This window comes from Tiliqua scincoides, chromosome 10 (assembly GCF_035046505.1).
Source record: "Tiliqua scincoides isolate rTilSci1 chromosome 10, rTilSci1.hap2, whole genome shotgun sequence".
Classification (NCBI taxonomy): Eukaryota; Metazoa; Chordata; class Lepidosauria; order Squamata; family Scincidae; genus Tiliqua; species Tiliqua scincoides.
The window spans coordinates 27,310,140-27,436,837 of NC_089830.1; the positions used below are offsets into that span (position 1 = coordinate 27,310,140).

The window sequence follows — 126,698 nt, forward strand, 5'->3', positions numbered from 1 at the left end:
GTGATTGGGGGTGACCCCAACCCTAGGGGTCACCCCCAACCTCAGGCCACAGCACTGAGACAGTATCATAGCTAGAAGGGGTGCAAAGAACTCACAGCCCAATCCTATCCACACTTTCCTGGGAGTAAGCCCCATTGACTCTGATGGGACTTACTTCTGAGAACACATGCATAGGATTGGGCTGTAAGTTTTGCAGGCACCTAAACAAGGGTGGGGGGAAGCAAAACAGAGGTGAATACCAGAGAAGAGGCAAATGCCTAGAATAGCTCTGAAGGGGAGGGGAAGGGACCTCTTGTAAGGTGTGTTCAGGTGCCTGCAAATCTTAGTGCCATGCACCCCCTCTAGCTACGCCACTCAGGACTGTACCTAGGGGGGCCATTACTTAAACTGAGCCAGCAGTTTGCCCCCCCCACACACATTTTTTCCAAATCTGTCCTCTTTATCTAATCTGGTGTCAGTTGGGGGTGATTTGAAGCCCTTTTTGCAACATTTTTTGTGCAGAGGAAGCAAATGGCCACAGAGGCGATAAGCTCAAGCAGGAGCCCAGGTCTACCCAAGCAGGTGGACCTGGGCTCCAAGTTGAGAGCCCAGGTCTACCTGCCTGGTTGATCTGGGCTCTGAAGGTAGTGCTCATGGCCCCTCCCAAACAGACACTGGATCCACCCCTGGTTCTAAGGAGATTCAACTCAGAAAGCTGGGAAGCTTCAGCTCCACCAGGTAGATTCCATAAATTCAAATCTTCTGTACTTTGCTTTTTAAAAGTAATGAATATTGTAAAAAAAAAACTAGTGTTCCAACAGCATTACTGTATTTGACTAGCATATCTTTCCTCTTGCTTTAATGTAAATACATTTTATTTTAAAGCATCAAAGCATCAGCAATGTGTCATCGACAAATGTTATATAGGTGCTAGATAGGCGCTGTATAGGCGTTATATAGGTGATAGGTGCTAGACAGGCGCTATATAGGTGTTAGATAGGCACTAGGTAGGTGTTAGATAGGTGCTGGACAGGCGCTATATAGGTGTTAAATAGGTGTTATATAGGTGCTGTATAGGTGTTAGATAGGCGCTAGATAGGTGTTAGGTGCTAGATAGGTACAACATAGGTGTTAAATAGGCGCTATATAGGCGTTAAATAGGTGTTATGTAGGTGTTAGATAGGTGCTACATAGGTGCTAGAAAGGCGCTATATAGGTGCCAGATAGGTATTATATAGGCGCTAGATAGGCATTAGATAGGTGTTAAATAGGCACTATATGTGTTAGGTGCTAGATAGGTGTTGCATAAGAACTAGATATGTGTTAGGTGCTATATAGGTGTTAAATAGGCACTATATAGGTGTTAGATAGGCGCTGTATAGGTGCTACATTGGTGCTAGAAAGGTGTTATATAGGCACTAGATAGGCATTAGATAGGTGTTGCGTAGGCATTGTATAGGTGCTAGATAGGCGCTAGATAGGTGTTAAATAGGCACTTTCAATACAAGTAACCCCAGTTATGATCTGAGAGAAGGAAAACTCTGATCCCAAACCTCCACTGCCTTGTGGCTACATCCAGTTATGGAAAAGGCTTCAGGAGTCAACCTCGAGGCAAAATCCGGAGCCCGAGTCCCTGAGGCAGTTCATGGCTGAACACAGTCATATTCTGGCAACTCCTGCGATGCCGATGCCGCTGGAACCAACCGTATTGGCCTCTGCCTTTCCATTGGACCATTTCAGCGATGTGGAGAGGGGGGATTTGCTGCAAGGGTAACAGCCTATCCTCCATACCTGCTTTACCCAGGCTTCACGCACTGGAGAGGACATTCTGTTCCAGAACCACCATTCAGAGCGTGACACCATAGTCTTCCAAGACTGAAGGATGCCAACAACAATACAAGTAAATACTACCTGTTTTACTTTTGCAGGGTTGCAATCCTGTGTATTGCACTGGTGTGTAAATGAAAGGATATGTTGCATGTTATTTCTATGTAGGCAATTCATTTCCCATGGCATGCAGAGACTCTACGGAAATTACTGTTTACAGCTTTACAGCTAATGAATGCATCTTTCAAAAAAAAAAAACAAACCACCACATTATTTTCTCTTCATGAAATTTGGGGGCGTTTCGGATATTTGATGTTTCTCCAGACTGATCCTTTCATTTTGCCCACCAGTAGAGATCCCCGACGTCATTGCCCCACTTGAAAAAACAGTTGCCCCCCCACCTCTAGAATCCTGGCTACCGGCCTGAGGCCTCTGCATTGAGGCTGCCTATGATCTTGTGATTCATTCTGTCTGATCCAGCACTGGAAGGGGTCCCCCATGGGTTGGTGCGATGAGCCCCCGCAGGGTGAGGCCAACCCCAGCGACGCCCCTGCTCCCCGGCTTCAGCCCTGCAGGCAGCATCTCCAGGCAGGGCTGGAAAGGCCCCGCCTAATGCTGCCGCCCTGGAGGAAGAGAAGATGCTGCCAGTCAGTGCAGGCGAGGCTGAGCACGTGGCCCAAGGCCCAGGCTATGCGGGCAGCACCAGCTGGCTTTCCTGCCGCCCGGCCCCCAGTGGCGTAGCTGGGGGGGCAAAGCGCTAAGTTTTGCAGGGAGTGTGCAAACTCTTGCAGGGAGCCTCCCTGCGGCGTGCAAACGGGAAGGCTCCCTGCAAAACTTAGCGCTTTGCCCCCCCCCACTACGCCACTGGCACAGCCTCCCCGCCCTGGGCAGGCTCAGGCCACCCCGATCCTCGGGGGAAGGAGCTGCCCGTCCCAGCCAGGCGGAGACCCGGCCCTGCCCGGAGGGCGGCCGGGAAGGAAGCCTCCGCTCCAGCAGCCGGGAAAGTTTGCTGGGCCGGGCCGGGCCGCTGCTGGAGCTGCGAGGAGGAGGCGGCGGAGGCGGCCACACCCCGCGCCGCGCGTGATGTCAGGCAGGCAGGCGGGCGGGCTGGGGCTGCCGCCGCCGCGCTCCCAGGACCAGCCGGACTCCCCGCGGCCAGCCAGGGCTCCTCCGGCGCCTGCATGCCGCCCGAGGCCGGGCAGGTGCCCCCGCTGAGCGCCCCCGGCTGCCGCCGCCAGCATGAGACGGATCGGGACCCCCGGAGGCGCCGCCAGCCCCCTCCCGCTGCTGCTCCTGCTGCTCCACACGCGGCCCCAGGTGAGCCCCGGCCCGGCCCCCCGCAGTGGAGTGGGGTGGGGGCGACGCAGCTCGGGGGGCCCCGCCCGCGCCAGCCCAGACTCCAGTCCTGTCCCCACTTACCTGCGAGTAAGCCCCGTTGACTGCAGTGGGGCTGACTTCCGAGTAGACATGCACAGCTCGGACTCCGGTGCGGCTCTTCGCCCGTCCGGGGTCGGGCGCGTTGCTGGGCGGGGGCTTCGCTGCCGCTGGGGGGACTCCGGCGCCCTCCCTGCCGCCCGGCAGGTGCTGCTGCTGCTGCTGCTGCTCCCGGGAGCTCGCCGGCTCCGGCGCATGGCGCTCCACGCCCACCTCGGGGCTTCTCTGGCTCGGCCTCCCCAGCCCGAGGCTGTGCGTGCCTACTCAGAAATAAGCCCCACTATAGTCAATGGGGCTTACTCCCAGGAAATTGTGGTTAGGATTGTAGCCTGTGGTCCCGATCCTGTGCGTGGCTACTCAGAAGGAAGTCCCACTGTAGTCTGCGGAGCTTACTCCTAGGAAAGCGTAGCTAGGGTCGGAGCCTGTGCTCGGTGCCGTCTGCCGCTCGCCTTGCGGGGCTCCCACGGAGGCAGCGAGATGCGGGCCGCCAGGGCCCTGCCCGCCTGCCGAGCGCGCTGCTGCGGGGCATCCACGGGGCGGGGGGGACCCACCTCCGCGGCTCTGCTGCCCGGCGGCTCTCGTCCTCGGCTCCGCGCGCCTCGTCTGCTTTCATCCTTCGCACCCGGGGCTGGCTGGCTGGGCAGCGCGCCTCAATTGGTTTACTCGGAAGTAAGACCCAAGCCAGGATGACCCACGCGTCGCTTCTCAGGAGTGGATCCTCTCTTGACCCCCCTCCCCCGCACTTCCTGGGGTGTCGCATGTGCCGGTGGCGTAGCTAGAGGGGGGCAAAGCACTAAGTTTTGCAGGGAGGCTCACCACTAGGCTTGCATGTCGTGGTGGGACTCGCTGCAAAACTTAGTGCTTTGCCCCCCCAATCTGGCTACACCACTGGTTGGCGCGTCACTTCTGTCCCCCAACAAACATGACGCCTCACTTTGATGCTGAAACCCTGGCATCCCCTGCCCCTTCTCCCCCCCCATTGTCTTCAGGATGTCACTATCTGAACTGGAAGCTCCTTGGGGAACAGACCTGCCTTTGTGCATGTTGGCTTTGCTATAGAAATAATAGTATAGCAATTGGAGAGTGACTCATTGGGGTCTTTCTGCACTGCCAGTTTGTCTTGGTTTCATCCCAGCAAAAGCAGCTTTCTTCCAAGGCTCCCTGGGAGTGTAGCTGGAGAAGGCAACTGAGCTGTGCTCCCCACTTCTTCACCCAGCTCTGGTTTCCAGAGTTCCTGGGGGAATGACTGTGAAACCGGTTCAGAGGCAGCCCTGGCTGACTCCAGTGTGGGGCTGGGTAGTGGGGGGCAGGTAGGTTGAGGAAACCCGTGAAGAAGGCCTGTTCTGGAGCCGGAGGAATCCCAGCTGCCCCCAAAGAAAGCCCATTGTTGAGGTCTGTGAGATCTCCTTGGCTTTTCCCCTTGAGGCTCTCACCCTGGTTCTGACAGGGTAGCTCAGGCACCTGCAGTGCTCCACCCCAGAGGTATAGCCGCATCGCCAGGCTTGGGAGTAAGCAGTCACTCCATGCCAGGTGAACTTGGTGACTGCAGCGCTCGCTCGCCTTGGGCCAGCCAGCCCGGGAAGCTGGAAGCTGTGCAGCTGCCCTCCCCCAGAGCTGGCCCTGCAGCGTGACAGCCTCAGATGGTGAGGTGGGTGCCGCTGACAGGGATCAGTGAGCCTTCATCCTTCCCCAGAGAGGTCTGGACACAAAGTATGAAATGTGCATGTCCACCCTGGGGGTTGCAACCAGGGGCTCGATGTGGGGCAGGCCTTGTCAGTGGGTGGGCCTCCACGGATCCACTTGGCGGCCGCCTGGTGAGCAGGAGGGCAGGGAGCAACCTTCCTTCCAATGTGGCCACCTCAGCAGAGGTGAAAGCCTGCCTGAGATCCTTGCAGCAATGCCCTGGAGCCCCAGAAGGGGAGGCAGAGTCAGCTGATTTGGCCCCTGCTCAGCTATGGGCAGGGAGGGAGAGTGGGGGACAGTTTACCCCTTCCTGACCTAGTCTGGGTCTGGCTTACCCTTGCAAGCCCCAGTACATGATTTCTTTGTCACTGGTTGGAAAGTGCAATGTGCATCTACAGAGCGCATTTTCTTGCCCATGGCCACCAGCAGCCTTGCCCATCTTTTTTCCTGTTTGTTACATTTTGGTGCCCCTGAGCATGTGCAAAGAGACGTTCTTTCACTAGTGGGTAGTCCAAGTTGGAAGGCTTAGAGGGCTCTGGAATTATTCCTGGAAGAGGGAGGGTGTGTTTGTGTGAGTGAGAGAAAGAGAGAGAGAGAGACACACACACACACACACACACACAATCTCTCTCTCTCTCTCTCTCTCTCTCTCTCTCTCTCTCACACACACACACACACACACACACACACACACACACACACACACACACACACACGGGAAAATAGTGGGAGGCGAGGCTCACGGCTGCACCTTCTGATGTTGGAATCTTATTTGCTATTGCCAGATATGTGTCAGTGGATGTGGGTTGCAAAAGCTCTCTGCATGTGCTCAGAGGCACCCTTCTTTGAAGAAGCGTTTTGCATAACTGTTGAGTCCAGGCACTCGGAACAGGTTCTGAGCCCTAATCCCAGGCCAAAGTAGCCACATCTGGAGCTTGGTGTTTTGCTCTGAGCAATGTGTGAGGTCCCGAGTTCAAATCCCGGATGAGCCTGTGCAACCAAAGAAAAGAGGGCAGTGCCTTTGAACAAACAACATAAAACTGGATCCTGGCAGGCAGAGCTTCCCAGAGGCATCTGGTGGGCGTCTGTTGGAAACAGGATGCTGCGTTCCTGGATGTTGCCTCCGCCTCCTCCTCCGGGGCATTTCTGATGTTCTTCCCAAAACCGCAGTTGTAATGAGAGGAGTGCCTTTCTTCTGGGGGGGTGGCAGGGTGGGGGCCCTGAGTCTGGGTCCCATGTGCCTTGCAGCTTTGCATCACGCTGACCCCCTGCCTGCTCTGCCCCTCCAGGTCCTCGAAGCAGTGGGCACCTTCGAGCTACAGATCCGTGTGGTCCGCAACGAGAAGGGGGTGCTGGCTGATGGCCGGTGCTGCCGCGGGGGTCTGGATCCCCCCTGCCCCCAGGAGGAGCAGTGCCAGACCTTCTTCCGAGCCTGCCTCAAGGAGTACCAGCTTCGGGCGCTCCCAGGAGGGCCCTGTGTCCTGGGTGCTGCCACCACTCCCGTCCTAGGGGGCAATATCTTCTCTGCCAGTCACCGGAAAGTGCTGGACCACGCCAACAAGATGGTGGTCCCTTTTGACTTTGCTTGGCCGGTAAGACCTTTGGGCTCCTTGTCTCTGGGGAGGAGCAACTGGGGGTGGTGGTGGCTCTGCCTCAGATCTGTAAGGACTGGTGGTGATGCCAGGGGGCACGAAATCTGGACATGATTAGGGGCTCTTGTTGCTTCCTTCACCTGTGGTGAGAGCAGTAGGTCTCTAAGGCTCACCACTAGGAGTACTTCCCTCTGGAGCTCAGAGTAGTATCCAGGACTCCTGGCACTCCAAGTCCAACCTTATTCTAGGCCAGTGTCCTATACTCATAAGAACATAAGAACAGCCCCACTGGATCAGGCCATAGGCCCATCTAGTCCAGCTTCCTGTATCTCACAGCAGCCCACCAGATGCCCCAGGGAGCACACCAGATAACAAGAGATCTCACCCTGGTGCCCTCCCTTGCATCTATACTCAAGCACCAACCTCTCTTCCTCCATGCCCTCCGTCACCATTCCTGAAGGACAGGATGAAGCGATAACAACAAAAAAGGATGACAAATGGCTTTGAAGGGGTAGAATGCAAGCTTTTGAACAGCACAGAACGCTTTGTCATGTTGCCTTGTGCCCAGTCAAGAATGCAGTGACACCCGAAACCTGGCATACTCTGAACCGCCAACCGTTTTCTTGAACCACTGGTCCTTCTCTCTTCTTTGTGGTGGCTGCAGTGGGGCGTGGGCAGGGAGGGGAAAGAAACTCTGAAACCGGAGCCAGCTTCTTTCTTGGGAGAGGGCCCCAGGTGCTGTGGGAGAGGTGGGGGGGAGGGAGCAGGAGGAAAGGGAAAACCAGATGGACTCTGCCTCCCCTCTTTTCCCTGGGGGGAACTGAGGCAGATGCTGAATCTCATTTGACCTATAAATGGGCAAGACTGCTCTTGTATAAACCGCCTCCTTAATGATGTATCGATTTTTGGCACGTCTCTTCAGCTCTCACTCCCTCCCCTGTCAGAAACATGGAAAGGTGTGTGGGTGCATGCTTCTAAGTTCCTCATTCTAATTAATTAGGTCTACACTGGCAGCATCTCCCCCCCCCAACCAGGGAATTAGAGGAGGCACTTCCTGTGCCCTCAAATGCTTGTTGGAGAGGAAAAGGATCCAGTTTCAGAAGTCCCAGGTTTTCCCTCCACTGTGGCATGGTGAAGGGAAAAGCTGCACCTTGAAAAATTCTCCCTCCTAACCAAAAGCAGAAAGTCTGCAGGGGAAAGCTGGGGAGAGTGCTGTCTTCAGATGGAGACAATTCTCAGCACTCTCTCCAACCTGCAGTTCTTAGCAGGACCAGCCCTGCCATGAAGCCAAGTGAGGCTGGCGCCTCAACTAGCAGATTGGTGGCTTGTCCCCCTCCATCTGCCCACACACCTCCTCTACTTCTCTCTCTCCTGCCTTGTGGCTTGGAAAAGGAAGAAGGTGGTGGAATGGAGCGGGTGGGACAGATGCTTCTCCTGTCCTCCACACTTCCTCTTCCGCTCAGTCACCCTCTTCCTTTTCCAGTCCTGGAGTGGGAGGGGTAGAGACTGAAACATCACCAGCTAAAGGAGGGCCATATTTGGCAGGCTCCTCAGCATGGGGGGCTTGGAGGTCTTTGACCAACCCTAACTCCTAGCACTCTTTAGAGGAAGCCCTGACAAGGAAATTATTATCAAAACGCTGCATATTTGTAATGTTGAAAAGACCAGAGTCTCTGACTCAGACCCAGGGCAGGGCTTAGCCAGGAGTGAGCAACATAGAGCATGTGCAGAGTGCTGTGTTTTGGGACTCATAACTGCAATGCCACCCTACAAATGCTGCAAAGGGTTGTATTTTTGGACCTGGGGATGACCTTGTAAAGCAGAATTTTTGGCAGATGTTGCACACAGCACAAAGGGGTGTGTGTGTGTGTGTGTGTGTGTGTGTGTGTCTGGGGATTTCCAGTGCTGGGAGGGAAGGGCAGTAACCCTGTAGTTACTCCCTCCCCCTTCTGTAAAACCTTTGTATTACTCAACCCATCTCTCCCAAGGGGGGGGCAGAGAAGAAGAGTGAGATCAGGAGATAAATAACTTAATTAAACTCTCTCTCCTTAATTGATGCAAAGTCACTTCCCTTCCCTCGGATGTGGAGCTCTCCTCCCCACACCAGACAATGACTTAATTTTTCACAGCCGTGTGACTCTCCTCGGCCACACCGAGGCCCTGCGAACAGACAGCCAGACAGGTCTGTGGTTGGAGCAAGCTTTGCACCATGCAGACTGGGCCCGCTGCGGGGGGGGGGGGGGCACAGAGTAGCAAGCTTCCGCTGTCCAATCTCTGAGAGGAGAGGTGGTGCAACCTGCAGTTCTTAGCAGGTTCCTGCAGTTCTTAGTGAAAACTGCAGTTAGTAAAAACTGGGAACAGTTTTCACTAAGCTGTGGCACTGGCTGCGATGACTCAGAGGTGTCACAAGGCACTCTGCACATGCTCTCTGGCAGTTTCCTAGGTCAGGGCCCTGGAGTGCAGAATAAATTAAGTGCACATCAGCATTTTTTCCCCCCAACATACATCATCAGGGATGTCACTGTATGTATGGGGCAGACATACAGCCCAAGCCTATGCATGACTACTTATAAGTATGTCCCCATTATGGTCAATGGGGCTTACTCCCAGGTAAGTGTGAATAGGATTGCAGCCCTAGTTTTATTTTTCACATTTTTTATACCACCCTTCCTCCATGGAGCTCAGAGTGGCGTACATGGTTCCTTCCCACTTTTGTCTTCACAACAACCCTGTGAGGTAGGTGAGGCTGAGAGTGACTGGCCCAAGGTCACCCAGGAAGCTTCATGGCTGAGTGGGATTTGAACCAGGCTCTTCTAAGTCTCCCATCCAACACCAGAACCACGACGCCATCCTGGCCTAGTTGAATCCCTGGTAGCCCCAGCGAGGCCAGGTAAAGACTCTCTCTGCCTGAAACTGCTACTGCCAGCCAGTATTGGACCCCACTGAATTTCGTGGTCCAAAGAACGGACTCCGTTTGCAGCAGGTTCACACAGCCATATCTGTTCAGGGATGAGGCTGGCCAGTGGAGCAGTCAACTCATTTGCCAAGGTCCCAGGTGGGCTGGTCTGAGCCTGTCAGATTTCAACTTGTGGGCCAAATACTGCAGCCCATTGGGGAAGGCATCCTTTGCTGAAGTCACCCATCTGCCTTCAGTCCTATCTGAGAGGTGTGCAAGCAGAAGGCAGGCTACAAGCAGAGTGGCTGGAGAAGGACTGGGTTGGCACCCAAGGTTTTTGTGCCTTACATGGATGCCTTTTCCAAAGTCTCCCAGCTCTTACTTTTGTATTCTTTCTTCATCCAAACCGTTGTTCCCTGAGCCTGCAACCTCTTTGCGTGCCTCAGTCTCCCTCCCTCTAAAATGGGTGTAATTGTTTGCCTCTGATCCCTGCCCTTGTCCCACATCCAAATTCCCAGGCATGGTGGTGTCAGGAGAGTGCATTTCCTTTCATCCTCCCCCACTCCGTGTTTCTGTTCCCAGCCTGGGAAATGTTGCATTCCCAGGGCTCCCCCCCCCCGTCTCCTCGGATAACCATGTGCCTCTTTCCTCCTAGCGTTCGTACTCCCTGGTCCTGGAAGCCTGGGATGCTGCCAATAGCTCTGATGTTACCACCCAAGGTAAGGATCTTCCCTGTTGGAGACCTGGAAAACCCCCAGTCAGGAGCTGGGATAGCACTTGTCCTGAGGTGTGTGTGGAAATCAGACAGGCAGTGTTGTGAGTGGCACCTCCACAATTTGGCGCCCTCTGTTTACAGGAGGAGGGCAGCTGATGGAGAGGGTGACCCGCTCGGGCATGCTGAACCCCGGCGAGGGCTGGCAGGACTTGAGGCACCATGGCCGCAGCACCTCGCTGGAGTACCGGGTGCGGGTGCGTTGCCAGGAGCACTACTACGGCCCGGCCTGCAACCTCCTGTGCCGCCCCCGTGACGACTTCTTTGGGCACCACAGTTGTGACGCTGTGGGCAACAAGGTCTGTCTGGACGGCTGGACGGGAGACGAGTGCAAGCGGGGTATGTCCCGGAATGACTATGTGGCTGACGCAGGTGGGGGGGGCAAAATGGAGCCACAGGGGGAGAGAACCCAGGAGTCCTGCCGTGCAACGTACTGCTAGGCATCACTTCCTGTCCAGATCTGGGGACAGCAGCCTGTGCCTCTGGCTCTAATCCTCAGCATCCAAAATCTGGGGCAAGAACTCCCAGTCCTGTTCCAACATTCCCAGCTGCTCCCTCTTTAACCACTGAACTGGAATTAGAACCCAGTACTCCTAGAGGCTCCCAGATCCAATTTTATGAGACATGGTTCAGGACCACTGGGAATTAACCTTGATGCTCAGACCCTCTGTGGGTCTATATTATTACCTTGCAACCCCCTTTTCTGCACATCCTTTTGCACACCACCCCGGGGTCTTTCTTTCCTCTGAGAGCTCAGCAAAACATACAGGAACGCTGGCTTCTTCTTCACCTGTTCACGGAACAGATAGCAGGTGATGGGAATAGCCCACCTACACCTGAGACCTAGAACTGTGATTCATCCTGAGCTTGCTGGAGGAATTCAGTGCAAGGCCCCTTTGTGTCTTTATCTCCCAGCCATGGCACCCCCAACTGACCCTTCCCCCTGTGGCTGTGTGCTCACATATTCTCCCCCCCCCCCACTGGTTTCTTGCAGCAATTTGCCGCCAGGGGTGTCATGAAACGCATGGATTTTGTGAAGTTCCCGGCGAGTGCAGGTTAGTGGAGTGGGACACCGATGGGGAGGGGGAACGCTGTCGAGATTGATGGGCTGGTGTGGGTTCCCAGGTCTGCATCGCTTCTTTGCTGCATACAACTCTTAATGCTGCTAGTCCTCAGTGAGTGTCCAGAGCAGTAATGATAATTGAAGGTAGCAATGGTTTCCTGCTGTACAATTTCAAACTTGGAATTGCTCATTGGTGACTTGTCATGTATGTTCCCATTTCATCACCCTCTGCTTTTGTCAGTGATAGAAAGGAAAATCCTCTACAAGATTGGTTTTCCTTATGAGGAGAGAACAGGGCTGGCCAACTGAGGTCAGCATGAGGCCAACTGAGGCTGTTGCCTCAGGTGGGGGCTTGGCAGAGATGCCTGTCTGCACCCACACGCCCACCTCCACTGTTTCTCCCACTCTCAGGGTTCAAAAAGCAAAGAAGGAAATCTAGAGGAGAAGAGAGAGGTGGTGACATTCAGTCCCATCCATGCTTCCTTGGAGCCCGCTTGCAAACATGCTTGTGGCCCCCACAGGCTACATTAGAACCCACCCAGCTCTTTTTCTCTCCAGCTCCCACCCAAGCAGGTAGCGCCATGTGCTCCCAGGTGCCTCTAGGCACTGGCTGGCAGTGCTCATTAGAAGAACCTCCTCTAGCCACCGACAGCCATTGAGGAAGCACCTCGGTGTCATTTAGACCACAGAGAAGTTGTCCCTGCCTTGATTAAAGTCTGCAGTCTCATTCCTGTCACCAGATTTAATTTTTTCCCTTGGTCACTTTGGAATTTCTAAAAGCTTCCTGCAAATAGAGGAGTGGAGCGCGGGGATTTTGCTGTGTATCCCCTTTTTCTTTGCTCCTCCGCACACAAGCCAGTTTCGGGCAAAGCCTGATGGGTGGAAGCCTGGAAGCTCAACCCTGTTGCAGGGCAATGCCTCCAGGGCACAGAACAGCCTGCCAAGCCCAGCTGGGAGGAGAGGGAAGTGTTGAGTCCCAAACCTGGAAAATGAAGTCATCCTCAGATTTGTGGACTGATAAGAATGGGGTGTGGTGGTGGTGCTTGAGGAAACCGGGTCATGGGGCAGCACAGCCACTGATTTTAGCCACTGGTCAGAGACCTCATCGGCCCCCCACACACAGGTGAGGATGGGACCCAGGGGTCCTGTTCATATTTGGGGGGAAAAAAATTGACAGTTCATGGAAATGGCTGCTAGCTGAATGAGCAGCTCCATGGTGGCTTAGAGACGCTCGGAGATTAGACAGATGTTCGATGCACCCAGAACATAAGTTCTGCAGGGTCAGGCCAACGGTCCGTGTAGTCCAGCAGCCTGTTCCTACCCCATTTGTCTTCTGGAGCTGACCATGAAAGTGAACGGAACGGTGCTCTCTTGCTGTTGCTTCTCAGCAACTAGTGTTCAGAGGTAGATTACCCTGCATGTGGAGTTTCCGTGGCACAATCAAGGTCGATAGCCATGACTGGACTCTGGGCTTCTCTGTGAGTGTGCCCATGTAGCTTGCCCCTCCCCTCCAAACTTCTGCTCCACCCTTTTCCAGTTCAAGGAGTAGGATGAGGGGGGGTAGCATTTGTCACACCAAGAGGTCTTAGGCAGGCCCTGGGCTCAGGTCCAGGTTCCAAGAGATTGGTTGGCAACCTTCAGTCTCGAAAGACTATGGTATAAGCCTACAGCACCCAGTATTCCCAGGCGGTCTCCCATCCAAGTACTAACCAGGCCTGACTCTGCTTAGCTTCTAAGATCAGACGAGATCGGGACATAGTGTTCAGTATAGGGAGATGGTTGGCAACCTTCAGTCTGGAAAGACTATGGTAGAAGCCTACAGCGCCCGGTATTCCCAAGGTCTCCCATCCAAGTACTAACCAGGCCTGACCCTGCTTAGCTTCCGAGATCAGGCATGTGCAGGGTAACAGTTGCTGCTTCCAAGAGATTGTAGGCCTGAGTTCCGTTCCAGTCTGCAGAATCCCTGCCCAAGCTGCTTTTTGGACCCCCAGTTTCCCGCCACCTTACTCCACGGGCTCTGAGTGCCTCCGTCCTTCCCCTCACAGGTGCCACTATGGCTGGACGGGCCCATTGTGTGACAAGTGCATCCTCTTCCCAGGCTGCGTTCACGGGAGCTGCACTGAGCCGTGGAAGTGCGACTGCGAGACCAACTGGGGCGGCCTCCTGTGCGACAAGGGTGGGTCTCGGCTTTCTGGGCATGCTCGGCAGAGTGCAACTTGGCAGCCCCGAGGCACGTCCGTGCTGACTGTCTAGACTTGCAGACGCTGCCCGGATTTGGGGTTCACTTAAGAGGCCATTGTTGAGATCTAGCCCCCTCCCTCCCCACCTCCAACAGAAGGTCACAGCGAAGGTGAAAGGGGGTACCTGCCCTTTTTCAGTGGGGCATCACTTTGTAGGAACATTTTGTTTTCAAACACCTCATGAACAATGTGCCTGACATGGGCTGCATGCCACAAGCCAGTGGCACACATGTCTCTGGCATGCAGTTGATTTGGGCTGCAGGAGGTCTGAGGCAGCCATGCTTCTAGGCTGACCTTTGCTGCAGTATAATGGGAGACAGATGTGTGTGCTTCTGGCTGGGAATCACCTTTTTACCTGCAATATTATCTATGGGGCTGCACTGCAGGGCTGTTGTGAGCCACTTGCTCATCCATCCCCAACCCCCAGTCCCTTTGAACTGCAGTCTGGGGCTAGTGGACTGTACTGGCGTGACAACATTTCACATGTTATTCCCAAACTGCAGTGCCCCCTTGTCTGATGCTGCTATTTGTAGCCTCTGAGTCAGGAGCTGGTGGTGCTGCCGAGAAGCCTGGAGGGAAGGGTGCCTGATCTGGAACTGCTTGGTGGCCTGGGTGCTTCACATTTACATGCCTCTGCTCCTCTCCTCACCCAGATCTGAACTACTGTGGGTCGCACCAGCCATGCCAAAATGGAGGCACCTGTGCCAACAAGGAACCCAATGAGTATGAGTGCCTCTGCCCCAAGGGGTTCCATGGCAGGAACTGTGAAGATGGTGAGTGGGGGGGGGGGGGGCTGGCAGAGCCTGTTCTGAACACAGAGTGGCCAAGGCTCAGGAGCACATTACCGGAAGCTTCTTTCTGCTCATGGCTATGGAGAGGTTCAGTTGCTTTCAGCAGCAGCTGCAGCAGTTCTTGGTTCAGAAGTCAGGAGAAGCCCAGATTTCCCAAGCCGTGATGTGTATGCGCAACCTCCTGATTTTAGAAATGGGCTATGTCAGATGCAAGGGAGGGCACCAGGATGAGGTTTCTTGTTATCTGGTGTGCTCCCTGGAGCATTTGGTGGGCCGCTGTGAGATACGGGAAGCTGGATTAGATGGGCCTATGGCCTGATCCAGTGGGGCTGTTCTTATGTTCTTATGTCTGGTGGGCCTCTGTGAGATACAGGAAGCTGGACTAGGTGGGCCGTGGGCCTGATCCAGCGGGGCTCTTCTTATGTTCTTATCCCAGTGCATCGGCAAGCCTTCAGTTTCTGGAGGGGCAAGGCCTCTCCTTTCCTCCGAAGCTGTTTTCTCAGCTGTACGATGTGGGAGACTGGAAGTGAGGAGCCTGCCTGCTGCAGGACCTTGGAGGGGAGTGAGGGTGTGTGCATGACAGTCTGGGGAAGGAACATCATTCCTGCCTACGCCTCAAAGGGGGAAGCGGGTCAGGGAGCTGGTGGGGCGGGGCCGAGAGATGGGCCGGACACCAGGGTTTCATTTCCACCTCTGATTTGGGGAGTGGTTAGGGGAGGAACCCTCTGTTAAATCTGTCTGGGTTCTTTGATTATTGAGTTGTGTGTTCTTTTAAAAAGCAACCACCCCCCCTTTCAGTGTCAAAGGTCACAGAACTGCTGATAATAAGGATTTAAACAGTCCAGAGGAATGAAACTATAGGGAAAGAGCAGCACAGCGGAGTCAGCAGGGATACAGAGAATGGGAGGAGCAGAAGTACCCCAAATCGAAACAAAATCATCCAACGAGACCTAGTCAAGGCAGTAACGAGCACAGAATTTTGTGCCCTGCCTCTGGGAGAAGTGGGGCTTGGAAGCATTGAGGGGTGAACAAAACTTCTTCTTTTGATGCTGGGGCTATTTTAACAAGGTTGCCTCCCACCTGGTTGCCTCTGGTGAGTTCAGAACTGCCTCCAGGTGACCAGATGGGAGCACTTTGGCAAGAGTTGGTCCTTTAACTTTGATGCCAACTAATGCAGGTATGTGAGGCAAGCTGGCTAGCAGGTCTCTCTGTGGGCTAGTCACTTCTGCTGACTCGTCATTGGCTGATCTGCCTTTAAAGCCCCTGCCTCTTCTCCTTTGGCTGTCTCCAGCTCTCCTTCCCTCCCCTGTGGCTGAATTCACCTGCACCTCGGGGCTGTGTTCCAATGGTGGGACGTGTCTCAAAAGCGCTTCTGGCTCCCGGTGTGTGTGTCCCCCAGGATGGAGCGGGGACTTGTGCCAGAATGGTAAGAGGCTTCCAGCTTGGGGACCCCCCACCCAGGGAATGGGGCAGGGAAGGGAGGTGGGTGGGAACCTCACTTCTCCCAAGGCTGGGAAGATCTTACATTCTAAACCTGCATGCAGAGCTCCGCCAAAGCAGCCTTTCAAATTGGAGCCGCAGCCGTTGGGCAGTTTGTAGGTGCCTTGTAGAAGCTGTTTTCCCCTAGCACAGTACCAGAAGTTGGGTCCCCAGTGGACCTGAGTCCGATGCCTTTCAAGGAGAGTGAGACATATTCGAGGAGGAAGAGGGCAGAGTCTAGCACTGGCTATTAGCTCTGATGGCTAAATGTGAACTCCCACTTCCTAGAAGTGACTGACTGTCTCTCGGAGCCCTGCAGTCATGGAGGAAGTTGCAGAGACCTTCCAGCTGGCTTCAAGTGCCTCTGCCCACCTCAGTGGATGGGGAAGACCTGCCAGATTGGTGAGAATTTTGTCCGTCTGTGGTCCTAACCCCCTCCTGTGCCCCCACCCCCACGTTTCACACAGACCCCCCTGTCCCCAGGCTATGTGTGTGGTTTTCCTTCTGCCTCCCACCCCTCCTCTCTCTCTTGTGTGGTGACTTCCCTGTTTGTCAGCATTCCGAGGCTGATCCGTCATCCTCAGAAGTTGGACTTCTTGTGCTCATTCTATGACCTCCCAACAGAACCTGCTGGTGGCAACTGGAGGGCTTGGAGGTGGCAGGCAAAATGCTGTGAGCCTGTAAGATGTCAGAGACTTTCTGCATCACTTTGGGATGGTGGCACAGCCAGAGAGGATGCAAAGCACTAAGTTTTGTAGGAAGCCTCACCGCAGTCTTCAAGCAGCTTATCCCCCTCCCCTTCAGAGCCAGGCATTTGCCTCTCTTTTGCTCCCACCACCCAGAATGGCTCCAAAGGGGAGGGGCCGCTGGAATACTGTGATGAAACTCCCTGCAAAACTTACTGCTGTGCACCCCCTCTAGCTACGCCACTGCTTTGGGATTTATTTATTTTTTGCCATTCCTATGAGTGAAAAGTGAAAAAACAGCATCCTTGTTTTTTTTTCCCAAGCCAGCCAGACTGCATTAGGAGACCCTGGCCACAAATTCCGGCAGAATTAGGGTTTTGTTCTTTGCTTGGGTGCCTTGTGGATTCACTGATGGAATTCAGTCATCACCCCAAGAAGCGGGGATGGCCACCCGAACAGGACTGGATGCAGTGACTCTGGCTGGGTGAAGTTTGGGTACTAGTCCGATCCCAGAATTGAGCCCCCACGCTCAGAGGGAGGTCACAGAATGAGCAGAAAAAGTCCAACTGCAGAGGGTGAATGAGGGAAGCAGGATGTTGGGCGAGGCAGACTTTTGAACGAATCCAGCTGTGCCCTCCTTGTTTCCAGATGTGAACGAATGCCAGAGGAACCCCTGCCTTCACGCCCGCGGGTGCAAAAACCTCATTGGGGGCTATTTCTGCGACTGCCTGAAAGGCTGGACTGGACCAAACTGCAGTGTCAGTGAGTGAGGGAGCTCCACTCGGGTTGGGGGCGGAAAGGAAAGCTTGGTCCAGCAGGGGTGCGGCAAGCTGGACTCGAGAGAGGCTGGCTGCAGCTTCATGGCAGCAGGCTGGCAGGCGGCGCCCACCATCACAACTCCTCCTTCTCTTCCTTCACCTGTTCCCTTTCCTCTTTCTGGATAGGAGAGAACCTGTGCCAGGGGCGGTGCCACAATGGAGGGACCTGCCAGGTAGGTGTGTGGGTGTCTGTGTGGACCAGCAGGTGGAATTGTCCACAGAATCGAGGATCAGCCCAGTTCTGTCCTGAGAAAACCACCGTAGTTTGCCCCCACCAAGACTTGCATAGCCTCACTCCAGCCCCATGGGCTTGTTGGCTTCTTGTAGGGCTATCACCTGCTCCCATTCAAAGAGCATGTTTTTAGGGGAAACGGTGTCACTTGATTAATTGGGGGTGCCTGTTCCAGCTCTTAAAATGCTTTTTTGATTGAGGGCCCAATCTTATCCAACTTCCTAGTGCCAATGCAAGCGCCATGCAACGAATATTTCCTTACCTTGAGGAGACCTGCATTGCTGCTCCCCTGCTGCAGGATGCCGCGCCCACCCCGTTGGCATGGCTGCATCAGTGCTGGAAAATTGGATAAGACTGGGCTCTGAGACATCTAGCCAATTAGTCAACTATAGGGACAGCCTTACTATTCTTGGGATGATAGAGGTCACAGTGTTGCCAGGCTCTGACCCCGAGATCCAGGCTATGCACTGTCTGGGTGTGCCTTCTGCCTCCTTCCACCAACCTCTTCCCCACCACCCCCAAGCTGCCCCTTCCGTGGTGGTGTAGCTGGAAGGGGGCGGAGCACCCATGGCAGGGAACTTCAGCACAGCGGGCAAGCGGCCCCTCCCTTCGGAGCCATTCCCGGCAAAGGGGGGGGCAAAACAGAGCCATACGGCTCTGTTTTGCCCCCCCTTTGCCGGGAATGGCTCCGAAGGGAGGGGCCGCTTGCCCGCTGCGCTGAGGCTCCCTGCCAGGGGTGCTCCACCCCCCTCCAGCTATGCCACCGCCCTGCCACAAACTCTCTCTGAGTGTTCAACTCTCAGCTGTTTAGAAGCAGTTGCTCCCATCTCTCTCTTTCTTCCCACCCTGACCGAACAGGTGAAAGATGGCAGACCCAGCTGCTCCTGCTTGGCGGGATACACGGGCACAGAGTGTGAGACAGAGCTGGGTGCCTGTGCCAGCGCCCCCTGCCTGCACGGAGGGGAATGCCAGGAGACCGAGGGCAAGGCTCTCCACTGTCGCTGCCCATCTGGTTTCCGTGGCCATCGCTGTGAGGTAACTCTCTCTCTCCCTGGGCTGTGGGTCTTTTTTTTAATTTTATTTTAGCAAAGCATCTTTGCCAGCCCCCTGAGATCTCTAGACAACCAAGGGGGCTTTAGGCAGTGCTTCCTTTCTTCTTAAAAGTCAAGTTTCTAGCCCCTAAGACAAGTTGAAAAGTCTATGAGTTGCTCAGAACCTGGGTGGGTGTCTGGATATGATCCCCTCTTAGCCCCTCCCCGTGGCTTGTGGAAGAGGAATAAATTATGGTTATGGACCTTCATTCATGTCCCTTTTTTGTTCCAGATTCTTGTGGACCTCTGCTCACCAAACCCTTGTCCAGAAGGCACCTCCTGCCTGGGTGGAGGAGGCAGCTACGTTTGCTCCTGCCCTGAGGGTGCGATTTGCCAGGCACTGCAAGAGCCCTGCCTGGAAGGGATGTGTCAAGGTAGGTGCTTGGAGCTGTCGCAGAGCCCGAGATGGTACAATAGGGTGATGCTATCTGAGAGGGCTGTTGCAACCTGTGCTGGTGATATCTGGCACACCTTGGAAGCGCTCCTGGTTGCGAAGGGCAGTCTTTGTTGGAACCTGTCCATGCCTTTCTGATGTCCCTTCCCAGTTTGCACTCTGAGCTCTCATACACCTTATTGGCTACTGGAGCCTGTTGTGGAGATCGGTCAAAGACGTAATTCCTTTGGACCTCTCAAGCAATCAGCCTTGTGCCCAGTCTGATAGGGAGGGTGTCAATTGCCCCAGCTACTACACCTTGAGGGGGTGTCCGGTGGTACCTTTCAGAGGCCTCATGAGGCCTGAGGGAGGGAGTGAAAGGGGTTGTTAAATTTATGGGCCCCAGGTGCCCATACCTGGGACAAGAAAGGGATTTTGAGGTTAGGTCATTGAAGCCACTGCTAGCCTCACTCCAGATCCTCTCCCTCCTAGGGGCCATCAGTGCCACCGTCCTCTATGCGGTGCTGCCCTTAGTGCTGCTCCTGGTGCTGGCAGTCCCTGTCTCGGCATTCCTGGCACTCTGGATCCATCGCAGATCTCGACAGACCCCACCAGCGCCGCCAGAACCTGTCTCCAACAACAGCCTGCAGCCCGATTCCATGCACCTCATCCGCAACATCACCCACCCTGGCGATGCCGAGCAAGGGGTGAGGGAGGAGGGGGTGGCGGCCAAGGCAGGGCTCCCCCCAGCCTTGCGCCCCCTTGCCGGTCTTCCAAAGACGGACATCTCCAACGAGGAGAGAGCCAAGCTGAACAGACTCAACACCGGCCCGGACTTGCGGAGGCCTTCGCTCTGACCGAGGGAAAGGGAGGAGTGTGGTAGCCAAGCTGTATGGAAAGGGGGCACAGGGGACAGAGACCCTGTGGAGAAGTCCCTCAGCACTGGGATCGAGTGCTGTCAGCATAAGGACAGAGCCCCCAAAGCACCTCCCTGGATCTTCTGGCCTCTTTTGTACCTCTCCAAGTTTGCAACATCGACACCAGAGCTCCGACATGGAGGGCAGTAATGCGAGTCTGAATCTCATTTCACCCTCAGAGGAAGGGCTCAGCTTAGGACAGGAATGGACAGGATCTTTGGAATGCCAGGCATTGTCTGGCAGAAGTTCAACAGGTGGGGTTGGTGGATGATCTCAGACAGACAGTTTTGGGAACGCTGAATCTGTGGATGTGAAGGAGGCTGCCTCAGCCTCTAAGTCTGGTCAGGCAAAATGGAAGCCAGGAAGAGTTGATGTCTCTGCTTCCTTTGTTGGACTTTTTACTGGGTGACTGGAGGCCTGGATGGTCGCCTTGCCCAGTTTTTAGCTCCTAACAGTCTAAAGGGAAGACCAAAACACGAAGAGTAGTGCAATGGCCGGAGGGGCTGCGCCACACTGGTCTAAATCTGGCCATTGATTGCAGCCAAGTCTGGACAGGAACATGCTGTGTGACATGCGGGACAAGTGCATGCTGAGAAACTCGAGAGCCATCTCTGTATCACTCCATGATGCTGGAGGATTGCCCCGTGACCGAGCTTTGCCAACTGTTGCTAGTCCCGATGCATTGCAGAGGGTGTGTTGAACAGAGACATAGGAAAGGCCTCGCAGGACCAGTTATGCTGACTGCTTTGTGCCACGGGTGCAGAAACCAAGATCTGCCTCGCTGGATAAAGCCAACATCCGTGTGCTTCAGTCTCTGACAGAGACCAGCTAGGCAACTCAGGGAAATGCCCATGCAGGGCAGAAGGCGTTCCCTGGTGGCATCTCATGGTTGGAGGTATCAAGCTTTGGAACACGGAGGTTCCATTTGAAATTGTCAAGCTTTGGCAGACTCTTTTCTGTGGGTCTGACTAGTCTACCAACAGCTCCTGGGGTGCATCTAGCCTCCCCCCCCCCCAGTCTGCCCTGTGCCTCATAGGCAACTTCAGGGGCAAGAGATGGGTCTGAAACAGCAGTAGCTGTACTAAGGGAGGGGGGCTGTGGCCCTCACACTTGACCCTTGGCCAAGAACACTAGATGCTAACCAAACCCAGTTTTAAGAACCTGGAAAGCACTCTCCAAACTCTGAGAGTAAGGGAGGCTCAAACTGAGCCCAGGAATCCAACTCCAGATGAATCCCAGGGCAACATACCGGGCTGTTGCAGGTGGACAGCAGATCAGATGCAGAGGTGATGATCCATCCCTGCTGCAAAGCAGGAGGGCAGAGTGAGAAAACAGTGGCAGAAGGAGAGAAAGCCCCCTTCTTCTCCCCTGGGGTACAGCTATGTTCCAGGACTGCCAAATGAGCCTATCGGTCTGGGAGCAGCAACTGAGCAAGCAGCTCAGTGGTCCCAGGACTTGGGCTTGATGGCACATGGCGTAACCCATGTGCTGAACCAAAACAGGTTTCAGTCTGGCCAACACCTCAGTGGGACCCCCATGAGCTGCCTGGAGTGCTGAGGTGGAAGAAGGCGGTGACATTTCTACCCTGCCAAGCTAAATACAAATGACATTGACTGAGACAGAGCAGGAGAGAAGCGGCTTGGCTTCGCCCCACCCAGCAACACACACTCTTTGCCGTGGGTACCGACCATGTGTCTTAACTGGTGTGGAGCAAACTTGCAGCACAAGTCTAGGCATGTCTACTCAGAAGTAAGTTTCGTTGAGTTCAAGGGGACCTACTCCCAGAACTGTGCATGGGATTGTGCTACCATGTGAAAACTCAGCAGATTCCGTCCTGCGATTGTCTTTGGTGCTGCATTTTTTCTTTGGGGGGGGGGGGTTTCCATAGAGACATGGCAACATTTGCTTTGGCAGCCCTGGGGAAGTGTCTGCATTTGTGAGGTGGAAACTTTGAGAAGGGGGAAAGCGGGCCAAGGCACGGCATCCTGCCCTCCGGAGGCCCACAGCCAAGGCTGGTTGCTGTGAGGGCTGCTGCTGTCACACCCCCTTCGCCTCTAAACTGGCAAGCAGGGATTCTTGGTAGCATTGGGGGAGAGGGCAGATTTGGCGCCAGCAGTGGTGTAGCTAGAGGGGGGGTGCAAAGCACTAAGTTTGTAGGGAACGAATGCCTCCGTTTTGCCCCCCCACCTGAAATGATTCCAAGGGGGAGGGGCTGTTTGCATGCTGTGGCAAAGCTCCCCGCAAAACTTAGTGCTTTGCACCCCCTCTAGCTACGCCACCACAGTCACCTGTTGCTGATCCAAATTCAAGGCCCCCACCTTCTAGTTTCAGTTGGGCACGTGTGAGGGTCGTGATTCTGATTTATGAATGACCTTGACTCGGATTCATCCCGTAAATCTTAAAGTGGCTCCCTGTACAGATTTGGGAGTGGGTGGTGGATGGAAACGGGTAAGTAGATGGGTAGTGCCAACAGCCTCACCAACTCTAGCTGGGAGTGGGCTGGATGTATTTAAGTTCTAATGTACTGATGTCTTTATAGCTCTTGGTTGACCTCTCGATACTTTATGACGACAGTTAATAATTCTTTTTGTACCGGGGCAAGGTTGATGAACCACAAATAAATATTTTAATTGCCTCACTTCTGAGTAAGAGAAATTTTGTTTGGAGGCTGGCTTTGTTCTTTTAAGTGTTGCTCAGTTCATAGGGGATTTCTTTAGAGTCGATTTAAAAGGTGTTCAATATTAATTACTTATTGTTTATTAATCATGAATAACTTTATCATTAATGTACATCAGGGGTGCCCAAACCCCGGCCCTGGGGCCACATGTGGCCCTCGAGGCCTCTCAATGCGGCCCTCAGGGAGCCCCCAGTCTCCAATGAGCCTCTGGCCCTCCGGAGATTTGCTGGAGCCCGCACTGGCCCAACGCAACTGCTCTCAGCATGAAGGCAACTGTCTGACCTCTCGCATGAGCTGTGGGATGAGGGCTCCCTCCACTGCTTGCTGTTTCACATCTGTGATGCAGCAGCGGCAGCAAAGGAAAGGCCAGCCTTGCTTTGTGCAAGGCCTTTTATAGGTCTTGCCCTATTGCAAGACCTTCATTCATTCATATAAGTTCATCTTTAATATATTCATTTATGTAAACTTATGTAAATTTATTCTAATTTCAAATGTAAATTAATTCTTTTTTTCCCTGGCCCCAGTGTCAGAGAGATGATGTGGCCTCCTGCCAAGAACTTTGGAAGCCCCTGATGTACATCAATGTATATAACACTTTAAGGAATGGTAAAAGAGCCCCACCCTTAGATCTAGACTGGCTGCTGCTTAGCAGGCGCTGATATTTAGGCCTGGAGCCCTGTCCAGCATTCCTTACTGTGTCTCCTGTTTAACACTTTGCATTTGGAGTGAGGCCTCTTATTTGGGATATGGAAGCCACTTGAGTCAACCTCTTCTGGGCCAAGGAAAAGGAAGGATATTTGGTGGGGACAACTGGGAAGCACGGATCCCTTGCTAGGTTTGGCTAATGCAACTCCCAGGGTAAGCCTTAAGAACATCAGAAGAGCTCCTCTAGATGAGGACCAAGGCCTGTCCAATCCAGCTACCTTTATCTCACAGTGGGCCCCAGATGCCTCAGGGAGCACACAAGACAACAATATTCCTTGCATCCTGTTGCCACTCCTTTTGCATCTGGCTTTCCACTTCTAAAACCAGGTGGCTGCACAGACCCATCAGGGCTTGTAACCTTTTGATGCGCTTTCCTTTCATCAATCTCTCCAATCCCCTTTTCAAGGTATCTGGGCCAGATGCCATCACTACATCCTGTGGCAATGAGTTCCACAGACTAAATCCACAGCCTTCAAGGCGGTCTCAGAGCACTATCCGAATGGCTGATGGGATAGTGCATGAAGCTAGTAGGCTGAGTCAAGACATGCCTCTTCTGCGCAGCTTGCAATTGTGCTCCTTGCAAGTGATGGGTCCTTAAGCAGCAGGCTCTGACGGAGAATCCAGGCCAGCGGAGTCATCTTTCACGTTCCCAGCAAGCCTCCCAGGAAGCGAAACCCCTCCAGGGTGCTCTGCTCTGTGGACACGGGACCTGCAGTTCTCTCTGCTTGGCACCCGCTCCCCATCCCTGACCTGTTCTGCTGCCCTCATCCCCTTTCCCTGCTGGGGAGCTGGTGGCAAGGTGCCGCACAGCAGCATTCCTGGGTGCAGATGGAAGCGGGGCGAGCAGGCTGTGGCCTGCCCAGCCTTGCCCTGGGCTCTGGGCCGGGGCAAAGGCGGCACCTCCGTGCACAACCTGTACGGGCAGGGCGGCAAGCTGTTTGCAAACAATGCGACTCAGCCCACTGCACCAGCTGTTGGCCCTGGTGGCGGTGGAAGGCGTGGGAGGCGGATGGAGAAATCGGCTGGAGTGTTTCGAAACTGGGCCACCTGGAGCACAGAGAGGGGCCGGCTTTCTCCCAGTGCCCATATTCTCAGCTTTCACTTCTTTGTAAAGTGCATGTTTCTAGTCCCTGTTGAGATGACAGGGTCCTGCAGAGCCTTACTCCGGATCCCCTCCTGGTGAGGCTGAGCACATCCCAGCAAGACTGCACCAGAGAGAAAAGTGCCTCTTCAGAGGCATAGCGGTTGGGGAGTGAAGCAGGTCATGGAACCTCTTCCCATGAGAAAGCTGCCTGACTGTTCCAAGTCACATAAGGGCCGAAATTGGCTGCAGAGGTGCTAGCTGAGGATTCCTAAAGCACAGTGTCTTGCTCCTCACTTAGCAGCTGCATTTGGCCCCCTACATGGGGCTTTCTTGCCAAGGTGAACACACAGGCCTAGGCCCTGAATTTCAGTACTGTCCCTGTCTCCCTTGGCAACGTTCTCAGCCCCAAAAATGTTATGACACTTTTTCTAGCTTCTGTTGGCCCCTCCACCACAGAATGCTCTTAGCGGGTTGGACAAATTTCTGGAGGAAAAGTCCATCATGGGTTACAAGCCATGATGGATATGTACAACCTCCAGATTTTAGAGGTGGACTACCTCAGACTGCCAGCTGCAGGGGAGAGCAAGGATGCAGGTGTATTTTGCTGTGTGCTCCCTGAGGCATTTGGTGGGCCACTGTGAGATCCAAGAAGCTGGACTAGATGGGCCTTTTGCCTGATCCAGCAGGGATGTTCTTATGACCCCACACCTGAAGGGGGTAAAACCACAAAATGCATGCAGCGGGTAGCACGGCTGGCAAGGATGAGTGGTGCTCATGACAAAAGCAGCAGCCAAAAGTGTTCCCCCCCCCCCCGTCGCCTGGCAGGGGCAGCCTCTGCAGTGCTTGGAATCTCTGTGGTAACCCTATCCTGCAGCCTGAGCTCACTCCAAGTCCATTACAGACCCTGAAAGGCAGAAGTGCAAGGAGAGATCACGATATGGAGGGGCACCAGGCCAGGTGTGTGTGTGGAAGAAGGCTGGTGGCTACCTGGAAAAGCAGAGAGAAAGTAAAGACACAGGAAGGAATCGAGCTACATCCCCCAGCACAGACTGGAGCAGAAAAGTGTAGTTGTTGTTGGTATCATGCCAGCGAGGGTCCAGGTGCTCTGCGTGGAATGAAAGGACAGGACTCAGCCCCGAGGGGCTACAATTGAAATGGTGACGGGGGGGGGGGAACGGAGGCAGGGCCCAGGGGAGCATATTAGGGTTGTTTTGGTTACATGTGCTTTGTTACAGCAAGGACTGGGGACGGAGGCAGGTGCAAAGGCCTTCCCTACAAACGGGGTTTTTCACAAGCAGTCAGAAGGACGCCATCCCCGCATCCTGTGGTGAGGAATTCCACAGACTAATTCCATGCACATACCCATCAGGGCTCAAAACCTCTGACAGACTTTTCCTCCATCCATCAATCCCCTTTGAAAGGCATCCAGGCCAGATGCCACCACCACATCCTGTGGCAAGGAGTTCCACAGACTAATTCGACGCTGGGAAGAAAGGGTCCTGGAGCAGCCCATGTCTGGCAGGGGCCAACAAGCACTGTGCTTTCTGACGTCATCACCATGGAACAAGGATGGTGATGACGTCACTACCACTAAGGGCCAGGGGGAGGCACCTATTTAATGGGGTGAAGCTGTGTAGCTTGCTCTACAGCCACAGTTTCCAAGGGGGGAAATGAACACTGACAGAAGCAGCAGCAAAGGGCTGCCTGCCAGGCGGCCATCCAACAGGCTGAGCTGCAGCAGCTGTTCCAGGCTTGAAGGGGCGGTGGGCGTGGCCACAGGGAAAAAGACTGCAGGTGAGAAGCCTGGGTGGGGAACAGGGCGTGGCCACAGGTATGGGCGTGGCCGTTCCATTGTGACGTGTGCGGTGGGCGCGGCCGCTCTGCCAGGTGGTGGACCCGCCCCCTGTGGTCTATTTGCATGGGAACGAGGAGGGAGCGGGCGTTGGGCTGTACCATCTGACAGGAGGGGTGAGGAGTTTCTCCTTCCCTCTGAGCCGTTCAAGCGTCAAGCCGGCTGCTCCCCTGGCTAAGCCTGCCGCCCTCCCCCCCGCCGCCCTCTCCATTGGGCCGCCCTCCTCCTCCTCTCCCCCCTCCTCTCCTCACATGGCCCGCTCCAATTTTGACGCATTGCAGGTGAGAGGCGACCAATGGCGGCCGCGCTCTCATCCTGCGCCTCCCCGCGGAGCCAATGGGCGCGGGCGTCACAATTTGTATGCGCACAATGCAGTGTCCTTCCGCCGAGGGGCGGGGCGCTGAGGGGAGGGGGAGTGGGAAAATAGTCCCTCTTCTCCCGCAAAGAGGAGGAGGGAGAAGGAAAGGGGGCGGGGACGACGCGCCGGCGGCTCCAGCGGAGCTCACGGCGGCCGGGAAGGGGCGGCGCTTCTCGGGAGAGGGCGGGGCCGGGGTGGCCGTTGGCGGAGGGATCCCGTGCGTGGCGGTGAGGCTCGCTGGTCCGGCTAGTGCTGCTCCCGCTTCCTTCACGCCGACGCCGCCGCTGCTCCTAGAGGCTTCTTGGCGCTTCAGGCGCGCTCGCCGACCCGGACCCGGCCATGGTGAGGGCGGGGCTGGGGGATCCTTGGGGGAGGGGCCTGTAGGGGGGCCCTTGGGGAGGAAGCCCCTAAGGGGGGGTTCGGTGCTGGGGGGGCCTGCGGGGGGGACGTGACTGCAGGCGGGCTTTGGGTGGGGGTAGAACCGTTGGGGGGCAGGAAGCCGCCCAAGCTAAGGGGTCGTAGGAAGCCCCCCGCCAAGCTAAGGGGGCGCTCAGTGCTGGGGGGACCCGCAGAGTGGGGGGCTGTGGGGGGGACGTGACTGCAAGGGGGCTCTTGGGTGGGGGCAGGAAGCCTCCCCACCCAGCTCAGGTGGCTGTCAGTGCTGGGGGGCCTGGAGGGTGGGGGGGCCAGATCCTGCCTGTGGTCTCTGTCGCCCCCCCCCGTGGGGTAAGGGTATGGGAGGCAGACATGGTACTAGGTCTCTTGGGGGGTGTGGTGGAGTCGTGGGGAGGGGGCTGAAGGGGGCAGGGAAGTTGAGGGGACCCTTGGGCAAGGGGGGGTTAGCAGCGCACTGGGGTCGCGGGGAGCGAAGCGCAGGGATAATTCTGAAGAGGGCGGTGGGGAAGTGGGTTGGGGTGGGTGGGGGCTGTTTCCTGCCTGGCAGGTCCAGAGTAGGAGGTCTGGGCTCTGGGGGTGAGGAAGGGGCTTGTGGTAGAGATGGAGAGCAGCTGGGGTTGAAGCGTAGAAAGGCTCAGGGGCAGGTGTGGCAGTGATGGGGTGGGAGGAATGGGGAGGAAGGAAGGAGGCGGCACTGTGGACAGAAGGCCTGACTGGTTGGGAGTCAGGTGGCGGCTGGAGGAGGAGGAGAGCAGAGTGTATGTGTGTTGATGATCTAGGGCAGGGGGGATGCTTAAGGAGATACAGGGCCTGGCATGGGGGCGTTGGGGCCTGTGCAATCCATCCTTGGAGGCTGGCGCCTTTGGAGACGTCGCCATCTGTTGTTGTTGCAAAAGGGGTGTTGTGGAGGGAGAGCTTCCTTGTTGAGGAAGGGGAGTGGGGATCACTGTGGGCCAATGGCGCGGCTGTGCCTGCTGGCGAGGCAGATACAATGAAGCTTTGGAGGAGGTGAAGGTTGCCAGGTAGGGTAGCTGAGACGAGAGACACTAGTATGTCAGCCTAGGGGGCCCTGAAAGGCCCAATTGGGGTTTCTAGGATTGCACATCTGTGTGGAACAGGGTGTACAAAGGGGGCTTGGGGGGTTATGATTTGGTGTCAGGATGCATGGAGCAGGTAGTCTTTGGAAGAGTCTCCCCACAAGGCAAAGCTCCAGTATAGAATCGTAGTTTAAGATGCAGTGGGTATTCTTGCCTTAGGGAAGTATAGATCTCTGGCAAGCACTTTGGGGTTTGTGTGGGTCTCTGGCAAAGGCCTATGAGATGTGGAGTTCATCTGAGAAGCCTCCCATTCCACCCAGTAGAGCCTTTCTGCTCTTGTGGAAGGCTCCCTGCAGTCTCCTGTCCAGATTCTTGCCACGCTCTACTTCTGCTTAACATCAGCACCTGGTGTTCCCAAACCATTCATTGAGTCTCTGAGGCCACCTTAACTTCAGTGCACCAGGAAATTATTAGTCTTAATGGAATATGACGTCCAGCAGAACCACAGGAAGAGCCAGATTCTCAGGTCATCAGCTCTGGCATCCATCATGGGCAGTGTCTGGCACTGACTGGTTTTGGAGGAGCTGTAATGGAAAGTCACTAAGCCGCTTGTAGCAGTGAGATGTTAAATGTGAACCCAGGTGGGTCATTGCAATACAGCGAGTGCTTCAGCAGGAGAGGACAATGCGAGGACTTGGAGCACTGGGAGGTCTCTGTAAGAAAGTCAGGGGAATCTCCTGAAGTTGAGAGTGTAGACGTTCTGGGGGGCAAGGGAAGCGTTTGAGCTTACAGGAGCGTTTGGTGAGGGTAGTATTGACCTAGCATAAGTGGAGACTCCATTTGACCGCATGCTGGTGGCACATGTAGCTTGGATTTGAGCATCAGGTTTGCATGGTCATTGGTTTGCAAGCAAAAAAGAGGGATTGGAGGGTGCAGAGTGCCGTTGAGGATGCTTTGGTCCTGTTGGGAAGCCCTGGGTGCCTTCAGTCGCTTTCTTCCGCAGCTTCCGGCGCATGGATGACGCACTTGACTCCCTCATACTACTGCTGAAGCCTCTCTTGGCTCCTTGCAAAATGGACATGGCCTGGAACTGTTGCTTGGAACTGTTTCCCCTGTCCCAGTATCTATTCCGAGCCATTGGCTTAATATTACACTTGTTGGCTGCTCTTGTTATGCTAACCTACTTTTGAGGCCGTTTTTCTCCAGGCCACCTAGAAAGGTCCTGAAGAGCAGCCATTGCCTTCTAGCGGTTCCTTGTCATTCACCAAGGCTAAAAGGAGAGCAAGCAGGATAATTAGGGTTGCGGGGTGCAAAGGCCAGGGGGTGCTTTGCTTAGTCTTTAAAATGAGTGTTGGTACTACCTTCATTTGGGAGTATAAATGCCAGGTCAGCTTTGCAAAGCTGAGTCTGTTACGTTGTCATGACCTTTTCCTTGCTTGTGTCTCATGCAGTAGCCCTTGCATGGGTTGAGATCTGGCCTGCTTAATTGGAGGCCATGGAATTTAAGTCATTTCTCTGAGGAGAGTTTTGGCCCAGGCAAAAATCGGGCGGCTGCTGCTCTGCTGCCTTTGTCCCTGATGGCTTTGGTGGACTGAATGGAGGGGGGTGCGTCACGGTGGCCTTCCTTCCTGCATTGGAGTGACCCGGTATAGCACAGTGTGGTGGAGCCTTCCCTGATTCTCACCCTTTGTCGCTTGGTTGCTTCATCAGCCTTGCTTCCTCGACCAGCACAGTGCTGCTGCATCCACTGCAGGCTCCCCCCCCCCATATAGCACCAGTTTGTCTGCAGGAGGTCCTCTTGCCAAAATGGATTTTTCCAGAATGTGGAGGTGGGGAGGAGCTCCTACAGCTGCCTCTGAGCTTTTGTGCAGGAGCGCTTCCCTCCCTTGCCAGGCTGCACCCTTGGCACGGTCTGCGTCTCCCAAGGAGGGGATCTCCAGCAGTGTCGGGTTTGCCTTTTGCTATGCTGCAGTGATCTGGACTGCTGGGGAGGCTGGAGGCCAAGTAACCCTTGGGTTGCAACCTGCAGTTCCAGCTTCTCTTGACCAGTGCAGGAGTGGGGCTGGATGGCGCAGCCAGCCTCACCAGAGCCTGACAAGGGGGAATGCGGCAGTGCTGCTGCTGCCCAGAAGCCCCGAGAGGTGTGGCAGTGTTCCGTCCCTCCTTGAAAGGCCACTGCCCACTTTGAGGCAACACCAGTACATCCCAGAAAGCCAGCAAAAGCACTTCTGGGTGTCCCCCCCCATCCTCGATGATGCTGTGGAAGAGTGGGAGGCTCAGAGTTGGTGACCAACTGAGGCTGCTGGCTGTCTTATCCCAAGCCCTACTGATTAGACCTCCGCCACCCTGCCAGCTGCGTCGGGTCTTGTCCAGAGGCCTGTATCTCCTCAGTATGCCTCAACATGTCACAGGAAGCTTTTGCTGTTGGATTTGTGCCTTTCTGCAGCTTGCTTTATTGTGAGGAAGCTGAAGGGTCCTGGCTTGTTTCAGCTTGCTGAGGAAGAGAGGCCAATCACAGTTGCAGTGGTTGGCGGTGTGATGCCCCATCAAAGTCCAGTCTGCATTCAGGATTTCATTTCCATATACCTTGAACCGGGAAGAGTGCTGCTTGCACTTCTGGTCTCCGTCTTTACAGAGCCCAGGGAAGACTTAGAGGCCTCCGCTCGGGCGAGGAGGTGTTTTGTTCTTGGGTCTCTGCTCGTGAGCCTCCAGGACCTCTGAGTGGTGCTGCTGGTTCTTCTCTTTGCCAGGCAGTCGCTGAGCACTTGCTCTCTGCTGGTGGCACAAGATGGCCTAACGTGTGAACAGGTGTGGGATCCCAGGAAGGGACCTTGGGTCTCCTGGTACCTTCAGTGAGCAAAGGGCTGAGGCTGGGAAGGTGGGCGTGTCTTGCTCTGGCAAGTAAAGATTAGGAGTGGCAGGCTCAAGGGCATTGGTGTCCATGATCTTGCAGCATTCTTTGTGGCTCTAGAGCCACCAGGGACCTGGTTAGAGACCGCTATCCCATTGCTAGCTTGCATCTGAGGTTCTCCTGCTGTCAGCAAGATTGAATCCCCAGGAACGCAGCGGAACAAGTTGACCTGTGCAGGAAGGGACAGGGTGGGTCTGCTGGAGCAATGCATGTGACCCCTCCACCAGCCGGAGTTTGGTTCTCGCTTAATTTTGAACAAAGATTGGGCTATTTGGAGGGGAAACTAGGTGGAAAGCAATGGATTCAGCAGCAGGGGGGTGGCGAAGGTGGGCTGGGGGGTCACGTTTGTGGAACAGAGAGCCTGGAATGCTCCTCTGGCTTGAGAATGTTAAGTGTGAGGACCAGGGCTGCTCTGCGCCATTGTTGAGCCGAGTGCCACTCAGGAAGCATTTTGAATCACCCCCCGCACCTGGCATTGGCCTCGTGCTTCGACGTGAAGTGAGCCACCACAACCTCCTGGGTATGGCAGCTGCCCTTTGTTTCCACAGGCCTAAACAGGCAGTGAAAACTGGGGTGTGTTGTGCACCTGGGGAGCTTTCCATCTCCCAGGCCACTGGACTGGCTGCGTAGCAAGTTGAGCAGGCCTAAACGAGGGGCTTAAGGGGAACACAGGGAGATGACAGGAGCTCGGGGTTTGGTGCTGGAGGGATTGTGACACGGTAACTGACTTCTCTCCCCTTCTGCATTTCTAGGCTGACCAGCTTACCGAAGAGCAGATTGCAGGTGAGTTTTCCTCCTTGCTACTGCAAGGCCAGCATGGCTGGTGCTCCCCTGACTGGCTGGTGACTGGGGACCAGAGCAGCAGCCTCTCTTTGCCATCTGTTGGGCCGCCTACGTGCTTCCCCATAGAGAGAATAAGAGTGAACTTGTTTGATCTTGATAGTCCTTAAGGCACAGAATGCTACTCGTGTCCTTGTTGGCGGCCCAGTTGCTGGTTCAGAGGGATGAAGCTACAACAGACCTCCCTGGGCTGGGAAGTTGCACAGTCTTAGATGGCAGCGCCAGCACTTTGAGGGACTGGAAGCCCTGATGGGGTTCAGCCTGATTTCCCCTCTCCCAGGTGTTTAGGTTGGGATTGCATTGACATTAACCTTGTTGGGTTTTTCAGAATAACCACTGGAGACCTATCGTAGTCAGTGTTACTGTATTTGTCCTGGTAAGTTTAACCGTGTGCTAACATCAGTGTTTGACTATGATGTTTTCTTCCCCACACAGAGTTCAAGGAGGCCTTCTCCCTCTTCGACAAGGATGGGGATGGCACCATCACCACAAAAGAGCTTGGCACCGTGATGAGGTCTCTGGGGCAGAACCCTACGGAGGCTGAATTGCAAGACATGATCAATGAGGTGGATGCTGACGGTGAGTGTCTAAGCACACAGTCATGGCCACAGATAGCCAGATTCCATGAGCAGAAGACACTGTGCAGAACACAGGGATTCAGCAAGGATCTGTTGCAAGAATTGTGCAAAGCTGGGCTTGTTTAGACTGGAGGCAGCAGCTGGTTAGCAGCCTGCCAAGTCTCTGTCTTCTGTGCTCCTCGTGCCCCAGTCCTGAACAACTAGCTTATTCGTTGCCACCCGGCTGCTTAGGTTACCTGTAGTAGGAACCGCACCTGAATGCAGCAGGGCTGAGGAGTCCTGTCTGTCCAAGGCAGTGAGCAGCAGCTGAGAGGGTCATTTTGGGTGCTCTTAAGGGTTAGAGGGTTCTGCCTGGTGGAGGGACGCTTAAGAAGAGATCGCAGTGATACCCAGGTTGAACAGCCAGGAGTTCGTGATGGTGAGTGCTCCTCAGGCACATGGGCTTCAGCCAGGCAGTCTTTTTTCAAGAATTCGGAGGCCTACAGATTGGCTTTGGGGAGTGTCCATGCGGTGGAGGTGAATTCCCTTCCAGGGTTGGCTTTGCCCTCCGGTGGACTGTGGCAGAGCACCTGGCCTGAGTGTCCTGAGCTGGCTCTCTGTCTCTTTCTCATGGGTGCCGGTTGCTGTTTTAGGGAATGGCACAATTGACTTTCCCGAGTTCTTGACCATGATGGCCAGGAAGATGAAAGACACAGACAGCGAGGAGGAGATCCGAGAGGCTTTCAGGGTGTTTGATAAGGTAAGGAGATGGGAGGCTTCCAGCCTTTCGGTGGGGGGGAAGGGGGAGTGGAGGTCTACCTCCTTTGCCTGCAAGGCATCCTGCCATCTTTCAGGTGTAGCTGAGGGGGGCGGCCGCCGTGTTCCTCAATGCACAGCAGAGTGGGGTGCCTCCTGCCACTGTAAGAGCTGAGGGTGCTCGGTGCCACTTTTCTCCCACTCCAAAATCCCCACCAAACAAGCAAACCAGCCCTTTGCTTGCAGGATGGGAATGGCTACATTAGTGCTGCAGAGTTGCGCCACGTGATGACAAACCTGGGGGAGAAGCTCACAGATGAGGAAGTGGACGAGATGATCAGGGAGGCGGATATCGACGGGGATGGGCAGGTCAACTATGAAGGTGAGTCGGGTGGAACCAGGAGAGCCTGCCTGCTGATTTGCTGTCACAGGCTGCCTAAAGTTTTGATGCCCTGCTGTGGGCAAAGGATGTCTTGAGCCGCTCTCGGGGGGGGGGGGAAGCCGGGTAGTGGGAAGCCCCCGGGCTTAACTTGGTAAGAGGCAGCCTCATGTGGAAGTTGTGGGCAGTCTTGGATAGTCCTCTGCCAGAAAGGCGTGGGGTGGTCTTGACCCCAATAGTGTCGGTGGCCTCTTCCCATTTGTGGTATATCATTGCTGGTGCTCTCTTATCAGAGGCACCTGGGAGCTGGAGCATGCGAAGCTGAGTGCACTCTTGTGGTGGCTGGGTGAACATCTGGCTGGGGGGGCACCTGGATAACCTTGGAAGGCCGCTGCCAGCATAAAAGGGTGGAATCCGGTTTGCATCCTTCTAACTTGCTGCCCTCCGTGGCTTGTGTCTCTTGCAGAATTTGTGCAGATGATGACTGCAAAGTGAAGCCCGACGAGTGGGCGGCTGGCAATGCCCATTCTCCTTCCAATACTTTTCTCCAACACACTCTCTACTTAAGTAACCTGGTTCTAAGCAAACAATCGGCTGTGGAATAAATCTGACCAAGTAATTAAACAAACCAACTTCCCAAGCTGCATGATTGCACTCATCTCTCCCTTCTTTTCTTGCTCTTCCTTCCTCTTTCCCTCCCTCCCTCCCTCCCTCCCTTCTTCCTCCTCCCCCTGGTGCAGCCCCTGAAACCCCCCAGCCTCGTGGATGTCTTTGTTTCCATTGGGTCTTCTGTTCTGCAGTCGGAGCTGGCCCGTCTCCCAGGGCGTCGATTTTCTCTTTCTTTCAAGAATCCACACGATGGGGTGGAGAGGGCGCAGAAACCTTCTTAATCGTGTTGCATGTCTCTGGCACTGTGGTCGTGCGCATTGACCTGGCAGTCGCCGCCGAAGGTCTTGCCCCGAGGAACACCAGGGGGTACGAGAAAGAAATGGGGTGTTTTTTCCTTAGGCTTTGTTGGGAGGGTGGGGAGGGGAGCTCTACCAACACCCCCCACGGGTGTGTGGCTGAAGGTAGACTCCAGAGAGCTCCATCAGCATGAGCTGGGGAAGAGGCTGATAGAGGGGGGAGGGTCCGACAGTGTCCGATTGGCTCTCTCACAAACAAAATGCAGAACCTGCAATCCAGGCCCCCCACCCACCCACTTCATTTCTGCTCTTAATCCTGTATAAATTGTAAATGTCCTTACAGTTTCTTAAGCGTTGTGTCCAGACTCTGGAGCTGCTGTGTACATACCTGATGCTGCAGGCCCGCGTGGGGGCTGCCCCACGCGTGGTGACGGCAGATGCTTTTGATTGGCAGCTTGGGGGGGAAGGGGAAGGCGTTGGAACGGACTTGCATTAAGAGTGAAGCCGCTGCTGAGTGATGCCAACTGCGCCAGAGCGCCCTCTGCCCTGCCCCCTTCCTCGTGTGGTGCTCTTTTTCGTAGTGGCTCTCGGTTGAACGCTTGTGCCGCACCTTGGCTTCGATGTCTGTGCTCTTGATGTTGCCACCTTACTTTGCCTGCCTCCGCCTCCCGCGCCCTTCCCTTTCCTGGCGGCAGACGGCATGAGCCGCGAACCTGCTTCTCTTTTTCACTTTTATTTTTTAATCAATTTTTAAAAACATGTTTTGAAGGGGGAACGGAAACAAGCAGCAGATTTCCCCTGCAGCCGGGTGAATGAAGAGTGCTTTGCTCAGTCTGGCAGATGGGACCGCGCTCCCTCTTGCTTCCTCTGTCTCCTGCGCCCTCGTGTGAGCGGAGGTGGGGGGGTCTTGCCTGAGTGCTGGGGAAGGGGGCGTGGGGAAGGTTGGGGCAAGGATGTCCTTGAAAGCAGGTGGTGTTGTGTTCAGTTCAAGCTGTGAAAATAAAATTATATCAATGTTCCAATAAAATGCAGTGACTACCTGACGTGGGGCCTGTTGCGCGTGACATTTTCTTCCCCCTTTCAAGTCGGTTTCCTAGTTCTCTTGTTTGCTTCACAGCTGCTGGAGTCCCTTGGCTGCCAGTCTCCTTCCTCCCCACGGGGAGTGCTGCAGTGGGGCCCTCTTGAAGAAAAGCTTGCCAGAGTCTTGCCTCTGCCATGCTGCGGTGGGCTGAAATGGCTGCAGGCCTCTTCCAGCTCCCCCTCTGGCTTGCTGGTGCAGGTTCTGCACTCCAAGATCCTGCTTACTTGCTGAGGTCAACAAAATGTTGCTGACGTGCCTGACACAAGGAATGGGGTTGGGAGGGGCTTGACTTTGCCCCAAAGAGCAAAGACTTAGGCTTCCCCCTTTATAATAGGAAGCAGAACAGGATTTTGAAAAAGCCCTCAGGCCAAGTTCTGTGGCCCCCCTGAAGGTCTGGTGGCTGCCTGCCCCAACCTTGCAGAAATGAATGGCTCACAAGTGTCCTACTGGACACCAGGCACAAAGGCTGCTGCAAGGCCCACACTGGCCCAAGCTAAACATGACAGTAAGCAAATAATTGTTGGGTTTTAGGGAGGGTGTGCAGCAGGGAGTGCTTAACCCCCTCTTAATTGCCCCTTTTGCCACCTGTGGGCCCCTGCAGGTGCCACTGATTGTGGTGGTGCCCAGAGTGGAACTGTCAAGTTTAGGTGGGAGAAGTTGAGTTGTTCACCTGTCCTGAACTTAGCCCAGAAGGACCCACATCTGCATGGCTGGAGGCAAACAGGAGGGGGGTAGCGACTCAACACTCCTTCTGCTGGCAGGGGCTGTTTGGTGACCAGGTGCCAGCTTGCATTGCAGAGAGCACTGATGAAGTGCTAGGCGGAACCTCTTGGGCTGTACTGTTTGGCAGTGTCAGTGCTGCAAGGACATTTTAGGGAGCAAAGAGCAGGTAGGGCGGGGAACATTCCGCTGACACTTCAGAGGAAACACTGAGGAGGGGGAAGGCCAGGGCTGCAGTCTGAAGCCGACTGCAGCCAACAGATTGGTGGTGGGGAGCATCTGCTCCATTTGCCTACTCAACTTGGGCACTCTTCCTGGTCTGCTAATTCCCTGGAAAAGAAGGGGGCCCTTCTCCCCTACTCTCCACCCCTCTTTTCTAAGCAAGAGAGCAGAGGCTGTGGCATCACCATGAGGAGGGGCAGCACTTGGCCATATGGCAGGAGTGGGAAGATCTCAGGCCACCTTGAGGAGCCTCCAGTTTTTGCTGGCATGGCTGACCTGGGTTTTGTGGCATGTTACCAGTCAGTGTCCGTGCTGGCTTGGTGGTGGCTTTAATCTTTTCCCTTTCTTGGTGATCACACTCTCTTCTCCCCACAGCTTGTCCCTGATGCTTGACAGCACACACATCCTAAGCAACTTCATGTTTAATGTGTCGGAATTACCTGTCACCAAAGTTGATACTGTGTTTGCTTGATCCTGTGAACACTTGGGCACAAACCCGGGGAATGACTTGAAATAACACCAGAACCTGGCAAGTGTGTGTACCTTAGACCAGGGGCTGGGCATAGGGGCTAAGGTGCTGTCTGCTGTCCCAAAGATCAACAGCAATGAGCACTTTTTCACAGCGTCGCCATCACAGAGTCTCCTCTGAACCGAAATCACCAGGGGTGGGGAAATCTGGTCTGTAAATCTGGTGATTCTGTGATGGCCACACCCTTTGAGCTCAGCTTGGAGAACTATAGGGGCTACTGTGACATAAGCATAAGTCAGCAGCTAGACTAGACCCAGCAGCTGGGATCCACAGGCTTCAGGAACCATCGACTGTTTGACTCAAAAGTCAGGGGTTCCTCTAGGCTTCCTGAAGGGCAGGGAGGGGTTGTCCTGATAGGCTAGGCCAGGAGGAGGTGATGTAACCCAGGTTGCCCAAGGGGTGTCATTTTCCTGGAAACAAAGGGGGCATTCAAAGTAAATAGTTCAGGAGGTGAGAGGGCATCAGCCCATTCTATAGGAAAGTTGTGGTGGAATGTATTGCAAGAGCCACCCCCAAAATTTCAGGTGCTATGCTGCAAATCCAATTCACTTAGGAGAGTCACCTGTTTGCACGGCGGGATCTTTGGTCTATTGGCCATGCCTTAGTCTTAACACTTCCTCCAGTGACTTGCATGAAGCTCTTCTGTTTGCTAAACCACCTCCCATCAATCAAGGATGCAAACTGGGACATCTGTGGGCCCCATGGGGTTGCATTGTAAACAAACCTGGGGAAGGGGGGGGGAAGGAAGTCTTTGGTCACATGGCCTGAGCAGGGACTGCTGCGGAGACCATGGGCAGCCTTCTCTGGTTGGGTTTCCAGAATCTCACTTATTGCAGCCTGCTAGTGTTTCTGTCAAGGCACAGGCCTTGTAGGGGAAAGCGGCAATGACCACCTGAGGACGGCAGAGGGCACCAAAGCACAACAGTTCTTGACTTTAACAACTTCCTGTGCAGACTCTTCTGCCTGTTTGTGCCTAAGCCCTGTCTGGTTGCAAAATCTCTTCCTAGGGGGCTGCATCACCTCTGAGTTCTGGTTTGACGGCCAGGCATGGCTTGCACCTTCTTCTCCCACTCAGCATGGCTGGACTGACTTTCTCAGGTGGGACAAGAACCCAGGTGTCTGGCCTTCCAGGGCCTGACTCACTAGTTTCAGGCCTATGGCTGCCATGCACATAAGAGGAAGAAAAGGGGAAATAAAACTCTCTGCTAAGATTGCTGAACTCCTGCATGTAAAGGAAATAAAAAGCTGCGTTCCGTCCGAATAAATCTACAAGGCACCCTCAGATTTGGTGGGCTGGTGTCTGTGCCCTTGCAATGAAATGGGGTGCCCAAGAACACAGTCCAAGCCTGCTTGGGGGACTTTGTCTGCAAACTGAAAGTCAAGGAAGGAGGAACCCAAAAATGGCCCATCAAGGACTTCAGTGGCTTTTAGGATCTACAGAATGCTGAAGTGAAGCATTTGGGAGGGGGTGTGCAAGTGGTGTGGACACCATGGTGTGCAAGTGGCCCCTACCCTTTGGTGCCATTCCAAGTGGGGGGAGCAAAACAGAGGAAAATGCCTCAGTTTTACTCCCTCTGCTGGGAATGGCTCTGAAGGGGGGAGGGGTTGCCTGCATGCCACAGTGAGGCTCTCTGCAAAACTGCTTTGCACCCCCTCTAGCTATGCCACTGGTTCCCACCATCCTGAAACCTTTCCTGGCTGTGCCCAGTAGTGCTAAGGAAAAGGCTCGGATTTTAGAGGCTGGCGAGTCTGGAAAACATGCACAGCAGCCTCGGACCGTTTGTTGTGGTCTGTCTTTCGTTTCCTCTTGGAGCCTTGTCAAGGAGGGGAGGGAAGGGACCCAAACCAGCAGCTGGGAAAAGTGGTAATGGATGTAGACAAGGCCGCAGCACTGAAAACTAGACCTCCACTGCCGCCCCCTCACTCTGCAACCTACCTGGGTTTGTGTATCTTAAAGGGATGCTTCTGTATACATGACTTTTGGGCTCGGAAGAAGTTGCACATTTAATGCTGCCCCCCCCCAAGCAGCTGCATCTGGTGCCCTTTCAATAGGAACACTTCTACCCCCACTTGGGAAGTAAACTTTTGCCATAGTTTCAGGATGCTTCATTTCAGCTGGAATTTAAATTCTGTTGGTTATCTTTGCTTTAATTCCCCTCCCCACTGAAGCACCTCAGCTGCTACCACTCCCCCACTCCCTGGCTTGGAAAAGGAAGTCTGGAGGAGTGGAAAGTAGTGGGCTAGAAAGTCAGCACTCTAGCCTACCACACTCCTATCCTCAAGCCTTTTGCTCCACCACCCCCCTTCCAATCAAGAGAGCTGGAGGAGCAGAAGGTTGCACATCAACAGGTAAGACAGCAGAATTTGGTACCAAGGCTGGCTTGGGCCAGCCCTGTGTGCGTGATGCAGCAATTCTCAAATGCTGGGCTGGGGTCCACTACTATCTGTACACTCCAGTACAGCCACACGGGAGGGTTCCTGCTGCATCACTGCATGATTCCCTACTCAGGACTTCCCTTCTTCCTCTCAACTCTCTGCTGAAGATGGGGAAATATGTGGCTTCATTTCCGTGCATTATGTGATCAGCTTCTTCAGTCACTCCTGTTGCAGAGATGTCTCCTTTTGGAGGCTACCTCGCGTGTATCACTGTGAGATGGCGCTCCTTTGGACAGGAGGTACTCTCAGGACCGTGACTTGGATGGAAAGGTTGCACGTCTGCCAAGTACAGGCAACTCTTATTGTGCCTTACTTTAAAAATAAGCCCTTTGAGATGTAAGTGCTGAAGTTCATAATTCAGGCAGGGGTGCTGTTGGCTGTCACAAGTTTGAAGACCCTGGTGGTGGCCTGTCGTGCACAGGCTCCGTAACAACAGTGAAGGGCCCATTTCTCCCCAACATAAACAGCTCACCGCCTGCATCCAGCCACTAAGGCTGTGGTTGTTAACTCCTTGGAAGAGTAATTTTCTGCTTCCAACTTTAGGGGTTCTAGGTGATCGATTGGGGCTACATGCACCTCCACTGTATCTACATGATGGGGCTAAGCAACATCCACTGAACTTTAAAAGGGAAGAAATTGGGGACGGTCCCTTGATGTATCGCCATTCCACCTCGGAATTGATGAGATGCAGGCACGACTGTTTATACAAAAGACGCCAGGTTGATGCCTTCTTTGGGGGCTCATTTTTTCCACTGTACCAGGTGCCTTGGCTCAAGCAGGCTCACTTGACTTTAAAAAAATGGCATGGAGTGGAAGACACCCCTATGAACTGCTCCTTCAGCCCCTTCCTTTGGCTATTCCAAAGTGCCACTTCCATTCCGTCTACTGCAAAACTTAAAATGTGGGGTGCCTGTTCAAATCACAAAAGTTTAAATAATGGATTTATTTTCTGCAGCAGGTTTGGGCAGACCAGGTTTCTGGGGTCTGTTTCAATTTTTGTTTCAGTCCTGTAGCTGGAGCCAAGTGTAAAATATTGGTTTGGGGGTGGGGTTGGGAATATCCAAAGAAATAACCTCAACAGATTAACCTGTTTTTTCCTGGCCCACAGGTGTGCCCACATTTGGTCCTTGTTGTGTATATGCAACATTGGGTAGAAATGGCTTAATTAAGGATGAGAGTACACACCTCACACCCAGGAACCTATTTTCAGTGCCAGAACTGAAGAGCCAGGGTGGTGTAGTGGTTTGGGAGGTGGACTTAGACCTGGAAGATCCAGGTTCGAATCCCCCTGCAGCCACGAAGCTTCCTGGGTGACCTTGGGCTAGTCACTTTCTCTCAGCCTCACCTACCTCACAGGGTTGTTGTGAAGACAAAAGGAGGGGAGTGGCTGTGTATGCTGCCCTGAGCTCTTTGGAGGTAGGGCGGTATAAAAATGTGATAAATAAAATAAATATAGTCCTTTCACAGAGAAATCCTTCCATGTTCTTCATTTCAGCAGCCTTATTTTAAAAAGCGATGGGGGTAAAGCCTTGTCCTATACAATTGGGAGTCAGAAACTGTTGGATCTGCTGTAGGTCACTCAATATCCCTTTCTACCCTCCCAAACACTTTGAAATCTTTAAACCAATGTAAAGTAGATCAGTATTACAGATGAGAAACGGAGGTTTAGGGAGTAGTGGTCTGGCTAAGGCTGTGCATAGGTGAACACAAACTAGGGGTACTCAGTTAATTTTAAAAAAAGAACTTAAGTGATTAATTGATTCATTAATTCATTGTATTTGTATTCGAACAAAGGGAATTGTTCTGAAAAAGCACCCCTTCTTTGACTGCAGATGAGTCCCAGCAGGTATCCATTTATTTTTATTTATTTACTGAATTTTTAGCCGGCTTTTCTTCTCATAAGGGAACCCAACTTAGAAGAGGCATCCCCCGTGCGTGCAAGAAGGAAGGGGGAATGCTTCTCTTAGGTGACGTGTTTACAAGTATTTATAGGTGTAGTTTTATAAGTATTTCCCTATTTGTTCGTTCTCAGTATCGAGTTGTTAGACATATCCTGATATTGAAGGAAACTTTATTGCAACAGACCTTCGTGATCTTTGCCTTGGTGAATTTGTCAAATCCCCTTTGAAAACGGTCTTGTGACAGCGAGTTCCACGAGTTCATCATGTGATGACGAACTCTCTGGAACTGACAGCTGCTTGGCTTCCCTGGGTGACGCTGAGTTGCAATATTGTGGGAGAAGGACTTCCCCTGGCTTACAGAATCCTATTTTCAGCACTAGTTGCATTATAATGAGGTGAGTCCTTTTCTGTGAGAGCTGAATCAGCGCTTTGGCCGTCAGGATATGTCAACCAGTCATTCTACTATCTTATATCAGTTACCTCAATGATGCCTTGATCTTAACTCTGCCTAGGAGAGTAAGGGTGCAGTCCTAACCAACTTGCCAACACTGGCATAGCTGTGCCAGTGGGGCATGTGCTGCATCCTGCAGTTAGGGGGACAATCATGGAGGCTTCCTTGTTCCCTTACCTTGGAGTTGCATTGCCCTTACCTCGGTGCTGGAAAGTTGGTTAGGATTGCACCCTTAGGGCCCAATCCTATCCAATTTTGCAGTGCTGGTGCAGCTGTGCCAATGGGGTGTGCACTGCATCCTGTGGTGGGGAGGCAGTCACAGAAGCCTCCTTAAGGAATGGGAACATTTGTTCCCTTACCTTAGGGCTGCATTGCATTTAAGGCTTACCTTACCTTAAGGTTTAAAAAGCAATACCTTACCTTACCTTACCTTAACCTTAAGCAATACCTTACCTTACCTTACCTTACCTTAACCTTAAGGTTAAGGTTAAGGTTAACCTTAAGGTTAAGGAAAGCATTTAAGGCTTTCCCTTACCTTAGGGCTGCATTGCATTTACTTAGGGCTGCATTGCATTTACCTTAGGGCTGCATTGCATTAATTGCATTGCATTGCAATTAAGGTGTTGGAAAATTGGTTAGGACTGGGCCCTTAGAACTGCAAGGAAGCAAGCTGGAAATTGTGGGAGGGGCAATAAGAGTCAAACTCCGTTCCCCAGGACTGGCTGAAGGAGGGAGGGAAGGAGATCTACTGATCTATTTCCCTTGGCCTGCATTAATCTCTGTGGACACAATATTTCTTGGGTTGCCTGGAGTTTTCCTCTTGAAGCAGGAAGTCAGCAGGACAGAAATACAAATAAAAATAAAAAATGTTTGTGTTACCATTAAAAGCACTTTTCTTTTTCTGCGTAAATGCTAATATTGCCACATCACTTCCCTTTTCACAAATGGCCAGCCTGTGGGTTTCGCTGATCCTCAGGGAGTCCAGAGATAACACTTTGCAGAAGTCACCACAATGCTCTTAATGGCCTGGGTTCAGGCTCTCTGTCTGCCTCTGATACAGTGATGTCATGATGCAAGGAGATCTGGGGTGGGGGAGGCGTTGGGAGTTATGCAGGCCTGCCGATGTCTTTATGGCAGGTCTTTCCCTGAAAATGTCTGCAGCAGTGGTGTAGCTAGAGGGGGTGCAAAGCACTAAGATTTGCAGGAAGCCTCAACACCGCATGCAAGTGGCCCCTCCTCCTCCTCTTCAGAGCCAGGGACATGCCTCCATTTCGCTCCTACCACCCAGAATGGCTCCAAAGGGGAGGGGCCGCTTGCACGGTGCAGTGACACTCCCTGCAAAACTTAGTGCTTTGCCCCCCCTCTAGCTACGCCACTGGTCTGATTTGGAATTGTTCATTTTGGTTGGAGTTCTCCTGCTCCTTTTCTTTCTTGGGTGAGGAGGGAGGATGAAGACTTGAGCAGAGATTTAGACATATTTCTTCCCAAGAAGCAGAAACAAATGCAGGCTGAGGTCACCAGATCAGTGAAAAAGCCTCTTCCTTACCTGGGCGGACACACACAATGCCTCAAGGTGACAGAGCGTTGAAGCACAGGCTGCCTACAAAGACCCTACAAAAACCCAAGAGGCCAGCAAACCTAGCTTCCTGTTTCCAACAGTGGTCAGTTGGCTGACTCCTTCCAGCAGGGAGCTCAAAAACTAGGCCTGAAGGCAAATAGCTCCCCAGGGTCTTGTATTCAGATCTAGTCATTCTTTGGTTACTTTCCCTAAGTTTTTAAAGGTTTCCTGCACCATTTGTTTTCCCTCCTGCAATGAAGATACAATTTAGCTGTTCCGGGGTGATTGAGGAACATTAACTGGCGCTGACCCAGCCTTTTGCGTAACTGCTGCAAGGGCGGGCATCCCTGGTCAAAGTAATAAAAAGCAGTGTGCCTCAAGGCATGTGCAGAGGGTGTCCCAAATGATGGTCCTCTACCACACATCTAGAGCTAGGAGCAAAGCTTCCCATTTGAAAAGGATGTGGGTCTAAGTGGGCCAACGTTCCTGTGCTTCATACTATCATATCGATACGTGACAAATCATCTTATTCAGTGTGGCCTGAGAAGCCAAGCAAGCACTGGGGTGGAGGCTGTTGTCTTGGCTTGCTGTCATCGCTGAAAGGGTCCCACACAGCAAGGGAGCCCTGGCAGCCAGTTTAGAAGCAGCGACTAGTCCCTGCCTCAGCGCGATCCAGCAATGTCTGTCAGAAGTGGTCAGAGAGACATTTTACTCCATCCAGGCCACAGGCCCTGTTGAAGACACCCCCCTACCTACAGATCCTCTGGGATCAGATTCCAACAAAGAGCCACTTGATGCCACCCGGAGAAGTGGCATCAATGTTTGTGTCGAGTGTCATTTCCTGAAGGAGCAAAATATGTTTGGCATTTGCAAGCACTTGAGTCAATTTCATGTTCTTAGTCGAGGCACCCGCAAGACACAGGCCGTCCCCATTCTGTGTCCACCACGTAGTCTCGGAACAGGATTGGCAAGGATGTCTCGGTTTCCAGACAAGTTTCCAGCAGAAACACATTTAGCAGGGGATTAGCGGAGGCAGCAACAGCTATTTCTTGAGTCTTTATGGCTGTCAAAATCCCCATCATTTCATGCCATCTATCTATGGCAGGGTTTCCCAAGCTTCTGACAGCTGAAGTCACATTTGTTTGGGGAGATTTTTCTGAGAAAAAAATTGAAGAGACACTGTTCACTTACACCCAAGAAGGGGTGTTCTTTTAGTGAACAAATGGGGGTTAGTTTTGCTTTATTTTCACTGACTGTTGAGATGTTCTTCCCCCTGGTTCCTGGTTCCCCCGGTGAGTACTGCTCTGCTTCTTGATTGGAAGTATGAAAACTCATAGCAGTAACTCATGCAGGAGGCAGGTGGTTCACCAGTTCCTTCAGAAGGTGAGACTGACCACTCCAAGTGTATTAGATGCTAAGGAAGGAGGCAAACACCAGACCAGTAACTCATGCAACGGACCCAGATGGCAGCCTCCTGTATTGGAATCGCAGAAGATATGGTGAGGAGCTAGGATGTGGTGTCAGCAGTGCTCTGGGAAATACCAGGTTAAGCCCTTTCAGCAGAAGGTGTGCTGCACAGCTCCAGTCACTAGAGGCAATGAGGTCTCCAGGGATATAAGCAGCACCTGATGCAGGGAGAGTTTGTAGTTGGAGAGAGAGGAGACTTGCTAGCAAAATGGACTGACTTTTTGGTTAACTGACCTACTGGCCTGTTGACACATGCACTGACTCGTAGCTCTCCTTATTGGACTGACTCTCTGGCTGACTGACTTTCTGGCACACTAACTCATAAGAACATAAGAACAGCCCCACTGGATCAGGCCATAGGCCCATCTAGTCCAGCCTCCTGTATCTCACAGCGGCCCACCAAATGCCCCAGGGAACACACCAGATAACAAGAGACCTCATCCTCGTGCCCTCCCTTGCATCTGGCCTTCTGACATAACCCATTTCTAAAATCAGGAGGTTGCTCATACACATCATGGCTTGTACCCCATAATGGATTTTTCCTCCAGAAACTTGTCCAATCCCCTTTTAAAGGCGTCCAGGCCAGATGCCGTCACCACATCCTGTGGCAAGGAGTTCCACAGACCGACCACACGCTGAGTAAAGAAATATTTTCTTTTGTCTGTCCTAACCCGCCCAACTCTCAATTTTAGCGGATGTCCCCTGGTTCTGGTGTTATGTGAGAGTGTAAAGAGCATCTCCCTATCCACTCTGTCCATCCCCTGCATAATTTTGTATGTCTCAATCATGTCCCCCCTCAGGCACCTCTTTTGTAGGCTGAAGAGGCCCAAACGCCTTAGCCTTTCCTCATAAGGAAGGTGCCCCAGCCCAGCAATAATCTTAGTCGCTCTTTTTTGCACCTTTTCCATTTCCACCATGTCTTTTTTGAGATGCGGTGACCAGAACTGGACACAATACTCCAGGTGTGGCCTTACCGTAGATTTGTACAACGGCATTATAATACTAGCCCTTTAAGGGCCAGGGGAAGGGGAGAGAGGCAGTGACATGATCCCCAGGATCAAGACGCAAGGGGCGGTGTGCTTTGCACTTACTTCAAGAAGGCAAAGCTGCTGCAGCCTGCAGGAGGTGTGGGGAGCCCTGTGTAGCCCTGCACAGCGCTCCCCAAGGCTTGGAACTTTCACGAAAAGCGGGCACAAAGCAAAATGGAAGTGCTTTGCTGCCGTAGCCCCTCCCCTGCAAGAACTTACTGAGGGAGTAAAGGGCCCTCAAAGTTTGAGAACCTCTGGTCTAGGTGGTCTTTCTCAAGCTGTGGGTCAAGACCCACTTGGTGAGTTATGACCTGATTTGTGGTGGGTCCCACTGAGCCTCCAGTGAAGGCATCAGGCAAATAATTGCCTCAAGCCCTGAGGTTATTCAAAAATCAGATCACTGCTAATTGCTCTGCAAAGAGCTGACTGCCTGTTGTTTGCCAGCTTGTGTAAATAAAGGGAGATAAATGCCTGAGCCTCTTTTTCCTGGTGTGTTTCCCCAAGTCCATCAATAATGGGTAGAAGACTGGTTCTCATAGCTAAGCCCCTCCAGCCTTGAAGCTGTTTGGTAGGTCTGCCTCATTACAAGAAATGGATGGAGGATTTTTGTAAGCAATATTACTTGGAAACAAAAATATTTCTTTCTAGATCACCTTTTTTAAAAGACTTCTAAAGCTTCCCCTGGGGGCTGGGGATAAGAATAGGTCCTCAGTTTGGCTGAACTTGTCGTAAGAGGCAACTAAACAGCCACCGGGTAGATGGGACTCGTCAGCCTGGGAAGGCAGCCCAGTTTTCCTGGGAAGGAAAACTCTGATCCCAAACCTCCACTGCCTTGTGACTACATCCAGTTATGGAAAAGGCTTCAGGAGACAACCTCGAGGCAAAATCTGGAGCTGGAGTCCCTGAGGCAGTTCATGGCTGAACACAGTCATGTTCTGGCAACTTCTGCGATGCTGGAATCAACTGTATTGGCTTCTGCCTTTCCATTGGACCATTTCAGCAACGTGGAGAGGTGGGATTTGCTGCATGGGAAACAGTCTGTCCTCCACCTACTTTACCCAGGTTTGGCACACTGGAGAGGACACTCTGTTCCAGAACCACCATTCAGAGCGCGATACCATAGTCTTCCGAGACTGAAGGATGCCAACAACAAGAAGATGTAAAGCTAGGTGGGTCCTGGTTGAGTGTCATTTTAGAAAGTGGGTCTTGGTGCTAAAAAGTTTGAGAACCACTGGTCTAAGGCAATTCAAATAGTCAGGGGGCTGCAGGACTCCCCACCCCCTTTGAGGACAGGCTTAAAGCATTGGGAGGGAGGTTCATTTCCAAAAGTGCAACCAAGGGGAGAGATAAGAGGTTTACAAAACCATGATTAAAGTTGTGCAAAATGTTTATCTCCTTTCTCTCATCCTACTTGAACTCGGTCAGCCAGTGGCATGGATGGGAAACAAATTCAGTCATCAAGTCACAGGATGTTGTAGTTGCAGCTGCTGTGAAGGGAAGACAAGCAAGTGTCCCGAGTGTGACCCAGGACCTGGCGCTGTCTATACTCACTGCAGACTTACTCCAGCCTCTTGCCCAACATTCCTGGGACATGGAGTCTCCATGTCTACATGCACTGTGCACATGAGAAAAGCTCTTCTGGGGCAGTTTCACAGGGTGGAGACAGCATCCTTGGTTTGCTAGTGACTTGTCTTGGTCTGCTGCCTTCTTCTGCAAATAGGGGCGCCCCTGAAGTGGAGACCAAGGGCTTCCCTTCCGACCAGCAGTGACTGCTGTCTTCAGCATGTGTGAGGGAGGGAGTGGTGTGTAAGTGAGTGCAGCTGGAAGTCTGGTCCTCTTTTCTGGACTTTGGTTCCAAATATTTAGACAGGAGGGGATTATTCCTTGGTTGGGGGAGGGTTGCAAGGAAGGAGAAATCAGGAGGAACATATGGAGCATTTCAGCCGAAGAAATATTTACTCTGGGCCTTGAACTTTCCAGAGCTTCTGGTGCCTCAATTTTGACTTGGGTTAGGGAGAGGCTCTGAGCTACAGGTGCTTGTCTGACAGATTTAGGCCTGACATATGATCATGGGAAGCAAAAGGTAATGTGGATTCCCAAGAGACTGAATGGGTAGCTTAGTCTGCAACAACCTAGGTCTTCAACTACTTAAGGACTAGAAACTTGTGTGTGTTTTTTTAAACTAAAGCAACTAAAGTTAAACCATGGCTTTAAGCAATAGTTTTCACAAAGAGTGAAACTTTTCCAGTTATGGAGAAAAGCTGGAGAAAAGAAAGGTGTGCGTCACCCAGAGAAACAAGGCCAAGTCTTCAGACGACTTGCAACTTGAAAACAGCGGTCTCTAGCGCGACTTGCAAATTGCATTGCAAGCAGGCCCAAGAGGGCAGAAAATGCAGTGCGTACATCTAGCCCTGGATACAAAACGCAGTGGCCGGGAGTGTTTGATAGAGACACACCTCCTTTATTTTTCCACTCGAACCATTCACAGTCATGTTTCACCCTCCACTGCAATGCAGGCTCTCGGCTCAAATCAGCCCCCAAAATGTGCAAGGGCCGAGCACTGCTAAGTTAACTATTTGGGTACATGAGTGAAGTAGCCACTGCGGGCAGCGTGGGCTACTAAACACAAAGCAGAGCCCATGGCTTCATTTGCAGGCACGGCAATCATCCTTCCCTGTCCGTGGCTCTGTACTCTCTTCCTCCTTTGCTGGTGAACTTAGATTGCACCTAATCTCGGTTTCTCAATTCCTTATCTAGCTCCATTTGTGGGGCCGACAGTGAGACACCAAGCCGGGCTCTCCCACAAAGGTTTCCCCTACTGGAGTTGCTTGGGCAACACAGATCCCTTCTCCCAGACCACCTATGATCAACTCTCATTGGCCATCCATCTGCAAGAGGAAATGGAAGCTTCTCTCCCATTGGCTCTTCCTCCACCTCTTCATCCCCGATGGGGTCCTTCCTCTGCCTCTTCATCCAAGCCTCTCCACTCCAGAGCAGAGGTGCCCCAGCCCAACCTGCCACCCCCCTTACCATGGTGCGTGAGGCTTCATGCCGTGGGCAGCGCCTGCTCTCAGCAGGCTGAGTGGTCATGCTGGGTGATGTCAACTGGCGCTCTGAGCATGGGCGCTGCCTTCCACGCCCTGGACCAGCAGGGCCCCCCCAGGTGGCAGCAGAAGAGGTTTTTCAGGCTGCGGAAGACGGTGTTGCGGAAGATGATGAAGAGCCAGGGGTCCACGATGGGGTTGAGGGCGCTGAGGCGGAAGGCGAGCATGTCCCCGTCTTCCTTGTGGTCTGGGGAGATGCCACCAACAAAGGCTCGGACCTGCGTGGGAGGAAAATGGGGGGGGGGGAGGAGAATCTTAGCAATTTTCAGCCAGTCCAAAAGGGAGCTTCCAAAGAAACTCCTGCACATGCCCGATCTCATCTGATCTCGGAAGCTAAGCAGGGTCGGGCCTGGTTAGTACTTGGATGGGAGACTGCCTGGGAATACCGGGTGCTGTAGGCTTAGACCATGAACTCGGAAGCTAAGCAGGGTCGGGCCTGGTTAGTACTTGGATGGGAGACCGCCTGGGAATACCAGGGGTTGTAGGCTTATACCATGATCTCGGAAGCTAAGCAGGGTCGGGCCTGGTTAGTACTTGGATGGGAGACCGCCTGGGAATACCGGGTGTTGTAGGCTTATACCATGATCTCGGAAGCTAAGCAGGGTCAGGCCTGGTTAGTACTTGGATGGGAGACTGACTGGGAATACCGGGGGTTGTAGGCTTATACCATGATCTCGGAAGCTAAGCAGGGTGAGGCCTGGTTAGTACTTGGATGGGAGACCGCCTGGGAAGACCGGGTGCTGTAGGCTTATACCATAGTCTTTCGAGACTGAAGGTTGCCAACCTGGGCTGAGGACCTCCTGGCTTGTAAACACCAGAGATGTAGTTTTGAGTAGATATTTTTTTTTTGGGGGGGGGGGGGGCTGCCTTGTCCTGGATCTCCTGGGCCCTCTCCCTGGATTTCCAGCTTTCTTTTTTTAAAAGCAAGTCTCTACTCCCTTGTGACGATTCGAGGAAAAACTCATGGGCTGGAGTCTACCCAGTTCCTCCTTAAGGAGTAAACTTGTTCCCGCCTTCCAATGTGGTTTGGCCAATGTGTGCAAAGGCAGCGGGATAACGGACATGCCCAAGGCCCTTATCTGGAGACAGCAATATTAGTAGGGAATACAATTAAATGCTTTTAAATGGATATAGGCTGGTCATGTGGGGGGTTTGAATTCCGGAGGCTTTTGAGCATCCTTCCTGTTGTTAAGGGTGGTAACCAACCACAGCAAAAACAAGGTACATTTCTAGCCCATCCTGCCTGGCTCCAGGCGCTGCAGGCTGTTCGATGTTGCCGGCCTCAATCTGTATGTCACCATTTTCCACCCAAGCTCTGCCCCAGCTTCTGATCCCCCCCAACATCTCCAGTCTCCAGACTCTGGCCCTACCCAAGAAGTCAGGATTTTGAGAATCATGAAGTAGTGGTTTGGGGTGTGAGCGAAGGTTGTGCAATGGTTCTCAGAGGGAAGGGTGACTGACACAGAGTCTTTCTCATGGCCTCCAATGAGGTGGGCTGCAAGAGTGAGAGACTTCCTCAAATGCTAAGAGCCTGGGAGCAGGGCTGGCCCAAGACTTCCGGATGCCGGCAGTGGCACACCAAATGGTGAGATGCCAGACTCGCCTTCTTCCTCACCCTAGACTGGATCAGGAAAAGGGCAGTTGGACAAAAGAGGAAGTGTGCAGGAGGCACCCTGAGTCTAGCCCAACACTCTGTTCTCCTTTTTCAAGCTATTCCCCTTTTCCAACCCAAGGAGAGCAGCAGTTAAACTCTAAATGCAGTAGCTAGTGATGACATCTCCTTGCGGTGATGAGTAGCAGAATCTGAACCCAGGTCTCTGCAACATTCTAACTAACTCCACCATCTTTAGGATATTTTAAAAAATACAACTTTTATGGAGATGTTGATAAAGATGCAGATTTATGGCAATACATTTAAAGATGATTGGTTAAACCGAAGTGATTCAGCTACGAAGAATCCTTTACAAGGTGGATGCCCTGATGGGAACGAATGCAGTGGGGGTGGGTTTGCTTGAGACTCAGGGCTTGCGGATGCACCCGGAGTTGCCAACTTTTCAACCAGCCATTGTAACTGACCATGACATAGCCAGAGCAAGGTGCTTTTCTGATCAGTTAGCAACCACAGAACCAAAGGAGGCCCTAAAGGAACGGAGCTGAATAGAGGCCAGGCAGAGCAGAAAAAGAAGCAGCCAGGCAGGCCTTCTTGGTGCGTTGCTGTCCTTCCAGCGCTGTAGTGGAGACTGGTGGAGGGGAGCAGGGCTTTTTTTTTTTGTGCATGCAGATGTTCTAATAAAACTGACTCCAGCTCCCAGGGGTACTTCAGTGATTCTTGGCACCCTGGATGTGATCGGACAGGGAACGTCAGCAGCTTCCGCGGGCGTGGGCGTAATCACGATTCCAGAAGCAATCTCTCCATGATGTGATTACGAGAGGCTTAATGAGATTGCCAAGTAATTGCAAACAACAACATAGGTTTACAGCGCTAAGGCAGGTCAGCAGCAGCCAGCCTGGTCCACGGTCACTGTGGATGCTGGAGCTCTGGGAATGAGCTCAGGGGCAGCCACGAAGGCACCGTGGCACATACAACAGGCACCACAATGTGCCAAGAAAGCGGCCCCTCCCACTCGCCGTCAGGGCCATGCACGGCTGCAACTGTGTCGCCATCACTGTCCCACTTACACAGTGCATTGTGGCGCCTGCTAAACTTACCTTGCCCCCCCGGCTACACTACTGCTCAGGGGACCGTGGCCTGAGCAGTGAGGGCCCCAGTGACAGCATGCCACCAAAGGCACAACAGGGCATGCCAAAGGATGTACCTCAGTGGAGGAAGGCCTCACAGGTGTGGACTTCCATTTGGCCCCTGGTTCCTGCCTTTTACCCACCGTCTCCATCACTTGCTCACATAGACCACCCTGTAACTGCCTTTTGCCTGTATTCTGCAACCTGTCCCTCTTAGTCTGAGCTCAGCAGTGCTTGTTGGGAGATCCCCTTTAAAGTGGGGCACCTGCCCATGTGGCAAAGCTAAGGCATTGGGTACCTGGGGGGCACAAAAAAATTTTTACACCCTCCTCCACACGACAAAATCCAGAAGTAATTGTGGTGATGTAACCGCCAATTACTTCTGGGTTACACACAGCTCTGAGTTACACACAGCTCTGAGCAGGCAATGGCTTTTTTCACCTTTCCCCCCCCCCCCAAAAAAAAGCAGGGAGGGGGGAAATAAAAAAAACAACAACACACAAACACAGGTCACCCAACAAATCAGCAACCAACAAAAACCCAGTGGCTAACTTGATGTCACACAGCTGAATAGGAGTTCTGGTTATTTGGCTATAACTTTTGACAGAATACAGATAATTCAGTGTGGTTTGCTTCATTATGTTCTGCATCAAATTACCCATTGAATGATATATAACGTGATGGTTTTATTCATAAATACCAATTTTCCTCAAGTTTCCACAGTTCTGACCACTAGGGTCAACCCCCTCAAGGCCTGGTACCTGGGGGCAATGTCTCTGTCCCCCTTAGCTATGCCACTGCAGCTGCCTGTATGCAGAAGACCCCTGGCAGAGGGGACACATTCCTGCCTGCCACCCGGGAGAGCTGCTGCTGAATAACGTGGCCCTGCTGTCTGACTTGGGTCAGACCACTTTCCATGTTCCCAGCCTGCCTCCGTGTTTCCTCGAGGACCAGGAGGTCCTGTGGGAACAGCCACGGGGCAGCTCCTGGGCACGGCCTGTGCACCTGTTGGCCAGGAACCATTTGCCTTTGGTGTTGGCCACATGGTTTCCAGCAAGAGTTGCCATCATGCTGGCAGCAGGACGGAACCCGGGTGCCCTCCTGTGACTCCTCCGGCCCCCACAGGCTGGCCCCCTTATCGCCTTGCCCCTTTCCCAAGCCCTTTCCACCCACGGTGTGGCCCCACCTGTTTCAACAGCTGCTTTCCCAGCTCACTTATCGCTCCCTTTTGGTTGCCGCAGCAATGCCAAACAGCCTTTGGACAACACAGTGCCTTGGGTCAGCTGGCCCTGCAATCAGGGTGGGGCTGGCCCCGTCAGAGGGGCTGCAGCGCAGGGAGAGAACAGTGGTTCCGCTTCAACTCCAGAGTCAGGAAGCCAGTGTGTGTGGAAGGGGGGGAGGCCTACCTGGGCACCCCACTTTCCTGGAGTTCCACCAGGCTTGATTCAAATGAGACACACACAGCAGCCTGGATCCAGGCACTGCAAGAAGGGGCTTCACTTCATGTAAGCAAGGAGAAGGGGAGAGGAGTGGTGGGCTAGAGTGTCCATCATTTAGTTCAGCAGCTTAAATAAATGTTGCATGATGGTGATGGGCACTGCTAAGGCCCAGTGACACGAACTCCACCCCTGCTGCTCGGACGTCTCTCTGGGCACTGTCCAAATGGGAACTGGCCATAGTGATATCTTTTTTTGGCTCTGGGCAAAAAGCATTCTTTGTTTTCCCATCCTCTTAACATCACATGCATTTTGAATGCATTTTTATTTCTCGGCATCACCTGGCAGGACAAAGTTCCAAACAACACAGTCCTGGAACGTGCTGGAATCCCTAGCATGCATGCACTGCTGAAACAGAGACGCCTGCGTTGGCTCGGTCATGTCGTGAGAATGGATGATGGCCAGATCCCAAAGGATCTCCTCTATGGAGAACTCGTGCAAGGAAAGCGCCCTACAGGTAGACCACAGCTGCGATACAAGGACATCTGCAAGAGGGATCTGAAGGCCTTAGGGATGGACCTCAACAAGTGGGAAACCCTGGCCTCTGAGCGGCCTGCTTGGAGGCAGGCTGTGCAGCATGGCCTTTCCCAGTTTGAAGAGACACTTGGCCAGCAGTCTGAGGCTAAGAGGCAAAGAAGGAAGGCCCATAGCCAGGGAGACAGGCCAGGGACAGACTGCACTTGCTCCCAGTGTGGAAGGGATTGTCACTCCCGGATTGGCCTTTTCAGCCACACTAGACGCTGTGCCAGAACGACCTTTCAGAGCGCGATACCAGAGTCTTTCGAGACTGAAGGTTGCCAACAAGAAGATTTTATTGCTGCGGTCATCTTGTTGTCTTCAGTGGGTACATTTGTTGCTTTTTTCAGTGGCTGCCTTTTTAATTATTGCGAAGGACCCTGAAAATCTCTTTGAGTCGTGCAGAATTCAATAAAATAAAATAGAAACGTTCGACTCTTCCCCCCCCACACTTCCTTTTCCACTCCCCCCTCTAATTCAGGAAGTGGGGAGGAGGAGCAGTGATGGCAAGTGGGCAGGTGGATGTAGGTGCCCCTGCCGCTTGGGGCAACTGGCTCAGTTGGCCTCACGTATGAGCCAGTCCTGCCCCCCATCCAAATCCTGGATTGCCATGGTAGTCACCGCAAGACCCCACTGAGCCTTAGAGAAAAATGGTCTGATTTAGAAGGCAGTTTTGTATTAGTAAAAGGAACCGTCCTTTTTGCAGTGGAGAAATTCAGGAACCCCATGGGAATCTCGGTCAGGCTGGCCCCAGGCCACAGCCAAGGCTTCCTATGGATCCAGCATGGCTCCTATTTTGGTCCACGTCCTGCCACAGCTGGGCTCTGGCTTCCCTGCGCTGGTCCCTAAATACTGCTGAGGATTTCTGCGCAACATCCCAGTGCATGCCGCATTTCCTGCAACAAGCAGCTAATCAACCCTCAGTTAAAAGGTGATTCACTCTTTCCAGTCCTGCTCTTCCTCAGCTCATACATTTGTAAATTAAAATCAGGCTTTTGAGTTGGTCTCCATTGGTGGACCATGCGTATTTCCAAGGAAACTTAGAGCACGAGAGAAGGGGAGGAGGAGAGTGAAAACAGGCAATGAGCTGGGACTTCGGCAGCCGGATTCTGACATGCCCTGGAGCATGCATTGTATCCAGAGCAGGGCTGGGCCAGGATGCAGTACAACTCGGAGTAAGAGAAATTCATTCCCCTTACCCTGTGTTGTGGGGCAGCTGCCTCCAGAGGGCTACTCGGATCTGTACCACCTAAAGAGGTGGCACAGATCTGAGCAGCCCAGTGTAAGTCCGGGTTAGAGGGTGGGGTTAGGATCCAGCCGAAGTGTTACATCCTGGCACCACTCCGTCCTGAGTCTGGTCCTCCCACCAGCCAGCTCACTTCCCGCCTTCCCCCTGTCCCCAAGCCCCCCAAACATCCTCCCCTCACTGTCCCCAAACCTCCGCGCTGGCCTTCCAGGCCAGCACTTATTTACTTGGTCCAGGGTTGAATCTGGCAGGAGTAGGCTAGTGCATGTCCTTCTGTGGCCTGCTCTTGAGTTGTCACAGGTTTTGTGATGCCAGAGGCCGGGACTTGCACCAGCCTAGGGAGCAGCTTGGATTGTGCCCTCTCTCTATCGATTTACTTGTGATCAGATAAAGGCACTCTGCACATGGTCACAGGCCAGAAAAGTTCCCAGATAATGCCACTAAAATCCCTCTTACATACACCTGTGTATACCCTCATCCCCCCGCACCTCATCAGCTTCTGAGATCCTTCTGTCTGAATGTTTTCACGCTTATTTTGCAGGTCAGGAGGTCTGGCATCTTGTTTTCCAATCTGAGCTGAGATTTCCACGGCGCTAAATCTCTCGCCCACACAGTGCTTCATAAGCGCAGAAGAGCCTCTCATTCCACTGCAGCCAGTTCTTGCACTTCTTGCCTGCCAAGTCGAGGCCTTTGCCCAAAAATGAATTCTAAAACCGCCGTCTGTGAATGTGCCTTGCCAGCAAAGGCTCCCACCTTATCTGTTTCCTTAACATAAAGCACTTGCTGCCATGAGGCTGGTCCAGGTCCCAGTTCAGCCCTTGCACCTCTGTGCTCTGCCGGCTGCGGTGTGGGGCTGGCTTAGCCAGAGACTTCCTGCCCCCAACGCTTCCTCCTGCTGTCTCAGTGGCTTTCCCTCCTAGCTCTTCATTCTTTCTGTACAGTTCCGATGCACTTACATTTTCTATTTTAAATAAGGGAGCTCAGTGATGGGCTCTGAGCATGTCCGGGACTTGATGGTTAGCTCCAGCAACTCTCTTCAGAGCCAGCCTGTCCATGAGGATGACTCGGCGACTGGGAAGGGGAGCCCACTTCTGTCCATGATCACCACAGCATCTTGCCTTCTCTGTCCTTGGACTAAAAAAGGGAAACAGAGAGGAAGAGGCAGTGTGGAAGAGAGGAGAGGGCTAGAGTGTCTCCGTCTGCGCCCAGCAATTATGCTCTAGCCCAGCATTCTTCTCTCCTCCACACTTCCTCTTCCACTTTGCCCCCGCTCTATTTCAAAGCCAAGGACGACAAGCAAGTATTGGAGGTGGCTGGAAGGAGGCATTGTTTGAGTTGCCACCAACCCCAGTTAGTTGGCCTCCGGCCTGGTTCACCAAAACAAACTTTATGTTCTTATTGAAACCTGGTTCCTGGGGCCTTCTCTAAGTCTTTAAACTGGTGGTGGGACCAGCATGGAGATCAGGGAATGGAGGTTTTATGCAAGTTGACTGAAGCACCTGGTGGATGGTCAAGGCTGGGAGACAGACTCATCTGCTGCAGTGCAGCTGTTCTGTGCCTGCTCGTATATCGTTTCTTTATTTGCGTAACCCCTGCTGACTTGCCCTGCAGGCACACCCGGAGCCAAGATAACAGGATCCGCCCCAGGAGGAGATGGAGCTGGTGCTGCAGTCCTTGGCCAGATCCGGGCCAAGTCACTGAGGCACTGGGAGGGAGAGAGTTGCCTGCCACCTCCCTCTCATCCACCCCAATCTCCCTGTTGACAATTACGGAAAGGCCAGCTGTGCCACAAACCACAAAGTGTCCATTAAATTCTTACAACTGTTTGGACACCTTTGCTGGGGAAAAGGCAAGAACGCTTTCCCCCAAACAAACACACACCCTTCCCTTGCCACATAGCAGCAAACACAGCTGGCCCTGGGCAGATTTGCACACACAAGAGACTTTTATCCTCTCCTTTGGTCGTCTTCACACTGGCAACCTCACAGGTCTGTCCCCACCCTGCCATGCAACTCCTCTGCCTTCTAGACAATTCTGGGATGTGTTTGAGAGCACTCAGTAGGGTGGTCAGCTGAATAGGGAGACATGGCCTGGTGCTCTTTGGCCTTCCAGAAGTGGGCAGAATTCAAGCTTGCAGGATCTACGTTGCTTTACACAAGAACTCCTGAGGTCTACCGACTGGGGTCAAACACAAAATGGTGCTCAGGGGGACAGAACGCATGGCCTACCACATCCTTTGAGCCCTGGGATGACCTGATGATCAAGGACTTGAGCACCAGAACCGACCAGCAGAGCTGCACAAAGAGGTGGCCAGTGACTTGCTCTATTGAATGCTTTCTAAAAACTTGCCTGGTACATTGATTGTGAGCTCTCTCAAGTCATGGGTGACATAGCTGTCCCGGAAAAGGTTGGCACTGTGTAGCCATCCTGAAAAAGGTTGGTGCTGCTAGGCGGATGCAAAAGAGGGACTTGCCTCACCATGGCTGTTTCGGGGAAGAGAGAGTCTCAGAAATCCGTAATAACCCAGTGACAAATATTGAGTCTTTTCTGCACAATTAGCCAGGCGGGGGAGTTTGAAGTCTGTGTTGATCGCCTCATCCGGCAAGGCATGTTTGGGCCTGTGTCTGGATTCTACCTTGGAAAATCCATCGGGGGGGGGGGCATAATGGAGGTGGAACACAGGCAGAAAGGGTTCAAGCCCTTGCTGAAAGACCAGCAGATGGGCAAGAGCCCTGCCTGAATCCCTGAAGGGGTGCTGCAGGTCAGAACAGGCACCTCCAGGCTAGGTAGACAGAGCCAACGGCCCAGCCTAGCTTTGTGAGTCTCCTCGTAGGCAAGGGAGGTGGAGGCCTGGCTGGCGAGGAGCAGAGAGGCGCGGCAAGCGCAGAGAGAGTGCTGCAGTGGATGCAGCCCTGCTGGGCACAAGGTCTGCCTCCTGCCTCTTGTCTAGCCAGGTCCCATTCAGTGCCAGCCCTCCAGGAAGTAGCACCAACTCCAGGAGACCACTGAGAGCCACCCGAGGGATCTCAGCAGGGTCTCCAGGAATGTCGAACATGACAGCTTGTCGGGGGGAAAAGAGATACCAAGCGGAGACAGACATCTACTCCTGGAGACTCTGGGTCAGTCCTGGAGGGGTGGCAACCAACCCTGCCACCCACCCACCACCCACACAAACCCAGAATATTGGGGACTACCCACAGGTCTCTGGGAATCCTAGGCCTTTGAGGCAACCAAGGGCTAACACCTCACAACCACCAAATCCTCCGGGTTCTGACAAGGAACAGTCCCCAAGTAAAGTGGGATTGAAAAAACAGCCTGGCTCTGTTTACTGGGGTGGAGAGGTTAGAAAGTTGGGTTTGGACTTGAGGGAGCGGGGAGTGGGTTGAATCCCTGCTCAGGTCATCACACAGCTCACTGGCTGACTTTGGACCGGTCACATCCTTTCAGCCTGACCGACTTCGCAAGGTTGTTGTAAGAATAGAGTGGCCACTAAACACTCTCTCGTGCTCCTCAGGCAAAAGTGGGCTAGAAACACGAGGAAAGCTTTTAAAAAGCAGGACATACATGTAGAAATAAACACATCTTTGCACATCTTCTATAGCTTGAGGTTGCCAAACTTTTTATTACCCTGCTCCTGTGAGCAGGATGTGCACCGGCTATTACGCTTGTCTTCATGTTGCGGAAAACCTCATTTGCTGACTGCGACAGTTTATGTGGCTGCTAATGGCAGAAGAGCAGGCCAAGTTCAGGTTTTTCCCTGCAGTTGGCAACCCTAGTCAGTTACCCAATCCACCAAGGACGGAAGTGATGAAAGTTTCCCCTCTGGTTTGAGAAACGGGCTGCCTGGCCTGCGTGAGCCTGCGTTTTCGTGCCACCCCTGCCTCTTTTCCACCCACGCAAGCCCCAACCACCTTGAGGGGAAAGGCGGGGCATGTCTGAGCAGGATCCACGGGCCTGAGTCCAGCTTCCTCCGTGTCGACATTCAAGTACAACGCAGAGAGGAGCAGGAAAGGGGAAGAGTCTCTTCAGTGCCGGGGTTGGAATGGCAATGAGATGCTGATCTCTGCCAGGCAGGGCTGGGCCAAGACCCCCTGATGAAAAGGCCCCCCCCCATCCAGGGGCACAGCAGCTGCTTCGCCCACTCCTCTGAAGCAGAAGAGGGGGGAGAGGAGTGGTGGGCTAGTGTATCTCCTCTCCTCCACACTTCCTCTTTTGCTCCCCCCCATCTTTTCCCAGGGATGAAAGAAGCAGTGGCTGGCAAGTCATCAGGCGGGGGGGGCCCTCCATCAGACAACCTTGCTCCCCACTGTTTTTGCCAGGCAGAAGACGCTGGCTGTTGCTGGTCCCCAGTTCCTCCCACGCAAAGGTCTGCTGCCCTGAGGCCAGTGGTTCTGCTGTGCCATTGCTCAGACAGACCCTTCCCTCCTCCCTCCTCCCCGAAGGTGTCTCTTCCATGTGTGCGCTGAAGAGGGCTGCACAGCTCTCACCGATCCTGCCGGAAGCTTCTACTGCGAGTCACTCCGGGGCCCTCCGAGAAATGCGTGAGAGTCCCCAGCTGCTGGTCGCAGGCCCACCCCCACACCATCATTGCCTTCTGCTGCGGCGCAAGCGACCGCTCTCACTGTTCGCAGCGGTGTGGTCCAAGCCGGCCCAGCACACGATTGCGGCTGCAGCACATGAGCTGGGAGGAAGCCGACATGTGCAGTGACTTCCCAGCAGTGGCCACAAGCTTGAGGCCCGTGCGAGACGGCTGGGAAGCTCTACCTGAGTCGCAAGCTGTCATCACAGTGAAGCAATTCTGTGGCCACTTCCCCCTCCGGGCTGGATTACTGTCATGCTCCCTGCCTGGGGCTGCCCTGGAAAAGCAGCTGGTGCAAAATGCTGCCGCCATTGCGACACCATTTCGCATGGCTTGATTGGAAAGGTGAGATGTGTTTTGGTGCAGAGAGGAACGTGTCCCAATGCAGGGAGTCGGTCCAGCCACCTCAGCTCAACTAGCTGGTTTGTGGTGATGGCTGCATCTCACCTACAGAAATGCAGAAAGCTCTCATCCTTATCTGGCCATTTGTTTCCACATAGCTGGGTTGGAGCACTCATCCTGACCTTGCCAATTGCTCCCCACAGAGCCAGCCCCTCCATGCAGCCAAATTAGACAATGGCCTCAGGTGGCCGATTGGCACTCATTGCCACCTACCCACTTGCCTCAATGGCTTCTCCTCCTGTACCCACTTCCTAGACTGGAAAAGGAAGAGGATAACGACGTGTGGAACAGAGGGAAGTGGTCAGCAATCATCTAGCCTGCCAACCTGCTCTCCTCCACACTTCCTCTATCACTTGGTCCCCCTCCTTCTGTTCCTGTTTTGTGGGAAGCACAGAGGCTGATACATCAGTAATCGAGAGGGCAGCATCTGACATGCCATTCCAGGTCCCCTACCACCCAAGCCTACCGCCCAGCCCACCAGGCACTTACCGAGAGGGGCAAAGAGCAGATGACAAAGATGACTGTCATGAGCGCCAGCAAGATCAGGTGGTCCACTTCCTCTTCCCCACGACTGAACCAGCTCTTGCGCCGCCGCTGGGCTAGGTTGATGGAGCCGCGCCGGCGGGCCTGCTGCTTGCGGTACATCTGGCACAGGCTGATGATGACCAGCCCGTTGCAGATGAAGATGGCGAGGATCAGGAGGGCCATGAGGGTGGCGTAAGACAGGGAGAAGGCTGCCTCGCCGTGCTGGTCCTGCTCCTTGTCCACCATCATCAAAACAAAGCACCAAGTGCCCGGGCAGTACTGCTTGTATTTCCCAACGCCCAAGAAGGGCAAGGCACAGAAGAGCCCGCTGGCGACATAGATGGCAGGCAGCAGCCACTTGATCCAGCTGCGGATGTTGTGCTGGGAGTAGAAGTAGGGGTAGCTGATGGCCAGGCAGCGCTCTACCGCCATGGCGCAGAGGATCATCATGGAGGCTAGGTTGACGTACATCATGGCAAAGGCAAAGAGGTGGCACAGCCAGGGCTTGCTGTTGGCCATGCCCAGCAGGGTGGCGTTGTGCGAGTAGGCCACGAAGACCACAGGGCTGAGGATGCAGGTGCCCAGGAGGTCTGTGATGGCCAGGCCGGTCACCAGGATGCAAAAGGAGGAGGTCTTGGTGCGCAGCTCCTTGTGGTGGACCCCTAGGATGGCCAAGGCTGCCACGTTGCCCACCACGCCGGCGGTGAACATCAGCGAGCTGGTCACGGGGTTGCCATCCTTCTGCAGCTGGGTGAGGTTGCCGCAGTTGTCCCCCCGCAAGGCGCCAGAGCCGGTCACATTGTGGGTCAGAGTGGTTGACAGGGCGCTCATTGGAACAGAGAGAACCTTGGGCTGCTTGGGGAGGGGAGGGTCGTGGGGGAGGGACAGAGGGGGGGCCAAGAGTCGAAGTTCAAGGTGTCCGTGCCCTGGTGAGAGAGGAGAACAGGGACCAGGCCTTGCCGCAAAAGAGCAGGAAAACGGGTCCAGTGTCTTCTTGCCTCTAATCTCAGTTGAGGCTGGAGAGCTGGAAGGGGTGGGCTGGAGCTCCTAGTCCCAGAAGGAGAAGGCTGAGATCTAGCAGCTTAGAGTGAGAACCAAATGTAGTGCAGAGGCCAGGATTCCAGGGTGAAGGCTGGCAAACCGGCAAGCCCCACTGGTGAAAGCCGGTGTATGGGGTGGGTGGGCAGAAGCCGTCAGGACTCCTGGGTTCTCTCCCTGGCTCAAGGGAAGCAGCAATTGCCAGAGGAGGCGAGAGAGTTAACGGTGCGGGCTGGCGATCAGGAGACCCGGTCCGGTTCTTCTGTGGCAGCTGGGATTTCCCAGTGAGGCAATGACTCGCTGGGGTGCCCGGGGGTCTTTTCCTGCCCTTTCCAGCAGCCGACTCCTTTCAAAGAGGTCTCCCTCCCTCCCAGTGAGTGAGTTGCCAGTGTGGAAAGTGTGTGTCTCTGCTGCCTCCCTTGTGTGGGTGAAGCATGTGAGGTGTCATACACTGCGAGCGAAAGAGCCTTTTCAACTCCAGCAGGCGGGCAGGCGTGTCCTGGGGCGGGCCGGGGGTAAGTTTGGGCCCACCCTCCCAGGGCCCAGCCAATGGGTGTCATTGGGTGTTTCCTTTTCCCAAGGAGGCTCTCACGCTCTCTCTGCCTCACTGTAGGCCTGCCTGCCAGCTGGGGGAAGAAGGAAGACCTCACCCAGCCAGTTCCACTCACGCCTTCTGCACTGCTGGAGCCCCTCTTCCCTCCTGCCCCAGTACAGTCCTGCTTCAAGCTGCAGTCACTCAGGGGGCCTGCCCAGCAGCGGATGATGCAGTCATTCATCACCCACCCCTGGGTCCACCACATCCAGTCAGAACACTGAGCTCTCAGTCAGGAAGCCAAGCATTGCAGGAGCCTGGCTGCCACCTTTTTTTTTTTTCCAACTAGCTCAGCTCTTAACAGCAGCCCAAGGCACAGAAACGTAGGAGGTGGGGTTTTTCCTACCCTGGAGGTCACAGGAAGGAGGGAAGCTTCAGCTGTTCACTTTCTGTATCTCAAAGATTGCTGCTGAAAGCACAGGAGCTGGGCTAGTTAAAGTCATGGCAACCCCAATGAGCAGTGGATTGGGAAAATTATAAGCAGATCTCTAGAAGAATTGTGTTCCTTGTCACCTCCCTCCATGACTGGAAAAGGAGATACTGTACTGGAAAATTGGGAATGAATTGTAAAGAAACTGTAGAAATACAAAAATCTGAGAATGTCTGTTCCCCAGTGGCACCCCTGCCAATTCATCCCCTGCAGCAGCCATCTCAGTTGGCCTCAGGAATGGGCCTGCCCTGTCTCTAGCTTTCATTCCTCCTTCGAGTCTCTAAAGCAGGGGTGCCCAAACCCTGGCCCTGGGGCCACTTGCGGCCCTCGAGGACTCCCAATGCGGCCCTCAGGGAGCCCCCAGTCTCCAATGAGCCGCTGGCCCTCTGGAGATTTGCTGGAGCCCACACTGCCCCGACGCAACTGCTCTCAGCATGAGGGTGACTGTTTGACCTCTTGCGTGAGCTGTGGGATGAGGGCTCCCTCCACTGCCTGCTGTTTCACATCTGTGATGCTGCAGCAGCAGCAAAGGAAAGGCCAGCCTTGCTTTGTGCAAGGCCTTTTACAGGCCTTGAGCTATTGCAAGACTTTCATTCATTCATATAAGTTCATCTTTAATATATACATTTATGTAAACGTATGTAGATTTATTGAAATTTAAAATGTAAATTAATAATAATAATAATAATAATAATAATAATAATAATAATAATAAACTTTATTTATATCCCGCCCTTCTCCCTAAAAGGGACCCAGGGTAATTCTTTTTTACCCCCTGGCCCCCGACACAGTGTCAGAGAGATGATGTGGCCCTCCTGCCAAAAACTTTGGACACCCCTGCTCTAAAGCGTCAACATTCAATAGCTACATTTTTTTTCCCCAGCATTGAGATACAGCGAGAGGCAAGTTGTACCTGTCAAATTTCTGCCTGTCCAGATGCTGTGTAAAGGGACGGAACAGGGCCTCTGTGGGGCAGGGGAGAAAGTGGCAACCGTAGCCAATTGCTCCACTGAGGTCCATCTTTCCATGCAGGAATCTCAGGGCATCTCAAGCAGCGGGAGAGAGGGGCTTGCATTGTGAGGCACCAATGGGAGGGTTGCAAAGTGGAACTTAAGAGAACTGTTTTTATGTAGCTGGAAGGGAAGACCCAGGCTCCCCCTGCTGGACACCTCTCTGCTGGAACCGAAGACTGGCTATATCTACACTGCAAAACCGAACCTAAAACAGTGAAGCGATCCTCAGGCTTTCCTCCAAGGACTCTGCAAACTGCTGCCCTGCGATGATGATGATGATGATCCAGCAAGTTTGAAATTCCTTGGTCCCATCACAGAACTGCAATTCCTAAGAGGGCTGCCAAATGACCAGGGGCCAATACACAGCCTACTCTTGTGCCTTCCCAGCAGTTTGAACTGCATTCTTAGTCAATGATCAGGCATCTCTTCATGCTGCAAAGATCTGGTTTCTGCAGATCAAGCTCCAAGAGCAAGTCAGCTTTTTTTTTTTTCTTTTCTGGTCCAGTGGCAACCCACAGAAGCAGGTTGAAGCAAAACTTCTAGAGGCCCTTGTGGGAAAAATCTCAAGATCACGTTGACTGTGATCATTAAGATCTGTTCAGCCCCAAAAGGGTACAGTTGGCAGTTCAGACTGTGGGGCTTCTGTGCCTTTAATACTGGGAAGAAGCATCAGAGATGCCATTTTCTCCCAGCAGGAAGATGCCAGGATTGCAAAAGCATCTTTGTTTGAACTTGGCTCATTGCAAGGAGGAGAGTCTTGCGATGGTTTTTCAATCACAAGCGTGACTTGGAAGATCCTCCACATTCACAGGCAGTCTACATGAGGGACAGGGCCAGAATAGCAGGAGAGCGCCAGGGTCTTTGAGCTCCTGCTGACCTATTCGGCCAGTGTGGGAAGCAGATGCCATTTCGATGGACCCACTCAGCACGGATCCGGCACAGCTGCTCTCTCATCCCTGCCCACCTCTGTTCACACTTCATATCACTAACTCGCTTGTCGCTGGCACAGCAACAGGTGCGAGGCTGTACTTCCTGTTGTTCGAGCTGGAGACAAACTGGAGTTTAATTGGTTGTCATTTCCAGGGATTTGGCTTCCAGTTGATCAGGCTGTCCCACCGCCGCCGGGAAAGGATCATCCATTATTCAGCAACCAGTCGGCACTTGGCCAGGCCTCTTCAGACACCATCCATCTCTTCACACTCTGCTGATTCAGCTTCCAGCTTTTCTTGCCTGGTCACTTCTGTGATCATCCCTGCAATGTTCCTGCAAGGTAGGCCAGTTGCATATGTTCAACCAAGACCTGCTTGCAACCAGTATATAGTCCTGGCATCCGCCCAGGGGCCAGTCCCAGAGGATGAAAGGAGGCAGAGAGTGCTTCTGAGAACAAACCAAGCCAAACACCAAATCTGTGTGTGTGTGTGTGTGTGTGGCGGGGGGGGGGGGGGTCTCTGCTACTTAATGGGACCTGGCATGACTGCTCCCTTTCACCGGCCCTGTTCTCCTGCCTCCTGACATGCAGAAACTGAGTGGGTGATGATAAAGGGTTTGGGTCACTCAATGCAACCCAGTGCTCATAGTATCACTTCCATGATGGACCTCCTCCAGTACCAGACCATACAGAATAAATTCATACGTGCTGCCTAAATGCAGTGGCATCACTAGGGTTGGGGTCACCCCTCCAATAACTTTATTGCAATATTTAACAGTACAGATCACCCAACAAATCAGCAGCCAACATAAAACCAGTGGCCAACTGGATGGTACTCACACGACCGAGGAAGAGTTCTCATATGAGCTCTGAGACATGGAAATGAGAGTTGACTGACACTCACCTTATTGGTTCCCTGCTGTGTCATAATAATACCTCATTGGCTCTTGGAACAGTCAGTCACACTGGTCAGTTTTGAGTTGAGAAATCCACTTTTTGTTACTTAAGGCAGCTGTGTTTTCCTTTTCTGATTCTTTGGCTATAACTTTTGATATCCCACTCCACATTTCTGCACATCTGGTAACTGTGGAAGGCACAGAGGCAGGGTCAGGAAAAAACAGTATCAGTCTTAGACAACAAGTACCTGAGGGACCACCTTCATCCATATAATCCCACCTGTCTTCTCAGGTCATCTGAGGGAGTTCTTCTGACTGTGCAGCCACCAGTAGAGGTGAGAGGATGGCGGCTAGGAATCAGGCCCTCTCGGTGGTGCTTTTTTAATTTTTATTTGTGGTGATCCTGGAGTTTTAATGTTTGAATTGTTTTTAAGTTTTATTTTTTCATATATATTGCTTTATTTTAGCCGACTTGGTCCCATCACAGTGGTCCCCTGTGGTGTGGGAGAAAAGTGGGATATAAATCCAACAGATAGATAGATAGATAGATAGATAGATAGATAGATAGATAGATAGATAGATAGATAGATAGATAGATAGATAGATAGATAGATAGATAGATAGATAGATGAGGAAGGGAGGGAGGAAGGGATAGATAGATAGATAGATAGATAGATAGATAGATAGATAGATAGATAGATAGATAGATAGATAGATAGATAGATAGATAGATGAGGAAGGGAGGAAGGGAGGAAGGGAGGAAGGGATAGATAGATAGATAGATAGATAGATAGATAGATAGATAGATAGATAGATAGATAGATAGATAGATAGATAGATAGATAGATAGATAGATGAGGAAGGGAGGGAGGGAGGAAGGGATAGATAGATAGATAGATAGATAGATAGATAGATAGATAGATAGATAGATAGATAGATAGAGCGAGCTTCATCTATTATAGGTCATTCTGTTCTTTGCTCTGACAAGTAAAATCAGAATTGATTCAAAAGATCCAAATATATTCACATTGACGAGCTTCAATCCTATATACAGCTTTATTTGCTCATAAATCCCATCCAGTAGACTGGCGCTTACTTTGCACTGCCAACGTACATAATGCACTGAACTTTTGTGTCACGAAACTGGGTTTTTTGAGTATCAAAAGTATGCGCAGCCTGAGTGATGAGGTTTGTGATCCAGAAGAATAAGACATTTCGGAGCTGCTTGTGGAAGAAGAGGCACCCTCTGAGCTCTCCGGGTCCTGTGGGGCCACCCTCCTGCCTGTTTCCTCCTCCTTCTCCTTGCAGAGGGCAAAGACGGTGCCCTGCTCTTATGATAGATTGCCCGCCTCTTGCCAGAAGGATATTTGGCATTGCGCACTGGCTACCCAGGCTGCCGAGTTTGTCTAATCTCTGTTCCCTCAGGTCATATTAACATATTAGGAAATTAGAGGGCCCATTTATGAGAAGGCAGGCTGTCACTTGTGGAATGGGCACAGGCCTGCAGTCCCTCTCCCTTGCAATGCTTAGACAGTTCTCCATGGTACCTGCTCCAAACACTCCGTGCGACCTCTCCGTGCGGCCCTGGTCTCTCTCTCCCTCATTCTGAAGAACACCACTAAAATACAGCCCATCAACCTGTTTTTCCCCTCTCCACTCGGAGTTCTGACACTCTCTAGCTACCCAACCTAGTGGCTGGAAGGAATGTGTGCTACTACTGCATTGTCCTTTGGAAGGGGAAACTTGTGCCTTGCTGACCAATCTTTTGATTGTACCCTCTAGCGACCTCTTCAGACTGAATTAGGGATTACACCCTTCTTTGAGAATATTTGTTGTCCAATATAGCTCCTGTTGGTCATTCCTTTCTCTCTCTCTCTCTCTCTCTCTCTCTCTCTCTCTCTCTGTGTGTGTGTGTGTGTGTGAGAGAGAGAGAGAGAGAGAGAGGGAGGGAGGAGGGAGGGAGATAGGGAGGGGGCTGGATAAATTGCACTATAAGTTTATATGTTTAATATATATAAACTACAGCTTTAGGGCCTCACATTATGAGGAGCCTGTACTGTAGTTTAAAAGTTTTTATACATGATAATTAAGAAATCATAGACACAATAAGAATTTTAATCTGAAAGTACTTCATAGCACAGTTAGGTTTATTGCAAGATTTGTTTAATGAGGTTTTGGTTGCACTTTTGCCAGTGAAGATATGCAACCGTAAAGCTTTCATACTTCTGTTTACTTTGGCCTTTCTGTTAGAATAATAAACATTGAAAAATAATTCCGTGTAATAGGATGGAGCCCCTTAGCTTTGACATTATTTATGGGCCCAGCAAGGCTTCATCCAGCCCTGGTGCATAGCATTTGTCTGGGGCAGCGCAAGCTCCTTTGGACCCACATTAATTCAGACTTTGGGCTTGAGAAGGTGGTGTAATGGATAAGAGGGTTCAACTTTTGCTGGGAAGACCTGGGTTCAAATCCCTGCATCCTGCTATCATTCCGCCATGCTTCCTCTTCCACTCCATTCCCCATTTGCTTTTCAAATCCAGGGATTAGGAAGAACCCCTGACAATCAGCCCCTGTGGCAACTGCCTCGGTCAATCTAAGGATGGGCTACAAACTTGGGTGGTGGTGGTGTGGAATGGGGAGAGACCATGACTTCATGGTGCAAATCTAAGAGGATCGGCTTTTGTGTCATGATTTTGATCCACCTGACAAAGATGGATCTCGTTTCTCTCCCAGAATCATTCTGTTTTCTGATTATTACATTATCTTGTAAAAAAAAAAAAAGAGAGAGAAACACTCAGCTTCATTTGGGATAATCAAGAGAGCATGTTTATTGCAGAGCTGCCAAACATTAAATGTGCTTGCAGTGAATTGATTGATTGAGTGATTCGTTAAAAGCCAGGGCAGTTCAGTGACTAACAGTGCAATCCTCTGCGGGAAGCATTTGCTGGGGGTTTATTCCTAGGTAAGGACTGTGGCCAAAGCAATTTCAGCAGCTGATATTTTGGGGGGCTCTGTGGCACCTTCAAGATGATCCTGTTTATTCCCGCAGAAGCTTTCCAGGACTGGACCATAGTCCACCTCAGATACATGAAATGAAATGAAATCTCCGCATGCATGGGTGGGACAGGAAAAAAAAACAACGAACACAGCAGATGGAATTAACAAGAGGAATGCTGGAGGGAAGTTGAAACTCGGTCTTTTCTCTTAGAAGGAAAGTTGATGCAATGAAATCTGGGAAACTTTCTCCAAAAGGGAGCAAGCAGGCACTCGCTGACGCACCTTGGATGGCTGCTTTAGAACGATGAATCAGCCCCGAGCCTAAGTAGGGATTTCAGGAATGGCAGAAGAGGGTTTGGAGTGTCCTGTGTCTCTGAACAGAGAGCAGGAAAAGCAAGGTTCCCATTAAAGGGAAGACTGAAAGGAATGGTGTTTTATGAGTTCCTGAAGAACTCTTTCGCATCGTGGGAAATCGAGCCAAGGAAGGACTGAGTAGTGCCCAGTCCCAAAATAGCTTGGGGGGAGTTGGTGGGACCGGAGCCCGTTTGGCTCTTGGTGTCATTTCAGATCTCAAACCAAGTCCCAAGGAGGCTGTTATGGCATCGGCCTCAAGGCAGCAGGGACCAAAAAAGTTGCATGTCTGCCGTGTTTTGGATGGCGCTTGTTATTTTGCTTATTTATTTACTTTATTTATACCTCGCCTTTCTCCCCAAAGGGACCTTATCTGTTGTGAAAGAGGAGGAGGAGGAGGGGATAATCCAGCACGTCCCACCCTAGACTGCAGAGAAAAGTCTGACGGTCCAGGCAAAAGCAGAGACTTGGCAGGCCTGACCTGACACAACACCGTAGAGCAGGGGTGCCCAAACCCCGGCCCTGGGGCCACTTGTGGCCCTCAAGGCCTCTCAATGTGGCCCTCAGGGAGCCCCCAGTCTCCAATGAGCCTCTGGCCCTCTGGAGATTTGTTGGAGCCCACACTGGCCCAACACAACTGCTCTCAGCATGAGGGTGACTGTTTGACCTCTTGCATGAGCTGTGGGATGAGGGCTTCATCCACTGCTTAAGAACATAAGAACATAAGAACAGCCCCACTGGATCAGGCCATAGGCCCATCTAGTCCAGCTTCCTGTATCTCACAGCGGCCCACCAAATGCCCAGGGAGCACACCAGATAACAAGAGACCTCATCCTGGTGCCCTCCCCTACATCTGGCATTCTGACTTAACCCATTCCTAAAATCAGGAGGTTGCGCATACTCATCATGGCTTGTACCCCATAATGGATTTTTCCTCCAGAAACTCGTCCAATCCCCTTTTAAAGGCGTCTAGGCTAGACGCCAGCACCACATCCTGTGGCAAGGAGTTCCACAGACCGACCACACGCTGAGTAAAGAAATATTTTCTTTTGTCTGTCCTAACCCGCCCAACACTCAATTTTAGTGGATGTCCCCTGGTTCTGGTATTATGTGAGAGTGTAAAGAGCATCTCCCTATCCACTCTGTCCATCCCCTGCATAATTTTGTATGTCTCAATCATGTCCCCCCTCAAGCATCTCTTTTCTAGGCTGAAGAGGCCCAAACGCCGTAGCCTTTCCTCATAAGGAAGGTGCCCCAGCCCCGTAATCATCTTAGTCGCTCTCTTTTGCACCTTTTCCATTTCCACTATGTCTTTTTTGAGATGCGGCGACCAGAACTGGACACAATACTCCAGGTGTGGCCTTACCATCGATTTGTACAACGGCATTATAATACTAGCCATTTTGTTGTCAATACCCTTCCTAATGATCCCAAGCATAGAATTGGCCTTCTTCACTGCCGCCGCACATTGGGTCGACACTTTCATCGACCTGTCCACCACCACCCCAAGATCTCTCTCCTGATCTGTCACAGACAGCTCAGAACCCATCAGCCTATATCTAAAGTTTTGATTTTTTGCCCCAATGTGCATGACTTTACACTTACTGACATTGAAGCACATCTGACATTTTGCTGCCCATTCTGCCAGTCTGGAGAGATCCTTCTGGAGCTCCTCACAATCACTTCTGGTCTTTACCACTTGGAAAAGTTTGGTGTCGTCTGCAAACTTAGCCACTTCACTGCTCAACCCTGTCTCCAGGTCATTTATGAAGAGGTTGAAAAGCACCGGTCCCAGGACAGATCCTTGGGGCACACCGCTTTTCACCTCTCTCCATTGTGAAAATTGCCCATTGACACCCACTCTCTGCTTCCTGGCCTCCAACCAGTTCTCAATCCACGAGAGGACCTGTCCTCTAATTCCCTGACTGTGGAGTTTTTTCAGTAGCCTTTGGTGAGGGACCGTGTCAAACGCCTTCTGAAAGTCCAGATATATAATGTCCACGGGTTCTCCCGCATCCACATGCCTGTTGACCTTTTCAAAGAATTCTATAAGGTTCGTGAGGCAAGACTTACGCTTACAGAAGCCATGCTGACTCTCCCTCAGCAAGGCCTGTTCGTCTATGTGTTTTGAGATCCTATCTTTGATGAGGCATTCCACCATCTTACCCGGTATGGATGTTAGGCTGACCGGCCTATAGTTTCCCGGGTCCCCCCTCTTTCCCTTTTTAAAAATAGGCGTGACATTTGCTATCCTCCAATCTTCTGGCACCATGGCCGTTTTGAGGGACAAGTTGCATACCTTAGTCAAGAGATCTGCAACTTCATTCTTCAATTCCTTAATAACCCTTGGGTGGATGCCATCAGGGCCCGGTGACTTATTGATCTTTAATTTATCAATGAGGTCTGAAACATCTTCTCTTTTAACCTCTATCTGACTTAACTCCTCGGTCAGGAGGGGCCGTTCGGGCAGCGGTATCTGCCCGAGGTCTTCTGCTGTGAAGACAGATGCAAAGAACTCATTTAATTTCTCTGCCATCTCTAAGTCTCCTTTTATCTCCCCTTTCCCTCCCTCACCATCCAGAGGGCCAACCGCTTCTCTGGCGGGTTTCCTGCTTCTAACATATTTGAAGAAGCTTTTATTGTTCCCCTTAATGTTGCTGGCCATGCGTTCCTCATAGTCTCGCTTGGCCTCCCATATCACCTTCTTACATTTCTTTTGCCACAGTTTATGTTCCTTTTTATTCTCCTCATTAGGGCAAGACTTCCATTTACGGAAGGAAGCTTCCTTGCCCTTCACAGCCTCTCTAACTTGGCTGGTTAGCCAAGTTAGTATACACCTCTGCTGGGCCTCTATTACTGTTGTTTTAAGCAGCCTCCATGCACTCTGGAGAGATTGGACTCTTTTTACCCTCCCTTTCAACCTCCTTCTAACCAGCCTCCTCATTTGAGGGAAGTCCGCCCGTTGGAAGTCAAGGGTTTTTGTTAGAGATTTGCCTGGTATTCTTCCCCCAACGTGCACGTCAAAACGGATCGCAGCATGATCACTGTTCCCCAATGGCTCAGTAACGTTTACATCTCTAACCAGGTCCTGCGTACCGCACAAAATTAAATCCAGAGTCACCTGTCCTCTGGTGGGCTCCGTGACTAGCTGATCTAAGCCACAGTCATTTAGCACGTCAAGAAATCCGGTTTCCTTATCGTGACCAGAACACAAATTGACCCAGTCAATATGAGGATAATTGAAGTCCCCCATGATTACAACCCTGTCCCTCCTTGTCACCTCCCTGATCTGTTTCCTCATTTCAAGGTCCCCATTCGATTTCTGGTCTGGAGGACGATAGCACGCCCCCAGTATTACATCGCTGCACAAGCCTGGTAATTTAACCCACAGAGATTCTACGGTGGAGTCGGACCCACCTTCAATCTCTACTTTGCTGGATTCTATCCCTTCCTTAACATAAAGGGCCACCCCACCTCCAACACGCCCCTGCCTGTCCCTCCTGTAGAGTTTATAGCCCGGGATTGCGGTATCCCACTGATTCTCCGCATTCCACCAGGTTTCCGTTATGCCCACTATGTCAATATTTTCCCTTGTCACCAGACATTCCAGTTCTCCCACCTTTGCTTGTAGACTTCGGGCATTCGCATAAAAGCATTTATACACGGAATGCCCCAGGATGGGCTGCTTATTCGCTCCTTTGTCCCCGCATCCTCTCATTGTGCCAAACCGTCTATCACATCCCATCACCCTACCTTTCCCAATTTCTTCTCCTACCCTGCCTTTGTCTTGTTGTTCTCTAACCTCCCCATCCTCATTCCATAGGGATGAGGAGTCCCGAACCGGATGCCCCTCGGCTCCTGTCGGCCTTCCCCCAGGGATCAGTTTAAAAGCTGCTCTGCCACCTTTTTAATGTTATGCGCCAGCAGTCTGGTTCCATTCTGGTTCAAATGGAGCCCGTCCCTCTTGTACAGGCCCCGCTTGTCCCAAAACGTTCCCCAGTGCCTAACGAATCTAAACCCCTCCTCCCTACACCACCGTCTCATCCACGCATTGAGACCCCTGATCTCCGCCTGCCTAGCTGGCCCTGCGCGTGGAACAGGTAGCACTTCAGAGAACGCTACCTTTGAGGTCCTGGCTTTCAGCTTCCTGCCTAAAAGCCTAAATTTGGCCTCCAGGACCTCCCAGCTACACTTGCCCACGTCGTTGGTGCCGACATGCACCACAGCCGCTACCTCTCCCCCAGCACTGTCTACTAGCCTGTCTAGACGAGAAGTGATGTCCGCAACCTTCGCACCAGGCAGGCAAGTCACCATGCAGTCCTCACATCCGTCGCAAACCCCCCTCTCTATGTTTCTAATAATCGAATCCCCCACTACAAGAAGCCCCCGACCCCCCCCCCCCGCCGAGGAGTATCCTGAGTGCGCTCGGATACGGGCCCATCCACTGGAGAAGGGGTCCCCCCTAGGGGATTGTTTCCCTCCTCTCCAGGATGACGTCCTCCAGTCCCGAGACTTCCCACCCGGGCAGCCGAGGAGCTGCACGCCTGAGGTTGGGACGAAGCCTGATCGTCCCCGGAAGTCTCCCCACGGTCCTCCTCTGGCTGCCTGCGCTTCTCCAGGTCAGCCACCAAGGCTTCAAGGGAGCGGACACGTTCCCTGAGACCCTGGAGCTCCTTGCACCGAGGACACACCCATGACTTATGCCCCAGAGGCATATAATCATACATGTGGCACTCAATGCAGAACACTGGATAGCCCCCACCCTGCTGCTGGCTGTCTGACTGCATAGCTTTTTTGTTGTTGTTGTTGTTTTATTTAGGGGTCCTTTTAAAAACCGTACACTGGATAGCAGCCCTTTTCTCAAGGGAAGAGGAAGGGCAGTGTCTGGGGCCCTGGCCTCCTCGCCCTGCTGCTGAACTCGCCCAGATGCTAAACTCTTGTGCCTTACCTGGCACTTAGTTCCCGAGGCACTGGGTTCCCAGAGGCCACACGCGTCTGCAGAGAGCCTCACGCGATGGCCCGCCTAGCTTTATACTCCTGGCTGGCTCCTCCTCCCTCCTTCCTTCCTGATTGAAAGGGGGCTGGCCTTCCCAGGTGAGTTTACAAAAGCTCAGGAAGGCAAACGGCTGCTGATGGGCGTGACCTACTCTGCAGGCTCCTGAATGGACTGCTTGGATTAGCCTAATGGGGCTCTTAATGGGTTGGGAATTGGCCCTTCCTAGGTTCTTTCCCTCCTAGTTCTGTTCTCTTGGGCTGGATTCAAGCTAGTTTTTATTTGGGTTTGTTTAATTATTTATTGCTCTCTAGATCCTGTGTCCCAATTTACTGACCTATTTAGGTTATGTTCTAACTTAGATTAAGTTTAACCTGGGTTAAGTATAGGTTTAATTTAAACAAGTAGAAAAACCTGCTTTCCACTTTATCCTCCTCCCTTCCTTCGATTAGGTGCTACCTTAGGTGCAGCTAACTTTCAACTTTGATTTAAATGCCTGACCCTTGGGCTCTTACTCACGAGTAGGACTCTGCTCTTACTCACGAGTAGGACTCTGCTCCTGCTCAGAGTAGCCCTATGTACCTCCCTTAGGTGCTAACTTTCAATTTTGATTTAAGGTTGCTTTAAAGGTAAGGTTAAAAGACAGGGAGTTAGAAAGACAAAGCGTTAGAATGAGTACACTTACCTCCTCCTCCTCCTCCTCCTCTCCTTCTCCAAAACTCAGAGGTCTCCTTGCCTTCTCCTCGCCCAGATGCTAAACTCTTGTGCCTTACCTGGCACTTAGTTCCCGAGGCACTTGGTTCCCAGAGGCCACACACGTCTGCAGAGTGTGCTTGTTGTTTCATATCTCTGATGCAGTAGCAGCAGCAAAGGAAAGGCCAGCCTTGCTTTGTGCAAGGCCTTTTATAGGCCTTGAGCTTTTGCAAGGCCTTCATTCATTCATATAAGTTCACCTTTAATATATTCATTTATGTAAACTTATGTAAATTTATTCAAATTGTAAATGTAAATTAATTCTTTTTTTCCCTGGCCCCTGACATAGTGTCAGAGAGATGATGTGGCCCTCCTGCCAAAAACTTTGGACACCCCTGCCGTAGAGCAAACAAATCTCCGTCACTTGCTAAATCAGTTATGAAAAGCAATCAAAAGCCCCAAACAGTTGCAAGCCTCTCGCTGTGGGATTGCCATATCTTTTTTCCCCTGGCCCCCGACATAGTGTCAGAGAGATGATGTGGCCCTCCTGCCAAAAACTTTGGACACCCCTGCCGTAGAGCAAACAAATCTCCGTCACTTGCTAAATCAGTTATGAAAAGCAGATCAAAAGCCCCAAATAGTTGCAAGCCTCTCTCTGTGGGATTGCCATATCTTTGGATATGCTGGAGGTGCCGCGTCACATCTTATCCGGCCCCCAGGGGCAAAGGAACACACAGCACAGTCCCTGCTGCCCTTCACTCACCTGGAGGTGTGTTGCAGGCTCCTCATCATCCCTGCTCCGGCTTCAGCCCAGTTTCAATTGGTTTGCTTGGTAATAGCCAGTGTGGGTTTTTTCCCCGCCCAGCTCTTGAATCCTGTACAGTGAAGGGCTCAGCTTGTCGGTGTTGTGGTACAGGCCTAGCCACCTTTGCTCAGGTGCCTGCCAGGGACATATCGCAGCAACTTCATGTGATCACCCACTTGCCATTTACGCAGTGCCCGCCTCTCATTCTTTTCTGGCCGTGGTTTAGCATTCCTCTGTCGGGAATCCACCGAGGAGTGGACAGCCACCAAATGACCCTGGAGTGTCCCCAAGGAGTTGGCAACCTTCAGTCTCGAAAGACTCTGGTATCGCGCTCTGAAAGGTGGTTCTGGAACAGCGTCTAGTGTGGTTGAAAAGGCCAATTCGGGAGTGACAATCCCTTCCACACTGGGAGCAAGTGCAGTCTGTCCCTGGTCTGTCTCCCTGGCTAAGGGCCTTCCTTCTTTGCCTCAGTCTGTTGGCCAAGTGTCTCTTCAAACTGGGAAAGGCCATGCTGCACAGCCTGCCTCCAAGCGGGCCGCTCAGAGGCCAGGGTTTCCCACCTGTTGAGGTCCACTCCTAAGGCCTTCAGATCCCCCTTGCAGATGTCCTTGTACCGCAGCTGTGGTCTACCTGTAGGGCGCTTTCCTTGCACGAGTTCTCCATAGAGGAGATCCTTTGGGATCCGGCCATCAAATATGTGTCTATTTTGATCCCTCCAAGTTTGGACTGGTTGAAATGCCAGGCCACGTGTCCGGGCAGGTCTAGTTCATGAACCTTAAGAAACTCCAAGAAACTCCCCACACCTGCGCACAAGAGCCTTGCTGGAAGCCCCCAGGACCACCGGCAGCTGTGTGTCCCAGTCCCTCTTGGTGGCATCTACCATGGTCTCAATGAAGACACCCAGTGCCTTGTGCATTTTTTCATCTCTTCCATGCAAAAGTGGACAAAACAGGATGTGGATATTCAAGCAGCTTGAGGCTCTCGGTCATCTGCTTGATCGAGATGGGAGATGCTCGGTCCAGCTTGATGCAAAATGGGAGACCCCCACCGGGGAAAGATTTCTTCTGCTAGAACCTTCACTGTGGTTGCAGCATTGCAATTTGGGGTTGGTTGGCAACCTTCAGTCTAGAAAGACCATGGTATAAGCCTACAGCCCCCGGTATTCCCAGGCGGTCTCCCATCCAAGTACTAACCAGGCCTGACTCTGCTTAGCTTCCAAGATCAAACAAGATCAGGCATGTGCAGGGTAACAGTTGCTGTCTAGTTGGAACAGCATCAACCCACCAGGACAACGGATCGAGCAGCACCAAGAGATACTGGTTCCCCTGGTGGGTACTTGGCCAAAAGCCTAGACCTGAGAGGCGTTGCAGGGTTGCATCTGGAACCCAGTGGCTACTTGCCTGTAAATCATGGCACCAGAAGATCAGTTGTCTGTGAAGAGCTTGAGGAACAAACCAATCGGGTTAACCGTCTGGCACCGAGTGGAAAAGGACGTCCTTGATTATCTGGTGATGCGAATCAGATCCTTTCTCTGCAGCACTCCCTCCAGGATTCGGGATTCAGATTCTGTTTCAACACAAAGATTTCTCTGTCTTGATTCTGGACCAATTCCAGAGCAGAAGACGAGTTTTCTAGACTTCCTGTGGAGTGAGCTGCAACCGGAACAGGGGCAACAGGCTGATTGATGCGCAGGGACATGGGAAAATGTCCAAGCCACGTGCTCTCTTGCTCCCTTCTGGGAAAGACTGCTGGCACAACTGCTGTGCTCAGCAAACCGGTTGCCCTGTGTGTGTTCTGGCATTTGCAGAACAAAGAGCTGTGGATCAAACTGGGAAGTCAGGTGGTGGATATAAGGCAGCAGTCGGGGGTACCGCACTAGAGGGGCAGCAACATGGCCACTCTTGTAGGATGGTAGCCCCTTGGTCAAAGAAATGCAAACCCGTTCGGAACTCGAGAGAACAGCGATTCTCTGCAGAGTATTCGGCTTCTTGCAGTATTCCAAGGCACAGGCAACAGCCGCAAGCTCTATGTAACAGGCACTGTGGGGTACTCGGAAAAGGAGAGCTCTTGAGGTTGGCCAGCTAAGCCAGCAGGGGGATTAATAACAACAACAACAACAACAACAACAACAACAACAACAACAGGTATTTATATACCGACTTTCTTGGTCTTTATTCAAGACTTTATTCAAGGCGGTTTACATAGGCAGGCCTTATTTAAATCCCTTATTAAATAGGGATTTTTACAATTGAAAGAAGGTTCTATCTTTCAAGAACCACAACATTCAGGTGTTTCATTCCGATCTGGCTTCACATTCTGGCCTCCATCCTCCCACGCTCAGAGCAGATGGAATAGCTCGGCTTCAGCTTGTCAGCTGCTCCAAGGTCGCACGGTGCCGGTGGCCTCGAACTGGCGACCTTGTGGATGTTATCTTCAGGCAGACGGAGGCTCTGTTATCTTCAGGCAGACCTCCTGCCCAGGGGAAGACAGGTGCCTGTCTGGAGTCTCCCATCCCTAAAGGAACTGGAGCCTTCCACAAAGACACAAAGCAAGTCTCTGCAGCTGGCATTGGGGGGCAATGCTTTGAACTTTGGAACAAATAGCCCCCTGGCGGCAATCTGGAGCCTGAGGGCAATGGGGTTGGTGTTGGAGACCCCTTCATGTCCTTGCCCTGGACAAGGAAACTCCATTGAGCTGCTTGCTTGCTTGCTGGCAACCTGACCATCTGGCCTTGAATAGGACACAATGCGTTCGAGCGGAATGTGATCTGACTGCAGAATAACAGGAGGCCCCAGCAAGGAAGCAAAATGTCGGAGGGCCAAAGAGGCTGCCAAGAATTTCTTGTAGGCAAAGGAGGCTCAAGTCATCCAGCACCATATGCCGGGAAGCATAAGCATTTGACTGTAGGCTGGACTGCCGTTCTTGGAACAAGGCGCATGAGAACACAAGAGAACTAAAAGGTAGACCTGGGCTCCAAGTCCAGGCGAGAGCCCAGGTCTACCCACCCAGCAAATAGCCACAGAGGCCTGAGGGGGGACATGATTGAGACATATAAAATTATGCAAGGGATGGCTAGAGAGATGCTCTTTACACTCTCACATAACACCAGAACTAGGGGACATTCACTAAAATTGAGCGATGGGAGAGTTAGGACGGACGAAAGAAAATATTTCTATACCCAATGTGTAATTAGTCTGTGGAACTCCTTGCCACAGGAAGTGGTGTTGCCAACTTGGTTGGTTGCCTTTAAGAGGGGATTAGACAAATTTCTGAAGGAAAGTCCCTCACAGGTTACAAGTCATGATAGGTATGTGCAAGTTCCTGATTTTAGAAGCAGGCTACCTCAATGCCAAATGCAGGAGAGGACACCAGGATGCAGGTTGTGTCTTGCTGTCTTGTGTGCTCCCTGAAGCATTTGGTGGGACACTGTGAGATACAGGAAGCTGGACTAGATGGGCCTTTGGCCTGATTCAGCAGAGCTCTTCTCATGTTCTTATGTAGGCTATAAGTTCAATCAGGAGCCCAGGTCTAGCCAAGCAGGTAGACCTGGGCTCCAGGTCCAGGTGGGAGCCCAGACCGAGGTCTGTCTGCCCAGCAAATGTCCAAAGAAGCGATAAGCCCAGGTTGGTTACCAGCTACCTGCCTGGTTGACCTGGGCTCTGAAAGCAGTGCTCATGGCCCCCTCCCAAATACAGACACTGAATCCACCCCTGATTCTAAGGAGATTCAACTCAGAAAGCTGGAGGATTCAGCTCAACCAGGTAGATTCAGTCAGTTCAAATCTTCTGTACTTTGCCTTTTAAAAGTAATGAATATTGTAAAAAAAAAAAAAAAACTAGTGTTCCAGTGGCGTTACTGTGTTTGACTGGCGTATCTTTCCTCTTGCTTTTATGTAAAGTAAATGCATTTTATTTTAATATGTATCAATGCATCAGCAATGTGTCATCGACAAATGTTACATAGTTGCTAGATAGGCACTATATAGGTGTTATATAGGTGATAGATAGGTGCTAGACAGGCGCTATATAGATTGTAAATAAGCGCTATATAAATGTTAAATAAGTGCTATATAGGTGTCAGATAGGCATTATGTAGGCGCTAAATAGGCGCTAGATGGGTGCTAGGTAGGTGTTAGATAGGTGCTATATAGGCATTAAATAGGCGTTATGTAGGTTTTAGATAGGTGCTATATAGGTGTTAAACAGGCGCTATATAGGTGTTAGATAGGCATCGTGTAGGTGCTAAATAGGCGCTAGATAGGGGCTATATAGGCACCAGATATGTACTATATAGGCATTAAATAGGTATTATTTAGGTGTTAGATAGGTGCTATATAGGTGTTAGACAGGTGCTCTATAGGTGCTAGATAGGTGTTGCATAGGCAGTAGATAGGCATTACATAGGTGCTAGATAGGTGCTAGATAGGTGTTAAATAGGTACTAGATAGGCATTATATAAGTGTTAGATAGGTGCTATATATAGCTCCTCAGGGTCATCATACCAGGCTCCTCAGCATCATCAGATCCTTCCACAAGGACATGAAGGGCACTGTTGTCTTCGATGGCTCCACATCAGACCCCTTTGACATCCGAAGCGGCGTGAAGCAGGGCTGTGTTCTTGCACCAACCTTGTTTGGGATTTTCTTCGCTGTCCTGCTGAAGCATGCCTTTGGAACCGCAACAGAAGGCATCTATCTCTGGACCAGATCAGACGGAAAGCTCTTCAACCTCTCCAGACTGAGAGCAAAGTCCAAAGTCCAGCTGAAATGTCTGCGTGACTTCCTCTTTGCCGACGATGCAGCTGTCACTACCCACTCTGCCAAAGATCTCCAGCAGCTCATGGATCGTTTTAGCAAGGCCTGCCAAGATTTTGGACTGACGATCAGCCTGAAGAAAACACAGGTCATGGTTCAGGATGTGGACTCACCTCCCTGCATTACAATCTCTGCGCATGAACTGGAGGTTGTCCATGACCTTGTGTGCCTTGGCTCAACGATCGCTGACACTCTTTCTCTCGATACTGAACTAAACAAACGCATCGGTAAAGCAGCTACCACGTTTTCCAGACTCACAAAGAGAGTCTGGTCCAACAAGAAGCTGACGGAACATACCAAGATCCAGGTCTACAGAGCTTGCGTCCTGAGCACACTTCTGTACTGCAGCGAGTCATGGACTCTTCGCTCACAACAGGAGAGGAAACTGAACGCTTTCCACATGCACTGCCTCCGACGCATCCTCGGCATCACCTGGCAGGACAAAGTTCCAAACAACACAGTCCTGGAACGTGCTAGAATCCCTAGCATGTATGCACTGCTGAAACAGAGACGCCTGCGTTGGCTCGGTCATGTCGTGAGAATGGATGATGGCCGGATCCCAAAGGATTTCCTCTATGAAGAACTCGTGCAAGGAAAGCGCCCTACAGGTAGACCACAGCTGCGATACAAGGACATCTGCAAGAGGGATCTGAAGGCCTTAGGAGTGGACCTCAACAAGTGGGAAACCCTGGCCTCTGAGTGGCCCGCTTGGAGGCAGGCTGTGCAGCATGGCCTTTCCCAGTTTGAAGAGACACTTGGCCAACAGTCTGAGGCAAAGAGGCAAAGAAGGAAGGCCCATAGCCAGGGAGACAGACCAGGGTCAGACTGCACTTGCTCCCATTGTGGAAGGGATTGTCACTCCCGAATTGGCCTTTTCAGCCACACTAGACGATGTTCCAAAACCACCTTTCAGAGCGCAATACCATAGTCTCTCGAGACTGAAGGTTGCCAACACACTAGGTGCTATATAGGTGTTAAATAGGCACTTTCAATACAAGTAAATACTACCTGCATCACAGTGATATGTTTTACTTTTGCAGGGTTGCAGGCCTGTGTATTGCACTGGTGTGTAAATGAAAGGATATGTTGCAAGTTATTTCTATGTAGGCAACACATTTTCCATTGCACAAAGATATGCATTTATTCTATGCCAATTATTGTTACATTGCTTGACAGCTAATGAATGCATCTTTCAAAAAAAAACCACCACATTATTTTCTCTTCATGAAATTTGGGGGAGTTTCAGGTGTTTGATGTTTCTCCAGACTTATCCTTTCTTTTTGCCCACCAATAGAGATCCCTGACATCATTGCCCCACTTGAAAAGTTAGTCCGTCCGTCCCCCATCTCTAGAATCCTGGCTACGGGCCTGGTACATAGTGCAGCTCTGTCACTTCTGAGAACTTACACACCCAACCTATAGTTTGTGAGTTAATGTGTGTGTGTGTGTGTGTGTGTGTGTGTGTGTGTGTGTGTGAGAGAGAGAGAGAGAGAGAGAGAGAGAGAGAGAGAGAACTTTTCCTCTTGTGCTTTAATAGTTTCCATCTGCCTTTGTGATTCATGTACATACTTTCCCACCATCCTCCCGGACAATTCCTTATGGCTTTCCTCCTCCTGGTGTGTGGACATGGATTGCAGTTCGCTTGCTGCTTTGGGAGTCTGGAGTTGCAAAGATCAGGACCCTGCGTGGTTATGAAATACTATCGTTTTTATTTATTAATTTCCCAAGATACCTTCCCACTGCTTTGTGACAGCTCCCGGTTTCATCCCTAATGCAGCCTGTTCCTGGATGTTGGAAGAGGCAGACAATGTCCTTCCCGGCCTCCAAATTTGTACCACAGGGGAATTCTGAGCAATTTTTTTCGCTCATCTTTGCCGAGAAGTTATGTTGGGTGTGTGTGTGTGTGTGAGATGACTCAACAGGAGGAGCGTGGGAGATCCATGGCGGAAAGGAGGCCTGGACTCCATGATGGCTTGCTGATCTGCTGCAGCTAGTTGGTGACCAGTAGGCGCCCTGTGGGTGGTGGAAGAGGCAGAGCTGTCCCAAGACCTAATGAGGTGCCCCCTTTAATACGATGGTGTGCTCTTCCACTCCATGAATTGAATAAGGAAGAAGCTCTAGCCACCTGTCTTCTCCCCACTTCCTCTTCAGCTCTGTCCTTCTCTTTCTTTTCCAGTCCAGGGATGGATGTTCTAGCTGACCACTCGCCTTTTCTCCACACTTCCTCTTCTACTCTTCCATCCCCTGAAAGCTCCCCCCCCCCCCCAACCATTTTTCTGGGTTTGAATTCAGGTCCAGTTTGATTGCATTAGAAATAAACACCTTTGAATCTAGGAGGCAGATGCTGATTGGGAGAAAAGTTTCAGGGTGGAATTGGGAAGGGCACTTCCAGGTGTAAACCTGCCAGCGTGCTTTGGTGGCTTTTCACCAGCCCTGCACGTGGACTTGCTCTGTTAGGTGGTGTGAGATAAACTAAACCCATGAAGACAAAGGTCTGGTATAGCTGATGCTCTTCTGTCGATGGTCTGAAAGCTTTGATGAAACGTACCAGGCCAGGAAGGAGCCAGCAAGGCGACGACTGGTCCAATGATAAAGAAAAATGGCTCATTAATGGGACTGAATGGAGGCTTGTGGCTTGAGTTGTCAGCAAAGCAAGAGCACAGAGAATTCTTGGGGGCAATAGGAGTTCAGGCCCTGCTCACACTTGTCTGCCCCCCCCTTCTTGGGGTTGGGAAGAGGTGAGCGTCAAGCCAAACAGAGGCTTGGGGATGCAAAGGTACATCCCAGTGTTGCTCTACCTGCTGCTGTTGGGGAGTTGTCCTTGATAAACTGAGTCTTGGCTGGTAGGCATCAGGGCTTCCACCATGTGGAACTCCCTGCCAGTGGTGGCTTCCACCATGTGGTGGTTTCCACCATGTGGAACTCCCTGCCACTTGAGGCACTAGAGATGGAATTTCAGCCCATGTCATTCTTGGCAAACCAGGTTTCAAGCAATCCCAAATGTTTCTGTAACAGCTTCTTGCAATATGAGGTTTGTGTGTCGTCCCCTCATCTGCTCCAAACCACCCAGAAATTAACAAGCAGCTTCTGAGCTGCTGCTTGCCCACTCCTGAGCTAGGCTCTTCTTCTGTAGTTCAACAGAAAAGCAACCCCCCCCCCCCAATGCAGAACTTGCTTCTGGGAAAATCGGCCCACATGTGCAATGGAGGAAGATTTCTGGAACTTTGTGCAAACAGGAAAGAGGCCCAGGAGGAAGAGATCACGAAATTTTTATTAGAACAAGGATAGATGGAATGAAATTCTGGCACTATCCAAGTGTGTTGCCCCCCAACTATCCATGATGTGTTGCCCCCCCCCCCACATAATAGCTCTCCAGCAGCTCTGGACAAGAGCACAGAATTCCCAAAAGTTATGGGAGACAGTGGCAGGGATTAAAATGACATTAAATTAGGGAAACTTTTCTGTTTAAACAAATTAATCATGGTTTCAAGGTGACTGATATAAAGCCAGATTCTAGCTTGTCCCCAGGCAGATAATACCCTCCTTATGTGCTTCTTCCGCCTTTGACTCTTAACAGCGGTGAGGGCTAGTAACTTGATTTTTAATGAATGGAAGTTGAGAATACTCCTGCTGCAGGGCTCTAGACAAAACACCTGGTGGGGTGGTGGATATAGACAGAGAGGTGAATAGAAAGACAGGCTAGAACGGGGGTGTCAGTGGAATACGGATGATGGACCTGGGTCAAAATGGATTCATAGATATCACAATGGTGGGCCAAAGTACTAACAGGCAATGTGGCCAGTGTATACCACACACACACACACACACATCCCTTGTTCACACGTCACACCCACAATTCATCCCCGAGCGCCTGCCATTTAATGCTGAAAAAAAACTTGTCAAGCGAAGACACAAGAAAAGGTTCCACACACCGTCACCCCAAAGTAGAAGGCGCCTGCAGTGTCCCCATCCACTCCCAAGCTCAGAGGACTATGCAAAACAGCCGTTTCTCGCGAAAGGGGTTCTCCGAGGCGGGCACTGGGGTCACCAGTGGGTCTTCCTTGGCGTGGGCCTCACAGTGAGCCAGTAGGTCAGCTGCTGCCTTGGACACCTGCCATGGAGAGAGAGAGAGAGAGAGAGAGAGGGTTCCAGCATGTATGAGTGCAGTTGTAAGCATGGCATCTAGACTACTACACTGCAGCCTCAGCCTCTGTAGCTGGTGCAACTCTGCATTGATCTGTGTTAAGGTAGAGCAGCCGCACCCCCTGCGGTAGGCCTGATCCCCAGGCAGCCTCAGCCCCAATAGCTGATGCAAGTCCTTGTTCAACACGGATCAACGTGCTGGACACCTGAAGTGTTCTCAGTGCTTGAGACTGACCAACACGTGCCCAGCTACGAAGGCCTCGCCCTGCAGAATCCGGAGCAGCAGCCCTGCTCTCGATCCAGCGAGGGGGCTGGGGCACTCACCTTCATGCGGTCAATGTTCACTTCCAGTTTCAGTTGCTCCACCGTCTTGCGGGCCTCGGCAATCTTAGCCATGTTATTGGACATGGTTCCTGGCTTGGTGAGATGTCAGCCTGTTAGTGGCAGGCCAGAGAGAGAGAGAGACAAGACCATGAGTTGGGGGGGAGCTAAGTGACTTTGGACCCACATTGCCTCCTGGAATGCACTCCCAGGCTGGGTTCACGCACACTGTTACTCCAGCAGGGCAGAGCTCCCTGCCCTGCCACTACCTCCTCTAAGACATTCGCCTCTGTTTGCTCCCACCATCCGGAATGGCTCCAAAGGGGCCGCTTGCAAAATGTAGGCTCCCTGCAAAACTTAGTGCTTTGCATCCCCTCTAGCTACGCCACTGCCTGGCACTTCTGAGGAGCATTTGTAGCACAGCATGAAGCTGGCTGGAGCTCATTTCCCAGTTAAGATCTGGACAGCCAACTCCAGTTAGCTGCCTCTTATGCCTGGACAAAGCACAGAACGGGTGCAAAATCCACCTGCCCAGGTGGCAAAGTTGCAAAGGAAGGAGAGCAAACACAGGCTTGGGTAGATGAAGGAGACCCAGGCAGCTTGGCCTGACCGAGGGAACTGCGGGATGCCCAGAAGCTTCACTGCGATCCAAGAGGAAAGGGAATTAGCAGCACTGCAGGAGGGGCAAGGGGAACGCTGGGGGGCGAGGCAGCTAATTAGCCCCTTCCTTCCACCTCCACCTGCGCCTGACCCTCGCCAGCCACCTTCAAAGCTGCCTGCTAATTGTGGAGCCCCCCTGCAAGGGAGAAGGGGGGGCTCATGCGAGAAGAGCAGCCACACTGTGCCTGTGTGGGAAGGCTTCTCTTCCAAGGAGGGGGCTATCAACAGTCTCATTAGCTTGACTGGTTCGCTGAGGGTGGGGAGTTGAAACACCAGGAACCAGGGAAACTGGCCTACTCTGTGGTCTGGGGGTGGCAGATGACTCAGAGGGGCTCCATTTGAACCCAGTTCTGGTTTTCAGGGCCAGTGGCCAGCTGTGGGAGATTTGCAGCCATCACAGGAGGCTCCTGACTAGGTGCAGAGTGTACACCTGTGAGCAGGTGTGTCGGCTATCACGTAGCTGATATGCTCTGCTTTCCCCCCTCTCTCCCAGCGGAGGAGCCAACTCTCTGAGGTGCCTGCCCTCGCCAGCTGTGCCCAGGGTCTCTCTGAGCTTGGCAGCTGCTGCAAAGGGAGAAGAAGGTCCCTCATCTCTGCTACCTAAGCAGGTAAATATCAGAAGGCATGAGCGGCTACAGGGTAGGGGTTCAGCAGATTGTCCTGTAATCACTCACTCCCGGGACGCAAATCTTCAAGATTTCAAAAGTTCAGCACACACTGGCTGGCAGGGGAGGTGTGATCCAGACACAGAATTGCACCCGCTTGGTTTAGGGTTTCTCTGGAGTCAAGGAGGGCATTCATCCTGGCTGTTAAGCAGGATGGATGGACCTGTTACTGGCGTCTAGTCTTGCCCAGATCAGGCTGTTTCCCTTCTGTTTCAAAGGATATAATGGTGACTACAGCATAAGCTTATTGTCATCTGCTTGCCAATTAAAGGTGGTGATATTTGATAATTGATAAACAGGACAATAACACACTGGGTCTCTTCCATTGGTCCGGCTGGAGGTGAGCGACTCTGTTCTCTTCGTCTTTATGTCTCAGAGGCTTGGAACGTCGCCGGAACTGAAGCCCAAGAAATGTTTTAAGAACAATTAGATGACATGAAGGCTCGGCAGAGCCAGACAGCTTTCCATACTAACCAGTGTTTACCGTTTATGCTCAGAAGGATTTGCAACTGCTGATAAAATGAACTTGGCTGGGTTGATTTCAGTGTCATTTTGTATTTTAAATCTCTCTCTCTCTCTCTCTCTCTCTCTCTCTCTCTCTCTCTCTCTCACACACACACACACACACACACACACACACACACACACACACACACACTCATACACACAAATTTTGTGTATACGCACAATTTCTTTGATATATGATGGTTCAAATCTTTTAGTACTGAAAGCATCTTTAACAATAATTGAACCAGTGTTTTTTGTTTTTTTTAAGAGAAAATGCTGGACAAAGTGACAAAGGAAACTTGCAAGGTCTATCCCAATAAGAACCATGAGCCATCTGAGAGAAATGGAACTTCCATTTTCAAAAGCGGATTTTGGGAACCAGCTGGAGGGAGGTGCTCTTCCATGCTGCTTGCCTGGTTTGGGGGCTTCCCGGGGGCTTTTGGCTGACTCCCGCTTGGGAACCAGGCACTGGGATAGATAGCCCTTTGGTCTGATTGAGCAGGTGATCCTTAGCAGCATTTTAGGAGGCCAGATTCCCGTCCTGCAAGCGGCTCTCGCACCCACCACTAGTGCACCACTAGTGCACTACTAGTGCACTTCCTCCAGCCTGGGCCAGCCCCAAGGTCAATGAGATGGCAAACGAACGCAAGGAAAAACTGCTCCTACCTGTTGTTGACGTACCACAAGGACTAGCCGTTGTGTCTCTCTCGCTGTCTCTCGTCGGAGTGAGCAGCCGCTGGCCACCTGGGGCACAACAGCCCTGGCAAGGAGGGGGAAAAGGAAGCCACCTCCCATTGCACCCCTGGGAGCCTCGGTTTAGGAGGAGGGCACCTTGTAGGGAGCGGAGGAGGGAGAGGCAGAGGCCTCCCTAACTGAATTGGCTCCGGTTTCAAATGTGTGGGTCTTTTCTGACCCTGGTGGATTTCCAGAGTCCCACCAGTTAGTCCTGCTCAGCCCTCGATCAGCAGTGTTCAACCTTTTCCATCATACGACACACTGAGAAGGTGCTAAAACTCAAGGCACACCGTCGGTTTTTGGTCATTGTACAAGGCACACCGTGCTGCTGGTGAGGAGCTCACATTCCTTGGTGGTCCTACTAAGAAAGAACCCTCCCACAAATGCCTGCAGTACACCAATGTGCCATGATACGGTGGTTGAAAATCACTGCCGTAGATGGGACTTCCTATTATTGTGAGCTGTCTTGAGTTTGGGCATGAAAGAGAGGTGGGGGGGTGGGTTTCGGTCTACCGCATAAGTACAATCACTGCCAGAGGGTATTATCTTAGGAGGGAGCCCATGAAGGGGTCATTTTTGTACAGCAAAAGAGACTTCCAGACTCAGAACGTAGGAAGAGCCTTTGCAGATTAGCTTGCTGCTCTCTACAGGCCAGTTGGATGTCTCCAGAAAGCCTGCAAGCCAGGTGTGAGAGCAACAGCGCTCTCCAGCCACTGGCATTTGGCAGTAGACTGTAACTGGAGATGGAGGTTGCACTTGGCTATTTTAGCTATACTGGGTTCTATTTAGCTATTTAAGTAACCCCTCTTCAGAAGACTGCTCCTCCACGGAGGTGTCTGATCGCCTTTTCAGAAGGGATTGTTGTCTACAATTTCAGAACAGCAACTGGGAACATGGACATTTTCTGCAGAACACACACACACACACACACATTATATTATAATAAATAATAATAATAATAATAATAATAATAATAATAATAATATAAGAACAGCCCCACTGGATCAGGCCATAGGCCCATCTAGTCCAGCTTCCTGTATCTCCCAGCAGCCCACCAAATGCCCCAGGGAGCACACCAGATAACAAGAGACCTCATCCTGGTGCCCTCCCTTGAGACATACAAAATTATGCAGGGGATGGACAGAGTGGAAAGTGAGATGCTCTTTACACTCTCACATAACACCAGAACCAGGGGACATCCACTAAAATTGAGTGTTGGGAGAGTTAGGACAGACAAAAGAAAATATTTCTTTACTCAGCGTGTGGTTGGTCTGTGGAACTCCTTGCCACAGGATGTGGTGATGGCGTCTGGCCTGGATGCCTTTAAAAGGGGATTGGACAAGTTTCTGGAGGAAAAAGCCATTACGGGTTACAAGCCATGATGTGTATGTGCAACCTCCTGATTATAGAAATGGGCTATGTCAGAATGCCAGATGCAAGGGAGGGCACCAGGATGCAGGTCTCTTGTTATCTGGTGCGCTTCCTGGGGCATTTGGTGGGCCGCTGTGAGATACAGGAAGCTGGACTAGATGGGCCTATGGCCTGATCCAGTGGGGCTGTTCTTATGTTCTTATGTTCTTATCTGGCATTCTGACATAGCCCATTTCTAAAATGTAATATATATATTACAGCCTAGGATTGTTAAAAATTTTCCAGCTTGATGATGTCACTTCCAGTGTGTCCAGACAGATTCTCATTCTAAAAAATGGGTCCCAGTGCTAAAAATGTGAGAAGCACTGCCTAAGACGGGTTCTTCCATCCCTGTGTGCAGTGCCATATGTGGCCACAGTGGGGTGCCATAAGTAAGAAAATAGCAGGATGGAGTGAAAAATGGACACAGAAATCCTGGACAAATTGTGGGATTCCCTCCTTGCCATCCCCGGGTTCTTGTGCCAAGTACATGCAAATTTGGCTTTCCACTGAAATGGCACTCCGAGCTCCACGTCTGGGAATTCTGAGCATTGCAACCCTGCTCCAGACACCCTCTGCCGTGCTTGGGGACTGCAGCTCCGTCATGCTTCCTATGCAGGCGATCCTGGCTGGGTAACTCGGCGTGTCCTAATCAAAACCTGTCACACTATCACTTCTGGTGCATTTCCATCAACAAGCCTCACGTAGCTGGAGAGTGAGCCGTGTGGGGGGTGTTGGACCTGGGTTGGGTGGGTGCCTGGGTTCAAATTCCTGCTTACCCATGACGCTTAATTTTGGGCCTGCTTCACTGGACCATTGTGAAGGTTAAACGTACCAAACCTCATGCATGTTGCCCTGAGCACTTTGGAAGGAGGGGGAAGTACTGAAGTGGAGGAAGTACTTTCATGAGTTCCATCCACTTTGCATGCTGTTCTCGCACTTTTGAGCCAAACCACCTGCATTCTTGTGCTAGTTCTACACAAATCAGTCAAAAACAGTTCCAGCACACTACACTTCTCCCCTTCATGCTTCTGTTGTATTCCTTTCTTAGCTGAAGACACTCTAGTCCACCACTCTCCTCTCTGCTGCACTTCCATCCGACGCTCTAGCCTACCACTCTCTTGTCTTCCACACTTCCTCTTCCACTTTATTCTCCTCTTCATTTTGAAACTTAGAGAATGGGAGGGGGGAGGGAAGTGGGGTGGTAGAGGCCCTGCCTGTTTCCACCTCTCCTTTTTCCCACTGCCTGGATTTGAAAAGGAAGAAGGGAACCAAGTGGCAGTGTGGAGGAGAGAAGAGTGGTGGACTAGAGTGTCTCTGTTCCCCTCTTCTTTCTTGAATCCAGGGAGCAGGAGGCGAAGAAGTGATGGAAGCTGCCACTAGCATATCCCTAGGTAAGGGGCTGACATTTAGCACCCTGCCTTGGCGCCTGTGAGTGAAAGCCCATGTGCAGACACACCAACCGTCCTCAAACTCAAGCATCCATCCAGGGAGCATCTGGAATCAACCAACGTTCAGAGACCAGCCAATGCAGTTTCCACTGACATCAAACATTTTGCAGTCCAGAAAGTGGGTTTCAACAACAGTCGTTCAAGAGAAGTGTGGAACACGCAGGGTTCTTGGCTTGGAAGGCCTGCTCAAGGGACACGGCCAGCAGCCTCTGCTTCACCTTCCTGTATTCGATGTTTCCAAGGGTGGAAGGACATCCAGTGATTGGCCTGGCCTTAGTGGCTGGGTTAGATCTGCCACTCTTAATGGAGGTGTCGACTTGCAGCCCTGCAAGGGGTGATTTGAAATCCGCACTAACCTTTGTCTGGAACTAATAATGTCACCTTCTTGCCCACCATAAAGCTGCCTTTATAGGCAGGAGTCTCTACTGACAGGGAGGGGGGATCATTAAGGTGTCTTGGCCTGTTTCCTACCCAGTAAATTGTTGGCCTGTACAAGAATTCAGACTGTGGATCTCCGCCCCCCCCAAGCCTTCTCACTGGGCTCTTCCGCATCTTTCTCTTCCCAGCCTATAAAATGCGTTAATAAACAGATTCTTGATTTTTGTTCCAAAGAAGCTTCCAGTATGCTCTCTCTCCTCCAGCGGCTTCCTGCTTCTAGAGGAAGGGGTGGAGGGGAATGAAATGCTGCTCCCCTCGCCTTGACAGACGTGACTCCATTTTAGAAAATTAAACCTCACTTTAATGACCACTTGCGAGGAGACCCAGTTTAGAGAGTGTGGCCGAGGCCCTTTGTGGCAGGAACCGCACTTCGTGATGTGGCATCTGACCAAACTCGGATGGAATGTCAGTTCCTTTGACCTGATGTCATGTGCCTTTGTGGGTCCCCCCCCCCACACACACACTTGTGAGGTGGTCACCCCCTGGCTCTGGCTTCCCCGGCCCCTGTGTGGCAGCTGCGATAAGGAGGCCAAGGAGCTAAAATTAACCCCAGGAAAATCTTGAGCCCGTGTCTGGAACAGATCAGTTATTCCAGACACCAGGAGAAAGGCGGCTGGCGGGCAAGAGGTGTGTGTGTGGGGGGGGGGGTGCAGTTTGTAGGAAGGCAGAAAGAGGGATTGCTGTGCTGAAGAAATGACAGGCAGAGGACTGAAAAAAGACCCACTGGCCCTTTAAGCAGGCCATGCAGCAAGGGAAAAAAAAGTCAAAGGCTTGGAAACCGACTCCTGGGACTTCCAAGGCTCACCAAAGGACAGAGAAGAGGCTGTTTAATGCACCAGGGTGAAGAGAGCAGGAGGAAAAGAGGATGAAGGGAGGGGGGATATGCCAGGGCAAATGTACAGCCAACTCTGTACATGCACAATGGCACTTTCTGCAGTCATGTAGCTTGAAGATTAACCAGCAGTGAGAATGTGACTGGCCTGGTTGGAATTTCACCCTCCTGGAAAAAAAGAAGAATTCAAGGCCAGGAAAAGTGATGTTGTGATCATTTCTAATTTATCAGAATCAGGATGCAGAACATTGAGCAATCGGACAGTCCTGTGATTTTGTGGCCACATCATGTCTGAACATTCAGCAGGAAGCTGTTCAGCAAATAGCAGTGCATCCGAAGAGGCCAGCCAGGTCGGAGGTAGTGCCATTCCACCTCTGGCTACACAGCTTCCTCAGCTTGGTGGAAGTTCAACAGGCCCCCTCGCATCACAGTCAGGAAATACTTGGCACCGACATTGTGGCTTCTGGTTGTTTTTTTTTAAAAAAAAGCCTTCATGTACATGATTTCAGTCTTCTTCACAACAACCTTGTAAGGTAGTTCAGCTTGACTGGCCTCATGTGCAAGAATGAGGCAGCCACCCAGACAGTGGGTGTCTGTCTGGGTGGGTGGCTGAAATGTGGGCACAGCTGATGCACTCATCCATGTGCCACGATATGCTCTCAGGCATCTTCAAGCACTGTCGGCTTCCTCCCCACCCCTTTCCCCCCCTTTCTGAGTTCTCTCCCACAATCTCCATTACTCAGAGCATCATTAACCGACTCTGTGGCGATCTGAGACGCCCCGTCTCTCTCTTCCGGTATCGGAACTGGCTGGTGCCGTTGCCATGGCAACACTGCTGAAAAGCACCAGCAATTTCCAAGAAGTGGGTGAAGAGGATGAGCATCCCTTTAACCCGTGCTTGGTGCCATCCATTTCCATCAGCTTGGCGATGCTCACAAAGAGGGCACCCCTTTCCTGCACTCTGGAACTATCTGGGCATCCCGTGACCTGCCCATCCAGGGCTCAGCCGCCCTCTGCTTTCTGCTGCCTGCCTGGGACTGCAGGCTGAACAGTTGCGCACCTGGGCAGGCAGGCCACAAAATGTGTGCTTACATTCTACACATGATGCACCACCACCTTCCTGTCTTCCATTGTGGCACTCGTGGGGTTCCAAGGCAGGCACCCACCCACCCATCCGGACACTGGCCAGCCCCAGGCCTGCCAAGGCCTCAGCGAGCCTCCAAACCACAGCCTGGGACCCAGGCATATTTCCTTTAGAAATCAGAGCTGCGGGCATCCTACCCCCCCCTCCCACAACAACTTTCCTTCCTGCCATCGTGTACCACCCACCACCTCTGCATACCGAGCTGAACCCAGCTGGGGAGCTGCAATTTGGCAAGAAGACCCATTCTGTGCCCAGGCAGCTTCTTCCCCCACAGCCTGGCTAAAAATATTGCACAGGTGGCAAAACCGGAAAATGCCCTCCCCCCCCCACACCCGCTGGCATTATGTTCCCATCTGCCCCACTGTGTGGCAGACACTGTCTTGGTGGAATTGGGATGCTGCGTGAACCAGGGTTGCCCCGGCCTCCCACGCTGAACCCCACTCTGCCCATCCCTGGAAAACAGACCCACACAGTTTACCCACATCCCTGAAAAGCTGCCATGTTTCCTGCCCTCCCTCTGGCCAAACTCCTGTGCTTTTTGCAGCCATGTGTCAGGCGGAAAAAGGGGAAATGTTTACTGGCCTGTGGACGGAGTGATGGGACAAGCCTTTCACCCAATAGTTTTTTGAGGGGGGGGTGCCTTACACAGGTGCCAAAGACACAAGAGCCTTGACAAAAATGAAGTTGGCAACCTGACCAGCAAAAGCCAACCCAGCGGAGTAGCAGTACCTCTCTGTTCAGAGGCAGTCTACCTCCATGCATCAGTGCTAGGAGGCAGAGGCAAGGAAGGCCTTGATGGGTCCATGTTGATCTGTTCCAATGGGGTGGTGGTGGTCTGGAGCTTTTCTGTAGTGCTGGCAGAGGGTCCCCCAGACCCAATGCAGAGTGATGAGCTGTCTAAACAAGCAGAAATGAAACTGACAAACAGCTGGTTTCCCCCCTGCGGGGAAAGTCTCCTTGCACCTCTAAAAGTCAGATCTGTGTGCTGTGGCAGGAGCCGCACCCTGCCCTGCCCCACCTGAATCCAGTCCCAAATCCCCAGAATCCCAAGCAACTGCTGGCTCAAGCAGGCCAACATCAGCTCTACAGCAAGAATAATGGGGGGACGGCTAAGCTGTCTCCCATCTGGAAGTCATTAGGAGCAGCAACTCTGTCCACATGGCATGTTACAGAGAAGTGTTTTCAAGTCAGCCGGGCCAAAGAAGCTCTCCCCCCACACCTCCTCCAGGCTCAGGTTTCCACTGCAAGGTCCTGGCAACGGATTCAGATGGTACCATTTAGACACACACTTCAGCAAGGAAGCCCCTCCTCCCCTCCAGGCTGTGTGCCCAGAGCAGCAATTCCCAAGCCTGTGACCCCAAAGCAGTCCTCCGCAGAGGAGCCTCTGGGGTGGGGGTGTCTCTGTATGATGCCTCGCCTCCCCTCCTTCCAGGCAGCCTCTGCTGGCAGTGGCGATATGACCTTGTCTCTGCATCGGAGGCAAACAGACCACACACTTACTCAAGACGCCGAGGGGCAACAGTGACCTCCATGTGGTGCCTCTTTAGTGGTCCTGGTCAACTTTCCAAGTGGGGGAGGGGCTACATGCTTGAGAAGAGCAAGTCCCACAGAAATGCCAGGATGGGTAGAGGGGCAGGTCAGTCTTCCTTTCCTATGTTTCCAAGGCAGTGGTTGTGGGTGCACAGGCTTCTAATTTGGGGGGGGGGAGACTGCAACTTGGAAAAGATCTAGGGTAAGGATAGCTGCCCTCCCCCCTAACAAGAGGGTGGGGCCCCCTGCCATGGGAAAAACCAGCCCAACCCTGAAGGCAATTCAAGAATTTCAACGTAGTGTGGAAAAAGGAAGGGGAGAAAAGTTTTTCTTCCTCTTGCATAATACCACAGCTCAAAGGTGGCCAGGCCAGAGACATTCTAGCCCACCACTCTCCTCTCCCACACCATCAAGACACTCTAGCCCACCACTTTTCTTTCATTCCATCAAGGTGCTCTAGCTCATCACACTCATTTCCTCTACACTTCCTCTTCTGGTCCAGTGTCCTCTTCCTTTTTCACCCCAGGAAGCAGAAAATGGAAGAGAAGCAGAGGCAGTGGGGGGGGGGGCCCAGCACGCAGTGCATTGCTTCAGGTACTGGGTGCTGATGGGCATGTCTGAACTACAGCAATGCAGAGTCTGCTCCCCCCCCCCCCCACAGGGTGCCGTGATCTGAACTGAACCTCCCCACATGTGCTGCTTTGGTTTACACAAACAGGCAGTGCAGCTGAAACCACCTTGTGAGGATCCAGGTTCAGAAGAGACCATCAGGACGGGGAGCCAGATCTGGCGCAGGAGCATGGCCAAAGGGGCCCTTTGCCCTGTTTGGTTGGCTCTCCGGCATGAGCTCAGGGAGGCTTGCGGAGACGGCTGCAATGATTTAGCTGAGCCAGGATAGCTGGGGAAGGGGGGGAGGGAGGCTTTGCTTCCAGACTTTCCTATATTGGGGTGGGGGATGGAGAAGTGCCGTGCGTTCAGGGGAAGGAATTTGGAACGTGCAACCGCTTTCCTGGCTGTGGAGCGAGGAGCATCTGGTTTTCATAAGGGGCTCTGCCTGGGTTGGGCAGGCGGCTGGAGTTCATAGAAAGAGAGACAGAGGCGCACCCAAGATTGTCAGGCGAAGGCGAGAGCTTCTCCCCCCCCCCCAGCTGTCCAAACAGGGAAGAACAAAATTGGGCACACCAAATCCAGTATCTCAAAGTCCACTTTCCAAGGACAGTCATTAGGGTGCATTTGGTGGGCCGCTGTGAGATACAGGAAGCTGGACTAGATGGGCCTATGGCCTGATCCAGTGGGGCTGTTCTTATGTTCTTATGGTGCTTAGAACAGAGTGCTTATGCACTTTGAAGGCAAAAACACATGGGGGGGTTTCGTTTTATTTTTAATTAGGGCTGAGAGACAGCTGAGTTCTGACAGTGAGGAAATAAGAGTTACTCTGAGCACGTGCAAAATGCCCTTCCCTCACCCTTCTGCAGAGCCAGTCAAAGGTCTCTCTAAACTCAACAGTCTCATATCCCCGCCACCACTATTGCTCCTTCCAAGATGGAAGTGCAGCAGAACAGGAAGTGTGGAGGAAAGCAGCTGGCATCGGAGGGTCCTCTTCTCTGCATTTCCTCTTCTGCTCTTGCCCCTCTTTCTTTGCAAATCAAGGGTGAGAGAAAAGGAGGAGTGGAGGCAAACACTTGTAATTTTTAGCCCCTGTTTACATCTGCTAAGTGGGCACATGGCTTCATCCCTCAGCCCCCATTTGCTTATTTCACTCCAAAGGAGAAAAGGATTGGTCTCTCTCTTTCTCCCCCCCCCCCATCTTATCACACCCTTTGCTGCCAAAGTTTCATGCAATCCTCTGCCAAAATTAAAAAAAAAAATTACACAAACACACGAGGGTTATGCAATCTGGCACTGCAGCCAGACAACAGATTTTAAAGGGAGCAAGAAAAGGAGAAGTGCTCTTGAACCACATCAGGTTGTCCTTGTACATGCACCTTATTTTGTCTCACTGTTGCCTCTGGTGAAACAAGTTTTGCTGGTTTCAGAGTGAGACCCGGCAAACCTGGAATGAGCATCTGAAACAGACCTGGCCACCCTTCTTCCAAACCACTTTCCACCCTGGGAACATAAGAACAGCCCCACTGGATCAGGCCATAGGCCCTTCTAGTCCAGCTTCCTGTATCTCACAGCGGCCCCACCAAATGCCCCAGGGAGTACACCAGATAACAAGAGACCTCATCCTGGTGCCCTCCCTTGGGAAGGGCACCTCCCTGGTGCCCTCCCTTGGGAAGAAAACCATCTCCTGTCTGGTTCGGCGGATGAAACACTGATTGAGACTTATGCACCTCCAGTCTGCATAAGATCAAATGCGATCCGGAGCATTTAAGCCCCACTGATTTCTCAGTCCTGGATCTCTGCCACTGTGTTCCAGTTTAGAACTGATTCATCCTTGGTTGTGCTGAGATCTGGCCAATGTTTGCTACAGCAGATATATAAGATGTGAAGGGAAAAGAGCGGCTTCCAAAACACATCAAGGGGAGACCAGCAACTGGAAGCCCCCCAGGGCAAAACCTGTTCCCCCCACTATAGACACCCAGTTGTCAAATGGTTGGCAACCTTCAGTCTTGAAAGACTATGGTATAAGCCTACAGCACCCGGTATTCCCAGGCAGTCTCCCATCCAAGTACTAACCAGGCCTGACCCTGCTTAGCTTCCAAGATCAGATGAGATCGGGTATGTGCAGTTGTCAACCCAGAAACAAAACAGGTGAGCAGGCTGCAGCAGGGGAAGGCCAAATTTGCTTCATGTTAAGGGCCACATATGATAAACTTCAGAGGTTTGAGAGTGGTAATATTTAAGTGGCATTTACATTTTTAAATCTAGTTATGCACCATGAACACTAAACTTGCGCTTTAAGCCAGTGGATTCTCAGTTTATACCCAGTAAGAAGCTGGAAAAAATTTGATATACCTTTTAGTGATGCAAAAAAAAAAAAAAAAAAAAAGGAGCTCAGCCAACTTATTTCCGCAAGTCTCACATTACGTGTCAAAGAGCTGCATGGCCACCCCTGGACTATACAGGCCCCAGTAGATGGGCAAAGTTTGGGGGTCTGCCCATTTCTCTGCTTCTTGGAAGACTAGTCCCTGGACAAAGACAATGGCAACGGATCCACAAAAACCCACTGAATTTTATTTACAGAGAAAGAGAGAGAGAGAGAGAGAGAGAGAGAGAGAGAGAGAGAGAGAGAGAGAGAGAGAGTCTGTATAGAAGTACAAGGCTGGCAGCACAGACTGAGATTCCAGAGGTTGTACCAAGACTTGGACTCCTGAGAAATTAACAGTACAAAAAAACCATAATAAATATTTTTTCTTTAAAAATGGACTGGATTAGAAAGAGGGGAGGGGGAGAGACCTGGTCTCAGCAAATGGCGTGCAGCTGGGGGGAAAGAGGCAGGACACCATCCCCTCCAGGACCCCAGGACCCTTTGAAAGGAAGCGGATGTTCCCCATTCCAGGCCAGAACTGGGGAGGCGCAGAAGGGGATTAGAGGGCGGTTGGTGGAAGGGATTCAAGGAGGGACTTCAGCTGAAAGAGGGGTTCAGGGAAATGGCAGCAGTGGCAACGAAGGGGGCGTGGCGCCCCTCACACAGTTGTCATGACCTTGAGGGAACCCGAGCGGAAGCGCATGATCTTCTTCTTCAGTGCATGGGAGGCCTTGATCTTCACAAAGACCTTGGGTTGACCCCCAGAGACTTTCCCAGGCCCAGAGGCAGAGACCAGCTGTGGGGAAAGCTGCTGGGGCCACACCAGTCCCCCGCTCTCGTCGGTATCACTGGACGCCCCACTGCTGTAGGCAGGGGGTGAGTCCCCATCACTCAGGCTGGACTCGCTGTCTCCGTAGACCAGGCCCTCCTCCAGGCGGCACATGGGGGCTTGGCGGGCCTGTTCGGCCGAGCACTCCGAGTCACTGCCCGCATAGCTGTACCCTGCCGCGCTGACCCCCTGCCGGCTCCGGCGCGGCTCGATGGCACTTCCTGGGGAGGGCTCCTCTTGGCAGATCTCAGCCGTCGACCGCCACTTGCGGTAGCCGCCGGCCGTGTTGCCATGAGAGCGCCGTTGCCGGGCTGGTTTGAGAGCCGCCTCTTCTCGCTCAGCGGTCCCACACTTGACCCCTGGCTTGTTGAGAAGGCTGTTCTCAGACTGAGACCGGGCTGTCTTCCTGGAGCGGGGTGAGCTTTTCCTGCCTGCCCCCTTCTTCCCCGCGGCCTCGACCCCCTCTTCAGTGAAACGGCATTTCTTGGGGGGCGCCGAGACCCGTGGCCGCTCCCTGGGGATCAGGGGGACCCGCTCAGGCGACAGTTCGACAGAGCGGCCCTTGGTGAGAGGTGGGGGCTTCTTTTTGCCCGCCCGGTGAGATTGCTGGGCCCTGGGGGGCTGCTGGGCCGGGATGTACTGGGCCTTCACCATGATGCAGGTCCTGTCCTCAGTCTCGTAAGAGATGGGGTCTTGTGCGTTCCCCCGGAAGGCGGCATCCTCTCTGTCTGGCAGAGGGGACGAGGGGTAGGTGGGTTCATACTGATCTACAGAGGTGGGCCTCGTGTGCACCAGGGCCTGCAGTTTGGGGGGCTTCTTGTGGCTGGGCTGGGGTGGGCTCAAGTCCTCAGCGGCGGCCTTGGCTGCCAGTGTCCTCTCTGCAGCTGCGTCCCAGGAGGACCAGATGCGTGCAGCCGCCGTGGCGCCGCCCTCGTGGCCACAGGGTGAAGGGGTGCTGCTGCCCCTCTCCATGGCTGGGGCATGCTTGCGCTCAGTCTGCGGCGGCAGCAACTCCAAGGGCCTCTTGCACAAGCTGTTCTGCCGGGCCACGCTGCTCTTGGTGGCCGGCTCTGAGCCGAGGCTGGTCCGGGGCTTGCCGCCTCTCACCAGCTGGCTCCGGCGGCGGATGAGTCGCGAGATGTAGTTCTCCACCTTGTGGCAGTGGGAAGCAGCCTCCGAGTACAGCTGGAACTCATTCCCAAAGGCTTCCAGGCCCCCGTCTTGGTCCGGGGGGTAGCCCAGAGCCTGGGGGGTGGCAGAGGAGAAGGCAGAGTCTTCGTACAGGTGACTCCGGAGCAAGGGGTTCTGTAGGGCCACTGCATGCAGAGGGCTGGGGTAGAGGAAGGGGTCCGGTGGGTAGCAGGCGGGCAGCGGCTCTGCGGAGTAGTCCTGGGAGCTGGAATAGGGGGCTGAGAACGAGCGGGGCACTATGCCCCGGCTCAGCCCCTCCTGGTTGCTGTTGGCTACGTCACCTGAGAAAGGGGTGGAGGAAAGAGAGAGGCAGACGTGGGCTGAGACAGCCTGGCACAGCGCTTCGCAGGCCCAACTAGGACTGCTTCATGCAGCCTTTTTTTAAAATGCAGACTCTTATTTGTCATTCAAGGGCAGGGGTGCCCAAACCCCGGCCCGGGGGCCACTTGCAGCCCTCAGGGGCTCCCAATCAGGCCCTCAGGGAGCCCCCAGTCTCCAATGAGCCTCTGGCCCTCCAGAGACTTGCTGGAGCCCATGCTGGCCTGATGCAACCGCTCTCAGCGTGAGGGCGACTGTTTGACCTTTCGCGTGAGCTGTGAGACGAGGGCTCCCTCCACTACTTGCTGTTTCACGTCTGTGATGCAGCAGTGGCAGCGAAGGAAAGGCTGGCCTTGCTTTGTGCAAGGCCTTTTATAGGCCTTGAGCTATTCCAGGACCTTCATTCATTCATATAAGTTCCATCTCTAATACATTCATTTATGTAAATTTATGCAAATTTGAAATGTAAATTAATTTTTTCCCTGGCCCCCTGACAGCGTCGGAGAGATGATGTGGCCCTCCTGCCAAAATGTTTGGACACCCCTGTTCAAGGGCATAAAACTTAACACGCTGCAGATGGCAGGTGCAGGCTTAGAAGAGGCCTTCCCTCTTATACAACAGGGAAAGCCTCTTCCGATAGGTGCGCCTGTCATAGCAGGGACGGCCTCCTCTCAAATCTGCCTGTTCTTTGTACAGCTGCTTTTATTCATATGCAAACGTTTGCAGAGTTAGCTGCTCAATGAACAGACCTATGATTAACTGACCAAGTTTTCTTTCATGGGGCAAAGACCTCATTCATTTTCCCCTCCTCCCGCTCAGGCTCCTGCGGCAAAACCCCTCCTGTTCCCATGCCCAAGCCAAGATCGTCTTGAACTGGACACTTTTTGTCAATGTGGAGGACAAAACAGAATCAGCAAGCCAGAGTGGCCCCATTTTGGACACTGTCTTCCCACCACGAATTGGCTTGAGAGCGTAGGGGCCGCATAAAATGGCTGCCCACTCCCCCACAAAGCCACCGCCATCCAAGACGACCGGCTGACCCTCCTCTACATCCATCAGCCCACCCCGCTTACTCACCTACAGACTTGGGGCGCTCGCTGGCATAGCCGAGGCGGGACTCCGCGTGGCCAATCCGAGAATAGGACCCCGAGGCAGATGGGAAGCCAGAAGAAGAGTCTCCAAACCCGGACGCCGGGGAATCGGACGCCACGGCTGACTGTGGCCCCTCGTAGAAACCTGGCAGGAGAATCAGCACCCGAGATTTTAAAGTTCCTAAGTCAACCTCTACTGGCCGGCCCAAGCAAGGGGGCTGACCCTGCTCCCAGCTTTGCCACCACAGTGGACATGGGGCATTTATCCCATGCCAGCCTGCCAGGGGGAGAGAAGCAGGCAAATGCCACACCATCTTTGGCCGGTGGTACAACAGCCACTCTCTCTGCGGATGCTGCCTCTCCTTCTCCCACAGAGGAAGAGGAGAGTTGAAGAGGATGTGTGGAGGTGCAGAGAACCTAAGAACAGCCCCACTGGATCAGGCCATAGGCCCATCTAGTCCAGCTTCCTGTATCTCACAGTGGCCCTCCAAATGCCCAGGGAACAGCCCCACTGGATCAGGCCAGAGGCCCATCTAGTCCAGCTTCCTGTATCTCACAGCGGCCCACCAAATGCCCCAGGGAGCACACCAGATAACAAGACCTGCAAGGCCTCCTGGGAATTGTAGTTAAGAACATAAGAACAGCCCCACTGGATCAGGCCATAGGCCCATCTAGTCCAGCTTCCTGTATCTTACAGTGGCCCACCAAATGCCCCAGGGAGCACACCAGATAACAAGAGACCTCATCCTGATGCCCTCCCTTGCATCTGGCCTTCTGACGTAGCCAGAAAGAAAGGAGAGTAGAGAGAACAGGAGAGGAAAGGAGAGTAGGGCCAGAAAGTAGGGCTAGAAAACATTCAGGGAGCAGGAAGAGAAGCAGCAGCAGTGGATAGCAGGGGTGGGCAGCAGGCACCCCCTTCCTCAGCTAGCCTCATGGACAAGCTAGCCCTGCCAGCACTTCTTTTTCAGGTCAACATCATGCCGACATCAGGGCTCCCTTTCCCACCTGAGCTGGGCCAGCTCTCCGTCTCGGCCGCCTCCCCGCAGCTCTTTTCAGGATACAGCCTCAGGAGCCCCAGCTGCTGTTCCAGCTCCCACATCAAGCCAGGCAGGCCATCCTGCAAACCAAAGAGGAGATTTTTTTATTGCCTCTTTACGAACCAGAATTTTCTATTGTCCCCTCCTCTGATGGCAGTTCAGCCCAGCCCTGGCGACCAGAACCTCCTCTTCCCCAGCCTTTAATTAGAATTCCATAAGGCCACCACGATGGTGCAGGCTGCAGTGGCAGGTGTATCCAGCTTGGGCTGAAACCCCGGACAGCTCGCGCTCATGCAAGAAAGAAAGATTCTAGTCCTCATTGTTACACCGAACTGGGAAGAACCAAAACACGGGCATGCCCTGAACACTTTATTTGCTAGTTGTTTGATACACTAAAAATAAAGAATACCTGACTAGGACAACCCTCGTAGCAGGATTTTTGCTCCGAATCAAACCTTTGCCCAAAGTGGCGCTGCAAACGGCCATGCCCGTGGGAACCCCCCACCCACAGCCAGCCCTGCAAGCCCAGCTATGTGCAGCCACAGATCCCGCCGCCTTTGCCTCCCAGCTGGACCTTGAACCCTGAGCACCAGGAGGAGTATGTGTGTTGGAGCTGAGGTGGGGGGGGAGACGGGCACCAAGGCTGCCGGGTGACCTCTGACCTCCAGACAGATGGGTGGGCAGTGGACAAAAGGGGCTCATTTAGGAGCGTCACTCAAACTCCCCGCAGAGAGACAAAGGGGTGACAGTCTCACCCTGCAAAGGGAAAACAGTGGGGGAGGACGCTGGAAGCACCTTTGTCGTGGAGGCTGCGGTGGCTTCCTCTGGCCAGCCCTCCCCACAAGCCAATGTCAAGGGGAGGTGATGGGAGAATGGCCACATGGCAAAGTCCCTTTCCTGGGTCAGGCCTGGCAGCATTGGGGTTCCTCCAAGCAAACTGGAATAATAATATGGGGGGGAAAGCCTCCCTGTTTACCAGCGACAATGTCTATTCTCTGTCCTCATTTCTGGGGTGTCCTGTAAACACTTTGTTGGTGTCAGTTACTGGACTTGTTGACCTTTAGGGATCGGCCGCTTCTCCTGGCCTCGAGTGGTCAAACCTCTGAGTGGGAAAGGGCACATCGCCTTTGGTGTTCCTATAGTTAAATGCACCAAGTTTGAAGAGACACTTGGCCAACAGTCTGAGGCTAAGAGGCAAAGAAGGAAGGCCCACAGCCAGGGAGACAGACCAGGGACAGACTGCACCTGCTCCTTGTGTGGAAGGGACTGTCACTCCCGAATCGGCCTTTTCAGCCACACTAGACGCTGTGCCAGAACCACCAATCAGAGTGCGATACCAGAGTCTTTCGAGACTGAAGGTTGCCAACAGTTAAATGCAGGCACATGAAGTCTCGGTGGTGCCATGAAGCACATTGCCTGCCATGACTCATATACTGATGCGGAGGTATATCTTGGAGTGCTGATAGCATCGCACAGGCTTCCTAGTGACTTTGTGACCCATGTGACAAAGAACCCTTTGGATGGTAAGTGAGCAGAAGGCTATTTCAGGGCTGGTCCATCCACAAGGATGACCAAGGCAGTCCCCACAGGTGGAGAATTGGGAGGGAGCGCCCAACTGCACTGGTTTTGCTCCTCTTGCACCTCGGATTTCCCAAGGATGTGGGGAGCGGAACAGCTGATGGAGAGGAGAGGAGGGGTTAGAGCATCTCAGTGGAGCAGAAAAGGGAGGAGAGTATTGGGCTAGAGTGTCTCAATGGAACAGAAGAGAAAGGAGAGGGAAAGAGCAGCTTCTTGCTGTAGCTCACCACTCTCCTCCACACTCCGGTGCTCTGTTTCTACTTGTCCTTTGCAAATCCAGGGAGCAGCAGAAGGAAGAGACACAGTGGAGGCAGCCACTGGTGCGTCACTGGGTGGGGGTGGGTGGGAGGGAGGCTGCACTGGGACTCCTATCTTAGGAGCTGAGAGGCCTTGGGTTGGCTCTGGCTGTTCCAGAGATCCACCAGTGCAGCACACAGTTGAGCACAGGCCCTGCAGTGTGGCCTTTGGCGGCCATGTCTGACATGCGAATAGGTGTCTTATGAGACCTGTAAAAAGATGAAGGACATGCAATGATCGAGTTGGGGCACCACCTCAGTCATGTACAGGTGAGGAGGGGGAAGGGCAGGTTGCCGTTCTGGGCTGCTCCTGGCTCGCAGTTATGCTTTGCAACTCATTAGAAGACTCCAGCATCAGTGCCATTTGCATGATTAGGGCCTCCACTCTGAAGACACAGCGCAAATTAGCTCAGGTGTCAACTGAAGCGTGTCATGGAAGTAGCAAGCCGAAGGGCAATTTTAAATCTGCATGAATTTCCATGAATTAGTGCATGTGAAGGAGAGGGGACTGAACGCGGGTGAAATAGGTCAGCCAAGATTTCACAGCGAGAAGCCCCAAACCCACTTTTCTTTCTGCATTTGCCTCTTCTCCAGATCTGGGATGGCCACTGGATTAACAAAAAGGTCCCCAACATTTGGATCGTCCCTCATCCCTTTTGCATTGTACCAGAGTAATAAGGGATGTCTTTTGCAACCTGCACAGTAACCACCTTTAAATCTCACATCCTGGGTGGTCAACCTTGCCTTCTTTAAAATCAAAAACATTTTACATCCACACCTTCCAAATTTTGCACCGTGAAAAGCGGATTCTTGTGACCTGTGTATAGTTAGGCCAGTGATGAAGACACGCAAAGCGATATTGTATTGTCCTTGCGGCAGGGACTCTGAGCACCGATTGGCCAACAAATGCAATGGCACAGAACATTGCTGAACCCCCTCTCTCACAAGGGAGGGCTCATTCCATATACCCACAAGCCATGAAGGGCAGAAATGTTGATTTGTTAAAAATGAAATATGAACAAGTCTCAGGACACCACTTTCTGCTCTTGCCAGCTACTTGAACCAATATTTACGTTTTCTCCCAGTGAGGGATGTGGCCCTGCTGCCCCTTGACTGTGTGTGTGGGATAAGAGAACTTGGTGTGGCAGGAAAGGCTCAAGTAGGAAACCCAGCATGGAACGAAATGGATCGATTCCTTGCCTTTGCAATCCCTACAGAGTGATTGCAGCAGGCAACAGAGGTCCTTGATGGCACATCCAACAGCCCCAGTTATTCTCACCCTGGTTTTCCCCAACCAGAAATAGTCTAAATTTAGAGGAGAAATGAAGACGAGCAAAACAGTGGAGGCAGAAGGGAGTGGAAATTAAGGAACAGAGAAAGCCAGTGCAGATGTCCAAGGTGGAATCTCTCCCTGCACAGGACTTCAAGCCACCCGTGATTTGGAGGAGGGGTCGCTCTTCCTCCTGCAACGAAGCCCACCCCTCCGCTATGGATGGCTTCTGTGTGTGTGTGTCCATTTATCACACTACTTGCCACCAACAGGGCCAACCTGGCTCCTTCCCCAGGGAATTCTTCAAAGACAGATGCAGGACTGATGAGTAATTCCAGCACCCAGCCTGGCTGCTGACGAGGAGCAGGGGGAGATGTCACCAGGATCATCCCATCTCTGCAACATATTTTCTCTCCAGTCTGTCCCATCAATATGGATGGGGCTAAACTGCCAGAGCAGCTTTTCTTATTTTATGGGGGGAGGGGGATAGGATGTTGAGTGCTGAGGAGGGGGTCCAATGAGCTGCACGAAACAGACATGGGCTGAAATAATGAGAATCCAAACTTCTCTGTTGACAAATTAATTGGGGCACCTTAATTAATCTAATGGTGCCGCTTCACTTCTTCTGCAAAGCAGCACCAATCTCTCTGGTGAAGGGGCTGGAGGGCTCCCCCGTTCCTCTCTGCCTGATCCCATCACCAGCCCCTATCAGCTGCTCCAGATGTCTGCAGTTTGGGCACCAGCCTGCCCCAAGGAGGTGGCAGAAAAGGACTTCTGAGGCTCCCGCCCCCGTATCAGTTCCTGTCCGCCTGATTCCCCATGGCAAATGGATTTTTAGCCATGTAAATTTCCTTTTCTCCTGATCCTCTTTTCTCTCGGCTGTGGCGGCTGTTCTTATGCCTATAAATTTCTAATCCCTTTTGGAATCCTGTTAAGCCCGAAGCTATCTGGTCGCTAAGAAGCGCCAATATCCACAAACATGCAAAATCCATGCAAATGAGGTTTTTTTTCCAAAGCCAATTGCTCACTAGAGTCGGCCATGAAAAGAGAAATCTCACCCCCTCATCAGACTCATTGGACTGACAAGCTGACCTGCTGTCATCAGTTCTTTGGAACCGACCAATATTTGCCTTCATTTTTCACCTTACTCTGAGCTCATGATCCCAGAACACTGTCCAGGGAGCAGTGGCGTAGCTAGAGGGGGTGCAAAGCACTAAGTTTTGCAGGTGACTAAACTGCTTCCACCACCCAGAATGGCTCTGAAGGGGAGGCAGAGGGGCCGCTTGCACGGCATGTTCAGGTGCCTGCAAAACTTAGTGCTTTGCACCCCATCTAGCTACGTCACTGCCTGGGAGCAAGCCCCACTGAATTCAGAGGGACATGGCTGCTTCTCATAAGCCATGCGCATGACTGCAAGAATACAAAAGCAGAGAGTGGCCCCAGCACTGGGCATATCTGCAACCCCACAGTAAAAAATAAGTACCTGCACCTCATGATCTAGGAAGATGCCCTGGGATCTCTTGCAATGCATCATAAAGCAAAGTTTTCTTCCCCTTTTTTGAGAACTTTTTTTCTTCCCCTTTTTTGAGAACAAGGCACCCAATGACACTTGATTGGTGTAGTTTTCAGCACCAACAGAGAGGTTTCTGCACATGGTACGTCATTCAGCACATGGAACTCACTGCCACAAGACATGGCGATGGTCACTAGGTGGCATTAAAAGCCGTTAAAAATATATACGTGAATGGTCTCTCTCCACTGCTACAAGCCAAGACACTTTGGTGGAGCCTCCATATTTAAAGGCAGTCTTACACAAACTAGGGAGAGCGGCTGCCTCTGTGGCCTACTGACGAACTTCAGAGTAGCCGCTGGCTGATCACAATATTGTATATTTTTGAAATGGCTCCCGCCTTAATTGCATTGGTTATGACCACCATTATCTGTAAGTTGCCCAGAAACCCTTGCCCTGGATATGAAACATGTTTCAGGCAGGTAGACAGATCTCTTGCATTGCAAGTATGTGTGCTGGAGAGGAAATGCAGACCATCCCAGCCCCTTTTTGTCACCCCCCCCCAACTTGCCCACCTGTCAAATCGAAATCTAACCTACTTTCCACCTAGCATGTCAGTGGAGATTATTCCAGCTGCAGCTACAATAATCAGGCAAGCATCCCTCAAGGGAACGGACTGGATAACTTCAAAGCCAGAGACTTAACAACAACAACAAAAAATTCCATGCACTGCAGTGACTTATTCCTCTTTGCAAGCAGAGGCTGGGATTAGACTCCTCCCCCTTCCCTTTGGACCCACTCCTAAATGAGGCCCCCTTCTTCCCAGAAAGTGGCTAATGCAAGTGCTCACTTTTGGGTACCAGAGAGCGGCTTTAACGTGATAAGGGCTTACATCACTCTGGCAAAGGTTTGCCTGCTGGAATCACAGAGGAAGGCACCAACGTCTCCCATCTGGGAGGGCAACTGTATGGGTCAGACCCATGTGATTTAGGAAGACGAACTGCAGAGAACTCTGTGGGGCAGGGAAAGGATGGCGCTTCAGACAACACATCCCCTGCGGAACTGGCTGCCACAAGATGTGAAGGTGGCTTTAAAAAGGGGATCCCTTAGGCACTTGCAAGCACTTGCAAGACCTCAGGCGCACACAAAGCAATCTGCGGCTTGGTTTAGCAGAGCTTCTCAGTTCACCTGCAGTTGACTCCTTTCCTAGCAAGCGGAGGCCTGGTTGACTTAGATTAGCATTTAATGTTTAACTTTCAAAACATGGAAATAAAACTTTATTTTCTTTCTTTCTTTCAGAGCATATTTAGGATTATAATCGGGCACCATTAAACTATCTGTTCTGGCCTTTTTCATATGTGACAAAGGGGTGGGGCTTCATTTGGGGTGGTGAGCCTGAATTTCTTGGCCAGCCCCGAAATGCCTGCTGCCCTTTGGTCACTGGATGTCCAGCAAGTTCTAGCCAGGTGGACACAGAGATATTCTGTTCAAACACCAGATTTTTTTCCCCCAGAAAGCCCAGATTTCTCCTGCCTTTGCATTGTAGACAATACCTGCACATAACAGCACATCCACTGCTGTTTCCATTGACTTATGCTCCTTTAATACACTTGAATTGAAGTGCCACATATAAATTTAGTCCATCATCCTTGTTGAAAAAGCAGAAACAAGCAACAAGAAAAGCGACGTAAATGCGACTTGGGGCATGAGTGGGTTGGTGACATCACAGACACTGGCTAATTAGTGCTGCCCACCGACGGCTTCTGCTGCAAATCTGCAGGAACTGTGTTTCCTTCCGTGGTGGCTTGGGGATCAGTAGCCTTCAAATCAAAATCTGGCAGCTTCACTGCCCGCACCCTTCTGAAACTTTCCCCTGCAATCATGGGAGACAGAGTCTTGTGGTTTTGCTTTGCTTTTTTAAAGGTGAGATTTCTTTCCAGGACTCAAAACGCTCTGTCAAGGCCTCGCACAGCAAGAGCACACAGCCTTGGCGGCAGCTGTGCTTCTGCGTCCCCGAATGAAAGGAGCTATTGCTGCCGGGACCAACGGTGCCGCTGTCCTCCCCAACCCGCTGCCATGAGGCAAGGGGGGGGCAGGGGAAGAAAGACAACCCTATAAAATCTTGTCCACTAGAAGCTCGGCTCCTGTGTTCCGAGGGGGAAATGCACATAACGGTTATGTGTGGTTTCCGGAGCTGAACAGGGGAGCGTGCGCACCATCGCGGCCTGGTTTTCAAAGGCTTTGCCTGGCAACATTCCTCTGTTATCTTCAGGGGGCGTCAACAACAAGGGCCTAGAATCGGGCAACTGCCAACAGGTCACAGGTCAGAAAGGGGACATGCTCGGCGCACACAGAACAAGGATCCCTTATCACACGTTGCCAAAGGCTCGAACCGCCTTCTGCCTCACAAGACCAGGGAGCCAGCGACTTCCGGATGGCCTGCTTCAACCAGCACAGCTTCCCCGGACAGCGGACAAAGGATGTTTTCCCAGCTGTACTGGGAGGCTCTATCAAGGACTGGAGTGGCACCTTCGGCATGAGAAAAGTATGGAGCTTCCCACTGAATGACAGCTGCCTCTCAAACCCCCCCCCCAAGACTGCCACACTTATTTACTCTGCTATAGTGCACCCTCGTCATTTTTGTAGCCAAGAAAGCTAATTGTTGGGGGGGGGGGAGTTCTAGTAGAAAAAAAACTCCAGAGCTGCAGGGCCAGCCCATTGTTGAGGCAGACTGAGGCAGTTGCCTCAGGCAGCAGACTGGTAGAGTTGCACTTCCATCCACCAGTCAGCTCCAAGCTCCTCCTCCTCCCTCCCTCCCTCCCAGTCCCTGCACTGGAAAAGGAAGAGGGGGTGGAGTAGGTGGGAGAAGAAGAGAGTGGTGAGCAGCAACCTCAAAGACACTCTAGCCTGCCACTCTCCTTTCCTCCGTGCTTCTGCTCCGCCCCTCTTCATTTTCCAGTCCAGAGACTGGGAGGAGCAGAGGCCGGCACAAGGACAGGTAAGGGGGGAGCATTTGACACACCACCTCTAGTGCTGGGAAGACTCTGGGATCACGCGGCTGCACTGCATAAAATGGCAGCCTGCATCCTGGGGTGTGGTGGGGGGTCTTTTCCCCAGCCCCACCTTGGGAGGCTGGGTTGAAGCTGGTGTCTTGTGCATGCAAGCAGGTTCCTCCGCCGCCCAGCTACTCAATGGCTTCAGTCAACCCCGGGGCCTCCTGAGATACCACGTTAATGTAAACACAACACTCGCTGCAACCCTATAAGGCTCCTGGCAACTGTGGGAGCGGAAAGGACAGGGGCTGCCCCAGAGGCGTTTTTCCACCGCGCAAAATGTTTTGGAATCCAAACACTTTGCACTGCTTGGCCCTGAAGAATTTGAAATGAGCACCGTTGAATAAAAGCGCCAAGGCCCCTCGAAGCCACGGACAGCAACCCCCTCAGGAAGACCACCTTGCAGAGAGACCCCAAACCCCAGTTGCGAGCTCAGATCCTGCCTCCAGAGACCGAGTTGTTCTGTTTTGTGCCCGGCTATATTTAGAAGGCTCCCCTTGGCATCTTCTGCACAGCTTCCCACCTCCTCTGTGTGTCTTTTTTGGTTGTAATTGTGGGAGAGATTTGCATTTTTCTTTTGTTCTCCTCCCAGCTGTTTCCTGAGGTCAGATGGGGGAGATGATGCGATACAGCAGAATCAGGATTTTGGAGGGGGGGGGGGATGAAGAACAAGGAGACTTCTTTAACTGCATCCGAAGCAGGAAACCTGCCAGGGAGGTGGTTGGACGGGAGGAACGAAAGGGCCAGTTAAGAAGGAACTGGAGACTGCAGAATGTTGTCCGTCTGCAGCGCAGATACCCGTGTCTAAGCCGGCCTTCTCAGGAAGGGAGACTGGAGAACAGAGCCAAATGGATCGAACGAGGGATGAAGTTTTAGGGCACAGTGCGTGGCATAGCTAAGTAACCTGTTGGCAACCTTCAGTCTCGAAAGACTGTGGTATCGCGCTCTGAATGGTGGTTCTGGAACAGCGTCTAGTGTGGCTGAAAAGGCCGATTCGGGAGTGACAATCCCTTCCACACTGGGAGCAAGTGCAGACTGTCCCTGGTCTGTCTCCCTGGCTATGGGCCTTCCTTCTTTGCCTCTTTGCCTCAGACTGTTGGCCAAGTGTCTCTTCAAACTGGGAAAGGCCATGCTGCACAGCCTGCCTCCAAGCGGGCCGCTCAGAGGCCAGGGTTTCCCACCTGTTGAGGTCCACTCCTAAGGCCTTCAGATCCCTCTTGCAGATGTCCTTGTATCGCAGCTGTGGTCTACCTGTAGGGTGCTTTCCTTGCACGAGTTCTCCATAGAGGAGATCCTTTGGGATCCGTCCATCGTCCATTCTCACGACATGACCGAGCCAACGCAGGCGTCTCTGTTTCAGCAGTGCGTACATGCTAGGGATTCCAGCACGTTCCAGGACTGTGTTGTTTGGAACTTTGTCGTGCCAGGTGATGCCGAGGATGCGTCGGAGGCAGCGCATGTGGAATGCGTTCAATTTCCTCTCCTGTTGTGAGCAAAGAGTCCATGACTCGCTGCAGTACAGAAGTGTACTCAGGACGCAAGCTCTGTAGACGTGGATCTTGGTATGTTCCGTCAGCTTCTTGTTGGCACGCCCACCCCCCCGGGTGCCAGAAGTGCCTTTCAGAGGCCTCCAAGACATCCCCTCAAGGCATGGTTCCTGGGGCATTGTACCCCTGAGAAACCAGAAGTGACATTTTCATGCCCAAGGGGAGGCAGGAAGCACAGGGGGTCCTTGGGGTGGCACAGCTGGGATGGCATTGCTGCCCCCCCAGCTGTGCCGCCCAGGGTCACCTGAATCCATAGACTCCCCTCCATTGCCTCCCTACTTAGAACTGCTGAGGGTGACTTACTTGGAGTCTTGGCAACCCCTAACAGGGGTGCGTCTGTTTCTTAGACCTTTATGACCCTCAAATGTGGCCTTCCCATTGCCCCTCCTCTCATTTCTGGTTCCGAGTCTCTGGCTGCGAGTGTCAGTGTGTCAGGCAAACTTAGATGGGAAAGAAAGAAAAGAGAGAAGGCCACGTTTCGAGTTGGTACCTTCAGGGTGACAAGAGCGAAGAAACTGGGTTTTTACAGCTGGTTCTAATGTTACACATCGATCAAGGTTCCAGACCTCATTGTATTTTTAGACATCTATGCCTGTCATGTGCATTCCCAGGTTTTGTTGTAACTCAGGTGGTGCCTTTGTGACAAGGCAGGATTTGGGGGAAAGGCTAAATATAAAACCCAGCACTGAGTGCGGTGCTCTCTCATCCTGCCAGTCAGTTCATACATCAGTGAGACACATAAGAACATAAGAACAGCCCCACTGGATCAAGCCATAGGCCCATCTAGTCCAGCTTCCTGTGTCTCACAGCGGCCCACCAAATGCCCCAGGGGGCATACCAGATAACAAGAGACCTCATCCTGGTGCCCTCCCTTGCATCTGACATAGCCCATTTCTAAAATCAGGAGGTTGCACATACACATCATGGCTTGTAACCCATAATGGATTTTTCCTCCAGAAACTTATCCAATCCCCTTTTAAAGGTGCCCAGGCCAGACGCCATCACCACATCCTGTGGCAAGGAGTTCCATAGACCAACCACACGCTGAGTAAAGAAATATTTTCTTTTGTCTGTCCTAACTCTCCCAACACTCAATTTTAGTGGATGCAACCTGGGTCCCAGTCTTGTGCGTGTCTCCCTTTGGAATACACCTTTTAGAACCAACTTCTCAATAAACATGCAAAGGCTTCCACTGAACTGAGATGCCGAGAAGCTGGCTGTTCTCTGCAGTGGTTTGAGAATCTCAAAGAGACGGTCCTTCACCCAAAGCTGATCCATTTTTAATGACGACCCAATAGATTGAACTAGAAGTAAACTTCACGGAAGTTCTGGGTGATGGAGCTGTGAGCGCAGTCTGGCTGAAATTCACAGTCAAAGGAACTCCAGTCTGAGTGTTCAGCATTTTGACGCAAGCAATTCTGAAGCCTGAAGGTTTTGTTAGCAGAAGGGCGCAATCCTAACCCACTTTCTGGCACCAAGGTAAGGGCAATGCAGCTCCGAGATAAAGGAACAAACACCCCCTTACCTTGAGGAGGCCTCCGTAACTGCCCACCTACTGCAGGATGAAGCACATGCCCCCCTGTCCTGCCAGTGTTTACGTTACATGTGCTTTTATAAATTTCTGAAATGCAAAGGTAGGGTTAGGGCTGGGAGAAGAGGCTTAGGATAGATCACGTGGGGTGTGTTGCCCAGTTACAGTGGAATGCAAATCACCAGGCAGTTGGCAACCTTCAGTCTCGAAAGACTATGGTATCGCGCTCTGAAAGGTGGTTCTGGAACAGCGTCTGGTGTGGCTCTTCCACCGTCGGAAGCAGCCCCTGGCGTCACGCTCTACGCCAATTGAGCAAAGACTTATAACCGGTAACTGCTGCTTCCCGTGTTGTGCCGACGCCGTATGGCAAAGTTGGAGTGTCCTCTCCAGTGGACACTCCAACTTCGCCATATGGCGTTGGCACAACACGGGAAGCAGCAGTGACATAGCATCACCAGGACACAGCAAAATCACCAGGACACAGCAAAATAAAACAAAAAACGAACGCAACTGTCCAGAGATGCCAGTGACTGGGACGCATTTGACTACACAATAGTCCAGGGTGCAAATACCCAAGTACCATTGCAGCTGCCTCAGCAGTCGGTCAGGCCTTGTCTTAGGCCCTCCGTATGAGTTGGGGCTCCTGGCATGTGCCCCACCAATCTCTAGCTGTGGAGCCACTGCTGTCCTGGTTGCCACCTGCCTCACCTCTGAAGACGGAGACCCCTGGAAGAGGACGTCCAAAGGCCACCTGAGCGCACGAGGAGGAGTAGATGGGAGCAGCTATTCCTCAAAGTAACCAGGCTCCAGGCCACCTTCCGAACAGTCTCCAAGGGCAGCCCCACCGACAAGGCATTACTCAGTCCTTGAGACTACCAAAGCACAGAAAACGGTGGCTGGAAATCAGCATGTCCCTCAAGTCTATAACACCATGGAGCTGCTCATGAAATGTATTGAGCAGGGGCCCCAAGGACCCCAAAGGGACTGGCTGCTCTTCAGGAAGGAGCAGGCAACCTTTGCTCAGGCAGGGGAAACAAAGGAGTCCCCTCCTAATAAGGGAGGGGGGAATGCAAGGGAGTGTAAAAACCCGGGGAGGGGGGTTCAAATGAGGCTGGGGTCTCCCAGGTCTCCCTTGTCTGCCAATCCAGTTCCTTCCTTCTGCTACTCCCAGCAGGGAGTCCTTTTGGAACAGATACACCCCCTCCCCATAATAAATCCAAGATAAGAATCCAGACAGAGGGAGGCCCAGACTCTCTATTCACCAGTCAGCAATCCACTCAGCCACTCTCAGCTGCCGAGGAAAGCCAGGAGGTGTTGCTGCTGGTGGAGTTGAGGAGAGAAAGAACACAACCCCCCCCCCAAATTAAATTGCCATAGCTCCTTCCTCCCTGAGGAGTCTTATAGACCCAGCCAGGGTGGGGGCTCCCATTTCCAATCTCCCTGCAAATGGTTTATATTAGCAAAACACAACAAAGGATCATTTCAACAGCTTAGTGAACAAATGAGTGCGTGGGGAGGGGGCTGCCTTTTCTCCCACCCCAAAGTCATCAGTTCTGGACTGATTCCGTTTATGCCACGTGTGTACACACACACACACAAACACACTGTTCCTCCCAATGACTTCATCTGAAACACAGCCATCCCTTGACACTTTTGTCAGGTTTGGGACCAGAGCGCAGGTGAAAGTCAAAAACGGACGAAGGTCAAAGCAGAGCCTGATGCAGCTTGAAATTTATTTTGGCCAGCAAAACACAGAAATAAATAAGACCAGCGAATGTGTGCAAAACCTAAATAAATAGGAATAAAAGAAAACTAAACATCAGAATGTTGATGGATGTCATGGAAGGTTGGATGAAAGTGGGAACTATGCCTGTAATTGAAAACGGCTGAAAGAGGAAAGCGATGAAAGTCAAGTGGATAGAAGCGAAGGGATCGCTGTAACTACACCTATAATCTCTGGATGGTCTTCAAGATGACAAACAGCCCAATCCTATCCACACTTTCCTGGGAGTAAGCCCCACTGACTTTAACGGGACTTACTTCTGCACAGACATGCCTCGGATTGGGCTGTAAGGCTGCAACCCTCAACATGATTACCCGGGAGTACACCCTATTGACTTTTGAGCAGGGATGCCTGGGATTGCGCTGTCACTTTATTCATGTCATTCCAGGCAGAAGAATGTCCCACCTCTGGGCTGCAGCCAGACCCAGGCAATCCCACTCAGCAAACAGAGGCAGGGTGAACTGGCGTCCAGGGTTAACTAATCCACACTTCAAGGCATCTTGGAAAGGTTCTGACCAGCTCACTCCTTTGTCACCCCCCCTTCTTAACCAATCTCTAACCTCCCCCCTCCCCACCCATCATTCTGAGGAGCTTTCACAGGAACTTCAATTTACATGCAGCAGAAGCAAATACATACAAATGTAAGTCCCAGCCCCAAGGAGTTTACAATCTAGTATGGAAAAGACAAGGGAGGAGACAGTCACCAGAACTGTCAATGTGGGCAAACAGCATCCATGGCTCAGGGAAGCCCTCCACCTTTACCCCAGTTACCCCCCACCCCACCCTAAATGGCCCAGCAGCTTCTTGACCACTGTTTGCCCCAGTGTCTCTTCCTCCCCTTTATTTGCTCCCAGACTCATCTTCACAATCACTGCCATTCTGATAGTATTTACCCTTCTCTCCATGACTTCAAAGCTTCCAGATTATCTCTGTGGCCCCAAAGATCCCTGGGCTTTGTTGTGTTTACCTGACCTTCCTATTTAGCTGTGTCTATCCCTGCCATGCCCAGGTCATTCACCTCCACTCCCGATACATGCCAAATGGACCAGAAATCTTACGTGACATTCCTGAAGTGACACAGTAAAACTGTGGCAGAAGAAGGCTTTGACAAGCACCTGATGCTCTCCTCCTTTTCAGGAAGTTATTTACATAGTCAGTCTCTCTCTCTCTCTCTCTCTCTCTCTCTCTCACACACACACACACACACACACAGCAGAGCATGTTGGCAACCTTCAGTCTCGAAAGACTCTGGTATCGTGCTCTGAAAGGTGGTTCTGGAACAGCGTCTAGTGTGGCTGAAAAGGCCAATATGGGAGTGACAGTCCCTTCCACACCGGGAGCAAGTGCAGTCTGTCCCTGGTCTGTCTCCCTGACTAGTGATAGCTGCATCTAGTGTGTGGCTAGGAACAGCGTCTAGTGTGGCTGAAAAGGCCAATCCAGGAGTGACAATCCCTTCCACGCTGGGAGCAAGTGCAGTCTGTCCCTGGTCTGTCTCCCTGGCTATGGGCCTTCCTTCTTTGCCTCCGACTGTTGGCCAAGTGTTTTTTCAAACTGGGAAAGGCCATGCTGCACAGCCTGCCTCCAAGCGGGCCGCTCAGAGGCCAGGGTTTCCCACCTGTTGAGGTCCACTGCTAAGGCCTTCAGATCCCTCTTGCAGATGCCCTTGTATCGCAGCTGTGGTCTACCTGTAGGGCGCTTTCCTTGCACGAGTTCTCCATAGAGGAGATCCTTTGGGATCCGGCCATCATCCATTCTCATGACATGACTGAGCCAACGCAGGCGTCTCTGTTTCAGCAGTGCATACATGCTAGGGATTCCAGCTCGTTCCAGGACTGTGTTGTTTGGAACTTTGTCCTGCCAGGTGATGCAGAGGATGCATCGGAGGCAGCGCATGTGGAAAGCGTTCGGTTTCCTCTCCTGTTGTGAGCGAAGAGTTCATGACTCGCTGCAGTACAGAAGTGTACTCAGGACGCAAGGACACCAGAACAAGGAGCTCACAATTCAAACTGGAAAGAGTGGACATTTCAATACCAGTGCAATGCACTATGTTTTGCAAAGTGTTTGAAAAGGACCAGAGCAAATATGCTACCATCAGCACTAAGTGCAGAGCTGTGGGACTGTGGAAGGGCAAGATGATATCAGATGCTGGGAGTGTAAACAGGCCTAACCCCCCCCAACCCGCCAGTCTCGGAGACAAGACATCTCAGGAGGCATCACCAGCAGGGAAAGCTGACTCAGCACTATCGCCATATACTCAGCAAGTTGATGCAGGCAGCAGGGCTGGAACGCCTAGTGATTGTGTACAGGAACTTGGATGCACAGAGTGCATGAGTGTGTCGTCTGCCCCGTCCCCCCCGCCACATCTAATCAACTTCCCCTCCAACCGTTCATTCACCAAGTCTGCCTTGACAGTCACTGGTTTGTGTTTGGCCAGTTCTAGACCAGCCCCACACTGTCCTGTGAATGCTCCTGACAGGAGGGGAGGGTCCCGAAGCCAGGCAACAGGGAGCGGGAGGGAGGCAGGCCTGCCCCAGAACTAGCTGAGTGCATCCTGCTTTTGGTGTAGCTAGAGGGGGGTGCAAAGCACTAAGTTTTGCAGGGAGCCTCACTGCAGCATGCAAGCAGCCCCTCCCCTCGGATCCATTCCGGGCAGTGGGAGCAAAATGGAGGCATTCGCCCCTGTTTTGCTTCCATTACCTGGAATGGCTCCGAAGGGGAGGGAGAGGGGCTGCTTGCACGCCGTGGTGAGGCTCCCTGCAAAACATAGTGCTTTGCACCCCGTCCAGCCATGCCGCTGCATCCTACGAGAGACGACAAGCAGTGTGACTTTTTTTTTTCAGCAACAAGACACAATGGAGACCATTCCTTGGCCTTAAGGCTATTCAGGGGACAGAGTATAGAGCCTCTCATTGTGTGCAGGCAGTGAAGTTCTAGCAAACAGCTGCCATCTCTTTCTGCAAGTTATCATGTGCAGGCAATAGGGTCGCTGCCACCCGCACATGCAGCCCATGTCACGCAGCGCACTAGTGGTGTCACCCCCGTGAGTTCATCACATGGTGGGTGCGGTCCTTACCCCCATCACCCCTAGTGACGCCACTGTGTAAGTGTTAAAAGCAAGGGGAAGTGGAGCCATCTAAATGCTATGACTTTGATCCCCAGCTCTGGTAGCGGATGCTGAAGAGTTTACTGGCTGATAGGGTCAAAAACCACCACCAAGGCTAAGAGAACCAGGAGGGGCTGAATGCCCTTCACCAGGCAAAGCTCATCCACTACCGCTGGGGACCCGAGTCCCTGATGGCATGGAAGAGTCACATCCTCGCACATCAGTGCCTCTCCAATACACCAACAGAGGCTGTCTTCCATCCATGTGTGTGTGTCCCCCCCCCCCAACTTTTGATGTGAGGCGAATGGAAACTGGGAATAGGGTCTCCTCCTCCCTCAGCTGTGTCAAGCCCTCTCCAGAGATCCTCACCTTGTGTCCACATTGATGCCTTTTCAATGCTGGGCCATCCCTTCTAATTCTTTCAAACTTCAAAAGCCACCGTTAAACTGGTTTTATCAGCTGCCTTTGTTTGATACTGCTTGCACCTTAATTTGCGATGCCCGAGAAGCAGTGATGAGGGTACCCATTTGTTAAATAATGAGCAAACAAACCAAATTAAGAAAAAAAATCCTCTCGATTTCTAATTATTTCTTGCATATTTACAGACTTGATGGTGCATAGTCGTCGTCCCCCAAAATTACCTACAATCCACATACTTATATATCACATGTGCATTATCTCTCTGTGTGATATAAACACACACACACACACACACACACACACACACACACACACACACACACGGCATCAGTATGTAAAGTGGAAGGATCCCATTGGCTAGTAATTGCTTGTTCCATTTATCCCCTAGCCAGATTGCACGTGCTGGGATTTTTACAACAGCTTTATAAATGGTGCCAGAGATTTTAATTAAATTGGGAAGGGTTGAGAGAGGGAGAGGGAAAGTACATGCAAAATCTTTTTATGGAATCGGTGAAATACATGGCTAACCTTCCCTATATGGGGAGCTCAAAGACAGAGGCCCAGAGTTCTGTGGCTGGCATTCAACCACAGAGTTTTCAATATGGTAACCCCACCTGGACACCCCCCCTTTCCCCTGGGGGCTGGGGATAAGAATAGGCCCTCAGTTTGGCTGTACTTGTCATAAGAGGCGACTAAACAGCCACCGGGTAGATGGGACTTGTCAGCCTGGGAAGGCAGCTCATCTGAAAGAAGGAAAACTCTGATCCCAAACCTCCACTGCCTTGTGGCTACATCCAGTTATGGAAAAGGCTTCAGGAGTCAACCTTGAGGCAAAATCCGGAGCCGGAGTCCCTGAGGCAGTTTGTGGCTGTACACAGTCATGCTCTGGCAACTCCTGCGACGCCGCTGGAACCAACCGTATTGGCCTCTGCCTTTCCATTGGACCATTTCAGCGATGTGGAGAGGGGGGATTTGCTGCTTGGGTAACAGCCTATCCTCCATACCTGCTTTACCCAGGCTTCGCGCACTGGAGAGGACACTCTGTTCCAGAACCACCATTCAGAGCGTGACACCATAGTCTTCCGAGACTGAAGGATGCCAAGAGAGAACCTGGACCCCTAAATCCTACAAGCATTATAAGGACCCGCTGCAATTACTCACACATGAAAAAACGCACGTGTTCAGAAGCAATCATTTCTAGGCTTCCAGGATCGAAGGCAAATAAATCAGTTTCTAAGCATCTGAGGCCCATGCCCCTCTACTTAAGAGTTTGCTCCTGCTATCTTCTCCACCACTTCGGCACGCCCACATCACTCAGGGGGAGGGAAGGGAGGCCAATGCTGTGGCCAGAATGATGCACACCAAAGTGCTCAGTGCACGCGCTAACCCAATTTATTCTCGACACGGACCGCATGACACATTCTCAACGCACACTGGCTGTGGGCTACGCAGTTGCCAGGGGTTTAACTTGAGAGGTCTCAATTTTTTTTTCTCTCTAAATAATCCACAATTTTCTCTCTGCATTAATATTTCATAGGGAATCACAGAGGAGCTGCCGTTTCAACCACGGGTGGTGAAATATGAACACTTTCCCACTTAGAAATAAGCATTTATTTACCATGAAGTGTGTCGAGGGGGGGATTGGGGGAGGTCCAATCACAGCAAATGCTTCTCTTCGCCATCCTCTCCCCTCTTCGAATCCTCCCAGCAACAGAACCAACATATAGGGAGAAAGCAGCCAGCTCCAGCTTGCGCATTATGAGATGCCCTGTTCGCTGCTAATGAACTTTCACATCCTAAAGATGTGCACCCCTTAACAGTGAAGGAGGCCAGCCCAAGAACTCTGTGCATCTGCAGCAACATGTCCATCACTATCCTGCCTCTTCCTCCTACTCCCTGGATTGTAGGCGCTCTAGCCCAGGGGTGTCTAGCCCAGATAAAGAGCTTCTGGGGGGGCCACATCTGGTTCGTGGGCCCTGTGCTTATCTGGCCCCCACAGTGGCGTAGCTAAGGGGGTGCAGGGTGTAACAGCTGCACAGGGCAACAAGCTTTAGGGGAGGCAACAACCTGAGCTTGATCATAGTGGCCAAAATTGTGAAAACTTTTGTATTTTCAAATAATACCATCATGTAATATACCATTTGATAAGGAATTTAATGCAGAATGCAATGAAACAAACCGTGTCGAGTGGGCAGCAAGCTGCTGGGGGAAGGAGGCAGATTTTCCCCCATTTTCACTTTTTAAAAGCCTGGGTGTGAACTCACTTCCAGGGCAGCATTTTGAACGATGATGAGGCTACACAATCATTAGCTACACACTACTGGGCTCTCCCAGACCTGTCCTTTCAGCAGTACTACTTCTGTCGAGGCTCTGAGAGGGAAGGAGGACTCAGAAGGAAAATAGCTCTTCAGGGTAAGGGGTGAGACCAAGAGGGGTGAGAGAGGCAGACACTGCCAAGGTGCTGGGAGAGCCCAATGATCACACAGGGCTTCCCTTTCAGCAGTGCCACTTCTGCCAAGGTATCACTTCACAGACCACCTCGCAGCTGCTGCGTTGCGATGGTGCTGTGGCAGAAGAGGCGCTGCTGAAAGGGTGATAATTGGGCTCTCCCAGAGCATAACTGGGCTCTCATATCTTGAAAATGTGATCAAGATTTGCACATTTTCTCTTCTGCCATTTGCAGCCAATAGGTTTCTGTGTAAGACCAAAGCGCTTATATCTGGCCATCACCTGCTTAATGACATCACTTCCTGTGCAATGTTGTTCAGCCCTCAGCAGGTGCCGTGAATGCTATTTGGCCCACTATATGAAAGGCCTCATGGATGAGCTAACCCTGGGTTCAAGCATAACTCATCTGCATTTAGTGATCATCGCCTGCACTTGTCAACACAGGCTGGTAGTGGCACTCCCAGGGTGTCAGACCTGAATTTGTCTCTGCTCCACCTGGGGAAGCTGCCAGGGATCAAACCCCCAGTAGCTCTAGCACCACTGAGCAAAGAACAGCCCCTGCCCCGAGTCCACCTATGTGAGGCTAGATCAGGAGCTACTGTTAGATCTCGGGATCATCTGCGGTAGAGTGGGAAGAATTTGTAACTTCCCACAAGGTTGGAGCCAGTCTCTGGCCCACCATGACTGGTTTGGCCAGCTGCTTCGGGGGCACATATAGCCCTCTTTTGGCTGCATAAGGCACAAGTCAGAGAGCTGAAGAATCCACAGCAGCCAACCAGAGGCCTCTGGAGAAGCACACCAGCAGGGCATGGAGGGAATAAACAGTCCCACACCAGCTGTATGTCTGCAGCCAAATGTCATGGTTCCATTAGCAAAGGATGATCTTCCAGGAACTTCTTAACATTCTTTTTAGTTTACATTTTTTGTTGTTGTAAAAACAACATTGAAGCCAGCGGTTGCCACCACATCTTGTAACAGCAAATTCCATACATTGTATGTTTTATAGAGTAACTTTTCTTTCTGTCCTAAGCCTGCTCTTAGAGGTCTAGCGTCATAAGAGACAGGTCAGAAAGGAGAGCAGTCTCTCCATCCCTTATCTCTCAACCATTCAGAATTTCCCAAATCTCCAGGTTGCCCACCCCCCTTGTAGTCTTCTGTTTTTCCTTCCCCAGCTGTCTCTCAGATCAAAATCACCCCATTTTATCCACTCAGAGCACCACGACAAGGGAACCGGGAACCCAATGCAAGAAAAGGCCTCAATAGTGGCATAATAGCTAAGGGGGGCACATTACCCCAGGTACCAGGCTTTGAGGGGGTGTCAAGCTGGGGGGCCCTGCTGAGAAAGAAACTCCTCCAGAGTCCAGGAGGTGGTCTGAGGAGTGGGGAGGCTGCGTGTGGCCTCCCCAAGACTCAGACCACCTCCAGGACACAGGGGGGGGCTTCTTTCTCCAGCACAGCCCCCCCAGTTTGACACCCCCTCAAGGCCTGGTACCTGGTTTTCAGACCACTTCCCAGACATGGGGGAGGGTGGTATTAAATTTAATTTTGTTGTGGGGCGCATTAAAAATGTTTGTGCTCTCCAGGTCCCAGATACACCACTGGGCCTCAATAACCTCTTTGGAGATATATCAATCTGCATCATGGACATAAACTAATTTCCAAGTCTTTCCCTCTTTCCAGGGAAACCTCAGAACTGTAGCATTGACCAGGAAAGGAAAGTCATGCCCTGAGAATTCTCAACAGCCGCAGGAAACAACCATTCCTAGGCTCATTTAGGGGACCTGTGCCAGTTGAACTGGTATGAAGTGAACATGAACGTGAACAGCACATACTCTCTGGTAGCCCAAACTCGGGTGTAAGGCTGAGAAGTCAGTCAAAAGAGCAACCTCCATGCACTCAGAGGCTGTGCGGTTGTGAGACCTGTGGCAAGGCTGTTGGTGGGACATTCCAAAGAAAAAAGATTTCCAAAGGGTACAGAGCGCCACAGCAAGCCAGGAAGCAGGGCCTGAAGGGAGTGGCCATCCTTTGGGCATCCAGAATGCAGGGATACACTGCTCCTGAACATGGAGGGGCCATTAAGTTACCCGGAATAAAAGTCATTACAAAATAAACCCACTCTCCAAGTTGCTATTTCTTCAGCAAACAGAGAATGACAAGGCCAATGTAGCCAGGGGACCAAAGAAAGAAGGAGCCTCTCAGACCACAGGGCCTGCTTCATATCTTGTGGCAGTGAGTTCCGCAAGTCATACTAGAACCCCTACCCCCTACACACAGTAAATAAAGTATCTAGTAGCTGAGGGAGGGGGTATACAATCGGTGGCTTCCCTCCAAAGCTCTTCCACCCTTTGGATCAGCCCCATTGGAGGCAGAGGGCTTCCTCCTCGCAGTCTGAAGGGGACCACAGCCTCCATCTCTAACTGAGACGTCCAAGCTGCCCGATCCTTCTTCCCCCGTCCAAGAACTTCCTTTACGCTGCCCGTTTTGTCTGCCGCGTGGAATCAAAGGGACGGGAAGGGGCCCCCACGCCCCCCACTCAAAATGCGAATAGAGAGCCCAATCCTATGCGTGCCTACTCAGAAGTAAGTCCCATCGTCGCCAATGTGACTTACTGCCAGTAAGTGTGGATAGGATTGCGCCATAAACGGGGGGGGGGAGAGGTCTTGCCAAGGATGGGGAGGCGACGGCCCCCCCCCCCCCGCAAATCCAGGAGGAAAGCCCTGGCGAGTAGGGATCTCCCTCGTTCACAAGCCCAGAGCAACACGCACACGCCCCTCCCCAGACTTTGGCAAGCCCTCCCCATTAATAACATGGGGGGCGAGATGGACTCTGCCCCCACCAACCCTCCCTCTTCCATGGAAGCCTTCAGCTCTCTGGACTCGCAGGCAAGAAGGGGGGGAGCAAGGCAGCCCAGACTGAAGCCCCCCCCCCGCGTCCAGGAAGCACTCTCCCAGGCAAGCCTGCACAGGATCGCACCCTTCGGAGGTGGGGGAAAGAATGAATGGCTCTGGCAAGCCTCGCAGGCTGCCTCCCCGACGGACCCCTCGCCTGGCCGCCAGGAAGCTTCCCCCCAAACCCCGCAACATCCCCTATTCCGGATGCGTCCCGGATCTCCGCGCAGCGAACCAGGGGAAGGAGAGGCGCTGGCTGGCTGCCTGGGAAGGGCTCCTGCGGTCCGGACAATGGGGGTGCCTGCCTGCCGTCCCTCCCTCCATCCAGTGGCGTAGCCAGAGGGGGGCGAAGCGCTAAGTTTTGCAGGGGGCCTCCCCGCAGTGTTTGCGCCCCCCTGCCAGAATGGCTCCGAAGGGGGCCGCTTGCACGCTGCGGGGAGGCTCCCTGCAGAACGCAGCGCTGTGCCCCACTCTGGCTACGCCATCGCATCCCTCCACCTTCCACCGCTCGCTCACCAGCTGGTCCTCCGGAGCCGGCTCTCCTCCAGCCTCGCCCTCGCCCTGCTTGCTCGGGGACTCGGTGGCGAGGCGCAGAGCCTGCCGCACCCGGCGCTCCTGCCTCTCCCGCAGCAGATGCAGCTCGCACAAGCCGGCCAAGGTGCCTTCCAGCCAGCCGCGGAGCCGGCTCCGCTCCGGGCTCACCGGGAACGAGAACGCCCGGATCATCTTCGCCCGGCAGGCAGCGCCTTCCCTCCGACTCCCGCTCCCAACAAGCGCAGCGCAGCGCAAACCCCCGATGCGCTCCGGCTCCCGCTGCAGCTCCGGCGCTGTCACCGACTCATCTGCATAACGGCGCTCATTGGCCGGCCTTCGGGGGCCTCATTTGCATCCCCTGATGCCATTGGCCACCTCGCGTGCTGCTATTTGCATGGCCACGCCTCCCATTCAAACCATTGGTCCCCCGCCCTCACTTCTCTTTGCATAAGATATCGGAGGCAGAAGCCATTGGCTTATCGGGGTTCGCTCGATATTTACATGGCCACGCCCCCCTGCATAGCCGTCCTGGTACTCCGGCATGAGTTATCTGGAGTGGCCACGCCCAGGTTTAACACCATTGGCTTAACTAAATTTATATATTTGCATGGCCACGCCCCCGAATCAAACCATTGGCTGTCCTGGAATACCCTCGAATAAAGCCATTGGACAACCTGCAAAAAATATTTGCATAGCCTCGCCTTGGTCCAAAACCATTGATTCGTCAGTTGCGCGTTATCTGCATAAGCCACGCCCCCGGGATGCAAAGCCAGTGATTGGCCGTCGTGTCTCCCTTGATTTGCATGCCACCGCTGTTGATTCAAGTAATTCGGTGGCCACGCCCACCTTCTTTGCATAACCACGCCCTGTAATCGGTCCATTGATTCTCGGCCCTTACTTACCTGATGGCCACGCCCTTCATTCATTCATTCATTCACTTTCTAGGAGATCGCATGTCTGATTTAATTAAATCAGGTGTCAATCTTTAATCAGGTGTTTAATCTTTAGCTCATCAATGGGCTCAGAAGTCTGCCATTTCTTTCTTCACACCCTTCCCCAGTAATTAATTCATTCATACACCCACAGACACACTATACATGACTCCACTGTCAATCATCCAAGTTCCATCTCCTCATTGATAAAAAAGCAAACCCTTCCCATCTATGCCAAGCGTTTTACAGCACAATCCTATGCATGTCTACTCAGAAGTAAGTCCCAATAGAGTCAATGGGGCTTACTCTCAGGAAAGTGTGGATAGGATTGGACTGTTAGTAGAGGGATCAACTCTGTCTAGGACCACAAGGGTTTTTTTTGTTTTTTTTAAAATTATAAATGGCTGCCATTGATAGTTGTAGCTTCTTTCTCAGAGATCCTCCAATGTGTACAGTGACCTCCCCTCTCAACGCCTCTACCCATATACACTTTAAAGCAGGGGTGTCAAACATAAAGCCATGAGGCCCCCGGAAGCTTTTTATCCAGCCCTCAGGCTCTCAGCTGCTGAGGTGTTACCGCTGAAATGGCAACCAACATGAAAATTGGGCTTTCCCAAATCTTGAAATATGATCTAGATTTGTATTTTCTCTTCTGTTATTTGCAGTTAATGAGTTTCTATATGAAGAGAAGGTCTGATTTCTGGCCATTAACTGCTTAATGATGTCACTTTCTGCTTAATGACATCACTTCCGGCCCTCAGCAGGAGCCCTGAATACTAACTTTGGCCCTCTGTATGAAACGGGTTTGACACTCCTGCTTGAAAGGGTCTTGCTCTGTTTACCCATCACTAACTACCCTCCCACCCTCACGGACCAGGAAAGGGTCTATGGGCACTGATGCCCATGCAGAACACAGACTGGCCAGGGACATGCGGTGGGGGGGGAGGCGGGGCAGGTGAGGCAGAGCCTGCCAACCGGAGTCCTTTGAAAAGTGTTGCCACCATGTGAGGAACCCAAGCACCCTCAACCCACACACAGAGTGAAGCACTTGGGTTGTGGGTGCTTGGGGCTTCACACGGCTTTTCCAAGGCCGGCTTCACACGGCTTCACAGTGCTTTTCCAAGGACTTCAGTAGGGAGGCTCTGCCACACCTGCCTCCTCACCCACTGCACGAGTCCCTGGAACTGGTTGCACGAGCTAATTATTCACCTCCGATACAAGTTTAGTGTGAGGCAGGTGAGCAGGTTTCCTGCGCAGCACGAGATTTCCGTTTAAGCGGCTAAGCTAAAGAACGCAACAACATCTATCTTCATGTGATACGCCTTCCAGGATGTCTTTCAAAAGTCCTCAGAAGAGTAAAGCCAGGTTAACTTTGAAATACCTGCTGAACTTGTGATCGGGTGACAGATCGATACCCAATCAAGTCACTTTTGACAGCTTGGCCCACAAACAGTGGAGTCAACAGGGCTGGCCTACTTATGAGTGGTTGCCTGAGGTGACGGACGGGGGTACTCATTTCTGCCTGCCAATCTGCCTCCAACATTATTCCTTCTCCAGCTCCCCTTTAAGAGGAGAATGGAGTGGAAGAGGAAGTGTGGAGGAGAAGAGGTGACTGGTAGAGACACTCTAGCCCACTATCTCTTCTCTTCCCCTCCATTCATCTCCATGGAGGAGGAGTGGCTGCAGCTGCTGCACTGTTGGGTAAGGGAGGGCATGGGGAGGCAAGGGAGTTAGTTACATAAGAACAGCCTCACTGGGTCAGGCCATAGATCCATCTAGTCCAGCTTCCTGTATCTCACAGCGGCCCACCAAATGCCCCAGGGAGCGCACCAGATAACAAGAGACCTGCAAGGCCTCCTGGGAGAACATAAGAACAGCCCCACTGGATCAGGCCATAGGCCCATCTAGTCCAGCTTCCTGTATCTCACAGCAGCCCACCAAATGCCCCAGGGAGCACACCAGACAACAAGAGACCTGCAAGGCCTCCTGGGAATTGTAGTTTAAGAACATAAGAACAGCCCCACTGGATCAGGCCATAGGCCCATCTAGTCCAGCTTCCTGTATCTCACAGCGGCCCACCAAATGCCCCAGGGAGCACACCAGATAACAAGAGACCTGCAAGGCCTCCTGGGAATTGTAGTTTAAGAACATAAGAACAGCCCCACTGGATCAGGCCATAGGCCCATCTAGTCCAGCTTCCTGTATCTCACAGCGGCCCACCAAATGCCCCAGGGAGCACACCAGATAACAAGAGACCTTATCCTGGTGCCCTCCCTTGCATCTGGCATTCTGACATAGCCCATTTCAAAAATCAGGAGGTTGCACATACACATCATGGCTTGTACCCCATAATGGATTTTTCCTCCAGAAACTTGTCCAAACCCCTTTGAAAGGCGCCCAGGCCAGTCGCCATCACCACATCCTGTGGCAAGGAGTTCCACAGACCAACCACATGCTGAGTAAAGAAATATTTTCTCTTGTCTGTTCTAACTCTCCCAACTCTCCCAACACTCAATTTTAGTGGATGTCCCCTGGTTCTGGTGTTATGTGGGAGTGTAAAGTGCATCTCCCTATCCACTCTATCCACCCTATCCACAACAAGTTGACTGTTGTTACAAGGAGGGTGTGGAATAATGTTGATCATCTGAGG

General features: G+C 52.3%; 5 protein-coding genes and 1 pseudogene across 5 annotated transcripts; 3 read left to right on the forward strand and 3 right to left on the reverse strand.

Moving 5' to 3' along the window:
- Window positions 1-2,959: 2,959 nt before the first annotated feature.
- LOC136661111 (protein jagged-1-like) lies at window positions 2,960-21,719 on the forward strand. The gene is made up of 14 exons (XM_066638131.1): window positions 2,960-3,123; window positions 6,213-6,515; window positions 10,067-10,130; window positions 10,268-10,522; window positions 11,178-11,238; window positions 13,292-13,422; window positions 14,140-14,259; window positions 15,569-15,703; window positions 16,045-16,158; window positions 17,091-17,204; window positions 17,387-17,433; window positions 18,351-18,527; window positions 18,816-18,957; window positions 19,449-21,719. The coding sequence occupies exons 1-14, from the start codon at window positions 3,046-3,048 to the stop codon at window positions 19,811-19,813; spliced, it is 2,106 nt and encodes a 701-aa protein (XP_066494228.1). The 5' UTR covers window positions 2,960-3,045; the 3' UTR covers window positions 19,814-21,719.
- Window positions 21,720-26,770: 5,051 nt separating this feature from the next.
- Window positions 26,771-34,053, forward strand: CALM3 (calmodulin 3). Its single transcript, XM_066638484.1, has 6 exons — window positions 26,771-26,891; window positions 31,646-31,676; window positions 32,169-32,312; window positions 32,944-33,050; window positions 33,293-33,428; window positions 33,892-34,053. Exons 1-6 carry the CDS (start codon window positions 26,889-26,891, stop codon window positions 33,918-33,920), a joined length of 450 nt encoding a protein of 149 aa, XP_066494581.1. The 5' UTR covers window positions 26,771-26,888; the 3' UTR covers window positions 33,921-34,053.
- Window positions 34,054-48,185: 14,132 nt separating this feature from the next.
- PTGIR (prostaglandin I2 receptor) lies at window positions 48,186-61,784 on the reverse strand. Its single transcript, XM_066638860.1, has 2 exons — window positions 60,295-61,784; window positions 48,186-49,045 (listed from the first exon to the last, which is right to left on the reverse strand). The coding sequence occupies exons 1-2, from the start codon at window positions 61,159-61,161 to the stop codon at window positions 48,794-48,796; spliced, it is 1,119 nt and encodes a 372-aa protein (XP_066494957.1). The 5' UTR covers window positions 61,162-61,784; the 3' UTR covers window positions 48,186-48,793.
- Window positions 49,112-49,228, forward strand: LOC136662011 (5S ribosomal RNA; annotated as a pseudogene).
- Window positions 61,785-83,861: 22,077 nt separating the features above from the next.
- On the reverse strand, window positions 83,862-84,430 carry GNG8 (G protein subunit gamma 8). Its single transcript, XM_066638836.1, has 2 exons — window positions 84,347-84,430; window positions 83,862-83,990 (listed from the first exon to the last, which is right to left on the reverse strand). The coding sequence occupies exons 1-2, from the start codon at window positions 84,428-84,430 to the stop codon at window positions 83,862-83,864; spliced, it is 213 nt and encodes a 70-aa protein (XP_066494933.1).
- Window positions 84,431-97,347: 12,917 nt separating this feature from the next.
- On the reverse strand, window positions 97,348-123,308 carry DACT3 (dishevelled binding antagonist of beta catenin 3). Its single transcript, XM_066638132.1, has 4 exons — window positions 123,099-123,308; window positions 101,129-101,235; window positions 100,105-100,178; window positions 97,348-98,990 (listed from the first exon to the last, which is right to left on the reverse strand). The coding sequence occupies exons 1-4, from the start codon at window positions 123,306-123,308 to the stop codon at window positions 97,348-97,350; spliced, it is 2,034 nt and encodes a 677-aa protein (XP_066494229.1).
- Window positions 123,309-126,698: the final 3,390 nt, after the last annotated feature.

What these genes read in the sequence shown, in the direction of transcription:
- CALM3 (XM_066638484.1), top strand. An exon ending in TACCGAAGAGCAGATTGCAG is followed by an intron (nt 31,677 to 32,168) that starts GTGAGTTTTCCT and finishes TTCCCCACACAG; the next exon opens with AGTTCAAGGAGGCCTTCTCC. An exon ending in TGGGCAGGTCAACTATGAAG is followed by an intron (nt 33,429 to 33,891) that starts GTGAGTCGGGTG and finishes TGTCTCTTGCAG; the next exon opens with AATTTGTGCAGATGATGACT.
- LOC136661111 (XM_066638131.1), top strand. Translation starts at nt 3,046, where the DNA reads ATGAGACGGATCGGGACCCCCGGAGGCGCCGCCAGCCCCCTCCCGCTG. An exon ending in CGGCCTCCTGTGCGACAAGG is followed by an intron (nt 13,423 to 14,139) that starts GTGGGTCTCGGC and finishes CTCCTCACCCAG; the next exon opens with ATCTGAACTACTGTGGGTCG. An exon ending in ACAATGGAGGGACCTGCCAG is followed by an intron (nt 17,434 to 18,350) that starts GTAGGTGTGTGG and finishes CTGACCGAACAG; the next exon opens with GTGAAAGATGGCAGACCCAG.
- GNG8 (XM_066638836.1), bottom strand. Translation starts at nt 84,430, where the DNA reads ATGTCCAATAACATGGCTAAGATTGCCGAGGCCCGCAAGACGGTGGAG. An exon ending in TGAACATTGACCGCATGAAG is followed by an intron (nt 83,991 to 84,346) that starts GTGAGTGCCCCA and finishes TCTCCATGGCAG; the next exon opens with GTGTCCAAGGCAGCAGCTGA.
- DACT3 (XM_066638132.1), bottom strand. Translation starts at nt 123,308, where the DNA reads ATGATCCGGGCGTTCTCGTTCCCGGTGAGCCCGGAGCGGAGCCGGCTC. An exon ending in CGGCTCCGGAGGACCAGCTG is followed by an intron (nt 101,236 to 123,098) that starts GTGAGCGAGCGG and finishes TTTGGTTTGCAG; the next exon opens with GATGGCCTGCCTGGCTTGAT. An exon ending in CGAGCGCCCCAAGTCTGTAG is followed by an intron (nt 98,991 to 100,104) that starts GTGAGTAAGCGG and finishes CCCCTTTCTCAG; the next exon opens with GTGACGTAGCCAACAGCAAC.
- PTGIR (XM_066638860.1), bottom strand. Translation starts at nt 61,161, where the DNA reads ATGAGCGCCCTGTCAACCACTCTGACCCACAATGTGACCGGCTCTGGC. An exon ending in TCTGCTCTTTGCCCCTCTCG is followed by an intron (nt 49,046 to 60,294) that starts GTAAGTGCCTGG and finishes CCTCCCACGCAG; the next exon opens with GTCCGAGCCTTTGTTGGTGG.